We start from the raw sequence: 122943 nt of genomic DNA, 5'->3' as shown, positions 1-122943 counted from the left end.
CAACCGTAGCGAGACACTTTCTCACACTGCCCAGCCCTGTAAATACAAGTGACACTACGTGGTGAGTGTTGCTTTATGACTATCCCTGAAAACCACGTGAATACCTTATTTTAAACAGTTTTACCAGGACACACTAGGTAATGTACGGTTAGTGTTCCTCTGGTTTCTTTTGTCTTTGCTATTTTCTGTCCACCCAGATGAGCTAAAATAAGCAGTTACACTTAAAACAACAATAATCTGATGCAGCACAAACTGTGAATTACACACGATTCAAGCCCGTCAATACGTCAATAAATAGATAATTCTCAACACTGCTGGCTGAGCTCACTCTGGATGAGATGCTGTCTATCACCTAATTCAAGGGTGCACTTAAAGATCCAGCTTTGAACCTCGCAGAGCATCCGTCTGCTATGCTGCCACCACAGCACTTATGAGAGTGAGGGAGGCTGTAGTCACAAGCCTGAATAACACATGGCCGCTACATTTTAGAAACACATACAAAAATCAGATATCTTGAGTTTTCACGCCTAGTTTTGAACACCATAGAGCTCTGAGCCACTCCAAGGGATTTATACACCAACTTCTCCCTTTAGGTCTGTCAGCATTTTCTCCCCAAAATCAGGACTGAGGGCTGAACAAAGAGACAACTTACATAAGCTAAAATAAGGACTTTCCACTTTCATAATCTTATTTACTTGCTTAATACCGAATGGATTTGTTTGAGTGTTGGAATAAGAGTTTCGCTATTAAATTGGCCAAAGTCCAAGTAAAGTTACAAGTCTTATGATGACATGAAGTACTTTCATTATCCTGTGTAGAAGATGTAGATTTATTCTTTAGGATATACCTATGCTGTTCCATCATTATTGCACATAATGCCGTCTGCCTGGTTGCACCTTTCTATCTTTGTTTCGCTGCATGTCTGCAGGTCGATAAAGTTGATTCTGATTATACGGTGTATATATGTATATATACTGTGATATTAACTGTGCTGCTAATGACTGAGGTAGCAGGTAGCAGAAGCACCAGCGTTTCACAAAATTAAGACCCATTTCCCATAAATCCTATTTCCTGCTTTCACAGACAAGATGTTGCTAGTTGTCCCGATCTGTCAGCCGCAACAAAAAGCTGCTACTAGTGCTATTTTCTCATTTTTCTTTACTGAAAAATAAAAACATGTCCTTCCTCCGAGAGCCACAATAAGTCTGGAAGTTTTGACTCCATTTGTTTTCTCTTTTCCTGTAAAATCTGACAAAGATGCAGACAAAGACTGCAGTGTGGAGTCCACGAGAGGCTGCCAGTCTTCTCAATGATGGACTGTTTGTTTATTACACTGATATGTAAAATCAATAGGGTAACGCTAATGTGCTGTATGTGGACATTTACTATAGGTCCTGCAGGCATTCTGTCATGTCTGTTCCGTCTGTATTAATATTGTATGTACTGTATATATATACGTGGAATGAGAGACATTAGACCTGAGATGGGTGGTGCACTCGCCCACAGTCATCACCAGCAGAGCACAGCAGACAGAAAGAGCACACGATGGTCTGCGGTGTGAAAGAAAATCATGTTAGACAAAAAGCAATGAAAGAGAAAACATGCAGAAAACAGAAGCCAAACAAAAATCTGACTCTATGAATCTGCCTCGCTGTGTGTTAGTGATTCACGGCAAAACAGGGACATTCAAATGTCAAATCTGCAAGTGTGTAAGGCGAACACAACAATACAAAATATGTGCATTTCCATGTGAATGTGTGGGGTGTGAAAATGAAGCTGGAAAATGACAAAGCTGCATGGAACAAAAAGCCCTCAAACAATGATATTTTCCAAGGAACTGATTGAGATCAGGTCATCGGTTTTGTATGACTCACTATGTTACGTATAGACCGAAACCAAGGAACAAATCTGGAGCTGCAATGGTTTTAGCTTTTCTAAGGGAAGCCGACTGGCCCAGTTCTGCACAAAGGAGCTCATGCAGAGAAAAAGCAGAAAAAGTAATTGAACGTCAAAACAGAGGAGACACCTCTGACATGTTTTTATTTGCCCTGGGCCAAGACATTTTGCCCTCACTTATTCTGAGCTGAATAAAATGAACTGCGCTGGCTGCACACGCTCACAGTGTGAACTGAGACGGGAGTTCAGGCACTTTGTCATCGTCTTAGTAATTTATCCGTAATGTCGAGCGTTTTTAGAGTGGGAAAACAAGTGCTCTGCGCTTTGATCCCAAACACTCCACAAACCGGATGACTTTTCCATGCCACCGTCTCCAAACATGCTCATACACTCAGCCGTAGACTCGAGAAAATATGTGCTGCCAATTCAAAAAAAAAGCAAAAGGCAGGCTTGTCTATATTTGTATAGGCATAAAAGGCAATTCAGTTTAAACTAAAGTGGGAAAAAAGCACATTGCAATTGCAGCCTTGATTGTGAATGAACAGCAATCACCAAGTGGCAGCTTCACAATATACTGCATTACAAAACAGACTCCATAGAATCTATCAAACATGATTTACTTGATAATTGTAACATGCTTACAACTACAGTTGAACATTGTTCATGTCTATTCATCTCACTGAGCATTTTGCACTGAATGTGAGAACAGAAATGGTTCCATATGTTAGGGGAATAATCAGACTCTGACCTTGTTGAAGACAACAGCTACATGCTTAAATTACTATTTGGCTTTCATGACTTTAAAGCAGTGTGAAGCAACATGAAGCAACATCAGCATTTATTTGTTTTTCGTGTTTCTGTATGCACAACCGCAGCAGGTAGTGCGCGTGCCTCACAGCAAGAAGGTCGCCGGTTCGATCCCCGGGCGGGGCCTTTCTGTGCGAAGTTTGGATGTTCTTCCCGTGCATGCGTGGGTTCTCTCCGGGTACTCCGGCTTCCTCCCACAGACCAAAAACATGCTCATTAGGTTAATTGGTGACTCTAAAATTGCCCTTAGGTGTGAGCGTGCGTGTGAATGATTGTTTGTCTTGTGTGTTTCCCTGCGATCGACTGGCGACCGGTTCAGGGTGTACCCCGCCTCTTGCCCGTTGACAGCTGGGATAGGCTCCAGCCCCCCTGCAACCCCGAAAGGGATAGGTGGTATAGAAAACGGATGGATGGATGTATGTACACGATTAGAAGTCCTGAAAAGTCTCTTTTGGCTGGAAATGACGCTGAAGAAAACGAACCAAACCAGTAAACTTGTGGGCTGCAAAATAGCAAAACAATTGGTGAAAAGATGCTAAAACGATTCACAGAGCAGAGCAGATCTGCAGAGTTGGGTGTTATTTATCCGTCACTATGAGAAACTTCTTTCCCATAATACTCATCCGAAAGCATTTTAAACATTGATTGCTGCCATATTCTTCTTTCTCTGTGCAAAGTTGTTGTATAAAGGTTCCAATCTGCAGATGTGTTTAGATCCAAGTGAAAGCACAAGCGTTTAATGAAGGTTTGAATGCTGCCATTAGTGACTTTGAGCTTAAAAAGTAATGGCTTACACATCACGTTTTAAGCCTCATTCTCTCTGTGTGATACAAGACTTTCGCCTAGATGTTTTCTTTAAAGTCTCACAACCTCTCTGGGGTCTTTAGAGTTATCTTCCAACACTTAAAAAAATCAATATCCAGTGAAGCTCCTGTGTGTCTTTTTCCGAACACAGCCTACAATTTAATGGTTTTTATGGAATGATGTTTTTTTGACTCACATGTCACCATTTACACAAAAGGACAAAATAACAGCCTGAAATAAATCCTTCAATATGATTTTTATATCTCTGTCAGAATGTGACCTTAACGAGGCTGCAAAAATCAAAACACAGCTTGTTGCCATCTCTGAAATGAAACAGTCACTCTAATTAGCTAATAGCTAATTATCCTGATGAACATGACAGAAAACATCATGAAGAATACTTACTGTAAGACATGCAGAGGAGAAATTCATCTCAACTGGCCTGAAATTAAATATATATCTTTGCAATTATGCTGCTGGAGGATGCACATCAGAGGGAAGAGGAAGAGGTTGTCATCTGCATTACAAGGGATTTAAAGGCGGGAACCTGGGACTGAAAAAGGTCTGTGAAGTTTCCCGCTTGCTTTGCAGGCTCATTATAGTTCTGTGTAAAGGAGGGGAAGCAAAGTGTAGTGTTTGCAAGCACATGTATTTTTGCATCACTTGCCTTGTACTTGTTCATGATGCAGATGCGAATCACCTCAGTTTGAAGTGGTTTGAATGACAGGCAGCATAATGCACCCTGGAGAACAGATGGGGTCGGCTCTTGCAAGAACAAAGAATCATTGTTTTGTTTTTTGTTTTTTCTCCTTTTTCTAGATTTGCAACCTGACACGTTTCATCAGGACTTCAACTGGAAAACACAAGCCTTCATTTAAGGACGCTGCCTGCATGTAACTGCAGTGAAAACTTGAAGATGAGTTGGGTTTGGGAGCGTACAGCATTGCATTGTGGACTCATGAATGTTTATTTGCATTTGGTTAAAAACCAGCACAGTACTGTTCAGACTATCAGAGAGATTTCTTCCAAATAAAAGCAACCACATGCTGCATTGTGTGTCTGCAGCCTGGTGATGGACGCGTTGTCACGACGAGTCACTGACAAGCTCACGAGTCAGTTGACACATCCTGAACTCAGCAGAGCTGCACTGCTCTGCAAATATCTGCCAGCCTGTGAAGAAAAATCATGCAACTATTGAGCAGTATTTGTGTACTGCCTGTTAAAGAGTGGTTCACTCGAATAACTCGAATAAAAAAAAACATATTTTTCTCTTACGTGTAATGATTTCTTGCCATGAGGGTAGTTTTGATTTTATTTGCAATATCAGGCTCTTTCCCAGTAGACTGCTGGATGCTATGAGCAACACAAATGAAATTCTACTCACCTCGACTGCAATGTGGTGCAAACAGAAACGTCAGAGGAGGAGATCTCAGTATCTGCTGTGATGTGGGAAACATTCAGATCCTCTACTGCAATAAAAGTAGAAGTACCACACAGTAAATGTACTCCATGGCGGGTAAAAGCCTACATACAGTATATGTAAGTGTATGTAAGAATTTTTACCAAAATGTATTAAAGTATCAAAAGAAAAAGGACTTCATACAGACAGAAACAGATACTGTGTGTTACAATTATATCAAAGGGTCACTATTACTGATGCATCAGAGTATAAGCAGCATCACTCTTGTAACTGAAGGCAGAGCTAATTTTGAGTGTTTCCTTTACTGTTGAGTTGTTTACAACAATGTATCATATTTGTAGCTTCAGTATGTAAAATCTTAATTTGTAATACATGTAGAGGAGGACGAAGTATAATATCTGCTTATTCTGAATCTGATGCAGCAACAAACACGTTGCGACAGGAGCAACTAAAGACTGGGAAAGATGTGGAACGCTCCAAAAACACCTGTTTGGATCATTCCACAGGTAAACAGGCTCATTGGTAACAGGTGAGAGTATCATGATTGGGTATGAAAAGAATCTATTTCATTATTATATGAAATTACAGTACATTGTTTGTAATACAAGGTCAAAGTGTGAAACTTTTTGATTTTTGTAATTTGGGTGAACTGATCTTTTAACAGTAAGTGCGCATGATGTTAGAAGTTTATTTTTTCCAAATTTCTGTAACAAATTACCTCTCGCAGGCATGGATGCAAGCCGCAAAGCAGGCATTTGCAAATACTTCTGGGTATTTCATCTATTTGAGGGCTTCCCTGACAGTGCACTTTGAAAAGCAGACATCAAAGCGCTGGAGAAAAAGTGCGCTTTTAAACTTCCAGGTAATTGTACGTTGTGTGAAATGTCCAGAAAAGCCACAGCTGAGACACTGTAGCATTCCTCAGTCAGAAATATAAAAATATTGATCCTGATAAAGCAGAAGAAAAAGAATAGACTCAATCAATGTGGCAAAAAAAACCCTCTCGTGGTGTTTGATGCTGAAAGATTGCACTCAATTGATTCACTCCAAATAAAGCCGTCCAAGGCTTTTGTGTGCGTCTGTTTCTGAGAAAACCTCCAGTGAGTCAGTCAACATGCGGGAGCGTGACGTCAAACCCCCAAAAAGATTTAGATCCAGTCTTAAAGAACAGCATAAATGGAATTAGTATTCCGTAGCAACCTTTTATGTTCGTGCTCAGGTACAATCTGCACAGATATGAAAACCTGGCACGCGGGACAAATTGCAGCATAAATCAGAGACAAGGTAAGCAAAACTGTCCTGCTGCGAGATTAATTTACCCTCCTCCCTTCACTTCGCCCCCCCAAAGTGCTGAAATATCTATCCAGTGGAATTACAGACAGAGAGGCGACGTCATTTTTTATCTCTGAGGGACGCTTGCAAACGTTCTAGATGCATCTGTATTTGATGGATCAGTGTTTCTCTAAGCCCAACTGGTCCATCTTAAACGGTGAAGCCTGTGACTAACGCTGGCCCTGGTTTAAACATTAACGCCCCGCTTATTCTATCACTCTGATTCATAGTTTAATCAGTTACTTTAAACAGTATTTTAAACATTTTATACTTTTTATAGCCCATTGCTCCTCATTCATGAATCCGTCTGTGTCAGCAGTGCCTGGGAGGCTCTGTGGGCATTTTATGCTTCTGAGCTTTTTTATGATTCTCCTCTCTCAAAGACTCGAGCGAGCACATTGGATTTTAATATTAGAACAAGCCGTCATATAGCACATTAGATTTTTATATCAGAACAAGCCGTCATATAGCACATTAGCCACAGTTTGCATTTCTGCATACTGTACTTTACACTCCAGAAATGATTGTGTCACTTCATTCTCTTCGTTGGACGACCTTTCTAAAAGTTCACTCTTGACCTTGAAATCAACCTTTCTTCTTCACTGAATAGGCTTTTCCTAGTTGTCATGGAAATAGATCAGTTGTCACTCTGTTCTGTGATTAAGTCACATGAAAACAACTGAGAAAAGTGTGTCTGCCCAGGAAGACCCTGACGCTTACCCCGAGAGGTGTTTAAACGCTGCGGAAAAGGCAAGAAAAATGCATCTCCAGATAAGACAGTGTGTCAAAATGCTTTGGGCTGTTTTCACTGTGGTACACGTGTGACATACATTTGTACTATATCTTTTTTTTTTTATTTATTTATATTATTTAAAAACGTTTTACAAATAAAGTTTTGGCTCTGATTTCTGGGAAATGATAAAATCACCGCACACATGATCCGGCAGTGCAGGCTGAGGTCAGTTCAGAAGAAATGAAAGCTGCTAAAATCTTCAGCAAAGACCTCTGAAGGTCGCATCATGTGACCCCGCCGGGTTTACGCTCAGGGGAGCACGGCTGGTGTTGATGGAGACGAGGGAGGGTGGAGAAGATCAACTGGAAGTATTAGCTCTGTTCACCATCTGTATTCTTGCACAGTTAAAGTTGTGTTTTCATTCTGTATTTCTCTCTTTCTATTTATTTCACATGCAGTTAGCATGAACTGTAATTATGACGCGTTTGCTTAAACTCATCTTCACTTTTTGAATAATCACTTGGTCGACATACGCTTCAGGGATATGTTTTGAAACCAAAAAGTTTAGCAAAGGTTTTTGGCGCTTTTGCTACATTTGGTCAATTAAAGAAAACCCAGGCTGACTGGTTGTCTTCAGGGCTGTCAGTGGCTTTGTATCCTTAGGACACCTCTGTTAGTGATGGTCCTTTTTCTAACTGTTGTCTAACTAAAAACAACAAGACAAGGCTCTAATTCTTGTCTACATCCCAACAATTTAGCACATGAGATATAATTAGTACAATAAAAATGAAGGAGAAGAGGGTGACAGCTTCTTCTTCAGAGTCCTGACTGAGGTCTGATACATCTGCATGCATCAAATCTATATGAAAATGTTGCACTACAGCGAAACTCTAAGTCGTCTATTCAGCATCCCAGACTCCGGCTTATTTGATCTGAACATTGTGGCTTTGCAGCAGAAGTATTTTTTGCCTTTTCTTATATTTCTGAAGAGGAGGATGTTTGACAGGAGACGTACTTTGACAGCACCTGACGCATCCGCTCAAAAGTCTCTTTATGCCTGGTATAATCGAGGGAATGTGCTGGTTTCCACACACGCCACGGCTGCCATTCGAATGGAAAATCAAAAGAAGAGCATCTTTAACTCCCTTACACCCAGCCACCGTAGCAACAGGCTGACCCCGTTTCTATGGTTATGGTGTCCCTTCTGCATTTCTTCCAGGACAACGATGGTGAAAGGAGAGAGAGAGAGAGGAAGGGACATGAGTATGTGGGCGCTGCTCAACCTACAGCAGGTGGTTCACTTAATCACCACAAACAAAGGAAGATGCCGGCGGTTAATAAATGTGAGTTTTGGAGCAGGATCAGTGGATTCCTGCAGCGCACATGTCCCCGCAGTGGTGAGACGATTCAGCCTTATGAGTGGAGCTGATCAGTGAATAACTCCAGATAGTCGACTCGTCTCCCCCCTCGGTGTGCCAAGTTAAGAAGCAGCCTACAGGTATATCCGCCCAAAAGACAGCTGGAGAGGTGGCGGTGTCAGTCTGTGCAGGATTTGGGTTTAAAACCCTCTGAGCTGAATGAATAAAGCTGATAAATGATGTGGATGGTGATTTTATTTTCCAACTTGTTCCTCTACTTCTTTTCCTTTTTTTTTTTGCTCTGCTCAGTCCCCTCTTCCTCCAAGCTGTGACTGCCTGCCGTTGCTATGCAACAATCAGAGTAACGAGGATCATTATTGAATAAGTCATTAACTTAAGGCAATAGTTCAAGAGAGGCATTTCAGACCTGGAGACATGAGCTTACTCCTAATTGATGGAGCCAAGCCAAAGAACTGTGCGATACCCAGAGAGGTTTTATGTGCGGTGCAGTTGGGGCTCCGCCACTCACTGTGATGAGCAGTTATGACAGCTGATGATAAGTGGCTGCCAGACGCTGATGTAGAGCACCGCCGCAAAGCCTTTTCTTCGTCCTGGTCCCCAGTGTCCAGAGCCACACCCCAGCTCTTGACCCTGAGTGACCCCTTCAGCAATCCAATTCCATTTCCTGCTGCCAGCTGCCCTGAATGATTACCCTGACTAAACTAACTCCATTCATGGGAGAGGGGGGAAGAGGCGGGGGCCGAGGGCGATGAGTGTGTGTGTGTGTGTGTGTGTGTGTGTGTGTGTGTGTGTGTGTGTGTGTGTGTGTGTGTGTGTGTGCCAGCTGAGAGCGTGTCTGTCCGTCTGTCAGGGTGTGTTTTTGCAAGATTGCGCACATTTTATGCCCAAGCCCGAGCAATTCACGGTGCGTTCGCATGCGTGGGATTCTGTTCTGGGCTTTGGTTTGTGTGGGCGGGTGTGTGTGTGTGTGTGTGTGTGTGTGTGTGTGTGTGTGTGTGTGTGTGTGTGTGTGTGTGTGTGTGTGCATGCATGCGTGCTGTTTTTATTACAGGTTTGATTTTGTGTCTGGGAGAGTCCCCTGGCAAAACAAACACAGGCACCAATTAAAGCTGCTGCAGTGTCCCAGGCCCTTTGCATCACTAATAATGCGCCTGTGGAAGGAACAAACCGCTTTAACCCTTTTCATCCACACCTCGGCTTTGCTCCCCAGTGGGGCCCAACATGAACACACTATTATCTGCCAAAGCTGGAAGCACAGTGCTCATTTCACATGGGAGAGGTCTGGATTTTCCCCCACTTCAGAAGAGAGCTGGGTGAAGGTGATGTCAGAATCTGGATCAGCTGGTGGATTGTTTGCTTGTTACCAGAGAAACTTAATCAAAACCTGATCAATCCAGACCCACGCAGTCCGATCAGTTGCTAATTGCTTAGCTAATAAGCTAAATTCAGGCACGTGACTGCTAATAAACATTTCCATTGGCTTGCTGCCAGGTGCCACTGATGCACTGCTAAAGTGACAAAGCTAAGCTAAGTTAGCTTGCTAGCATAACATAAAGAAAACAGGGTAACAAGGTTGACAAATGTGACGACCAAAAATGCTGTTTAATAATAATGTAAACCGAAAAGATATTAAATAATAACAAAAATCAATACAGTTCAAATGACATTATGCTAATAACATTAGCCTAAATGACCACACACAGACATTTTCCACACAAAAGCTGAATAGACTCTGAGACACATGTATTTCTCATTGTGTGCACATGAAATGAAAGTAAATAAAAGATATATATGTGTAATATAGTTTTTAGCCTCACGAAACCTTAAATGTTTTAAGTTATGTTAGCCGCGGCTCATGGAGCTCAAGTCACTTCCTGTTTGTTATTTTAACAAAGGTGACAAATTTTGTCTTTGTTATTATTATGGGTTACTGTTGTGGGTTGATCATGAGTTTAGTTATGTAATTTGTTTTCTCAGACTTGGTTCATACTGTAATTTTTAGGTTTAATTGATATTTTTTGTCGTGTCAGTGTGGACGTCAGGATGGAGCGACCACTTTGTGGAAGCTAATGGGATAAAGAAAGAGGAACTACATGAACCTTGTGTTGACATTGTTTTACCAGTTGCTTTAATGGATAAAAATTGACTTCACGTCGTTTAAAAAGTCATGATTTTATTTCCAGGGCCACTGTGTTCGCTCTAATATCCATAAACATAAACAATGTGATGTTAAAATTAAACATTTCCAGCGTGGTTACAGTCAAATCTCCAAGTCGCTAACGCTGCAACAGTAAATGTCAAGTGTTGTTGAATAACATTTTCTCTGCAGACTGAAAAATTTTAATTAGCATCAACTGGGAGGAATATATGGTACTGAACAAGAGCTGGAGACACTGATCTCCCCGCAGACTGGAGCCTCGGCAGGCCAGAGTGCACTGCAGGTTGTGTTTTGATTTAGATGGCTGACTTTCATGCTTTTGCAATTGCGAAAAAAACTCCCTCTCTTGCTTTTACTATGCTGTACCACTCTCTCCAATCCCACACGCTTAATGCAACGAGCTCACAGCTGTCCTCTGAAAAAAAGCAAAACTGGGAAAATGTAAGAAATCACCGACTGAGGCAGATGAGTCGGGTTGAAGAGAAGAGAAAATTCGCACTTCAGGACAAAATGACTCATCTGAGGGGGCACTTTTCCTTCCTCATAAGCGAAGGAAAACCCCAGACAACTGAGATATAAGCCGTTAATCCATGATGTTAAAAGAGGACGATTAGCAAATCAACTTAATATTTCATTAAGAGGTCAGCTGATTCCACCTGTTTAATTACATTAACGAGGTGAGAGTGAGCGAAGGTCGTGTGGAGGATAATGCGATCCTGCTGGCCGTGAGCACTTCCATACGCAGCACAGCTTTCTGCACACCGTAAGCAGGAGATACGATTGTTCATTCACAGCATCTTCTGTCAGAGCAGGCTATCCTTCACATCCTTCTCCTTCAATGCAATGCAACAATTCACATCAGTGCTGCAGCTGGAGAGGTTTTTGATAAGCATGTGCAGCTCATCATTGATTGAGGCAGTTGTTAAAATACTCTTTTTTTCTTCCAGTGTTTCACAGGACTCCCACGAGCAATTAAGTAACAGCAATCACCAGGAGAGCTTCCCCCCGGGGGTTTCTTCATTCTCTCTCTGTATGTTTTTGAACATCTGCAGTGAAAACCCCCAAGTGTATCTGGGGTAAACTGAGCTTCCCCGTCGTCTGTGCTCAACCACAAAATCTAATTACGCCTCCTGTGGTATTACTATTTGCGTTTCGACAAATCCGAGCGAACGCAAGCATCACTTCAGCGTGTCACAATTATATTAAGCAGAATTTCTTTGGAGTTCAACACTGCAAACCAGATCTGCTCGGCTTCATTAGACGCACACGTCGGCTAAGTGCTTTTCTCTGACAAGGTGGAGAAGTGAAGGCAGTAACCATGATACCGCTCCTGCTTCAGGCTTGATTTCCCCTGCAGCCACAGTACGCACACAGGTCTTCAACATACTAGCCTGCACCGGCATGTAAACACGAAGTCACCGAAATAGCAGCATCATTAGAAGCAGTGATGCAGCGGTAAACAAAAAGCTGGGTCAGAGATCGTCATAAGGCAAACCACCATCCACCAATGTAAACAAAATATATATCTCAGGAAAACACAGCTCATGTTTTACCTTTAAAAAGCCATTTTCTGATCATGTTGCACAGCTCAGCATCGTGTGTGGTTTACACCGAACTGAATGTGGAGGTTTAAATCTTAATACAGCATTAACATGTGTAGAAAAAAAGAGTTACTGGCTGCTGTGATCGTTCCTCTTGTCCATGCTGGCTGTGAAGAGATCATTTCCAGCGTGTAAGTGATCAACCCACAGCCCTCAGTTTGCCTAAATAATGCATTTCAAAGTTTATCTGCAGCTAATATCAGGCTCTCATAGTCTGAGTTAATCAAATCAAGTTGGAATATTTTAAAATGTCATTTTAGATCAAATTTCTCTCCTTGTGTTTTCCCAGATGGTGTGCCCTTACCGCTGCAGTGGAGGGATAATAACACAAGGAGGTAAGTTTGCATTAAGAAGACTCAACTTCAACTAAACCCACTTGAAATGACTAAAGGCGCACTCAGACAGACTTCAGCCCCCACACAGCCTCCTCGTCCTTTGAGTGAGGCCAATCTGGAGACGCAGGGTCTCGCAAGCTCACATTCCTACTTGATTTCTTTGTGGACACAGTGTTTCTGCTGTTTGCTCGCGATCGATGTGAAAAGATGAAATACTGGCCGCTGTGCTAACTGTGCAGGGCTGTCTCAGAGTTATCCACCTGTGTGCAGGCCTTCAGACTCGCTGATGTGTTGATCAGTCCGGACTTCCTGGATTCTAGTTCATTGTCTCACCAGCGGCTGAAGCAACACACCTCCGTCAGGTCTGTGTCTGGTCTGAAAAATCCACCTTCAGCTCAACTTTAAAGTGCTTTCAAGAGGACTGAGTTTATCCTCAAATGCTTAGATTATAACAGAGGCTTGGATCTCTTTAGGGCCGGTGTGGACAGAAGGAGCAATGACAGCAAACAATTCGGTGTATGAGGGCATGTGAGTGTTAAGACAGACTTGAAAAATATGAAGCAATCCTTTAAAAAGGTCTAAATCAACCAAAAACGTCACATCAGCTTTTAGAAATAAAAAAAAGGCATTAAAGCCCGACTACAGCCCCGATTAAAGGACTGGTTGGATTTCTTAAGCACTTTTCTGAGTCTTTTCCGCTGGTCCTGTCCACAAATTCAGCTGAGCACCTCTAAATCCTCATCAGCCGCTGACAAATGTGAGCAGGATTCCCGAGTCGGGCTGGAGCCTGCTCTCAAACTGATCGAGCCGTACAACTTCGCTGCGTGTTTGGAATACGCGAAGGCTTTCCTCCTCATCATCTCCCCTTTCCACATGGAGATCATGAGCAGGGTGGAGAGCAGCACGCCCCCCAGGGTGAGCAGGCACAGTCCGGCTATGACACACCGGTCCAGATGGGCCCCCACCCTGGCTTTCTCCCGCTCCAGACGCTCCATCTCCCGGGCGGACACGCTGTCCGGGTCCACGCGGACGTCCCTGGGGATCGTGTAGGATATGGCGACCAGAGAGATGCCGGTCACCAGGCATGTCACGGCGATGATGAAGCCGTAATCCACAGACTTCCCCGAGCCGTCGGAGGAGAGGTCATCGTCGGACAGCGAGTAAAGTTCCGGGATGTCCTCCTCCTCCTCCTCCTCCTCCTCCTCCTCCTCCTCCAGCACCACTTCCTCCTCCTCGTACAGTTCACTTGAGGAGCTCTGACTCCGTGTGCAGGTTTGTGGACTTGTCTCTATCAGCTGGACATCATCATCACCTTCATCCTCCTGTCTGCAGGTGAAAGATGTTTCGGTTTCCCCCGCCGGCCACGCGCCTCTCCGGGTCTCTGTCCGTGGTGCTGAAGCCTCCCCTCCGCCGGGATGAAGTGACTTTCCGCCGCTGCAGCTGATCTCGCTGATCCTTGGCTCATTTAAAGCCGGGGAGGCGTCTCTCGGATCCGGTTGATCAAAGTAAAACAGTTCGAGATCAGCCATTGGAACATCGGGCTGGGGGTCCCGTTTTGTCAAGCCCATGCGCTCGTGTCTGTCAGTAAAACATGCACAAAAGAGAGAAAACAACAAGATGCTGAAACGACTTTAATTTTTGCACGCCTGCTGGCTGCAAGCCACTTCATATCAGCGCCTGAAGTCTTTGCACAAGCAAAATCTGCCCGCATCTCTCTCCTGGGTGCACCGCAAGCATTTTAAAGTACAGCTAAGCGAGTCTTAAATCAACTCCCATGAAAACATACAATGCCATTTCCACTGCTCAGTAACACTTTATCTTCTGCCTTTTCTGGCTTCGAGCCGCTGCTCCACAAACATGCAGCAACCATGCGACACGCTGATAAATCTAATTCCGCCTAATGTCTTTAAATAATCCGTTATCCAGCAACAAAATGCGGTTTGCTGAGTACCTCTCTGCCCGTCTGTGGCTGCTCGCATCCCCGGCTGCTTCTGCTCCCTGGTCAATTAGAGGGAAAGGTTTGGCAGACCCCTCCCACCACTGAGCTCATGATGCTCATTACCGAGCCAACTTCAGTGTTCCCCGGCACATGCACAGCGACCAGATGAGGACCAGGAGGCGGCAGATCGCTCCGTGAGCACGAGAGAAGAGATTTTCCAAATGACAGTAACACCCTCTGATAAGACTCTGTGTGCAAAGGGTTCATGAGCCGTAACAAATGGCTTAATTAATGGTTTAGAGATGTTTTATAGGTCATTAACAAGAACAAATTTTGGGTTCAGAATCAGCTTTATTGGCCGAGTACGTGCGCACATTAGAGGAACAACAAAGACAACAAAGCTGAATAAATAAAGGTCAAGAATAAACAGGACTATTATGTGCACCAGTATGTGAAAAGATACATAAGATAGGATAAAATAAAATAAGATATTAAATTGTTACAGACCAAAAGAATAGAAGGGAGAGAACAAAAGAACAAAAAAAGACAATTAAAAAAAGAATACAGAATAAAAATGACTATATATATATATATATATATATATATATATATATATATATATATATATATATATATATATATATATCTCCATTATATACAAGAGTGTAAAAATATTACTGCCTTGAGAAAGGATGGCTCAGTTTCACAAAGGAAATCTTTTCATTTGCACATAAGTAAGATCGGGATAATAAAATAAAGTATTTCTGTGCTATTGCACCGTAGAAAAAAAAATCTAACAGTTAAAAATATGTCAGAAGAAGATATGTGCACAGATGTAATGGATGCTAGCAAATGTTAACAAATATATGAATATATATAAAGCATGAATGATCAATAACATGTAAAAAAAAAAAAAGAAAAGTCTTTATACAAGCCAAGTGTTCTTTACATTGCAAACAATACAAATAGGGAAAATAAATAAATAAATAAATAAATAAATAAATAAATATTGAATGGATATACATGGAGTGGATGATTGTGTAAATAATGTACATGTATGCATATAAAGTAAGTTCAACTCCATGACAATCTGTCCAATAGCTGTCAAGACATTTCGCTCTAAACAACAAATGTTGACCTCATGGAGGCCCTGAGGGAAAAGTCATTGTGATTCACCCTCCGGGAGCCTTGAACGTCTGTGCTAAATCTAGTGCCAATCCATCCAGCAGATGATTTGTCAGGATCAGTAAAAACTTTGAGCCGCTGGTGGCACGAGAGGAAAGTCAAGGGATTAGCAATGATTCACCCTCTGGGGGCCATGAATGTCTCCGCTGAATGTCATCCCAGTTGTTTCAGAAGTTGCTGAGCTGCTGTACTGCACATACAGACATGCAGCTAACATGGCTAATAAGCCGAGCGGGGCTTTGACAGTAAATCAAGTCTGTAGTTGGAAATGTCAATAAATGGATTTCTGTCCAGATTCCCTGCAGCACCTTTCCAGAAGGTCAGAGGTCAATGGTGCATTGAAAGGGTCTGCTTGATAAATGAAAGAAAAACCAAAGAGGGTGTTCTGCCAGAGGCGGAAATCCAGCAGGAGTTTTCACAACCTGAAAACCACCTGATCCGCCTGATCTATGAAGTACCAGTAAATAACTTATCAACCACCAATAAAGTCATTAGTTAATGACTCTTTAGGGGTTTGTAAGAAGAAAAGGTGACTTATTACAAAGTGGTATCAAAATGACTGTACCTGCAGCTGTCATGGCAAATCAGAAATTAGCTTCTTGTTTTTTTTTTTAGATAGCAGTAATGTGATTTATGCTTTATGGGCCACTGAAGAGAAAGTATCCCTTCAGGTAGGCCTCCTTTTTAAGGAGGTCAGAGGTCAGCCGGAGAGTCCTCCAAACAGAAGCAGCGTCTTGCTCAACCACAGCTGGAGCGAGGATTTTAGTAATGCTGCACACACCCCAGCCTCAATATCATTTTTAAAACGTTTTTTATCAGTTACTTAAAAGTTGATGGTTCATTTATTCAGTTAAATCTGAATCATTTTTTTTAAGGAAATTGCTAAGAGTTAGTCGAGAAGATTGATATCACTCTTGTGTCTCAAAGGTAAATATAAAGCAAATTACAGCCAGAAGCTAATTAGCTTAGCTTAGCATAAAGACTGGAAACAGATGGAAACAGCTTGCCTGGCTTTGTCTAAGGCTCTCTAACAGTTGTTAGGTGGATGTCATTACCTTTGGATGTTGCCATGCTAGCTGTCTCCCCTCTTTTCAGTGCTTATGCTAAGCTAAGCTAACCCACTGCTCCAGCTTTCAATGAAATGAACAGATGAAAGCAAGAGCGGTATCAAGCTTCTCATCTGACACTCAGCACGATGAAATACTCATTTAAAGGTAGAAAAAAAACCATACCGATGACAATATTTTCAAGGGTATCTGTGTGCTCGACAGCAGTGCAGCAGGAAGGGATCCTCCAATCAAAGAGCAGCCTCATTATTCACTGCAGCATCCTTCTTTCCGGGAACATCAAAATTTAACATCATAATAATATGCGTTCAAACAATATTATTGCGACAATGAAACTTATTCAAGGCCAGGAAAAGAGACTCTCCTCCTTTGAAATGATTGTTTGCAAATCATTTCTTCTGACTGGCCCAGATTCAAAGGAGCGCCGTGCAGCCGGAAGAAAACTCTACTTTGATATTCCATCAAAACCATGTCAAATCCTGTACAGTCAATCTGAGCGAACGGCTCACATCTCCAAACTGGCAGCTCCTCAGAAACCAACAAAAACATCCACTTCACCATCACGCCGTGCGTTTAATGCTTTAACAGAAGGGTAACTCATACATCCAGGGCGATCATCTTCTGACATGAAAGCCACAGTATGCAGGAACAGAGCTGTTCCACTTGCCGAGCCCCTTATAGAAATCTTTCTGCCTGCACTCATCGGTCTTGTCCGTCTCTGCAGAGCACTGGAGCATATGTGGGCTATAGGCAGCCAAAGGTCATGATTATGAAGCGCCTCAGTGCTCCGCGATTCAAGGTAATTTCTTCTGTTCTCCAAGATCAACCGCGCTAATGCTTGTGGGTATTCATTACATACTGTGCTCTGCTCGCTGTACGTTTGGCGGTCAGCACCTTTATGGAGGGAGAGGAGAGCAAAGGCTTCAGGCTGGCTTTGGCATTTTTCACGGAGAGAGGAAAGGGAGAGATGTTTAATGCAACAGATTTCACAGCTGTACCACACAGCTTATAGATGTGCAGAGCGTCCAGCGGAGACGCACCAGCCTCTGCAGAGGACCTGCGTGTGTGACACCGTCAGTTAGCTGCTGGTTCGGTCGCTTGATTGAGTTTTTGGAGAACAAAAAGAGTGAAATCTGAGATTCGTGTATCAAATTTCTTGAATAAGTCTGCAAAACGACATGTGTTTTAACGCTGCGATGTGGGTTTTGTATTCTACATACCACTTTTTGCAGCAGAGACCACACACATCTCCACATTCGATGCAAAAATTAAATCTCTCTCACCCACCTCACACATTTGCAAACACTAAAAGATTAATAGCCTTTCATATTTCCAAACCAAAGCTCCATAAATACACCTTGAGTAAACAAACCAAAAAAAGACGGAGCAATCTCATTGGCCAATGGCGGTATTACTATATTGCAGGGGAAAAATACAAAACAGCAGTGCTCAGAGGCTAAACTGAAGCCAACAATCAACCGTAAACCTCAGGTGTCCACTAGCAGCAATATGAGTTTTCTATAGCTGCTTCGGTGTTTACAGTTTCTTGCCTCCTGTCATATTTTCCATACTGTCTGTCTCTGAGTCTCACAGAAAGTTTTTCTTCAGTCTGTTGATGGAAGGTGCACAACCAGCAGCTCCATGCACTCGTGCCCTCTCTCCAGGCAGTGGACGAGACACGGTCACACTGATGTGGGCGATAAACAAGGTTTAATACGCCACTCCGGGCCGTACTTGACCGACTCAGTCAAAGTTTCTCTCTTTCTTTGTACAGTAGACGCGGCCCAAGGTCTGCTCGTTGTTTAGCATTCGTTTGTCCTGCAGCGCTGTGAACAGTGTCTGCAGCGCTCTTTGTTTAGGGCCAACCTTCAGCAGTCTGTGTCAGCACTGAACAGTGTGGTGCAGCGCTGAATGTGAGCCTGCTAAAGACAACACTTCCTGCAAGTTTTTCGTTGAAGCACATAAATATAAAGGTACGGGTTATGCCTGTGCAAGAGGAGTTGAGATGTCATGATATACTGTGATATTTTCATCCAGCAAGAAATTCTGTTTGCAGTTTGTGTTAAGAGTGTTAACAGGATACTGTACTAATAATACTGTAATTATTTCAACCCAGCAATCAAACTCTATCCTAATATTTGGCAATACTTTACATTTAGTCCCCATATTTAGCATTTATAAGCAATACATAAACATTTTAATGGGCTCTAATAGACTATAATGTAGTTATAAGCACATATTGGTGTTTATTTAACAACTGGCAGCCATAAGTGACAACTGCTGTGCAAACAGGCGAGTAGCAGTTAAAACATCCTTATATCTGCTTACAACTACTTTCGAGTGTTATAAATCATTCATTAAATGTTAGTATACTGCTCATAAATGCTAAATAAGGGGACTTACACTAGAGTGTTCCCTAATTTTCTTTGTTAGACCTTCGTTTCTGAGACAGCGACCCACAATATGAACGTGATGCTGCAGCACTACAGTCTATAGCAGCCTGCAATGCATGAGCATGACGGTGCCGTGTCACGCACACGCACACACAAACACACACACACACACACACACACACACACACACACACACACACACACACACACACACACACACACACACACAGGGGCCTGAGGGGGCCACTGTCATCAGTCCAGAGTTAAACACGGCATGTAACACGGTCCACATGCCAAACTACAGCTACAGCTCGAGGACGAAACGTTGGTTCATTAGTCCAATGTGGAACCAATACTGTAATAAAAAAGTATATGTATGAGATGTTTGCCTGCATTTGGTCCTACTTTAAATAACTGTGCATAAAGAAATACACTCTGAGCACATAAACATTTATATAATGCAAAAATCAGAATTAAAAGAAAGCAAACTGAGATGAAGAAACCGCCGCTGGTGCCCTTGAGCAAAGCAGCAAACGTCATGTTCAGCTGCAGCCGACAGGGACAGTGGTAGTGGACGTGTCCTCCTGGGATGCGAGTGTGTGTAACTTAATCTCCCCCTGCAACCCCCCCCCCCCCCCCCCGGGCGGTAAACAGAAAAGGGGGGAAATTCATCGGTCTAACTTTAAGTGTCGCGCTGCAGGGAGATTCAAACTATCCACTGAGAGACGGACTGAGATGAGGGCCTGCAAATACTCTATCCGAGAAAACCACCGGAGTATTCCCATGAGACATCCTTGGAGTAAAACTGCTACGCTGTTGTTTATGATCTGAAATGATTTGTCATTTCCTCCAGAGATGCTCCCAACCAGCAGGCCCGTTTTGTTTGTGCAATCCGGCCAAGTGTGGCATTTAACACTGTCGGATCTGCTGTGAAGCCGGAGCACAAGTAAAGCTAAGAATAGCTGACGGGAAGCCAGCAGTGGAGGAGGCGAAGACGCCGGTCCAAGGTTAGACTAGGACACAGGAGAGCAGACGCACAGGAAGACACGACTGAGTCAGGCGGCCTTTCAGCGGGGCAGGGAAGGACGTCTTTGATTGGACAGAGCAGCATCACACATGTCTGCTGGGTGGTTTGTGTGCTGTGGTCATTAAGCAGAGCCCCTGTGAATGAGAGCTGAGTCAAGCCGGTCTGATGTCTCCCTGTGGTGTCACTCAGCACCACTTAAAGGAGATTTGGAACCAGAATCTAAACAAGAGAAAACATGCACAGATATCAAACAAGTATTGGACGTGACAGCAGAAGCAGCAGCTAAAGTAGAAGCAGTAGAGGACACTGAGGGCTGCTCTTCACTCCCTCTCCTCTTGCTTATAATCCATCTTGGACAAACATCTCCATCTCCATCCACAATCAAACAATAACTGGGCATGTTCCTGATTGCATCTCTGGGTTTTGCAGTTGCTTGCTTGAAATCTGTCAGCGGAGGGCAGTTTTGCTTCAGCTTGCACAAGAGAAAAGAGGCCAAATTCAGCTTTTTTTTTTTTTTCTTGCGCCAGATTGTCGAAACAGTTGCTGCGTCACATTTCTGGGAAGTTTTAATTTTTTCCTACAGTTTTGCAGATTCCAGACCAGTCCTGTTTCACAACCGGGACAGCGTGAAGTGAAAGTGTCGGTGCCAGCTTACAGTGAACCACGATGAGTGTTAGACATGTCACAACATGAAGAACGTGTTGTTTTATTGATGATTAATAAAACTCTGAAATGTGTAACTTTCTACTCCACTGCAAGTAAGAGTCCTGCATTCAAAAGCTTATTTAAGTATTCATAGTACTTACAGTACTCATAGTGCAGTAAAATGTTCCCCGTCAGTGTTTTAATGATGTTTTTGGATTAATATTAATGCTGCATTAATAAGATAAGACGTATAAAATCAGTAGATTTGGAGATACATTACTGTCAGTGAAAAGTAACTATAACTAAAGCAGTCAGGCAAAAGTAAAAGTAAAAAGTACAATATTTGCCTCCGAATTGTATTAGAGTTGAAGTATACAGTTGCACGAAATAGAACTCATGTACAAGTACCTTGGATTTGTATTTGAGTAAATACTGCATTCTTGCCATTTGTGTGTTTCGCATCATGTAGTAAGAAAATGATCTGATGTAGAGCTGCTTCTCTAACATTACTTTTTTGGTTTTCCAAAGAGTCATGAGACAATCTCACTGCAAGGTCCATTTAGTGGCTGTTCCTCACAAGTCAATGCATGAGATTTCTGCACCATAGCGCCTCAGCCTGGCCGTGGCTGGAGGTGCACACAGACAAAGTTCCTCACTGCTCTGATGCTTTTCTTTCTAGGTCCCCATTCAAAATGCTTACATCCAGCTTTCCACAGTTGATTCTCTTTTCTTGATTGTGTCTTGAAAAACACACATTGCATCTCAGAAAACTGCGTCACAGATGTGAGAAATGCTCAGAAACTTTACACTTTTTATAATATAATTCTGCTGATAGTAAAACATCCAAATCAAAGCCTTAAATCTTCTCTTCTGAAGCCGAAAGGCTGCATTTCCATGAGCGGTTTCCACCTTTAAAATCTTTGCTCGACTCTTATGAATTATGAAGGTGATTTTCACCTGGACACGAACCTTCACGCCCACATACCTCCACGCTGTCACACCTGGGAGCTGCCCTGAGCAAACCCAACAATCTGCTGCTGTTGTGAGCACAATCAGGCTTCCCTGATGTTTATGCAGCGACCATCCGTGTGTGTGTGTGTGTGTGTGTGTGTGTGTGTGTGTGTGTGTGTGTGTGTGTGCGTGCACGGGGCAGGAACAGCCCAGACTGTGAGGAAACAGGTGGTGAAGAAGACAGAGAGCCGTCTTCGAAGCAGGAGTGATGCTTTCTGTCAGCGGAGGTTATGGACTGGACCCCACAGGGTGCTTCCATTAAATGAAGGGGGTCAGGGTCAGAGCAGCGGGCAGCTTGTTTATGACCGACCCTGAGTCGTGTGTGTGTGTGTGTGTGCGCGTGTGTGTGCGTGGCAGTGTATTACTCATGCTGTGGGGACATAAATCTGTTTACACATTCACATTGTGGGGACTCGCCTTCCTTATGGGGACAAAACACAAGTCCTCATCATGTGAATCATTACATTTTAGGGAAAGACCTGAGCTAAGGTTAGGTTTAGGCTAAGGTTGGGGTAACGCACCAGGAAATGAACGGAAGTCAATGTGGTGTCCTCTGAAGTGACGGAAACACGACTCTGCGTGTGTGTTTGAGTGTGTGTGTGAGTGTGAGTGTGTGTGTGAGCTTGACAGCCATACAGGTCTCTTGACTCCGACTGACTTCCTTTAAAATGACCTGTCAGCGTCTCCGTAAATCACTACAGTCATCTCACATTTTAAAATGCTGCTATGCTTTTGGTGAGTTATGGACGGCCGTATATGTCTGCAGAAATGCAAAAGCAATCTTTCTTTTCCTACATTTTTTTATTTATTGTACAATATAGGAGTAAGCTTTGCTGTGCGCAGTGTGCAGCAGCAGTATAACTTGACACATTTTATGGTTTAAAGCTCTTTGGGAGGAGATACAGACACACTGATATATATATTAAAGGCACACATGGTGTAAAATATCATGAGGCTCGGCTCATCCATATTCATGTGGCACCTGCAGAGGGTCTGATAATCTGCCGCGATACCTTCTAATGTTTCCGTCAGACCGGTGCTCGTGCTGAATTGTGGTGAAAGTGCAGCAGAGACGTGCACTGGCTGGCCCTGTTATTGTCAGAGGTAATGATGTGTGGGCCCAGGCATCATCACGCTTTGAGGCCACGCTCGCAGAGCTTCAACCGTCTCCTCGGTTTTCTTTCCCTCTTTCTCAACATAAATCTGACACAAACGAAGCCGCACGCCCTCAGCTCTCCTGTTCTTTCCTGAACTAACAGGATTTTGAAGATGATTATTCATGAGGAGTTTTAGTCAGAGCTGTTTGTTTGTCAACTCAGAGGAATTAATCCTGCCGATGTCACAGTGATGTCATCAGGGTTATTTCAGCTTTTTATCTTTTTTTTGTGTTAAACATGGGAGGCGCAGTTTGAAACACCATGCATAAAGGGTCTAGTGAGAGACCTATCGAGGTGCATTATGGGATTGTAGGATCCAGTGTTTTTAGAGGGACTGATCATGATATATCGCCCTCTGCTGCATGAATCTGTTTTTCAGATGTGTCTCTCACAAGTCCTCTGATTATGGAAGAGAAACTCAGATTCACAGGAGAATCCCAGCTTTCTGTGGTGGACAGTACTTTTACTCAAGTACTGTACTTAAGTACAATATTGAGGTACTTGTACTTTACTTAAGTATTTCATTTTTCTGCTATTTTACACTTCTAACTGAGTAGATTGCAGAGGGAAATATTGTACTTTATACTTAATTTGCATATCAAGATTTTACTTTCAAACTAATAATTTTGTAAAACAGGAAGCAGACTTATTTCCACTTGTTTTAAGAAATTAAAATTCCATTTATTTGTAGGCTATATTAGAGATTTACTACATATATTCAATTCAGTTGCTCACTGACTAAATAAGTTTTAAAATGTATGAAGTGTGCTTCACATTTTCAGCTCTTAATCAAAAATGTCCCATAAATTCACCCCTTAATACAAACTGCAATATAGTAAATTCTTACAAATTAGGTTTTCAAATCACATCTAATTTCACTCTTTCACTCACTTTTATTTTAGAGTGGCAAGTTATTGATATGACAGCTTTATTTTTACGTATAGATTACTGGTCTATAAGGGAATACGTGTCATTCTGCATCTTTCAAAATAAAAGGCAGACGGTCCTTTGGATTCAGGTTCAAAAATGCACATTTAGGATTCAGAGAGCGGATAACAGAAATGTGCTGCGTTCAGGCTCTCAGGTCGCTCAGCTTCAGTGCTGCTCAGGTGTGTCCTTTGGGTGGCAGTAAAGCCCTTTCACTTCTTTTCTCTTTCACTGCGATTCTGCTGTTTATTTCTGCCGCCGCTGCTCTGATCTGAATGATGCCATCAGGCAGGAACTGTATATGTTAAAGACTAATAATGAGCCTCAGATAATCACCATGGAGTTCAGCATGAAAACAGTATCATTAACGGGGAGTCTGTTTCAGCTGACAGAAGATTTTCTCTTTGTGTATTTGACGCTAAAACAGCTTCTTGAATCCACATGCTTAACTTTTGCAAGTTGACTTCTGCTCTAAAGTAAGGACAGCAGGCTCTTAATTATCACTGAAACCCTTTAAATTCAGCCTAAAAATCAAGCGCATTTGTATTTGCTGATTCCGGCCAATGAACCAAAATGGATACGAGAAACTGAGCTAAAAGCGACTGGTGGGAGATAATGGGAATCATTGGAGGGGAGGAGGGGGCGTCTTTGTTATGTAATTCCCCGTCGTCCTCGTCCACCTGTTGCTCGGGACGGCTGGCAGCTTCAGCTCGCGGCACGGTCCCGTGAACGCAGCGCGTGTTGGCGTGATGATCGCTATTCTCCGCGCGGGTCCTGGAGGACGCGCACAGTTGGTGTGGAGGAGAGTTTCCCACCTCCACAGTGTTGTGCAGAGAACAGGAGACTGCAGATCCCCGTGCTGTTGGACAGCACGGCAGCCCGTGCAGGTCACCGCAGAGATGTCTTTTTGTGCTTTTCATGCTGGCTCCACGGTGGAGATCTGCTTCATGATTCAGCTTCTAAGGCCTCACATACCGAAATACATTTCAGCTGCCTGGTATCAGCAGCGGTGACAGTGAGGCGCTGGAAGTCTAATTAGCACTTTAATTAACCAAAGATGTCAGCAGAGTGTCTTGAGGTGTGAAGCATTGGGAACTTTTCAGTAAGTCATGATGAATGTGACACAAAGCCGCTGCAAAGAAAGATGCTGGAAAGACCTGATGACAGCAAATAAGACAAGACTGAAAGTGTGAAGTAAGAAAAAGCAAAGTAAATGAACATTTAATCTAAATCTCCACTGCTCCTGAATCTGTCTTCCTTCAGTCTACCGCACATCCTCATCTGAGCCGCAGCTGCCTCTGAGGACACTGAGGACATCTCTGTAGTTTTATGGGACTTTGAGACTTTGAACTTGCAGATGGCAAAAACTTGTTTGTATTTTTATGGTTGCTTAACTACCTAATGATTGTTTTCATCATATAGGAAATTCAATTTTAAGGAAACTATAAACATTTCAACAATAGCATGAAGACTTTCTTTTTGGTGTCTGGCCAAATCCTCTGAGTGTGCTGGGGTGCGTTTAGGTGAACTTGGTGTCAGTATTTCTGATATTCCAGCTAAAGCTACGATCTTAACTGCAGCTGAGAAGAAGGAAAATATTCACAGCCATGATATGGACACTTTGGTTTGAAACTGAGCTGGAGGCTGAGATTTCATCTATCAGCTGTAACTTTGAACTGCACCACGGATTATGTAATGACACTTCTTTTTGACCGTGTCTTGCAGAATCTTCAAAAAAAAAAAAAAAGCATCCACTATTAAGTTGGATTGCAAATGAGAAAACAAATGAAAGACCGCCTGGAGCTTCGCGGAAAGGCGTCAATATACTGCAGAGACTGCAGGTCAGTCCGTGCGCAGCCTGTTTTCTGAAAGCCTGTTGAGCTGAGCTGCTCTTCAGAGGTGAGGAAAGAAACACACACCCGCTACAGGCTGAAGATGCAGATCAGCAGTCCAGAGACCAGCAGTGGCTGAGAAAGAGGCACCTGCGTGTTTAAATCGTCTTTAGAAGCAGCACCAGCTCTGATCCTGCAGCCTTCTGGGCAATAAAATAAAACACAACAGAGAGACACTTCTGTGTTGCTACACTCAGTCGCTTGAGCAGCTTTGTTGATGTGGGAGGTCTGGTGTCGAAAATGGAATGATGGGCTAATCCCCTCGCAGGCGTGATGAGAGTTGGTGCCAAGAGCGAGGCTCAAAACCAAACCTCCATCTGTCTGACACACAGTTTGTTCTGACGGGCACACGGCGACGCAGCGCTTTTTACGCACAGCTGTGACACCAAAGTCCGCGCAGCTCTTTGTCACATTGTGATGGTTTAACGTGCAGCACGCGGCCGGACGCAGCTCTGAGCCTTTTCAGATCGATGTCCACTTTTCCGGACCTGCAGTGCTGATTGGTCGCTCGCGTCTGTCGCGCGTAAAAACCTGTTCGGTGCGTCAGGAAGCGACAATCCGGCTGAGCGGTCCAGTTTTTCGCGGATATTTCAGCTGAAGCAACAAGATGGAAAACTTTACGACACCCGCGGAGCTGAACAGCACTTTGGGCCGCTGGACGGATTACAGCATCCAGTACAAAGTGATAAGTAGTTTACTGCTTTTAGTGATTTGCGCTTTAGGGATCGTTGGAAACGTTATGGTCATCCTGGTGGTGCTCACCACCAAACACATGAGGACTCCAACCAACTGCTACCTGGTGAGCCTGGCTGTGGCTGATCTGATGGTGCTGACGGCGGCTGGTTTACCGTCCATCACGGACAGCATCTTCGGATCTTGGGTGTTTGGCCACTATGGGTGCCTCTGCATCACCTACTTTCAGTATCTCGGGATCAACGCCTCTTCTTGCTCCATAACAGCGTTCACCATCGAGAGATACATCGCCATCTGTCACCCGATTAAAGCTCAGTTTCTGTGCACCCTGTCCAGAGCAAAAAAGATCATTTTGTTCGTTTGGGCTTTTACTTCTCTTTACTGCGTGATGTGGTTCTACCTGTCGGACATCCAGGAGCTGGTGTACGACAACATCACCATCATCACCTGCGGCTACAGAGTCCCCAGGAAGTTCTATTTACCCATCTACTTCTTTGATTTCGGCGTCTTCTTCGTGCTGCCGCTGCTGCTCTCTGCGGTCCTGTACGGACTCATCGCCAGGATCCTCTTCCTCAACCCGCTGCCCTCCGACCCAAAAGACAAGAAGAAGAGCGGACCCAACAACCACAGCACGGATAACAGAACCAGCTGCAAAAACTCCCGTCACTCCAGCTCCACCGCGACCTCCCGCAGACAGGTGGGTGGTGTGCGCGCCTGGAGAGGAGGACAGCGGGAGGGCATCATTTACCTCCAGCAGTGTCAGTCAGTCCCACACTGTGCGTGAAAATGTCATTTTCCTTAAAGCGAGGCGATAAAAATTAGAAATGTAGTTACATGGACGGTGCTGAAATGTATCCTTGAGGATTTTTATTTCACGCCACTTAACTTCACCACATTTCAAATGGAAATATTACACTTTCTTCTTCACTGCATTTGTCGAACAGCTATAGTGACTAATCAAGGTTTTTCATACATGAGATTAAAAATATGGAGCATCATAACAGGATAAATCACCCAACAGTTTATAAAATGCAGCAAATTATCTGCACTAACTGAAATATTAAAATGCTTCTGACACTTGAACGCATCACCAGTGGTACATCAGTACATCTGGAGCAAATTCAACTTTTCCTTGTAATGAAGTAGATTTCCAACGTGGTTCTGCTGCATCAACTTTAGTGAAAGATCTGAATGCTTCTTACATCTCTTCAAATAAACAAAACCATCAAAAAATAACCAAACTACAAACAGCCTCACACTAACTGAATAAAAAGTCTTTGAAAAAGACGAGTGAGGCAGAACAAGGAGCTAAAATGCCACTAAATCGATGAAAATAAACAACTGGCCTCCTCTGTGCATCAGGCATTTTCCCACTTGTCTTAATTAAGAAAATGGGATTGTTAGTGTCACAGCATTGAAGGGCTTCGGATGAACATCTGTTTCACTTAACTACATATTTATTACATAAACAAAGTCCTGCAACCTGTTTAAGTTCCTCTTAGTGCTCATCTTCTAGGAAATACAAGGTTAGAGAGGCAAATTATGGTTTTAATTTCTTCCAAAAAAGTATCTTATATGGGCTTTGAAGAGCGATTTATCGACTTTACAAGAAATAATCAATGGATGAATAAATGAATAAATACTGTAAGTAAATCAATGCTCCAACTAATGATTATTGTCATTATGGATTAACCTGACGATTATTTCTTCAACAGACAGCTTAGTTTAGAAGATGTCAGAGTCTAAGTTTGCATATTGAAATGTTTTATTGATGTTCAGTTCACTGTCATGGACAGTTTTCAAAAGTATTCACATTTGAGAAACTGCAACCTGCATTTTTTCTTCTTTTAAATCAGCGTTTAGACTGGTCCACTAAAAGCCTCACTGTCACTGTGCAGCTCTCAAACTATGTTCTTACTCCATTTAAAATTATGACAATCTCTCTTTGCCTCCTCAGTGAACAGGCGTCCTTCTTCTTTCTTTTCTCCAAAGAGGTGTTGATCATTTCCTCATGGAAATTTGTAAATAAATGCTGTGAATCCTGTATTTTTGGTAGCTGCGGCTCTGAGGAAAACTAAAGGTTGCCTTTGCGACAGTGGCAACACCACTCGCAGCCACTAGGGGGAGTTGAGAAATTTCTACTTGAACCATAAATTAATCACTAAAATTGTTGGGTTGTGTCTAGTCAAGCAGTTAGTTTTGTTTTCATATACTAAACATGTGTTTTGTAGTTTGAGCGAACTGACGATTTAACAACCGAGATAACAAATGACCAGAACTGCTAACTTAAAAAAAATGCCTCTTTCTAAATGTCTTTGAACGCAGAATCCTAAAGAGAAAGATATGTTAGATGCTCCATACCTGCTCCTTTATTTCCAGCTCCACTACTGATTTGGCCTCCTCTGGGAGCTTGATTGCAGCAGCAGTTCTCATGTTTCTCCCCTGCAGGTGACCAAGATGCTGGCTGTGGTGGTGATCCTGTTCGCCACGCTCTGGATGCCGTACCGCACTCTGGTGGTGGTCAACTCCTTCCTGGACCAGGCCTACCTGGACAGCTGGTTCCTGCTTTTCTGCCGGATCTGTATCTACCTCAACAGCGCCATCAACCCGGTCATCTACAACGCCATGTCTCAGAAGTTTCGCGCCGCTTTCCGCAAGATCTGCCGCTGCGGGCGGAAAGGCTCGGATAAACCCGCCACCTACAGCGTGGCCCTCACGTACAGCGCCGTCAAGGACACATCGATGGTGGAAAGCACGGATCACTTCACAACAGAGCTGGAGGAGCTCACCGTCACAGACGAACTGCTGTCCGATCAGAAGATGATGTTCCCAGACCCATGCGTGTACGGGAAGGTGAATTTCAGCGAGGCCTGAGATGCTTAGAGTCGATGGAGGATTAAAGAGTTTGAAAATGTTATTTAATGAGTCTGTTCAGTGGGAATATTGGTTCCTGAGTGTCTGCTGTCCCGAAACGAGGCGGCTGCAGCTAGAGATGTAAACACAGATTACAACCACTGATGACTAATGACAGTCTTTGAGGCACAAAGCCAAACACACTGAGAGCGAGAGCGGACATCGTAAAGCATCAAACATCGACAGATAGACACGCTTTAATCGCATAGCTGTTATCTTATCTTGGACATAATATAGTGCGTATGAGTCAATAACATGAATGTGAACAAAAGCACCATTCACACTTCAGGCACACTCATTTCTGTTCTTTAAAGCTGCACAGGGCAGCACGACACTGGTGAGGTAACTGTCTGACATAACGTGAACTCAAATACCCACAAACCCTGCAACATGAGAATCAGTAAGCTGCTCCCGACACATCTGCCAACACAGTCGATCGGTGATGCTTTCATACCAAAGGACACCAAAGAGATGACCGAAGCAGAGAGAATAACACCAGCGACTCCGGCTTGCAGGTGTGGTCTTGAACTGGCCGTACGATGCATGTTAAAATTCACGATGGGTCGTTTTCCTCAGCTTCAGACAGTCTTTGGGATTTTTTTTCAACCCTGACCCTGTGCAGCTTTAATAACTGTACATCATCCTGCCGCCCCCCCCCGGGTTTTCAGGGCAGGTGGTGCTTTAAATGGTGAGTCACAGCTGAACCTTCACGGACAAAACAGGGCCTATTTTTACTCTGAAGGACTTGTATGCGGCCTCAAGCACAATGCGGAAACCAAGACAGACTGCTGAGAGCGCTCTGGAGGCTGGGGGTTAAGCTTTTTAAGGTCTCTTGATTGGTATGTTTTTGCACTGTGAATGATAAGTGTTCACCGACAGAGAGGGGGAACAAAAGGTCATAAAGCACTTTGTAACTTGAATTCAAAAAAGTGCCATAATGAAGCTTATTATGTGTTGGTACACCCCCCGCAGCACCATCATGTTCCTAATAAGGCATCTCTCGTTATGGGCTTATAAACTGTCACTAACGGCTTTATTTATAGGCAGGAAATAATTTTATACTCATTAATAGATTAATAATAAATCATCTGGGAGAACCTTTGGAAGTATACTCCTACATAGCCTGATTTGTCTTTTTATGTAGCCATTTAGAGGGAACTCAAACCTGTTTTCAATACTACTTATGATCAGATTTTCAGTAATTGCCAGTCAATGTATCTGCAGACAGTAGTTACCGTTTTATATGGACGTTTTCGTCTGCCATTTCCCATGAGAGGGCCACAGCTAGGTTTTGGAAGTCGATAATAACACACATTAATTAAATTATTAGTAACTTAAATTAGACGTATTTCTTTGATAAACAAGACAAACATTCAGTTAAAGTTGATATGAAATTAGAAATGCCTTTAAAACCCTTTATGACGTCTTCTTACGAAGGCTTCAACAAACCAACTTCAGCCAATACCATCATAGCATTCAATCCTCACAGAGTGACACAAGATTCATTAGCTAGCTAGCATCAGCATGGTATGCTGGTGTGTCTTAGGATGTTCGCCACTTCAAACCTTTTCCGAGGGATGGATGACCGGCACGTCTGCCTGCTCCAGCAATGGGGGTGATGAAGGTGTTGAAGGAGGCGAGAAGTCCTCTACGATTGGATGGAGGCCAGCATCTAATCCTCACGTTATGTCCCAACTACCAATTCTGTTTTGCTTGGAAATGCGTCGCTAGATACAGAAAATGCTGTTTCATCTGGACTTTAAAGGACCAGGAGTGTAACATTTAGCAGCATCTTGTGGTATCATAACTGAATACCCCTCACCTCCCCTTCCAAGCATGTAGAAAAGCTATGCTGGCTGCTAAAAATACTAAAAACAGAAGACTTTGACTGCTGTTAAGCTGCTTCTCAAACCTAAAAATAATACAAGAACAAAAATAATAATATTAATGAATAATATATTAATACATTTTCAAGATATGAACCTTTATTGATGACTTTCAAGTCTGCAGTTACAAAAGTCGATAAAGGGTTAAAACATACTTTAACTCAGCCTTGAGTTACAACTTATAAGTCCTTTATAAAATATGCCTCATTAGACAATGGTGCCGCCCCCTCTTACAGCAGCAGCGGCGGTTGTAAAGCTCAGTATTTTACAGTGTCAAAGACTGTATATAGTGTTACAGAGATTCAGTGTAATAGTTGATATATTTCAGCTGCAGCACTATAAGTTCCATCCAAGCATCAGTGTTCGAGCTGAAGCAAAGTGAAGTGAATGTTTTGGTCTGTGTTCTGTATCATGTGAACCGTGGATTTAACAAACCATCGCTTGGCTCGCCTCGCTTTTTAGTTGTGAAAGCCGTCAGTGAGCTGGTGGACATGGCTGGACAGACGTGTGATGTTTAGATATGCTGTGTGGTTTTTCCTGCCAGATCAGTGACTGTTTATGAATTCTGAGCACTGTCTGCCACACGGGGGAATATAATTGGGCAGCAGCAGCAGCAGACACAGCAGAGGAAGATGAAGCTCTTGCTCTCAAACAGGGTTTCATTCACCACTGTTTGTGGAAAATGTCAAATAACAGCTACACTTTTTGTTTGATGATCGTACCAGTACTGTACATGCCTTGAGTATCAGTAGATTCATGCACTTGTGTATGTTCCCTGTGTATTTAAAGTAACTGTTGTCTTCTGTTTGTAAGGTGGAAAAGAGACAGTCCAGTTGCCAGAAGAAAATGTTGGTATTGTGGGTTTCTGAAAAATATGGATACGTATTAAACATATCATATCAACTTTTCTACAATAGGTATCAAAGTGACGTAGTTCAGATTACTGTTAGATGTATATGAGCTGAGTTTCTCATCTGGTTGGAGGAGATGGTGGTGGCGTGACAGCTAGTGAGATGACTGTTGAGCAGCAGGTCGCTGTTTGAGCCGTGTTTACGGTGACAGATGTTGTCACAACATGAAATTGAAAAGGAACATAAAGTGTGAACGTAAAGAAACGTAAAGTGTTAACATAAAGAAGCGTAAAGTTTGAAAGTAAAAAATGTAAAGTTTGAGCATAAAGAAACGTAATGTGAATGTAAAGAAATGTAAAGTGTGAATGTAAAGAAATGTAAAGATTTAACGTAAAGAAGCGTAAAGTTTCAACATATCAGTAGTTTGCAGAAACGTACAATGCCAACATTTATTCTGCAGGCTGGTTTATCTAAATATTTTATGTCACTCTTGCTTTCGTTATTGCCCTTTTAAGCATTATAAATATTATTTTGTGATGTACAATTTGGAAGCTGCTGCCACAGTCTTGCTTTTTAGAACAACGTGGTCCTGTGAGTATGTTTGATAGTTATCTAGAAGTTGCTCATTTGTACACTTTACCTTTCTGTTCCCAATAAAGTTGATTCTGGAATTAGAGTAGATGATTTTTACTTTCTTTCATCAACCAAAAAAGAAATAATCACTGCTGTAAAGAAAAATATCTCTCATGGTTATTTTGTTTATCGATCTCCATCCTGACTGACTGTGAATGCTGTGCATGGTTTGATTATCCAGTTTATTATTTTTAGACGTTTATATTCTATAGAGGCGATATCATTTTCATGTGGTGTTTAGTTGACAGACAGCTCATTTGACATAATGGGAGCTTGCTGATGTGTTCCATGTGTTTAATATGTAAATATGTGCACCACAGCTACCCATCGCATCCATCACATCACGTAAGATGTAACACCCTTCCCACATGGGATTTAACTCTTTAACAGAGTATGTGAACTCAACATTTCTCACCAATAAATGGAAATTCTGTGAACATATTGCCGGGACTCACGTCATATAAAATAGCAGTTTCAGTTAACTGCCTATTTACTGCCATCGCCAGGACTCAATGAGAGGAATTTCAAAAGGGTCCATACAATTACTGTGGAGTGTGAATAAGGTTTTGATGAGGTCCTCCTCCCCTGTGCTCAGATACTGGTCTGCTGTCGGCTCCAGACTCAGGCGTGAGAATGGCTATAAAACACCTTAGAAAGAAGACAGACAGTCCACAGGGAGACATCACCTTCAGCCAGTTCCCTGAAGTCAACCTGTCTAAAAACCTCACAGTCTTACATTTGATGGCTTGCTCTGTGCATCCTTCATATCCCATAAGTGACTTAAATTAAAGAATAACTGTATTTAGTCCACACTGGCTCATTTAAAGGGTAAATTCATCCAAAGTACAAACAACTTATTCCATTATAAACCTCTAGTGGTGGCTAAGCGGATAGTTTCAGGTTTATGTACCGTGGTTTCTGGATACCTCTTCAGTGAATATCATTTTGTTTGTGGTGCCCAAAGCATTACAAAGACATTTGAAAGAGAGAGGATGCTAACATGCTAATCAGCACAAACCACAAAGCTTCACAAAGCTTTGTTCAAGCAAACCAAAGCACCAACAACAAACTAAAACTGTGAGCTGATGGTGGCGCTAAGTGAAAAGTCAGAGGGTCACCAAAGTCATCAGCGTGTATCCTCTGAGTAACCTGAAAATCTGCAGCAAAAATCACAGAAATCCATCAAGAAGTCACCAAAATATCTCAATCAAAAGCAAAAACGTCAACCTGATGGTGGCGCTGGGAAAAAAAACGTCATGAAAAAGTTGTGACTTTGCTCACTGGTAACACCAGAAGCTTCACATGAACGTCTTCAGGAGAAAGCAGTTCAAGGTTAGATATCAGTAGCATTCGGTGGAAAATGTCTTGTTACTGGGATGAAGTGACCTTTGACAGGAAACTGTGTCTGTGGACATCTGCTGCTCTGAAAACTGACATACAGGAAGATGGACGTTTGGCCTGAGCTGCAGGAAAAATGTTTTCTGCTTTTCTGTAATTCTGACTAAAAGCCCTCACAGCTCAGCGTTTGTGCGTCTGCGATTTCAGTCAATGCCGGTGTGTTATCTGACGCCACCTGTAATGATCTGACATGCTTTGCGAGGACAGACAGCGATGTATCTGACACACAAATATACTAAAAGAAATCATCCGTCACCAGAACAGCAAAGACATCGCTTGTGTTTAGCTTCTTCTGCTGCATATTTCATGTCTTCAGCTACTTTTTACACCTCAAATGAGATAAAATGCTAACATGCTGACAGTGAGAATGCTTGCATGTTGGTGCTTAGCAGGTCTAATTTTTACCATCTTAGCTTCCATGCTAGCATCTGCAAATTAGCATTAAGCATTAAGCACAGCTGAGACTGAAGACTGACGTCATTAAACCAAAAGATGATCAGCAGAATTGTCGGCCTGACGGTCAGGAGATCGAAGTTTTTCCATTTCAGCCTCCATCAATATCAAATATGTATCAAATTCCAAAATAACCAAGATCAAAGCAAAGTCTGGCATGTTCTTTTCTTGATTCGCCTCGTGTGACATCTCCCACGGCGTGCTGTGATTGGTCGGGGTCATCCATGTAGTCTTTTATGGCTGAGTGATCGTTAAATCTGACACGGCGACCGTGTAGTCATGTGGTCTTATCCACCATTAGGGTTTCCTTTAGCTTAACTCATCTGAGCCTGAACTTAACCCTAATAGGTGGTACTCAAACTATTTAAGAGCCCAACTTAAAGAAACACCACTGAAATTATCCATTAGCAAAAAAAAAGAAAAGGAGGGGGGGAACCCTGTAGATTACCACTTAAAATGATATCCTTGTATGACAGGTTATAATTAGCAGAAGGTCTGTGGCCTTGAATTACATGAATCACATGAATTCCTCTCTGGAAATAGTCTGAATTTAGCTTAATCAAAGGTCCAAACAGACAAGGTGCAAAAGAGGAACCGATGAAGTGATGCAACACGACACCAGAGGAAAAAGAAAACGAGGAAGACGAGCAGAGAGAGGAGCGTTATTCAGGCGGCTGCAGAGAGGTGGAGATAAGACACTTTCTGGCTCATTAACTCTGAAATAAATGTGTTTCAGAACAATGAAAAGAGGTTGTTCAGCGATAATGGGGCCGTAATGTTCGTTATGACACCCCGGACAGAGACGGCAACAAAGACAAGGGGAGGTGTAATTACAGCTCTCCTGCAACACGCGAGCAGCCTCAGCTTTTCTGAATAATTACACATGGAAGAAAACGCACTGTGTCGAGTGGCTCTTCCAAGAGAAGTCACCTTTTCTCCAACGATTGAAGTGATGAAACCAAGTACTGTGAAGCCCTCAGACCAGGATTTATGTGGCTGTTTATGTGTCTGTGTATTTTAAAGGATGAGGCTCGTAATTCGTCAACAGATGCCATGAAAACGCAGAAACCAACGAGTACAACCACCCAAGTGCTGTCTGTGTCCAAAGCCTGATATATAACTCATGCATTAGGCTCACTGCTACACTGTCCAACACACGGCTTTGTTTCTCTAAAGTCCTTTAAGTCTCAGTGTTACCGACTTCCTCGTTCACTCATCCTCGACGGCACGTCACGGAAATCAGGGTGAAGCTGGAGGAGCGGTACGGGACAGTAAACGCTCTCTTGGCTTCGGGTGGCGCCGGCAGAGGCTGGAGAGGTGATTGGTGCAGGCTTGTGAACAGCACGCTGACCAGCACACTTTGTGCATTTGAGCAGTTTCACTTTAACCTGCAGCTGCTTCAGCACAGCTGCTCCCTGCTCGATGACAGAAGAGTCACGCTGGTACTCATTTTTTCCATTAAAATTGATCAATTTTTACGACTACATAAGCAGAAAAACTGCTCCCATTGCTGGAATGTCCCGTTTAATCAGCGCTCCTCTGAACCCCTGATGGAGCATGTACCTAAACATTTTTTATTTTTAACACCTTCAGCTAATATTTAAAAGAACAGTTTGACATTTTTGGTAGATATGCTTATTTCTTCACTTTCCATAGACTTAGATGAGAGGATCAGCACCACTCTCATAAACCTCAGTGTAAAAATGACTTATTAGTGCATGCTAAGCTAACCGGCTGCTAGCTGCAGCTTTACGTTCACCGTGCAGACAGATAGTGGTGTCAGTCATCTCACCCTCAGCAAGAAAGCAAATATGTTTCCTAAAATGTCTCAGGAATTCAAAGATCATCTTAAAATCTTTACAGTTTCCTAGAAACTGACAGTAGACTGCACATTTTCTGTAAATTGTAAATTTGTGTAATTCACCATAAACAATGCATGATTCAACACTGGCAGCACAAAACTGTCAGCGAAAATAAGATTGATTTAAAGCCTGTCTGCGTTAAAAATAGAGGAATCTGCCCTGTTTCAAGGTGCTGCCAGTGGAGAGGCGGCTGAGCAGGTATGACCCCTCATAACCTCTAATTACCTTCCCTCCATCCAGCGATCCCATCGGGGAGGACCTCCAGTCGTTACCAAAGAAAGCTCAATCAACTCCACAACAATTTACTTACATGATTCTCCTGCAGCAGAAATACAGGGCTTTGTTTACCTTAATGGTCAAATCGTTTAAAAGGTGCCAATTACACCTGCGGAGAAAAGCAGCCTCATCAGGAGCTTTAATCACAAGCTAATTGTTTCTTCAAACACTTCTCCGTACAGTCCAGATGACACACCAACGCTCTTATATACTGATGCTGCGCTTGATACAGATGCGCTCCAGCTTAAGCATAACTCACATTCAATTGAAGGCTGTACACGAGGGTTTTAAGATGCAAACTAACATCCCGCTTTGGGTCTTTTCACATTGCCCGTTTATGTTACGTAAAGCACTTTGGACGGTCTTCTTGTTGAAAGCTGCTGCGCTTTGTGATGCAATGTTGTGTATTTGTTGCGTCCGTCCTTGTGTTGCTGTGTGATGCACTTCATGCTCATGTAAAATCTAATCATTTAGTTATTGCATTATCATGAATCACGGATATTTGCCAGACTTGGGTACTGACTCTACTGATAAAGACCTTCAACATGAAAAATTCTTGCAGCTCTCAGACTGCAGTTTGTTACTCACTCAATATGAATAATATGACACTAAAACACCAATAAATACACTGGAATCTGCCTGGCGAATGATGATGCTCAGTTGTGCTCCAACTTACACCATAACTACCAATTTGTTAAAACTAATTCATTAATTTAAGCTATTAAAGCTGCATGTTAATTACACCGACATGTGATACGTCTCTGTTAGTAGCCGGCATCATCATCATCTCAGGCTGTGCGATATGATCAAAACCTCACACGCTGATAACCTGCAGGTCATTTCACATCCAGATAAAGATGCATGTCACAAAGCAGCACATTTTCTGTTAAAACAGTACAGTTTATATACAATGACCACATGAAAAGCCTGTTTCATATAACATTTTGAATTGTAAACTCGATGTGATTATTTTTCTTTTTATTTAGCTCCTTTGTGCAACCATGTAACGATATGTATAATATTAACGTGTGAAAACAGGAAGTGTGTGTGTGATTCTTGTGTCTGTCTCGAGTCTGTTGTGGCAGCATAATTTTAAAAGGACGGTTTTCTGGTCAGTGTCAGACTTTTCATACCAAAACCATGTGACAGAAGCAGCTCTTCTTTTAGGTATCCATGTTTGTTTGTGTGCCTTCATCTGTGTCGTCTGGAGGAGCACAAAGCATCGTCCAAACAGCAGAAAATGCTTTTTCTATCCTCACGCTCTTTATATAGTCATATCTCACAGCCCTTTTGTCTTCTGTATTTGATTAAGATTCTTGGATTAGTCAGAGTAGGAGTCGAATAGCCGAGTGTGCGCGTGCATTAACACAAACGCTGCTGCTGAAATACGAGCCAGCTGCAGATTTTAATCTAGTGCCAGTTCAACTTTCCTGACCCTGCAGCCAATGAAACTCATTCAGCTGGACTGATTAAATTTCATAAAAGCACGGCTCCAACTTTAAAGACGCGGTGTTTACCTGACCGCAGCAATATGAAGGTTTGGGATACGCGGACGGCGAGCAGCAACTATCTTTCATTATCCAATACTCTGTGGTCAGATGGCTTGACGAGGTGTTTACTTTGTGTCTGATTAAAGGCAGAGCTCGCACTCGGGGACATTAGCCGCTCCGACAGGCCGCCCTCAAGTGATCTAGGGATGCTGGTACAGCTAATAAAAACAAGTGGCGCAAGTCTAATTCAATCACAAGGCAATAATTAAATAAAACAGAGAGTAAAACTGGATTTTCCTGAGCATAACAATGACAAAGAAAAGAAAAGAGTGGTTACCGGCGGCCTATAGCGTGGCTTAGCAGAGGGAAACAAATCTCCTCAGAAGTTGCCAGCACTCGGGGGAGCTGAGGACACAAATTGCAAATAGTCTTGACAAAATTGGACTTCCTGATGAAGACTATTGAATTGTGAAGCCAAACTGCCTTTGACTGGGATCCACACTGATGCTCTGCTGCGTGGCTGTTCCAGTTCACAACACACTGGCAATTTCAAGCTTAATCAATAAACTGGTTGGAGCAGTTTTCCTATAATTTCAGCAAATCTGCAAGTTTTACCAGACAGCAAACACAGGCTGTTTCCTGTTGCCCTCAGTGGAAGATGAAAAGACACATATATGAATCTATTTCACACGGGAGCTGAAGCTGCGTGTTGAAGCTTTCATCCCTGTTTCTCTCCTGCTTGCGTCTATCTCGCCTTTTTTCTGGCGATACAATCAAGAAGAATAGAAAAAGACCATCCTTTTCTTTAAAAAAAAAAAAGGTCCATTAGCCTCCCTCCCTTGAATCTTTTCATATTTAGTTGGTCGATTGGACGAGTGGGCTTTTTCGGCGTGTCTTAAAATGGAAAAACAAAATGTCACTGCTGAACAAGGAGGGTGGAAATGGTGTTTTTTTTCCTCAGGATTTTGGCTTTGGCGTAAACATGACAAAAATAGGGATTCACCTGTTTAATGCTGCAATTCTGTCCCAGCAGCTCATGCACCGTGGCTTAATTTAAAAATGCATCACACAGTATGTGTAAATACAGGCCTAGTGTGTATGAGAAGTGCAGCATTCCCACTTCAGCCTGCACCACCACTGAAAAAAGGAGGAGGAAAGAAAAAAGCTGGTACAGGACATGATTGAATTTTCGGCCTCTTGAGATTTTCGGCTTCAGGTCCATCTGATCCGTTCAAGATTGAGGCTAATGCAACAGGAGCCAGTGAGATGTGTGAAGCATGTTTATGTAAATTTATGGAAATGAACGCTCACTTCTCTCAAGCTTCCACAGTAATGATTGTAAATCGAGCCAAGGAGAGGGATTTCCTCAGCGTCCTCCTCCCCACTGACCATCTGACAAAACACTGCGATCAGCCGTCAGAGCGGCACAGCCTGCCCTCAGTGGGTCAATCATTCATCAAGACAAACACATTTAATTGGATTCATGGAATTATGAATGTCTGTAATAGTGTGTGAGCACCATTATGCCTGTACATGTATGAAATGTATATTCATGAAGCATCCACGATCATCAAATGTGATTAAAGCATTTAAAGACGTGAAATGATAGTTTTCTGACTGAGCGTGCTGCAGAGATGCAGCTCTAATGAATGTTTAATGGCACAATTTGCTTTTCGGAACACGACTCCACACTTACTTGATCTTACAGACATTTCACGACAGGAAACACGAGGAGAATCGCACGACAGAATCCAGTACAGACAGATGAAGCACAAATTTACACAGAGGGAAGCTTTTTGTTTTCCAGTTGCAGCTGATGTTCAGTCTGGAACGATCGCACTTCGATCTTCGAGGCCGAAGAGACAAAATCTAAAACTAACACAGTCCCAAATCTAATTATTATTGACCTTTAGAACAAAGAGGTTGCTGGAGGTCAGGATGTACAGTCTCTCATTGGTTGCTCTAAAGCCCAGGATTGGTTTGTCAGAGTCCAGGCTCGCCACCTGTTGCTTGGCAACCTGCCCTACCTGACGGCCCTGCTTCCTGTTGAAGAGGACGGTTTCCACCGGCGACGGCTGACGGTAGATGAATGAGCGGCGGAGACACTCGCACAGCGAAGCGTAGGAGAAGTTTGGAGCGCAGGTTGCAAACTTTTTGTCCCGTTTGGACGCCTGGACGTAACCTGTGAAGACAGATTGTTAAGATCAGAGACCTGCAGAGAGGAAGACGTTATGCAGATCACCTCGAGCAGTCAGGCCCCTCCCAGAGACACCTTAAAGACCTCCAACGAAACTCCAATCAGGGTTTTACCTTCTTACGTACATGGGATGTTTTTAATATGATGCAAGACAAACAAGGAGCGAAATAAGAAGTCAGCACCTCAGCTGATCGTTCACAGACCAATGACAAGCTCGCAAACCTGTCACATGCTTAAAGAGCCAATCCCGTCAAATTAGAGGAATGTGGCCTGCCATAGCTAACTGGTCAGAGCTGGTGATCAGGACCAAGTTTACCCAACGTTAGCAACACATTATTAGCTGCTTGATAGCGTGAAGTCGACGGCTCATGTTACATCCTGCTGACAGAAAATACATTAATATTCTGATACATCGACGTGGAGGCAACCCTGTACAGTTGGCTCTTCTTCATCTTCTTCGTCGTCTTCTGAAACATGAATTACTCCTTTATTACTAGCCATCATGTGGTGTTGGGCAGCTAGCAAAGCAGACAACCAGCAGAGATTTGTGTGTGTGATGAGCAGAGGCGAAGGTGAGGAGGTTTGCTCGGGCTGCAGGCGATCTGCGGACGGGTGGATGGAGATATTTGCATATTCATAGACCCGCTCATACGAAATGAAGGCAAAGCCACTTTAAGGCATGAAGGGATTTTTTTCAAGAAAAAAAGCCTTTGATGAAAAGAGATGAGTTTTTAGGGATTGCCAGGAGAGGTGCTGGTGCTCTGTAAACCTTTAGGTCAGCAGGCGTCAGGTGTCTGAAAGCTTCAGAGTGGACTGGCTGAGCCATGTGTGCTGCTCTAATCAACACTGTGAAGCTTTGAATTGCAGTACGTAAAAGCAGAGGAGACACCGCGATACAGGACACTTTCTCTCATCTTCAGTGCAGAGAGGAGAAGATCTGAAGTACTGAAAAGCTGCCCAGGTAGCCACACCCCTCAAAAAGGAACAGGTACAGCAGACCATTTTCACATATTTTGGAGCTGCCCAGCTATTCAGCCATATTGGCAAAAGATCACACGAGTAATACAAAATATTTTTGGTGATGAAATCAACAGCTCTTTCTCCACAATCTACTTGGGGAATATTGCACCCCATATACCGGGACGAGACAAATGTCTTTTGAAAATTTTATTAGCAGCCAGTAAGAAAACCATAACTCGGAGCTGGTTACAGCCCACACCTCCAGCAGAGTCAGACTGGATCAATATTGTGACCAATATTCAAAATATGGAAAGGATGACCTCCTCGTTAAATCTACAGACTGATAAATATTTGCACTATTGGGAAAAATGGATTGTGTACATGTTCACAAGAGATGCTCATCGAGCCATCATGTATTTGTAACTCCATCAGTATAATGTCTGAATGAATGTTTAGGTGACCAAATGTTTGTTCTATGCTCTTCTGTATGTTGTCTATGTTCCTTTTATAAAAATGAAGTACAAAAAAAAAAAAAAAAGAAAAAAAAAGGAACAGGTACGTTTAAGATCAGCAGCACATTTCAGACTTTGATCAGAGCTCACGGATTCATGATTTCAGATTTAAATACAGAAGGAACGCATGCAGTTCATGATCCAGTGAAAGAGGCAGCAGCGGTCTGATATTCACATATCCTGCGGGCTCTATAGATGTAACACGTGAATTGAGTGAATGGATTAATGATTTGAGTCGTCAGCGAAGGTAAAATTCCAAACACTGCTGGTTCTGCTCAAATGTGAGGATTTTTCTGCTTTATATCCGTCTAAACTAAATATCTTTGACTGAACGGACAAAACAAGAAATCTGGTGATGCCACTTAAAAAAACAACAACAGACCTTCATCACTGAGAGAGCTTTTCAGGCTTTTGTTCCGTTCCTCGTGTTCGGAGCGGCCAAGAGACATTCGAAGATTATAAATAGTGTGCATTAAGCTGCACACGGCACGCTCCCGTCTGCTAACGCGGAAGGTCACTTCCAAAGATGACGACACGAGAGAGGACAAAAAGACTTTTGTGTGGTCTCCATCGCTGCTGGAAACACATTATCCTTCACTCTTACAATCTGATTAGTCACTTCCTGCGTGCTGAGATTTCCCATCTGATAGCTGGGCGCTTCGAGAAGGGACGCTTCTCTTCAGTCATTAAGACTAATAAGATTAGTTTTACTAGACAATGTCGCCTCGTAGAGCCTCGACCGCACAAGCGTTACGTATTTCATCCCTCCAAAAACACGTTTCACTTCACACAAATCAAATGTTTGTTTCAACGGTGCAGCATTCAGCAACATGGACATAAAAACTGATAAAAAAATGAATGTAAAATAAGACGGAGTGTGCACTGAAAGCTAAATCTGCTTTGATAGACTCTACTAATGACACAGTCCTCTCGATCGCACCAACAAGCTTCACTCGAATGCTCAAATGAAAGCTCATTTTCTTCTGATTTGCACCTGAAAATATCACCAGTCTGCATTCTCAGACTGGTCAATGTATCCCAAACAGAGATGAGCAGACTGGCGAAACTCTGCGATGTTAAGAAAAAATGGCGATGCCGTCGCTGTCTAAGGGGGAAATTGAAATAAATATTGCGTCATTGATTTGAGATTTGCAGTAAAATGACAGTGTCAAATCTGAGCTGAGAGGCATAATCCAGTTCTCAGCCTGCGTTTTATGATCCAGACCTCTACGAACAGTTCATGAAGGGATATCCGTTCACGAGCCTGTTTTCAAACACTCTCCGTGCATTTCTTTTTGCGTCCCTGTGGGATACGAGCAGTGTCAGTAAAATCCCTCTCGTCATTAACTGCAGTTTTATTGCAGCCATTTAAAACGTTGTGTCATCCATCCACTGCAGCGCCGCAGGCACAGCAGCAGCATGACAGCGGATGTAAACAAAGTTAATTGCTGTAAGAATGAATAATTCAACTCGAGTTGTCATGATTCGTCAAAAATGGAAATTAAGATGGGCCTCTGCTGAGAGTGCTGCTTGGACCTTCAAACATCTCCCACTGACTGTGACTGATTTAACATTTCACACATCTTAAAGGGACCCTGTGGAGTTTCTGGCCACCAGGGGCAGCGATGAGTAACATTTTCATGGGAGTGTCAAAGAAAATACAGCCCGACTGGCTTCATTTGCTGCTGAAGGCCAAGGCGCACTGGTGTGCAGCAGAGGAAGCTGTGGAGGAATTAAATATTTCACTGTGGTGCTGTTCAGCTTATGAGGTGGAGCTGTGGAGTGTTAGAGTGGAGGTGGCAGTAGGAGAAAGCCAGAAACACAGATTAAGCCAATCACCAGCAGGTAAATCTGTATTTTACTGGATGTTTAAATCTGGTGTCTGTGGTGATGTTGTCATGCTGGCACAGTGGCAGTGAGGCTGAACGGAGCTGAATGCTGGAGTAACAGGAGAGACAGAGTAGGCTGCAGAGCTTCATTGTTTTTCCCACCGCTTTCAGTGAAGACCCGCCCTACTCCGCCTCTGATTGGCTAGTGTTTATTGTTAGGGTTAGGGGGCTAGTTAACCCAACCATAGGTAAAGCAGGGGTGGGTATTTGCAGAATACAGGTGGCAAAGAGTTACCCTGCAGGCTTAAATTTGCTTTCTTATACCACAGACATCCATTATCGTAGGTGCATGCTAGAATTTATCATAAAATCTAATGACTGCTTCTCGACTCAGACTCCTGACTGCAAATGGATGCAAACACAGATGCAAACGAAGGTTTTTCAAGTGTTTTACGAGGTACAAAGTGCATTCAACGTGTGTGTTAGATCTTAGGGCGCGTGCAGTGTGTTATGGTGAAAATTACTTCTAATGTCGGCATTAGTACACAAAGAATGACCTTAACAGAAATGATGTGACTCACGGCTTAATTACAGCACTACTACACAAAGACTCAGTGATGTCCTGATGTCTCACCAATGAGAGAAAAATTATGCTTAATACGAGAGGTATTAGTATTCGGATGCTTTCCTTAGGTAAAAGTACTAATACTATACAGTTAAGTCCTGCATTGAAAATATTACTCAGGTATTAAAAGTACTAAATGCAGAACATTTAAGTATATAATTAGGTTATTTTCATGCATGCTGATTACTTTGTTCACTGACTTTTTGTTTGGTTTGTAAAAGCTGTATCATTTGTGTTACAAATACACTAAAATAATTCTGAGGAACATCTCACATGTGAAAAGCCTGAACCATGTTTTTGCACAAAAATTATTTTTTTGAATTAATTTTCTCTTATGCGGCTAATTTATCAATCGACTGTTCGTTGCAGCTGTACTTGTATATAATGTTGGATTATGAAGTGCAGCACTTGAGTACATTTACTTCATATTCCTCCACCTAATTCTTCAACATGTATCTCTGTAGGTTTTTGGGAGGTGCTGTTGTAATGAGACAAAGCGCTTACCCAAGGCGTTGAACGTGGCGATGTGCTCCCACATGTTACTGGGCTGGTCGGGACGAGGCTGCCACACCAGAGCGTCCACATCGTGTCTGAGGCAGAGGCACGGCATGTCAGACGGGTTCACGTCCACTGTGAACAGGTACTGATGGCTGCCCAGATTCACCTGGAGAGAGGCGGGCCGGAGGGAAAGGTGTAGGTGTGAATTAAAGTCGGTTCATTTTTAATTCTGTCACACGCCATATTTCACTGTGTAATTAACAAGTACTTTCCAGGCGTGTCCCCCTGTGATCCGGAGCAGATTGTGGACAGTGATGGACACTTAAAGTGCCCCGAGGACAAAGCCTGTACCTTTCCAGTCAGACTGGAGGTGACTTCCTGTGCAGCCCCTCCACCGTGTGAAGCAGGTAAACACGACGTTAGGATTACAGCACTTCTCCCATCATTCTTGAATCTCACCCAGAGTTTATCAGGTTGATTAATACGTGATTGAAAAATAAGCCTCAAAACCAGTGATCAATGAACATATCGATCAGAGGAGGACATCATCAAAACAAGAGAGAAAATTCACTCAGTTAAGACAGAATCAGCCCTCACGAGGACTCGAGAAACTTTCTGAAAGGTAAATTACTGAAGGAGTGTGTCTATCCTTTCTTTCCTCATTTCCTTACTACTTTCCTTCTTTCCTTCCTTTCTTACTACCTTCCTGTTGTCTTTACTTCTGTCAATACCATCTCCTTTTCTTCCTTACTTTCGGTCTTTCTTTACATACTGTCTCACTTCCTTCCCTTCTTATAGTTTCCTCACTACCTCCTTTCTCTCTAACCTACTGTACCACCTTCCTCCTTTCCTTCCTTCCAGCTTTCTTTCCTTTTTTCTTTCTTTCCCTTTTTCTGTTGTTTTTTTCCTTCTTTCCTTGCTACCTTCCTTCCCTCTTTCCATGATTCCCTGATTGATTGAAACTCGTTAAAACACATCTGCAGGTTTTCCCTACATGTTTCTTCCCACATGGTTGCCGACATCATTAAATGCTGAGATTAAGACTACAGCATGTGTCTGATCTCCATCATGGCCACTGTGTGTAAAGAGCTGTAATGTATGTGATAACAGCCATAAAAGTCAACATATTTGCCCAACACTGGCTTCCCTCGATGAATGCACTCGACATAATTGCATGTGCGCAGTTCGGTGCTATTCTAGTCTCACTCCGTTTGTTTTGGAAAGAAAATAACCGTCGCTGCGTTGTAATCGCTCCTCGACATCTGACTGCTCACACCGATCCTTCACTCGGAGTCAACACACATCCCACGAATCCAGCTGCCAGCATGTCTGCGAGGCTGTCAGGCAGCGCTGTCCTCCCCATCTCAATACACACTTGACAGGCATTGAAAATCCGGCATAAATCAGTACGTATGTTGGTGGCTGCACACAATGACAAGCCTTTAAGCGAGCCATCACTCCTCCACTCTAAAACTCATTTTCTTGCCACTTATGTTTGACTTTGAGCACATGGCAGATGTTGGCTCACGCTTTAGTGTTTGATTTGACTGACAAGGACAGCAGTGAGTGACCGGGTCATGAATTGTGAACAATGAAAACAAACAAAAACATGGAAAACTGGAATTACCGCCCCATGGCTGTCTGCAGCCACCAGTCAGTCAAGGTGCATCTATGTTTAAATTGATGTCTGTCCAGACTCTGCAGGGATATCATGAAAGCGATGAAGTGCATTTTCTAATGAAACAGAAGTTATCGTGATATTGACGTGTCTTGATTCCAGTGAACCTTTGTGTTTTGGACTGTTGGCTGGACAAAGCGAGACATCACAAGTCTTCACATCGGCTCTGGAGACTTGAAATGAGCATTTTTTGTTATTTGCTGACATTCTATGGACCAGTGGAAGTAATCAGTCTATCCTGGTTGTAGAGAGTAGTTTCAATGAACATCAGAGGGGATCTTGAGCTTATCCATTACAAATCCCCTTTAATTCTATGGTGTCTGGTGACGTCTGTGGGCCTTAAAAAGTGCCAACAACTACAACTATTATCCAACACTGTTTTCTAACTGATGCACTGAAAGAAAGAAGCACCCGCACAAAAATGTGGATTAATAACCCGACAAACCCTTTGCAAAGAAAAGAAACAAAACTGGATAAGTTTTCATAAAATCTCTGTCAGCATCTGACACCTGAGACGTGTTAATATTCTCAGCTCTTACTCACAGATGCTGGGTGGGAGTGGCTATTTACTCGGGTATCAGGGTTATTGTTTGATATTTGGCAACTGGAAGCTAATTATTTTTAACAGAAAACTCGACTCTGTCACTTTTCCTAAGAATCACATTACCCAGGAGAGGAACACTAGATTCTCAAACACACTTCAGCATTGTTATTATATGTGTAATATAGTGATGAGCCTATGCTGGCCTGAGTCTTTGAAAGTCAAACCATGTCCTCTGATGTGGCTTGTTAATGGTGACATACTAAAAAGGAAAAATCTTTTATCTTAATATTTTACAGCACATCTTTTCCAACAGGCCTGCGTTTTCTGTCAGAAATGTACTGCAAAACTTCCAAAACAGGTCAATCAGAGAGTCAAAACCTCCATAAAAGTTTATCAGAGCTGAAGCAACAAGATAAAACACGACAGAAATGTCTATTCTGCTTCAGTTTCTTTACAAAGCCATTGTCGAAGATTTAGCTGCCAGCAGCAGAACAAAGCGTCGGATTAACATCTTGAATCCAGAATCTTAATTCCTGCTAATTCCTATGTTACCTGTGAAACAGAGATATGCTATTCAAACCAGAGGGATAAAAAAGATAAAAGCTAAGCTGAGCTCAGGCTGTGGAAGCTGCAGGACTGTTAGCAGAAAGGGGATGGACATGGCATCATTTAGATCCTTTATGGCGGCTTTACACAGAGTTCGCTTCAGTGTACTGCAGCTATATTTCTGTAGAGTTACTCTGCAGTTAATGAAAGAATCACGTTTTATGTGCTTTAACAAAATGTTGATCCAGGCTTTTTTAACTTCTGCAGCAACACAACACAGCCATGCTGACCAATCAGATGCAAGCTCATGTTTCTGGTGGATTACTTTGTAACATAAATGTTTCATTTCACCGTTTACCTCGCAATCATCATAATGAAAGATGCAATATTTACAACAGCGATAACTCAGAGTTTTAGAAACCTGCGCAGTGTTTTGGCGTGTAACCCTTCAAACACGTTAATCTGTCACTACAACTTCCTGGATGGTATTTCATTTCTCACCAGCGCCAGCGTTGCTTTAACACAGGCTCGTTAAATGGCTGCTTACAACAGTTGGGTCGATCTCAGCGCTGCTTCTCGCCATTTCTGTGCCTGTTTTTCTGGTTCTGGCGAAGGACGATGAGCTGCCCATTCTTAATCCTGCCCACAAAGTTGTGATTGGTTTGGTTATTTTTCCAACCAGGGAAACAGCTGCCAGTGAGCACAACACCGTACCTGATAACACAGCTGAAAATACTAAAATCACATCAACTATTTCCTTTGAGTGACACTATAGACATCGTCTAAATACAGAATATACTATGAACTATAACACGATCCTGAGCTTTGGAAACAACAATAAGTTGAATCTTGCATTGAAAAGTTTTACAATATGAAGCACTACAATTTGAATCTGTTGCTCTGAAGTTGTTCTTTGCTTTGTAGTGAATACTCTTTACTTTTTAATCAAAGGGTTTACAGGCTTTGTAGATGGAGCACAGGAAGCGAGAGGTTGGCATTAAAAAGCAAACGCATCTGTACACAGAGAGCAGATGCCTGCAATAACAGCTCAAATGCCAACTCTCTGTCATCATCATCAGCGCTTCCATCATGCTCCTTCCTGCTGCTGCAGCGAGGTGACAAATCTTTGTTTTTTTAGACTCGCTCCTGTCCGAGACGTTGAACTTTGTCTTTTAAATCCACGGCAAAGACAGGAGTTGAATCAAACCACAGTCAGAGACGATATCAATCAGTCTGGCTTGTGATCATTAATATCTGGTAGTAAGTTCAGCTTCCCTTCATGTGCCATTCTCTGGAATATCACGTTTAATTAGTGTCACTCCCTTGAATCAAACGGGAAGACACAAGACATCATTGGGCATTTTACTCAGTGTGTTCAGAGATGCTGTCTGTGCAACATTAACTGCTGGTGGAGTCACACCTGTCCTGGTTGAGAGTGCCAGCACCATGAAAGAGACCCGTTTCACACCATCACTCAGGCTGATTCAAAGAGTGGGCTTCCACACAAAGTTCAAACATTGTGTCATAATAACTGTGACTTTCTCCTCCAAAGAGGGGAACAAGGTGGACTGATTTTAGCTTTGAATATCTCAACAGTCTGCAGCCATGACAGCACCTCTGTGAGGCTGCACTGACAGACAGCAGTGTTTTGAGCTAAACGCTAAAGTCAGCATGCTAACACGCTCACAATGACAAGGCCAAACGATGAATGGCCAAGGTGTTTTTTAGATGTTATCATTATCATCATCATCATCATCGTGTTCACCATTGTACTTTAGCATGTTAGCATTATAGCATGAGCATCTGTTCCAAATTCCCTGGTAAACCATCCACAAGCTGATGAACAATAGCGAATGGTTTGAGCTAAATGCTAACGTTAGCATGCTAACGCACACAATGACAATACGAACATGTTGATGTGAGGCACGCACAGTATGTTTAACGCGTTCGCCGTCTTAGTTTACCACGCTATCATGCTAACATGTTAGCGTTTTAGCACTAAACATACAGTTACAGCTGAAGCTGAGGGGAATATCAAGAGTTTTCACACAAAGTCCCAAACTTTGTTGTAATATCTGCGATCACTGTTTGATTTTCAAGGGTGCTATCATTAACCATAGGGAATTGTATGACTCCTAAATCCCCTTTGTAAGAGAAAGCTTTGATAGCCAAAGGCTGCAGTAAATACAGTTAACAGATGTACAGATACAGTCCATTGTACCAGGTGTTGCAGATATGGCCAGTGGCTATGACTCACAGCCTCCCTCTGGGGAACAAGCATAAAAACCATTCTTCGTCTTTTCAACTGGGATCGGAACCAAAGAGAAGCACATCGACGGAGGAGCCAAATTAATAGGAGGTGCCACAATTTCAAGCTGAAAGGTTTTATACAAAAGGTCAGCATGTGTCCTAGTGGGCAGGCAAGCGACTGGAGCATTACGGCGGATACAATGCAGGTGGGAGGGGAAGAATTGAAAGGTAAGGCTTCCTGGATGACATACAGATAAACACAGGCACACACACACACATGCACACACCTGTACACACTCACATGTTCACACACATGTGGAACAAACAGCGGCAACTGTCCTTCAAAAGGCTGATGGTACAGGTACGATTGCGATCCGCCTTACTTAAGGGCAGCAGCTTGCCTGGCTGCACTGTTTGCAGAGTAAATGGAGGGAGAAACATGAAAGGGCTCGTATTCACATCGAGCTCTTCATCACAGCCCGGGCAGAAACACCGCACCTTAGATTCAATACTCATTATTAGCCTTTCATTACACAATGAAAGGCTTTATTTTTGACTGTTGCAGGAGTTTTTATGAAAATGATTCTGTGCGAGTGAAACAGAGGAGGCGAGAGAGGAGCATCGGATGGACAGACACTAATGTCCATGAATGAATAGAGCTTTTGCAAACTGCCACATATCTGCTTTGGGGATAGAAAAGCATTCACTTATGCTCATTATTTTGTATTTCCAAAACACAGACGTAGGGTTGTTACAGCTGCTTCTGCGTCACAGAGTATTTTGATTTAACATTTTATGCCATGATTATGAAAGCCTACACGTCACCTTGTAAATAAAAATAAGAGAAAAGCATCATTTTAACTCTAAGCAACTGTTAAAAAAATCCACATTTCCTTCTGAACTGTTTTCTAACCCTCACCTTGACCTGCAGCATGTGATGTGTGTTTCTCCCCTTCGAGTAAATGATGCCCAGAGAGGGATGTGCGTGGCAGGTGTTGCTTTTCCCTCACATGTCTCTTCTAGATGGATTTATGGCCAATAATTGCTGTTTTTGAGCAAAAACCTCCCGACACTTGAGACAAGTAACACAAGGCCAAGACTTCACTGTGCAGCATTCCAGATCTAATGTTCTTCACACCACAGCTTCATGAAGGTTACTGCTGTAAAAACTAATGTGTCTTATTAACTCACCGAGTAAAACAAGGACAACAGAAGGAGGAAGCTTGCATATCCATCGTTTAATAGTGGAAAAGACCAGGAGATGTCAGCTTTCTTTTATTTTCTGTGTTTTTCTTCAGGTGTTGTGTGTTTTTTTTAGGCGTGCTAGCAGCAGGAAAGTCAGTCCAGCACTTAAATCCAGATTGAAATATCTCAACAACTATTAAATGGATTGAAATGAACTTTTGGTTCAGATTTCCATTGTGTCCAAAATGTGTATCCTGCTAAGTTTGGTGATCCCCTGACTTTTCACCTAGCTCCACCACAATGTTCACATTTGTGGTTTTGAGTGCAACATCTCATCAACTATTGGATGGATTGGCAAGATGTTTGGTACAGACACTCACGTTCCCCTGTGGGTGGTCAAGAGCTCTTCCCCTTGGTGACCTAAGAAGTCTTATCAGACCTAAACTTCAGCTGTGTTTGGCGTTGATTAGCAAATGCTAAAATGCTAACATGCTGTGGTACAATGGTGAATATGATCACCTAGTTAGCCTTGTCATTTTGAGCATGTTAGCATGCTGACTTTAGCATTTAGCTCGAAGCACTGCTGTGCCTCAGAACAGCTGCTAGTGCTCCCGTAGACTCCCGTTGAAGACGTAAAGTAAATATAGTCATTAATGTTTGTTCAAGTTGGGGATAGACTGTAAACTCAACTGAAAATGCCAACAAGAGCATATGACCTTTTGCTGAGGAAGCTAACTGCAGCTGAAATGGAGTCCAGCAGAGTCTTTGATCGCAATGCAGCAGGAAAACATCCATTTCAACAAGCTGGTAATGAGTCCTTTGATACAGAGCATTTGGACACAAGTCAACAAGTCCACTCTTTCCATATACAAAGGCGAAGAGCCTATAGGGTGAAACACAAGCATCTGCACATGAAAAAGGAGTCCCGCGGCCACTGTGCTGCATCACAGCCGCGTTGAACACTGCTGAAGGGAACCTGGGCCTTCTCGATTACAGTTCAATCTTTCGAACCACTCGACGCCCCTGCCAAGTATTTACCCTCACAAATACGTTCTCAGAGTGGGCGTTTATAAAAATAGATGTCGGCTACAATGATTCAGCTTCTTACTATTGGAGTCACGAGGTGATGGAAGTGAAGTGGGTGTGCCTGTTCCCTCTTTGTGGAGCTCTCTGGTCAAGTGGCTTGATAAAAGTGCACGGCTGGCGCCGGCTTGCTCACTGGGGGCAGGGCTGACTTAAAAACGTGCTCTTATAAAGGCGGCGAGCATCAGGTAGCCAACAACGTCCTTGAGGGGAATGAGGGATGGCAGGAGCAGACAGAAATGACTGAAAATGTTACGTATAAGGGCTCAGGCTTGATGGATTGGCGAATCAAAGTGTTTAGTCGTGAAGGAGAGAGGTGTTACTCACCACCTGAGTGGGCTTGAGTGATTCTCCGTCAAAATGTGTGAGGCTGAAGCTGTCTTCTGGGAACCCATCACAGTCCTCCAGCTCCTGAGAGTTACAAGGGGGCTTGTCCTTGTCAGGGTTTCCGTTCTGGATTAAAAACGGGGAACGGGAAGACAAGAAAGGCTATGGTTACACTTGTTTTGCATCTATTGACATGTAAAAGGCTTGGCTTGCACCGAGGGCTTCGAGTGGACCCAGATGATACGAATGAAGTATTAGCCCGAGAGAGGAAGTGGCTAAAAATGCTGCCGATGCTGAACATGAGACCGAGAACGGCCGAGTGCCATGATGTGTGCAAGACGTCAGGAAGAGGAGGCCTCAGAGCAGCTGGAGAGGGACAGGGCAGAGACGAGAGGCCTCAGAGGAGGGACGGATGCTAAGAGCCACAAACGCATTTCAGGTCATGAGAAAACCTCCAGAGAAAGCAAAGCCTAGCCAAAGCTGTGCCTCGACGAAGTCTGACTGTATGTTTGAGGAATATTATGAAACACATGCCGCTGATTGATTAAAGGGAAAATGATATTATTCATGTGGTACATGTCTTAATTAACCTAGAGAGTGTATTCGTTGTTACACTGCAGATCAGCTGAAGATGCAAAAATGTCAAATATGGCTAAAAAAAGAAGCAGAAAACTCAACATTAACTAAGAGTACAGATTCCATAATAATTCAAAATATTTATTTGGGCTCTGTTCATTGAAGGACATTCCTATTTTCCCTTTAATTTGTACTAAATTACAAAGTTCTTTCCACAAAACTTCCAGGAAAATTATTTGGAAATTATTGTGTGCTAGCATTACCCAAAATGTCATAGTTGTATCATAAATGATATAAAATAATATTCTGATAAATAGTAAAATATGATTGGAACTTTCAAACAAAACGTAGTCATTAGCTGGGAAAACTTCCTGCATAATAAATGTCTCTTTTTCGTTTGTCTTTCTCTCCGCAGAAAAAACACAAATCCTCTCCACAATCTGCCACGATTAACAGTTTTTTTTTTTAATTAAGAGAGAGCACAAACCAGCCCTGAACTTCCTGATGACTCTGCAAAGTTTTGGACATTTTCACGAGTGGGAGGGAAGATTTCTGTTTTAATGATGGCGCAGATAAAAGAGACCATCCATAACGTTTACTACTTGAATTATGAGCATAATGTAAAGAGGGAGTCTACCAGGTCTTCAGAGGTGAGGTGCGTCAGCCTCTCCTGGATGAGGGCGGCTTGCTCGTCGCTCATCACATACTCCCCTCTCCTGTCGCCGGTCACCAGCTCCGGCCACATCGGTCCCTCGTCGCGCTTCTGCAGGGTCACCTCCAGGCTGAGGACACACAAACATAAAGACACGATCCTTGTCATTCAAAACGCTGATGATCAAATGACCTCGAGTAGGCGCCGTGCAGACATGCAGCCTCAGACAGCTCGCTGACTGATTTCTTATATGTCACAATTGGCATCCTGCTTCAAGCGGCCAAGAGCCAAAAGCTCTGCTTCCTCAATTTCAGAAAGTGGCTGAGCGCCTGATTTGTCTGACTGAGCAGTGTACTTAGAATGAGAATGATGCAATCAAGCAGTAAACATCCAATCAGGAGCAGTCTAGTGGGCTAAAACGCAGGTTTGATGAGAAAGGTCAGAGGAGAGCGTGAAGAGTTTTTCAGGCAGACAGGACTGTGGCCGATCTGGTTTTGACACTAATTATGCTCCTCAGGGGCGAGTGAGAAGTGTCTGAAGTTGAGCTGCATATTGAATGAAGGAAGAGGAAAAGTAGCGTGTTTCATCTCCGACATAAGAGCCGAAAAATGAGCTAAATGTCTGTACAATAAGGTTTTGTTCATCTGGACTCAAGTTGAGTCCAATAAATGCAACATCATTATCTGCCAATATCACACAGATGTAGTTTAGGTTTTACAGACGGATGAACACCTCCTGATTTCTCACTAAAATGCTATATTAAAATATATAAAATGAGTTGGAAACTGGGCGGCACGGTGGAGCAGCAGGTAGTGCACGTGCCTCACAGCAAGAAGGTCACCGGTTCGATCCCCGGGTCGGACGGGGCCTTTCTGTGTGAAGTTTGCATGTTCTTCCCGTGCATGCGTGGGTTCTCTCCAGGCACTCCGGCTTCCTCCCACAGACCAAAAACATGCTCATTAGGTTAGTTGGTGACTCTAAGATTGTCCTTAGGTGTGAGTGTGAGTGTGAATGGTTGTTTGTCTTGTGTGTTGCCCTGCAATCGACTGGCGACCGGCTCAGGGTGTACCCCGCCTCTCGCCCACTGACAGCTGGGATAGGCTCCAGCCCCCCCTGCAACCCCGAAAAGGGATAGTCGGGTATAGACAACGGATGGATGAGTTTGAAACTTAATATTTCTAGGCTCACAAACTGCAGCTTTTAATCAAATATTTTCGGGTTTTGGATAGAACGAGACATTTGAGCTGACAGACATTTTGAGCATTTTGTCACAGCTTTTAAAGTGTTTTAAAGACCAAACGCATGATGATAATAATGGCACATTTACCGATAATGAAAATAATCATGAGGCAAAATTGCATAACTTGCAGAAATTGAAAAGTTCAAACACTGAAAAAGTGGTTCTGTAATTTCTAATAAATGCAGCCATCAGTCGTTTCTACAAGGCTAATTCTGACAATCGTCCGTTAATTACTGACAATAAATATGTGCAGCAGCATTTCAGGTCATGTGCTTTTCACTGGCAGCAGCTGTGGAGTCTGCATAATGATGTTCTGTCTTTCTACACATGAAATCTATACAGTCAGGCCTGTTTCACTGGAGGCAGCACAATGAATTCAATACAGGCACACATGAGCCTATTCATCAACTCTCAGCGTTTCACGAAATTATGGCAATTCAAGGGAGAAAATATGAATAAATTAGAATAAAATTAAAATAACATTTTCTTCCTCGCATACGTGCGTTTTTGCCCTGAGCAATTTAATCTCAGGCTCCTGAGTGGACGTCAGTCGAGGCTCTGAGTATATTCAGTCACAGCTTTCCATTAACAGAGGAGAGCGCAGTGAGCTGCTGCCTCTTGGTGCTTCATCGTGTTTTCATGTTCTGAATGTAACGTGCATTCGGTTCAGAGCACAGCTTTATTTGAGCTGCACCGCACTCTGCTGCACCACACGTGCAAAATATAAGAAGCATGTGATGTGACATTCTGGTCATGAATCAGAACAGAAAGAAAGTAATTCAAGACTACACGAGTTTACTGCAGCTTTTAGCCTGAAAATGATTTCAAAGTAATTTAACTGCACTATGTCACTGCTGTCGTCTGTCTCTTCTATCTCCCTCCTTCCCTTTCCATCTAAAGCCAAACGTCTGCTTTTAAAGTGCTATAAATTGATTTTCTTGCTTGCTAACAAACTGTTTCTGCAGGTATATAAACCACAAACCAACACAGTCTCAGCTGAGCATAAAGAGATTTCAGAGAGAGGCTCTTTCTTGGGCTACATGTCAGTCCAGGTTAAGGCTGGGGTTTGAACGCATTTTTCTCAATCTGAATCAAGAACTGAACCCTTGTCAAGTGTAGCTTTCAACAAATTAAAGTTATAAAAAACTCGAACCCCAATTGGGATGTTGTGTAAGAAAAAAAGAAAAACTGAATTTGGTCATTTGCAAATGAACTGAGTTTACTGACAACAGTTTAACAAAGTATTCCATGTATTAAACTCAGCTGAGAGGTGTCTGTCTGTCTGCTTGTTTAGAGGCTGTGACTATAACGGAGTGTAAAAGCAGGAAAAGGAAGAAAAATAAATGGCTGGACGTGAACATTTGCTTCACAATTTAAGAAAAGTCCCTTCTGATGTGGTGATCGAGTTAGTTCATACGAATACAAAAGATAAAAATCTAAAACAAATATCACGACTCTGAAACCCCCAAAAAAGTTTGGACGCTGTGTGAAATGCAAATAAAACAGAATTCAATCAATCAATGCAAATGAACTGTGTTTTCTGACTTTACAAAGCAGCAATCTCCTTTATCCAATCATGTGTTCACATGATTGAGGGTTCAGAGAGACTTTTTTTGGAATCAGGGTTGTGAATGCTGATCAGACGAGACATTTGTTGCCTACTTTTAAACCTCACATTTCATGAGATTCTTGATGCAAACAATTGATGTCAGATGTCCACTGATGATTCACAGCTATAAGTTTAACATTCATTCAGTGAAAAGTTTCACCTGAAATTGCCGGGAAACACTCCCGATCACACGGTGGTGTTAGAGTGGAGCTCCTCTCCCTCACATATGATCTCTCTCAGCTGGAATCTGCGCTCATCCGGTTGGACAACAGCCAGAAGTTTCATTTTCATCATTGTGAAATTAAACTTAATTATCTACAGCTGACGGCGACTTTCTCATTTCAACCAACAGCAGCATTCATTAGCCACGGCTCAAAATGAGAAGTCTGCTCCCTAAATGTTTTCCAAATTGCTCTTTGCTAACAAAAACAAGCGAGGCCAGATGAAATGTTCAACGTAGAGATTCACTGGTATCAGGATGGGATTTTGACAGCTGGTAACCAGATCCAACATGGAGCTGGCTGTCGGAGCCCAATTACATGTTCTTACTTCATGCTTTTGCTGTTTTTCGTGACGCACAGAATCCTGAGAAAACTGTAACAAGTGTAATGTTCTCTGGGTTTCAGTTGCATTCAGTAGATTATTATGGGGGGAAAAGCTGGATTCCTTCTGATTATCAGAATTTTTTCGCCATAGTAACAGCGAACGTGAACAACGTGACATGTTGTGCACACGTTGCAGCTTCAAAGTACGAGTGCGAACATGCGCCTTCAGAAGCCCGGACCGTTCAGGCCCTTTTATACTGCTGGATGCTGCACGGCAGGTCCATATTTGGAGAACAATGAGAAGATATAAAAAGAGACACAAAGGGCAGCTTCTTAATTCAGTTGTGGACAGAGGAGAGCTGGACGGTGCTCAGCTGTTTGTCTGTAAAGAGCATTAGCCATTGGTGTGGAAAACACGCTCAGTACAAACAATAGGTGTTTTTTTTTGTAAATATTTACATTGTAAAAGGCCATCCAGATGCAGTCTGCACACACACACACACACACAATAATCAACAGTTAACCCTGCTTTAGCCAGATTTCAATCTAAAATATGCATTTTTTTATTCTTCAGGGAAACTATCAACACATCTCTTTTACATTGTGTTTGGCTATTATAATGCCTTTTGTGAATCTATCAGTAAACACAGTTAATACCGAGGATGAAGGTGTGATTTTTCGAGATTTTCAAAGCTTAAAGGGGCACATGGACGCATACTGCGCTCTGTCACAGTATGGAGGTATCACCCGCCAAACGACGGCAGAATTTATCTCGATAGATGAGCAGCGATAAGCTTAAAGAAAGCAAAATAAAAAATAAAGCAGACTTGCAGAATGAACCCTCATGTTCATTTCTCAGCTCTTCAGCTGAACAACCTTATTTTTCTGCACACAACAGGACAGACAGACAGACAGACAGACAGACAGACAGACAGACAGACAGACAGACAGACAGACAGACAGACAGACATATTCTCTGTCCCTCAGACACACAAACACACAAACCCTGAAACTCAAGGATTACCACAGAACGAATAAAGAGGCGATGTAACATGTTTTTGGTTGCACTGGAGGACTTGTACTGGAGAACTGAAAGCAGACATGGAGAGCTGATACAGACGTGGAGAAAGGTCTTCAAGTGGCGGATATGACTCAACTCATAAACTGGATTAATAGATCCAATGCTTATGAAATGTATTCAGCCCCCTCTGCCGTTTCATTGATTGCAACACTGAATCACCGTGGACGTCACGACCACGACAACATCTCCACGTCAAGCCGGCGTTCAACAGTCGCACCCGAGTCGGCTACAGTGCAGGTACGAAAGCAGATGTTAAAGACTAAGTCAAAATCAGGCTGAAAAACAACGTGGTCAGAAATGTGCTATGTCCAAAGTAAAGTCACCGGGTCCTGGAGTACATCAGGGAGCGCGGTCCTGTCTTTGCACCTGCCCGCACCTCAAAGCTCAGTACCGGAATCAACCAGTTAACTGTAATTATCTCCAAGTCAAAACCGAACCCGTCCTGACCCGTTTCCTCAGTGAAGACGTGCCTAGCTTGTGACCATCAAAACTAATACTTTATGGCACTTTTTCCTCAAAGCAAAGCCACTGACAACATGATCCTCACAGCGTGTCATCACACCAAATTTCAACCAAACGTCTGACTTGGCCTTTGACGACCTGTCCACAGTTTGGTATTCACCATTGGCTATTTTTGCCTTTCTGTCAGCGTTTTGATGTACCAGCTAGCAGCTAGCCTACATCCAGACAGTGGTGTCCCATTATTTGGCCTGATGTGAATTTAGGGGTCAAAGGTTGTGTCATAGGCTTTCACAGTAAAAAATAAAAAAGCACTGGTGGCTGAAGGAGTCCTGTCCTGCCTGCTTTTGGTGACACCGTGCGAGTTCATTTCGCCAGCTGAAATCTGTCCTGGCCACACCTCAAGCCTTCTGACTCTGCCTCCTCTGCAGAGAACATGTCGCTTGGTTTCAGGAGTTTCATAAAGTTCTCCTTGATCAAATGAATTCCCAGTCCAGGCCAGAGTTCTCCTCTGCTGAAAACAGCCTGAGTGTGGATCTGCTTTCCCACTACATTCTCCCTATTCCAGGTGAGGCGACGCTTTTCGGTGCTGTTGATTTCATGTATAAGGCTTCTTCTTCTGCGCCTGGCTCATTACCTGAGACCAATTTACCTTGAGAGACCCTGTAAGGACACTGCGACCAGCATTGCAGGGACACGCAATAAGGTGGCAATTTACAGGGGTTCTGCTGCTCGGTGTCGAAAAGAAATCCAGCCACACACCTTGTGATTCAGCGATGGAGAAAAAAAAAGAAATCATGAAAATATTAATCCCTGAAAGGCAGCTGAGTACTTTTTTTCTAGGCAATGAATACATGAGACTTACTACTCAATTCTTTGCACCACATTGAAACGTTTTCCATTTCTTGCGTTGACACCTGCTGAAGACCTGCATTTCCTGCCTGTACACTCGCCCATTTCACCGTGTAGATGAAGAATATTTTCCATGACAGCTAAAACCACAACACCTGAAGAAAGAGGCTTTCAGAGGGACTGTAGAAAACACGTTTTTTGTACTTTTGTAGAGCACTGCAATCACTGTAATCTAACATATCTCTAATGTGTCTCAGGTCTCTTAAAGCTCCTGCAGTGGTGCATGGATGCTGCACGAGGTCAACGCTCAGAGGTAATGATTCATACGGAGCTTCGTGTGCATGTGGAAAGTTTTCAGACCCTTTCAAGTTTTCCACATTTTGTTAGGTTTCAGACTCAATTCAATTATTTTTTTTTTCCTCTTCAATTTGCACAACAGAGCCACAACGATGAAGCAAAAAGAGGTTTTTAGAGTGTTTTGCAAATTTAGCAAAAATAGATATCCCATTTACATAATTATTCAGATCCTTTGTTATGACACAATTAAGGTCCGGTGCATCCTACTTCTATCAACGGCCCTTGAGATGTTCTACAACTTGAGTCCACCTGTGCCTCTTTGAATTCATTGGACATAATTGGACATTCATCGGTCTCACGGTTGATGATATACGTCAAGCCATGAGGTGAAGAGAAGTGCCTGTAGACCTGCGAGACAGGACCGTGTCAAGGCAGAGATCTGGAGGAGGACAGAAGGACATTTCTGCAGCATTGAAAGTGCCCAAGAGCACGCTGACCTCCATCATTCTCAAATAGGTCTGATGAAACAGAGATTGAACCATGAGGTCATATTCCCAACAATTCTGCCAAGAGGGATGTGCCAAGCTTTTGGGATCATTTCCAAGAAGACTTGAGGCTGTCATTGCTGCCAAAGGTGCTTTAAGCAAACACTAAGTGAAGGGTCTGAATACTACTGTAAATGGCATATTCCCCTTTTTTAATAAATTCACAAAGCACTCCAAAAACCCGTTTTTGCTTTGTCACTGTGTGGTTAGGAAAGAAAGTGAATATACAGGAGAACCAAAGAGCAGAGATGGAAACGGTCTGAAGGTTTGAGGCTCTACTGAACTACGAGGTTTCCTGCGTCCAGCTGTTTCCGCTCCTGAAAACATTCAAATAACAATTCAAAGACAACATCTTTGCGAACCTTTTGTCATTTTTGATGATCCAGGCGCTGGCCTCGGGGTCTACAGGTGCGTGCAGCTGGCCTTCCAGTAAAGGAGGGAAAGCCTGAACTCCGATGCTGATGCTGTCTGCTGTCAGTCTGAACCGCACCTCCTCTTTGGTGACACCCTCGGGCATGCGCACACACACCGTGATGTCCTCCGCCGTCTGCTGCCAGAAGTAAATGGGATCTGAATTCAAACAGGCGAGTTTAAGTTAATGACGGTGCTGGGCCAGCTGTTACAGAGTCATACATAAAACATCCAATACAGTGCAGGAATTAAAGGGAATTACTGCTGAATATTCAGTCATAATGCAGATGGGAGACTGTTAGAAAAAGTGAATTATCATAGGGCGAGAGCGGACTACGTGGAGCGAGCTCGCAGTGAAGCCAATTCTCCTGCACGATTTGACATTTTAACCTACAGCGCTGTGCAGAAAGAGCCCCGAAACTTCTCTGCTGAAAGCAGACAAAGCACTTTGCAATTAAACATCAAATGTCAAAATGAGGAGGCATTCATCAAAATACCAAAAAAATCAGTATTTTCCATTCTTAGGTCTAAACTCTACATACTGAATATTAACTACTCAGTACACTCAGGTCCATAAAACACAGTTAAATCATGTTGTGGCATGAAAACCCCTAAAATAACATTAAATATTCAACATGTTTATTCGCTCCAAAACAGCCAACAGTCCAACTGTTAGCTCATCTCGTCTTTTCGTTTATTAATCAGATGTATAAGGCGAGTTTTTGGAGTTTTTGCTCAAACTGAAACACTTTCAACTCATCGCGCCTAACCGCATCTTTCCATTGACTCTGAACGCACCGCCTCTAAAATTCGCTTTGCATTCTGTATGAACACACGGTAACTGATAATGTTCGCACTGGACCCTTTAGGGCCTTTCAAAGCCACAAACCACTTTGGATCTGAGAGGCTTCAGTCGTGTTTATCAACGATACCTTAAAACCTTGTCAACAAATTTCAATTAAATTTAGTGCTACGTCAGGTCATCGGCCAATGAACTCGCTGCTTTTGGTGTGGATCCGAGCCAGGTGCTGATTCAAGGTTTTCTAAAAGGGTTTCTTCATATTGCCAAGGTCTGTTAAGGCTTTTCTCACGCCCTGCAGCTCTTCTGGCGTATATATATATACTGTATATCCCATGACTGTCGATCACTAACATAAACAGCATGCGTTTCCTCTCAGGTCAGATTGTGCAGCGCTGCAGAAGGTGTGCTCTCCCTGAGATCGAGCTTTCGAGGTGTGAAAGTTATAACTAACATGGAATCGGCACTCAACCGCTTTCTTTGAAGAGCTTTTCACAAACACGACAGGCCTCATTTCCGCTCCCTCTTAACACAGAACAGATCTGTTCTCACCATTTCCCACACTGTTAAGAAGCCACGTCTCTGTTGCCTCTGACTCAGCACCTCGACTGGCCTGTTAGCACTCTGCGATCGGCTCTCGCTTATTCTAGTCGTCAATAACAACACCTACACAGTGTGTGTATGTGTGTGTGTGCGCAATACGCTATAAAACAAGCCGTCATAGAGCGAGCTGGCTCCTGAATACTGCCGCAGATGTGCACTCTTAATGAAGCGGAAGTCAGCGGGCCGCTGTGTGAAATGGAAAATGCACGAACAGCAGGACTCGTGTCCGTCTTTAACTTCTCAACAATCCACGCACGCTTGATAAAATGAGGCTGGCTGCAAACAGCGTGCTCAGAAACGGAGCGAACAATCCCATCAGACGTTTGATCGGAAGCGATTTCACGGCCTTGAGCCTGAATCACACTTTCAAAGAAGGACTCAGATGTTGTGCGCTGATAAATATTTCTAAAATAAATCCTTCTTTCATCAACAAAGTCCTTTTCATGCGATGCTGATCAGAAAAGAGATTCACACATTATTTTCTCCCAGGCTACATTTGGCCCTTTTCTCTCAGTTCTGGCCTCAGGTGAAAGGTTCCCTCCCTCCTGTAACGTAGCTGCCAGGCATTGAAATACGATGACCTCATCACTCAACGGTTCAAACTTCATTAAAAAAAAATACAGCTTAGTATTTTCTGTATAGCGTTTGATTAGCACCAGCTACAGATTCACGTCCCTGAACTGCCCCGCAGGTGAGATGAGAGAGGCCAATTAAATTGAGAAATATATATATATATTGAGTCATTTGGGCACCGCTGGTCATAAATTATGTTGCTGTGAACGATGTAGAAGATAGACTGATCTCCAAAAGTCAAAGTTAAAGATGAAACATCGTCTTCAAAATTTAAAGCAAGAGTAGTGCATTATTTTTCTTTTGTAAAAGGGGGGAAAAAGGAGCGGAGCACCAGCAAAAGTTTGTGGATCTGAAGAGATCTGAGCTCTCAGATTACTTTCACCAAGGTCTTGGACCTTAACGGTGCTATGACTCATTCACAGCCATCGTTGGAAAATCACATCATCCTTGAATCCAAGTGAATGTGCAAAATCCTAAGAAACTCCCTCGAGGTGCTCCTGAGATATCGCGTCCATTAGAACAGGACGTATGGACTACCTGAAGACATAATGCCTCCAGCAGCACACAGGCATAAAAAACAAACTATGGAGGCTATGTAGATAAGACAGAAGGCAAAGATTGCCTGGAGATGAATCCTCTGATTCACACACACAGACAACACTGCGTCAGTTTTCTCATATACAGCACTCCTATAGAGAGAATTATGTGCCAGGACTGTCGTAAACCAAACTCTGTGATTACTGGCAAAGCCTGAGCGCTGAAATTGGTCCAATTATGATGATCCAAACCAACAGATCTGCTCCATATCTGGCAGGCATGTGAGGAACCGAGACACGATCATAATCACCTTTTGTTGTCAACAGAGAAACTAATGAGAAGGAGAGAGACGCTGAGCTGCCAAATCTTCCATTTCATTCCCCAATCTTCCCCTTACTTCTCCATCTGAGCTCCTCTGTTGGCCGAACTGCTGAACTGACGCATTTTAAGCCAACCCTGCATTCACGGGAAGCAAAAATTAAAAAAAATAACCACTTACATAAATGATTAATTATCCGGAATCACACTTATTACTTTTGGGATGTATTTATCTATAAGTGGAGCCTTCTTGGTGTCCTGTAATGATCTAAATCATCTTTCAGACAGTCTTTCTCCATCTATACAGTACATACATTTCAGCTTATGCAAGCATGCATCTGCACCTCTTCTCCATCTGCACACCATTAAGTCACCTTCATCTCTCCGGCCCCCCCTTTGCATTTCCTCTCTCATCGCTTACGAGCCTGTTTGATGATGACCCCTCTCTTGACATCTAATCCACTTCCTCCTCTCTATGAGGAGAAAGGCAGAGTGCTGATAAAAGGATTGGCTAAAAAGCTGCCATTATTCTGCTTCTGCACCATCAACACACACACACGTGCACGCACACACACACACACACACACATACACAAACCTTGCCCTGTCTGGGTCACCTGAGGTTTTTCACATCTTTTTAAAAGAGGGTGTCTGTTTGTCTGCTTGTTTAGAGGTTGTGACGATAACAGAGTGGAAAAGCAGGAAAAGGAAGAAAAATAAATGGCTGGACGTGAACATTTGCTTCAGTTCAGACACAATTTAAGAGAAGTTCCCTCTGATGTGGTGATCGAGTTAGTTCATATGAAGACAAAAGATAAAAAACTAACTTTAAAACAAATCTCACGACTTTGAAACCCCCAAAAAGTTTGACGCTGTGTGAAATGCAAATAAAAACAGAATTCAATCAATCAATGCAAATGAACTGTGTTTACTGACTTTACAAAGCACCAATCTCCTTCATCCAATCATGTGTTCACAAAGTGGTGAACTCGCTCCATGCTAGCTTGTGAATGACTGAGTCTTTCCAGGACGCCTCTTTCATACCCAATCACGATACTCTCACCTGTTACCAATCAGCCTGTTTACCTGTGGTTTTTGGAGCGTTCCACATCTTTCTCAGTCTGTGAAACGTTGCTGCATCAGATTCAAAATAAGCAAACATTTACAAAAATCAATGAAGCTGATCAGGTCAGGTCTTTGTGCTGTTTTCAGTTGAATAAATGTCAGGTTGGAAATACAACTGAAATATTTAGCCAACATTTTGGCTTATTTTGTGTTTTTTACAGAGAGTTAAATAAAAAGATCAATACCCCTCTCATGTCTGTACATCAAATACGAAGCTGCAGCCAAGCGGGTTTGGTTAGCTTAGCTTAGCTTAACTTAGCTTAAAGACTGGAAACAGGGTCACAGCTGGCCTGGTTCTGTCAAAAGGAAACAAAATCCTTGGGGTGCCCCTATAGCTCAGCTGGGAGGGTGTGCGCCCCATGTATTGAGGCTGTTAGTCCTCTGCAGTGGCTGCAGGTTCGACTCCCACCTGTGGCTCAGTTGCTGCATGTCGTCCCCCCTCTCTCTCTACCCCATTTCCCGTCATACCTTCAGCTGTCTCTATAATAAAAAGGCTAGAAAAGCCCAAAAAAGTAATAAAAAAAAAGGTAACAAAATCCACCTGCCAGCATCTCTAAAGCTCACTATTTAACACGACATTTCATTTATTCTATAAAAAAAACGACATTTTCTACCAAGGCTAGCTGTCTCCCACTGTATGAAGTCTTTGTGCTAAGCTAAGCTACGCTACGCTTCTTGTGACATTACCTTCCGTTGTGCAAACATGAGCGTGCTATCAATTTTCTCATTTTAATCTCACTAAGAATAACCGCATTTCCCCCAAAATGTCAAACTTTTGCATCAGCTGATCAGAATTAAAATGGCTGCTAATTTAATCATTGTTGTTTAACGAGGTTGCATCCAAATATTTGTTGTTCCATCTCTAAAATGTGAGAAAGTGCTTCTTTTCACACCTTCGGGTTTTTGACTGTTGGTCAATTTCAAGACAACAATTTATAATTATCCTTGACGTCTGATTAATCACAGATAAAGCAAATATATTAATGACTATTTATCAGCTGCAGGCCTGAACATGATTCTCACTCCTTCACGGACTACACAGACGCTTCAATTTATCACTTCTGGCGAGGGAAGAAGGATCACGGCCTGGTCTGTGCGAGCAGTAATAAAGGGCCTGGAAACGCATCCTTGTACACAGAAACAGACGAGCAGATCTGACAGAGGCCGCCGCTCTGCTGCCCGTTCAGGCGTTTCTATGACTACAACCCAGCGGTCTGCGCCTCTTAGAGGTAATGAGCGGAGGACGCTGCTGGACTGAACACAAGCACATACAAACACATGACGAATCTTAACAGGAATGAGTCTGATCACAGAAATGGCGAGAAGTGAGTGATGCCACGCTGCGTCTTCGATGGAGCGAGGCAGGACAGCAGCTCAGAGCCCAGATGATGTTTGCGTTTCACTTTGTTTCAACAGTTTTACAGACAGGCTGCTTCGCTCTCTGGCTAGTTTCAGACTGTGATCTTAACGAGGAAAAAAAGAAATAAAGACTTTGTCGCTATAAATACGATCAATGCCAAAGCAAGACTGTGCCAAATCTTCTGACGTCTTCTAAACCAGCTCTGCGCTCTGGAAAGAGGCCACGGTCTGAGATTAACTGGCACTGAAGTAAAGACCTACAGACTTACATCCTCCAGTACGTGCCCGGACACCCGCAGGAAGCAGGTGTGCCGATACCTGTTGATGTTTTCCTATAACGCAGCAGCCCATATTAATTAAAGGTTTTTATTTCTAAACATCAGCGTTGGATATACACTGTGCATAACAACCTGCTAATCAGTGCTTTTATAAATAGATGACTCAAAACAAACAGTAATGTTAGAGGAAAGTGCACCTACGCGACTCTTTTTGGCCTCTTTTCACTCAACCTTGTGGTTTTACCGCCTGCTCTCATTAAACCTGGGGGGCAGCGGGTTCGTGTGCTGCCCGCCCGGCTCCAGACAACGTTAGCTAGTGAAGGAAGTGAAGCATTTATGTTTCCAAGGAGACTGTGTGAAAAGGAAGCATGTCAGGGCTTCAGCTTGCTGTGGACATCTTCTCACCGCACGTCATAAAATACTTTAGCCTGACTTTTACGTGCCGGCTGCAGATGATGGAGGTGTGATGTAAAGCAGCACAGTGGCTAACCACCATAATAACAGTGCTCAGCGGCACCTCTGACCCACCTGTCTTCTCCACCTCCATCGGCTCTGGGTCGGGCTGCTCCACAGGACGACCGTCCACGTGCGTGAGGACGAACGGTTTCTCCGAGGCCACCATCAGCCCCCTCCCCCGCGGCTCCACCGCCGCGTAGTGAGGCACCGTCTTCCCCCTGAGGACCCTCCTCGTCTTCACCTCGTACTTCTTCTCCTGACCTGCAGGTTGTAAAGGTGCAGAGTAATCTTGTCTTCCATTAAACTCTGACAGAGAGCAAGACGAACTACAACAACAGCAACATGTTTCATGTTAGAGCTGCGGGGACAGCTCGGGTTGTTTTACAGGACACATGATGAGTTCAAGTCCATCAGGAGGAAGGAGGAGGTTTTACTTCCCCAGAGGAACATCCAGTCACGCCAACGGAAAATGAGGGTGGTGTCAATCAATAAGCAGCTAATAATAACAGCAGATAATCTCCATTAAGAAGTACAACATTGCATTGCTTTACACTGTAGTAAAACTACTTTACATTTAAGATTTAAGAGGCTCAAACCAGCAAATGGTTATTTATACCTTATCATTATTTAATGATCAATCAATTATCAAAACCGCCACTGTTTTTTTTGTCCATTTACTTATAAATTAATTAATTTTTACCACAGGTGGACGTTATCCCGTCCTTAAACTATTGGAATAATTTGTTATTTTTACATTTCTTTCAAGTTAAAGTGATTTTCTGATTCCTACTTCTTCTCCTCATCTGAAGTTCATCAAACTAAAAGATGGCTGTTGAGGGAAAAAAGGGGAAAAATCTTCCAACATGAGGTATTAACAACGTATCACTGTATGACTGTAACGTCCATATTTTAGATAGTGAGTGATATATTTCTAGTATTAATGTTTTCCATGTGAAGCTCACCCAAAGAGAGAATGGGATTTTTTAATGTTGCCGTCGAGACAAATTTTCAGGCTTCGACCAACAAAGCTAATATAATATCAAACATTCACAGAGCGTCACTGATGAAAATCTCAGATTAAAGCATGTTTCGTTTGCAAATATTAATGAAATCGTGTTTTAGGGACACTCTCCATTCCCTTCCCTGACACTGGCTGAAAACTGAAGAGCAGGCGTAGCTGATGATCATTATCAAAACGTAGATTCAGTCAAACATTGAGACGCTAAAATAAAAAAGAAAAGATCATTCTACATCTGGCAGATATCAAAGGGCTGAATCTTTAAAGCCAAATAAATGAGGAAGGGGCTCTCCAAAGGCAGCTTCTGGTTTTTTGGCTTTCCAATCATTGAATCGGGGAACCTTTCTTTCTCAGCCAGTGCCAAGAACTTTAATGAAAATCCTTGCTGCCAGCGTTTGCTTCAGAGTATGCAAATCTCATCTGGGACATAATAACTAAACTCCACTAATGGCAGACTATGACTAACTACCTAGTGTGGTGTAATCAGCGAGTATGAATACTGTAAAAACGAACAGGAAAGTCAAATGACAGGCTTGAAATCCAGATCCCAATTTAGACCTTATTATTTATTTTACTTTCAATTAAAAGTCTGGCGTCCAACGAGACAAAACGAGGACGTCGTGCATTCTGTTTTGTGAAGATGCTCTCGCTTTCTCGTCTTGTGTTATAAATCCAGCGCACCCCCTTCCTTTCCAGGTTCAGTCATGAAGAACAGAAGGTCCCACTCGGCAACGCACTGATCAGTTAGTTCACTCAGTCATCTGCTTGGCAACATGTAAGATGTATTTTGTTTGTTTTTCAGCTGAATTATATTTAAAGTCCACCGATAAAAGTTCTATTTAAAAGATCAATAACTGCGTGATGTTTCTGGAGCCAATGAGTGTGTTAAATAATCGTTATCATTTTTGGCCCAATCAGCAGCCCTGATGTTCGTCTGCACGCTCGTCTTATCTGCCTTCACGCTCAGTCACCGAAGTCGCAGTAGCTCAGAGCGGCACCCACCATGTCCTGCCGTGCTGGCGACGGTGACCCACTCGAGGGACACCGAGTAGCCGCTTCCTTTGGTCTCCTGCGGGTCTTTCTGGATGCGGAGCAGCAGGACCTCCATGGCGTGGACTCCATCCTGGACATGAGAGACGCTGTGGAGGATGGTGAAAGGCTCCTTCAAGTCTTCGCTGAACAGCGGCTATGAGCACAGAATACAGTCAGTTTAACAGGTGGTACAGTGCACAGATTTTTACGTATTCTCTGAAATATTTCTACTTCCTTCCTCTATCAAGTTTGCTTGTTCAGAGAGTGAACTCTCATTTGTAGCTAATCCCAACTGCACGCTTGTTAACAGGATGAAGTGCACAAAGACGTGTCTGCTATCAAAGCCTTCATCCTTCACCACTACAAGCTCATTTCCAGAGGCTGACACAGGTTTTTAAACACAGAAGCTTCAAAAAGTGCTTTCTTTTTTTTTGACTAGTTTCTATCCTGAATGCTAACATTTCATAATGCAAGAGCACATTTAAAGGATATATAATCTTTGAATTTCTAAACAAGACTCTTTCTTGGTTGCTTGGTTTGGTTAAGTCTGATACCTGACGCCAATAAGATGCAAGCACTAAAGCACTTCAGCCACTTTTATAGGGAAGGAATCCAGAGTACATGCAGGTTAAAGACACGGCTGGGCTGAAGATATTCTGTTTTTCTGCTGCACTCAGCTCCAAAACAACGGCTTGACTTAAATCTGTAAAAATGGGTCAAAAATGTATAGTTTCATTTTTATAAAGACTTCCTGAAATAGCTGGGAAACACAGTTTTGCACTAGTTTTGGGGACAACTTTCAATGCAGATTAAAACACATTTGGTCAGTGTTTCTGGCAGCAGCACGTTTCCACATGTGTGGGATGTCTCATAAGACAGTGCCTGTCCTCATTATAATGAAGGAACATGTCACCCAGTGCGATGCTTTGGCTGACTGAGGTGTTCTATCCTTCCAAACCATTTCCTGTTTTTACATTTCGAACATATTGGAATATACAGTACAGCCGTGTGCACGCAGCAGTGGAACATACTGAAAGATTATTGTGATTAATAAACACATGCAGCCTTACATCTCCGAGCAGCGCTGACGAAAGACCGTCACAATCTGCCCAAGAATCCATCCAAGATCTCACGCCAAGTGAGCGAGAGCTTCCTGAGAAGCTTCTGAGTGATCATTAACTTCATCACTGTCACATATCGCTTGGCTCACGTCAGGAGCATCTGAACGCCGACAGAACATGCCAAACGACGTGCTTTAACCGATTTCATCTTTCAGTCTTTTCACGTAGTTTGTTGATGAAAGATTTATCAGAATACATCCAGATTTAACCATTTCACAAGATTTTTAGAAACGAAACAAACATCAACTCCAGCAAACGTGACCGCCGGCATTAACAAACGGTGGCTGTCTTTATTAATTACCTTTTCAATAACAAGTAATACCTCCTCTGAGACTCCGACTGTGTTATTCAATGACTCAGCGATTATATCACCAGTTGCTGAGACATCCGGCCTTGGACAAAAACATCACTTAGCTCCCCCAGGTTTGGTCTTATTTTCAGTCAACAGTGGTGAACAAAGCTACGATCAGGTGGCCGACATTACAGGAAGCATCAGCTTTAAATGCTTCACACAGTGCTGTCAAGCCCAAAAAGCAGATGAGAAGCAGCATATGGTGACGTATTTCGTTTTGTGAAACTGTTTGACTAACAGCGTCACTCAGAGAGTTACTTCAGAGACCAGGTGTCACGTCAGCGTCGCTGCATTTTCACTTAGTCTCCAGCAGAGCTCCATAAAAGGTCAAGGATTAGTTACTGCACTCCAACCTTCTTCACAATGACTGCTGGATTACAGACGGGGCTTTTTTCCTATCGTCTTTCAAGAGTGTGGTCTTTCATTGTGAGAGCAGGACTCATTGATTTCACGCTCACATTCTGTGACAGATATATTGTTCGCACAGATTTCCCGCGCTCCAGCTTCAGCCCTCCTCCTCGCACTCAGGCCGCTGCTGAGCGCTCGTCAAACGTCAAAATTGACCAATAAAATGATCCCTGCCTCGTCACAGGAGCGTTCGCAGGAGTGGGTGAGAGTCACCGCCCACAAGGGACGCTCTAAGAAGTGAAGCAAAAGTGCAGCAAGGCAGGGATCATTTCACTGGTCAGCACTAAAGCTGGCTTTCTATTGGCTGGAGAATTCTGACAGGTTATTTCACAAAGACGTGACGAGCGCACAGACGTGTAAGACAGGCTGAGCCGAAACAGAGGAAATCTGAGCAGATTTGAGAGCGATGGGATGAGAGCAATGCAGAATGTGAAATCAATGAGTCATGCTCTCAGATTCACAGACCACGCTCTTGAATAGAAACTGGGAAAAAGCCACATAATTACACTGAAACTAATAAACTTCAGAGGTGCACCGAAGATGATTCTCATCTGTGAATTTGGATATCTACTGATATCAGAGCCTTTTTTCATGAATGTTGTAGTTGTGTGTAAGGTTACATGAAGTTATTAAAACTGGAGGATACGTGGGCTTCACGTCCAAACAGATGCAGGAGTGCGCTGTGGTAACTCCTTTAATGCTTGAAAAACTTGCAAATATGAGATATTTTAGAGAGTGTGATGATAAAGTGACTCCTTCGCCAGGTTTTCGGAGTGAATATCTGAAACAAAAGTGCAAGAAATGTGTAGAGAAATGAATATCTACACCATCTAAAATCACTATCAAAGATGTTAGCTGCAAGTAAACTATAGAATCTGGGTCAGTATGTGGATCAGGTCACTTCAGCACCTGACAGGTGAATTACGTCAGAATCGGCACTCTAACGTATTTTTTAAAATGCTATCAAAGACGTCTAAATGATGCAAAATGTGTTTGTGCATTACTTGTTGCACTTACTTCCCACTTCATGTGGGAGCTGTCTCCCCTCTTGCCGGTGCGGAGAAGGAACAGTCGGCCGGCGCCGTCGGACAGAGCCGCCCAGGTCGCTGAGGTGAGGCTGAGGGACGCGCAGAGACGATCCTCACACTGGCTGGAGTCCGCGGATATGCGGTAGACCTCTCTCGGCTTCCCCAGGGCGGTGTCCTGGATTAACCACACAACAGACCCATAAGTCAATACTGCACCCAGACGGACGGACAGCCGTTTGTGCATCAGCCTGAGCTACGCTTGATTCATTCACACCTGCAGGGAGTAAACGTGAACGTGTCGGTGGATGGGAACGAAACCCAATTCAATTTCCTGACGTCTACGACAGCAGGTCTTCACACTGAGAAGCTGGAATCACAGAAAGTGGCTTTTTTTGCTTGAAAAGTGACTCATAAGATTAATCAGTAATCCAAACAGCTGTCAATCAACTAACAGATGAATCGACTGAGGCGGCTGAGAAGCATCAGGACTGTACAAAGTGGATTTTGTCTCTACTTCATTGTAAGTTAAGCTAAAACTGAGCTAAAGATTCCTGAATTAAAATGAAACGGGCGATAAATCTGTTCCTGCTGCTGGCAAACTGTCAATGTACATCCTTTAAGGAGTCCAGTCATGACTCAGAGAGACTCAAATAGAGACACTCCGAGACGGTTTTGAACCACAGAAGAAGAGAAAGGTCACTGCTTTCATACTGAATGGGGCACTCTAGTCCCGTAAGAAGAGTCTGCGATCAACATCTGATACAGAAATACACAGAGAAGCAGAATTTCCATAAAGTTTTTCAAGTTAAAAGGCCGCAGGAAGATACCGTCGACATAAACCCTGAAGAGAAGGAAAACAGCACGCACTCATCAAGGAGAGACCAAGTGACCAACTGTCATGCGGCTCAGCGTCACATGTGATTCACGACTCTGATTAGTAACAGACTGATACGCCACCACATGAGCATCAATTAGTCATAAATGAAGTAACAGGTTTTCAAAAGGACCATGCAGCAGCTGCCCTGTTGTTGCCATGGTGCGTGACACTGTGAATCAGATTGCTAACTGATGCGCGATGCACCTTTGAGATCATTTTCTCCAGCATCCACGTCGTCAATGCCCCGAACAGAGCGCGAGGCGCCTATGCACAATGTGCCGAGCGACACCAACCCCGCGAATGTACGCAAAAAGGCTCGGCAGGGACGATAATTACGGTGATGATTGTAATTAGAATTTGAGCGACGCATTTTCATAAAGAGTCATTTAATAATGCAGCAGCTGAAAGGCAGAAACAGTCACGCAGGACTATAGTCGGATGATCATCATTCAGGACATTTGAACATAATAAAACACAGACGTGAGACCAATTACCTCTAATTACCATCAATGACGCCTTCGACATAAAAGAAGTCTCCTTTGAAAAGGTCACTGGGCTGATTTTGCTGCTTGTCTCAGCATGTTGGTATCGGGTATTTTAAGTAATCACCATAGAAAACAAGAGCTCATCTAAAGACTTCATCTTCTGTGCTGAATCCTTTGATGGGAGAGAGACTAAAAAGAGACTAAAAAGTTGTGCTTTTCCCCAAACACTGAGACTCTCTGACTGTCTGCGATGCATCTTAAGCAGCAGCAACAGCAAATTAGTAAAACTGTAATGAATCACATTAATATTGCAACTTCTAAAATGTTAATATTGTGGAATATTTGCAATGGTAATTTTCTCTTGACGACACCTGCCAGAACTGCATCGTGGTGCTGTTACACAAGTATTTGGTCACCACCTACTGGTGTGTCAGATGCATTAAAGCCCACCAACACTTCCACCGTCACAACATCAGAATCACAACCGCAATCACAACACACAGGCGTTTGCCTCATAGACATCAGTGGAGAGACACGCTGACAACGAGGGAATGATAAATGTAAACAACACAAAGGTTTTAAAGCTTACCAGGGTGACGGTGAGGCTGAGAACCCTTCCTTTGCAGTCCACAAACAAAACGCTGTCTTCATACCAAGGATCTAAGTGGAGGTAATTGTACATGCCAAAAGCACGCATGTGCTCCAGCGTGTACTGCGTATCCTTCAGCTTAACCTCCTCCACAGCTGCAGGAGAGACGAACAAGCAAAAGGTTAGAATAAGGTAGCTCCACTTTTTTTTTTTTTTTTCAAAAGTCAGTTTGACTGTGATTTTTTCACTTTGCCATTTTCTGTGTTTTAATAACTCTCAGTGAGGTATTATAAACCAGTAAAATCCACCACTACTGTGTACAGCAAGTCACTCCAGTTAAAATACTGAATGCATAGCCTCCTTATGCCTCTTTTACAAGCTAAATCTTGCAACCAGTCGCTCTGTTTCTAAATACATTTCATATCTGGCTTTTTGTCCGTGTCTTAGCGTCGTTTTTACTGCTGTGTGGTGAAGCCAAAGAGACATTTCCTCATTTTGGACAATGTAAAATCTTCACTAACTAACACTGCATTCAACAGACAACTGCATAAATGAAGCTATCCTTGCATATTATGTGTAAACTGTTATCATCACCAGTGTCACTGCTTTTCTGATCATCTATTTCTCATTTTCTTTGGGACCCTCTGACCCCTCTCAAGTGTAAGTGGAGGACCTTGAGCCACTGGGTTACAGCTAGAGTAGCTTCAACATTATTACCTAGCATAAACAAAATGCGTTTTCAAGTATTAGCATCATGTAAGTTTGCTAGTTATGTTTGCTAACAGCTGTGACACAAGTGATATATCAGTCTGGTATCAGTGCTAAGCTAGCACTCTTGCTAGCTGTACAGTACAGTCAGTTCGTTTCTCTCACCGGCATCCAGCTCTACGTTATACGTTGGTATGGCGTCCAGAGACAACCTGTAACTTTCAAAGTTGGGGTCCAGCAGCTCTCTGTTGACCTTTAAGGAATAATTCGACGCAGCCATGTCTTTAAAATATAACTAACTTATCCACAAGTTAGTCAGAGGGGAGATGCTGATGTTTGAGAAGTGAGTGAGACACACGTTTCCTGTTTTGGCGCCACGGAGCCATTTTACAGAGGACACGACTGGCCCGGGGGCTCATGGGTGTTTGAGTTCTTTGTATTTTCTCTGAAAACGTCTTGTGTGCTACAATAAATGTGTCTTCTTTCGTCACGCTAGCAAAGATCATTCATGTGAAGACACTGTTCCTGATTTGGTCAATTTTTTAGCGATGACGCAGTCAGTTTTAGGCAAATTAACCGGCGCTGAAGTGGAACCGTTAAGGTTTTAACGTTTTACACGGAACGGTTGTGTAAAGGGACCGTATGTTCCCCAGCTGATCCATCTCGACAAAAGGTAACGTCTACCTGATAGCTAGCAAAATAAAACATTTTTCGTACCTTTCCCCTGAAGCCGTTGAATCCAAACCGACGCTGCTGTTGTTTGTGCTTGTTTTCAGACAGATCATGAGCAAAGACTCGCAGATGAGAGCCGCAATAAACCAGAAGCTGATAGAGATGGGGGAACGGGAGCGGTAAGCAGGCTTTTCTCCTCAGCGATTTGCTCATGAATGGCTCGGCATTTGGCAGCAGACGTTAAAATAATGTGAGCTAAATGTGTGGCCGCAGGTTGAAAGAACTGCTCAGGGCAAAGCTGGTGGAGTGTGGGTGGAAGGATCAGCTGAAAGCACACTGCAAAGGTATTGTATCTGCATTGGTGTGTGTGTGTGTGTGTGTGTGTGTGTGTGTGTGTGTGTGTGTGTGTGTGTGTGTGTGTGTGTGTGTGTGTGTGTGTGTGTGTGTGTGTGTGTGTGTGTGTGTGTGTGTGTGTGTGTGTGTGCGTGCGTGCGTGCGTGCGTGCGTAACGGTCCTTCAGTGGAACTGGATCTCTGAAGTCACTGACTCTTTTCCAGATGTGATCAAAGAAAAGGGCCTGGAGCACGTCACAGTGGAGGACCTGGTCACAGAAGTCACACCTAAAGGCAGAGGTACAGATGTGCGCAGGCACACAGAACAGCAGGGGGTGGAAGAAGTGTAGAAATGATGGTCACAGTCAAGCAGATGTGCTGTCAGCAGGCTTCATTCATCAGGTTGGATGTGTAGAATCTGCTTAAGAAAACACTTTGGGTCAGTCGGTCAAACTTCTGTGAAGCGCACAGAACTTTATTTTAAATCCTGGAGTACTGTGTCCATCGTGAACATGGACTTTAAATAGAATTAAACATCTAAAAACAAAAATAAAAGGTACTCCCCATTAAAAACATGCAATGTTTCCATGTGATTGAATGGTGCAGAAGAAATATGGAGTCTTGACTTTGCGTATTTCACCCACTGTAAACATGATCTCACTTTGATGAAGAGCTGGAATAAACTGATGCTACAAAATGGGGAAAAATATGGGAGGAACTGGGTGTTTAACAGGTTAAAAAGTGACTGGCAGCTCTATTTTTTATTAAAGAATCAAAACTTATGGCTCCATATGTGGCGCGTTTGTTTCAGACACGTCTCTGAACAGGAGGTTTTACTCGAAAGTCGATCAGCTCAGCACATCAGTCAAACAGCGCTTCAGTAGTCCTTCAGTAACGTCACAAACAAAAACAAAAGGAAAGGTTTTGCAGTAACACTAGCGTCGCTCGGTGCGTGTCCCGACATAGCGGCGCTCCTCACCTGTTTTGTTCTCTCCTCTGCAGCACTCGTTCCAGACAGCGTGAAGAAAGAGCTCCTGCAGAGAATCAGAGCTTTTCTAGCTCAACACGCAACCTTGTGAATGAGACGATTCCCGTCTAGACATTTTTTTACTCACTGTAGATCCACGATTGAAATCCAGGCTGATCTTTGTTCTCATTGTGAGCAATGCTGAAGTGTTTTCTTTATTTTGTATTGTGTGTTTTCATATTGATTTTAGTTTGTTATGCAGCAGTTTTGGAAAAAAAATAATAAAGCCATGCCTATTTTGGTCACCGGGGGTCCTGACTTTTTCTTGAATATTGCTTAAGTGTTGTTTGACCTTTTATTGATTTTCTTGTTTAAGCCAAAAAAAAAAAAAAAAAAAAATCCAGACTGATCAGAGCTAAAAATAAGAACATGCAGTCTCTCATACAAGGCTGTGAGGCTCTTTAGTTCTTCAGGGTAAGAAGGCAAAGACATTATGTCATCACAGTGTGTTTAATTATTGCATTATTTAGTTGATAAATTGTAAATCTAATAATACATCTTAAAAAATCTGTATTCTTTAAATGTGTTTCTATATTTTATGAGTGTAAAATGTTGGTGATTCTAATGTAGATAAGCAACAATTTCTATTTTTTCCCATCATCCAATGCATAATCTTAAAGTAAAAGTTATTTCCTGAAGAAAATGAAATGTGGTCAAACGTCTGCAGTTTGTCCTTCCAGGAACTGTATTTGGTGTTTTCCTATGAATACCTCGGAGGACGTTAACCTCGTGCTCTGTGCATCGCTGCCTGAACCTGCTGGACAACATTTCTGCTCGTGTTCCTCGTGATTTCAGACTTCAACTTGTCAGTTAATTGATGTGGAAAGTGACAGAGGGATTGTATATTCTTAGACTGGGGTTTAGTTTGGTGCGTGGGCAGGGTGAGAGCTCGTGGGTGTGAGTGTCTGCATACGGTCATCCCTGTGTGAGCTTGTTGTTCTGCATGATAGCTGTCGATTGCTGGTTTTGCCATTGTGGCAGATCGCTCACATGGAGTCCTCGTATGAATGCCACCGAACAAACAGGCAAATTCAGAAGATTTTGACCCAAAACACTGAAGTTCAATCAGTAAGTTTTGGTGTCCCAGGAGTTTTGTGGGTCTCTGCTGTTTTTCTCGTTATGTAAGAAAGCTCAACATTTCTTTGCTCTTCCCACCCAGAGGCACCTGTCAGCAAGTGATGTGAGGTGATGTAAGTTAAACATCTACTACACCTCCTCCTCCTCCTCCTCCTCCTCCTCCTCCTCCTCCTCCTCCTCCTGTGTAATACTTCAATAGAACTGTCAACAAAGACCTTATCTAACATGTCTGTGAACAGCAACGCTGCAAAGCTACACGCTAATGGTCCTTTTTCAACTGAAGAAGAAGTCACAGCCAAGTTGACCTTTGACCTTTTGGATATAAAATCTCATCACTTCATTTATATGAAATTTTGTCCTTGAGTCTGAGGTGCATAACATAACATGATCTAACATAAATAAGCTGTCCTAAATGACTGACTTGCAATAAATGGTAATAAGAAGAAGACTAAAGGTAAAAATAAGAATTAGAAAAAGAAATATGTAAAATAAAAATTCAAAGATTAAAAATACGTAACTGATGTCAGCATTAAAATGTGTGAAAGAAAATGTCTCCACCCCCTAAAGCAGCTAACCAGACCGAATGTGGCCGAGAGGAAGGGCTGTATGTGGTTCTTTTATTACCTTCTTATCAAAACCTTGAACAGTAAACTCTCACGACCACTTGAGGCTGCTAAAGTTGCAAAGTTTTCTCACTATCAGCTCTCACCCATCTGCTAATCTGTCTCTCTGTTTGCTTCCTGATGTAATTTTGTTTGTGCTGAGTTTCATAACGAGATGTCACTGTTCTGCTGTGGAAGGAGAATGAACCTCTCAGGTCCGCAGGAGGCTGTAGACCTCTGTTTGACCTTTTTTCCCCTTGCTATTCAGAGACTGAAAATCTCTAGAAAATCTGTTGATATTTTTGTTAAAGCAGGAAATTATGTAACTCTGTAGGGGTGTTGAATGAAATAGGGAGAAGACAATGACAAAGAGCGACTGTGACGACAAACACAGACATGACAGAATCTGATTTCCGTCTGTTCAGCATCTCATGATACTCTAATAATATACTGATGCCTTGTATGGCATGAAAAGTTAAACACTTCCTGTCAAATATTGCAAAACTTTATGTCGAAATTACACAGCTGTAAACATTCCTGAGTGTCTTAAGTAACTCCAATCACTCAGACAAGAGCCCGCTTGTTTCTAAGGCACCACATAGTTTAACACCTGCGCACAGTATCACTGTGGGTTACATGAACGTAATAATGTGGTTTTCTCCCATCAGAAACAAGCTTTTGCATTCATACAGTACTGCTAAATAATCTTACCAAACTGCATCAGAAATGAACATTTAAAGCATCACAGAGGTGCAGTTTCTTTTAGGGTGATTGTGCAGGAGTGCACAACAGTGTGTGTTTTGATTATTTTGTCCACGCCTTGAAAAATGTTTTTCTTTTGTCATGATTACAACCCAAACTGTTGATGATATGTTTCATATATGACATGGTGTGGACACAGTAACTAGGCAATGCAACATACATGCACTATATAAAGGATGTGAATGCTTCCCTCACCACTCCTCACAGACCCTGACGAGTGTACTTTGTGCTTTTTATAGTTTCACTTCTTCCTCTTCGCTTCCATCGAACTCATGATTTAGACCCCTGTCCTAATTTTGACCCAGTTTTTACTGTCTGACAGGAAATGAGACTGAATTGGTGATGGCTTGATCTCAGCAGTCTCCTCCTCCCAGTTTCAGGTGAGAGGCGGATCACTGGCAGCCCTATAAAGACTTAAGTGCTGTCCCATAAACAGGCAGTGTGTCTCTCTCTACCTGTCAGAACAGCTGAGCCATTTAGCGGGAAAAACGCGTTTTCAACAGGTGGTTTTATTTATTTTTAAACCTTTTTTCAATTGACAATCATAATAGAATTTTCGCAATTTCTTGTTGCAGATTTAAATGACTGCATTTTTATAATAATCTTGTAGTGATTTGGGTCTAATCTCAAAGTTTTTACTCATCACAACTGATGGTAGCTTGATATTCACTGATATCCCTTTGGAGCATTTTGTTTAAAATTAAATTAATGAATCAAAACAGCCTGAAAAATGACTCATTCTGCCTTACACGGAATGTATCAGAGCTTTACAGACATTACTTAAAATATCTGTAATCCTGTAAAAGTTCTGTAATAATTAAATGTTTTAATGTGTCCCAGCAGCGAGCCTCGTGACCAGCAGACAGCAGGGAAATCTCCAGGATGGAGCGCGCGTGGAGGCCGGCGGCTCTCCTCCTCGCGCTGTGCTGCTGCTGTTGCGGTGAGTAGCCGGATCCAAACCACAGCAGCAATGAAAGTCTCCAAAAAACATTTTTTTGACCGAGTTCTGCACGCGTAGATGCAAATTTGCGTCTTTTTAATTGCGCAGATGGCCCAAATGTCCTAACCAGGCTCCTCTAACCAACGTGTGTTACATGTTCCAGGTGCTCAGCGCGTTGACTACATATCCCCACATCGAGGAAGCGTCAGTGGAGCTACACGACTCACCATTTCAGGAGATGGTAAGAGATTTAATCCTCCTGAATCCTTGAATCCCCAAATGGTGATGCTTGATACTAAGCAGTAATCAGGAGGTTAATGGGGGAAAGTTAACGGCCCAGTAGTTGCAGAATTTGGCCATGCAGAATAAAGCATTAATAAGTGTTTTATAATGACTAATAAACAATGAAAAACATGCATGCTACTTACCAACTAGTTAATGGTGAATATGTGTACCTTCAAATAAAGCGTTACCAAAAGGCATTATTTGGCACTTTTTTCAGGTTTTGCCCAGGAGAAACAGTTCCAGCTGAATCCAAAAGACGATAACTTTGGCAACCGTGTGACCCTGGTGTCAGACACCCTGTCCATCCCCTGTGATGTGGAGAGAGACTCAACACACGGCAACCAGATCCTGTGTTACACCAGGTAGCCTGCAGGCCGACGGGACTGTTCATTGAGTGTACACAAACTTTAAAAAGTGCGTACGCCACTTCATGGTCATGTCTGTCCTTCACAGACCCATGCCGAGTGGTCAATATGTGGTCCGTGTCAGTGTGGACGGTGTTCCCTTTCCTGACAGGAGCATATGCGGAGGAGCGTACAAACCGTACCATTGCAGCTTCTATGTGAGTTTGCAGTGAAGAAAACACAGACACCTTCATTTAGAAGCTCCTGCAGTCAAGCTGGTTGCTAACTGTCTTTTTCTTACTGTAACTCTCCTCAGACTGTCTGGTATCGCACACCGACTATCTTCTCTCTGAGTCCAGTCAGTGGTCCCCCAGGTACAGCTCTTTCCCTCTATAGCATCAACATAGAGTCCATTTTAAACTTGATATCAAACACGATTTAAAATCACTGCAGGCACCTTGGTGACGCTTCGAGGACGGATCTACACTGATGTGTATGGCAGCAACACCGCCAAGAGCTCCAATGGCCTCAACGTCAGATTTCTGAGGTACAAAAATAAACAAAACATCCATAAGCATTCAAAATATTCATTTTAGTGTAAAGAATTTTGTCCCTCCCACACATTTAAGTATAGATTTTTTACAAGGGACACTTCTGACTGCTGCATGATGATATCATGTCAATATCGTTTGAAAGAAGGCAGATTGACCCAAAATAAAGACAAAGAATAACAAAACGTAGACTTTCAGATTTATAGGATATCCTCGCCGAGTTAATTAATGAATATGATCTTGTTTATTGCAGATCCTACATGGGAGGGATGCCGTGTGAGCTGCTCAAACTGGGGTCAGATGAACTGTAAGAGCTTCAGCTTAGCTGAATACTACTACTACTACTACTACTACTACTAATAATAATAATAATAATAATAATAATAAATGATTTGGTATTTTGAACAGTACTGAAAGTTTTGAAATGTTTTCAAAGATATAACCTGCGGCTGGACTCTGAGAATTCACACTGGGGATACATGAGCTGCAAAATGACGGGAACGTATGTTGGTAAGCTGGTTTTGTTTTCTATATATAGTTAAAAATTTTGTTTTGGAACTGTACAAACCATGTCTGAATAATTACATGTTGTTTCCAACAGGGCATCACAACTGGACTTACCTTCTTGATAGTGAATTTGGAAGGTAAAGCATGACTTCATGATTCAGCACTCCAATTTTTACACTTTAGGCCCAGTTTAAGATTTGCATGCACACAAATTTATGGTCTGAGAAACCTTTACTTACATTTATTTACAAAAATGAATGAAGCTGATGTGGTCAAACATTAAATATACTGGGCTGTGTTCAATTGAGCATGTGTCAAAATGATTAGCAAATGATCACATTCTGTTTCATTTATGTTATTTTCTTTTTTGGAATCAGGGTTGTAGATAAAATGAAAAGATATTAAGCTAAAAACAGCTGCTGAAGATTTGACTACAAATTGTTTCACTCAGCAACAACATTCTTGTATGAACAGCTGGAATGATATTTGTTGATATCCTTAAAACCTTTAGGAGTTTACCAGACAAGAAACTGTACAGGGTTTCAGGACAGGGCAGGCTCTCCATGTTTCAGACCTTTGCAGGTACAGTAAACAGAAAGTTCACAGTGAAAGTGTCACTTTTCATATGTACTTCCTGTGTAGTAGTTTAATACAGTGCAATGTTTATGGCTCATGTTCAGAGGTGACAGGAGTCTCCCCATCCAAGGGAAGCGTCATGGGTGGAACCTTGCTGACCGTCCACGGTCGCTTCTTTGACCAAACCGATCGTCCAGCGCGTGTTCTCGTCGGAGGTAATCGCCACCATCAGACTGGAAACTTACCAGAAACTCCCCACCTATAACCAGTTCTAATACCATGACAACATTGCTGATATTGTTTTCACACAGTACAAACTGTTCAGCATGAACAGATGAATGTGGAGCGTGGTGAATGTGGCCATAATCCTTTTCATCGCGACAGAATGTGGACCACAACAAACAAATGAAAACCATAGAGTTGTTGCAAAGCAGAAAAAGTCTCCGCAGAGCTTAGAGACACAACAGACCGTGACGAACAAGCCGGTGTAGTCTTTCATAAGACTCTGTGGGTCATTTAACATGTTGTAGACTTTAAGCAACAGTACATATTTGGAAATGAAGCAAGTGCATTTGACAGCATCATAAAATCTAAGGATAAGTCGAATTAACATTATAAAGATGATGAAGGTGATTAACCGTGATCAAATGTTGTGCTTAGAAGCCGCCACAAATTCATACAAATCAGATACAGAATGCAGAGACATGTTAGGTCCAATATATAATTTATCTAATGTGGTTTTACAGACCTTAATAAAATTCATATATTACTGATAGAGACTGTGGAACTTCAGCCAATCAGACAAATCAAAGTACCATAAAGACTTCTTATATATTCCATCTTGTCTTCAAATTTTAATCATTTGCACACCAGAATATCACAGCAGCATAAGGAGGGAAACATATGCAAAGTATTGATAAGCATCCTTGAAAAAATATAGAATACAATGACTATAACGGGCATTTTATACAGTAGTTCCCAGCCTTTTTTTTGCTAAAGATCTCTGAACTTGTGAGTCCTTATTACTGGTTGCATATTTTTATCTTTATTTTTTGAGGCCTGGAGAGGTAAAATATATGGAATATTTCACTAGAAGTAAAGGAAAAGATAACTTTCAGCAAAGGCACAAAACTGTGGTTTTATATTCATAAATTTGTCATTTGTAAGTGCGAAAAATACAAAGTTTCAGTTGTGTTTCCGCTGGAGGTGAGTAGATAATGAGTACATTCTGACTTTAACTCTTCCCTCGAGTAAAATCTGCTATTGTGTTTTCACGTCAGTGGAAAGTCTGCTGTGAACTCAGACATGCTTTCAGTCACCGTCGCTTGTTTCCTTCAGGTCTGCCTTGTCAAATTCAGAGTGTGACCGATGACAGAATAACATGCACGACTGCCAAACAAGAGATGAACCAGAATGTGACCATCTACCCAGGTGAGAACACACCTTTTCTTCTCTTTTGATGTCATGCAGCTGACACTTGTCTTGATCCATCCTGTTGCTTTATCTTGTGCGTTGTCATTGTCTGTTCACATCAGCTGATTGGCTGATCTCTGGAAGAATTTAACGCATCTGTACAGGGTGTCAACAAAACTGCTATCATGAAAAGGACAATCTGATCCCATCAGTTGTCACAAGTCATCAAGACTGCTGTGTCCTCTAACAACATCACCTGTTATCTGAAAAGCACATATTTGTAATCATGCATCATGCGTAAGATCTCTCCTGACCTGACGTCAACTTTTAAGGAGTTTTTTGATGTAAGATGAACTTTAATAGTGGCTGCTTGAAACTTACCTTGTGAGGCAACTGGATTTGCTGAGATCACCAGATCACGCAATCACGCAGCAGGTGAATTTAAGCACATATGGCCGCACCGCAGTGATTCGGACCCATCAGCATCCTATGAAGAACTACTTGCAGCTACAGGCATGGTTTAGACATGGCAACAGTTCATTTAAAACCAACAAAGAGGTTAGCGGAGATGCTGCTGTAGCATCAGTTATATCAGAACTGGAGAGGATTTCTTCATTGAGAGAGGTGCAAACAATGGTGCTGAAGGCTTTTGGCTCCATGAAAAGATGTTTTCACTCTGGGTTCAGCAAGAGTTTCACTCTCCTATGACCCATGTGATTCAATAGCATCTATTTGAAGTCTGCAGCATGCAAACAGTGCTTTTGTTAATGCTGGACTCTGCACATAATGTTTCATTGTTTGAACGTTTGGCTCTAGCTGAAAATAAATAATGTGAATTTGTTTTGGATGTAACCTTCATTCCTTGTCTGTTTATTTCTACTGTGTAAAGTGCGTCACAGTTTGCCACCCATATGCAGAATAATCATTTCTTATTACAGATGCAACAATGAATGTTCAGCATTTTTGCTTGAAACATGACTGAAATTAGATTATCAGATTCATCTTCTGCTGGTTAACTCCTTGATTAACCCGCTAATCATTTCGGCCTTAATTTTGGCTCCATTTATTTCCATTTTAAACCCAGGTGGAAGAGGCTTGAAGACGGAGGTGTGGAACAACACAAGACCCCGTTACCTGACTGACATTTGGAGATACAATGAGAACACCACTGGATACTGGACAGAGCAGATGGACTCCATGCCTCACGTCTTTTCTAATGAAATGAATTTTTTCAGCACACGATCCAGAGGCTTCCTTGTCCCTCCAGCCAGCGGCAACTACACGATTTACCTCCATTGTGATGACCGATGTGAACTCTACCTCAGTAACTCCAGCCGCCCTGAAGATAAGGTATGGATACGTTTTGTTATCATCGTAGTGTGCAAAATCACGAGACAAAAATCATGACACCCATTTGAAACAACCAAAGAAATTTAGATGCTGCATGTGCAGTATTATTTTGTGAGAAACAGAGCATCTTTCTTTCTTGTAACATGTTTTTTTGCACAACCTCCACTTCAGGTTAAAGTTGCTTACCAGCCGTATTTCGTCTCAGATTTCACAAAACTGGAATCACAAAAGTCTGAAGTTATGGCTCTTGAGAAAGGAAAACCGTAAGTACAGGAATATGGCTCTAATTAGCCCTTGAAATCTACAAGTCATTAATTCATAACAGGCCTATGCTCTTGGTAGCTGACAGTTTCCCTTAATGTTCTGCAGCTACTTTTTGGAAATTCTGCATCAAGAATATTCTGGATTGGATAAAGTCAACATTGGCTTGTTCAACCCGGAGAGTTCATTTACAGAAGACCAGACTGATGATGCTGTCAATGAAGTTCAGAATATCATAGCTGAATACGACGTGTTCGATGAGGAACAGGTGTGTATTGTTGCTAACCTGTTGCTAATCTGTCGCTTTGTCACCTTAAACACATCCCACACTGCTCACTTCCCTATAAAAAGAAGTGGTATGACACTTTGCAAAATACTATACAGCTTTCTCATCTATATGCTCAATATGATGATACAGCCAAGAGACTGTTAGCTTAGCTTAGCACAATGACTAGAAATGGAGAATAAGCTAGCTGCCTCTATCCAAGAGCTAGCTAGCTCCCACTCCTTACTACTGGCTAAAACATAGTGCAGCAAATAACTCCTCATAAAACCACAACTTGTCTTTTTTTATGCTTCAATTTTTGTGTAGCCCAACAAAAAAGATATAATGTGTTAGCATTAGAGGAGGTAGCACCGCAGGCAGACATTTTTGGCTTGAACGGTGCTAGCTAGCCGTTTCTTCCTTTTTCCAGTCTGTACGCTAACGCCTGGTTCTAGCTTCATATATTAGCTACATCCATATATTTAAGTCAATCTTCTCATTTAACTCTTGCTAAGCTAGTTAATAAGCACAGATTTCAAACAAATAATGCAGCTTTATTGACTGGAAAAGATTAGGTTTTCCATCTATTACACTGCTAGCATTACTGCTAACACTGTTGCTCTGTTCACCTTCATGTTAAGCTCACATCTGCTCTCCAGGGTTGAATGTAGGAAATCAATAAATGAGGTAGATGTAAATGTAGTGGTTTGAAGGAGCAGTGCTCGATTCAGTGTCCGCCTCCTTGTCACCTCCATGCCTCACCTGTGCTCATTCTCACTTTTACGAAGGTGGTTACCTTTAATTCCTGGCCCAGCAGCATCACCGGAGTCAAAGAGGTCCAGAAGCTTACCGTCAGCAGCAACTGTGCCAGCCATCTTTGTGGGAGCACCTTCTTCAGCCTGGGCTACGGAGACACAAAGACTGGTAATGGCTGTTTTACAATTAATTTGTTTAAAAAGAAATCTTGCACTATGACTGCATACATTTGTAGCATTGGTGGCAACTAAAGGAAAACCTAAACCTGTTACTGTAGGACCAATTCCAGTGAGTGCCTCAGCCGCTGTGGTGGAAATAGCCTTGAACAGCCTTTGGTCCATCAAACCTGACACAGTCAAGGTCACCAAACAGGACGATAGCCAAGGATCTCACTACACAGTCACATTCAATTCTGACAGAGGTATGAAGGAAAAACTTGGGTTGAAATGTGTGATTGTTACACTTCATTCGCATGCTGACATGACTTCAGAAAAACTTTAGACTTCTTTAAACTGTATGTCATCTGCGTACCTGCTTATATTCATATTTTTAGTACAATAAATTAGTCGATCTTCTGTCTTTTTTTGACTACAGGGGATTTCAAACCTCTTCACTATGAGGTTTTTGGCTCTGACACCAACATCACTGTTGCTGAGATTACAAAGGGGAAAAGCAACATGGAGACCTTCACTCTGCTCTGGGCAGGGGTCCCTACAAAGCCCATCGCCTTCAATGCAACTGAGTCTGAGGTCTGTTGTGTAGAAATGCTGTAACCTGAAGTCTTTCTGTCTGTCTTTGTCCTCAGATACAGACATCTTGAAATAATCATTTAATAATATGTCATTTGATTTCTTATCAAAACAGATTCTCATGCTTGACTAAAGTTATTGCAGATGTGGTCACCTGTACAGTGTAGAAACAATACTAACATCCAGCTTGCATGATTTTGTGAACAGGTGGAGTCCGCTCTGGAGGACATGATGAAAGCCGAGTGTCCTGGTGAGATCTTGACCACCGAGGGGACTGATGTGATTTACTTTAATAACTTTGAACATGACAACTCTCAGGTAGGTGGGGACAAAAATGAACATATTTTGTACTGACTGTTATTTTTAAGCATTAATGTGAGTGAAAAAAAGCTCACAAGCTCTTCTAACTTTTTGTTTGGAGTGACCTTCAACAGGTGGCCAATTCTTTGTGCCTTTAAAACTTTGAGGAGCATCTGATTTTGGATTCTCACAGTTTTCTGATTTCTGTCACTCCCCAGTTCAACAATGATAAGAAAGGGACTCCAGTGAAAAACTCAGGTTTCTGTGGTCAATGGTCGCTGAAGAACGCTGAGATTCTTTTCAAGGACACTTACACCAAAGAGTCTGGTGGCACCTACGGACCAGTGTCATTGGACAAGCATCCCACGGTAAAACACACAACTCTTTCATTTATTGTTGTTCATTTTTTATGTTTTCTTCAAATTACACTGTTAATAGATATATGGGTACAAGAACATCGGTGGTAAGTGTGCTAAACATGCTGGTTTGGCCCTTTGCTCCCACTTTATGTAAAAGTTTATTAAACTTTGACTCACTCTTGAGATTAAGCCAAGATAAATATTTCTAAACATTTTCCAACCCTCTCCTTCTAGCTCTGCTTTGCATACAAGGGAATGTTGACGGATGAAGTTGGACTGAAGTTCACTTACCGCGACAGCCAAGGAAAAACCAAAACAGTGACCGCAAAGATCCCAACTCTCTTCAATAAGGGCCACAAGTCAGTGACAACCATAATGTGATTTTAATTTGTCAGACACTGGATGCAAACTTCTCAGCAAAATTCAATTATTTCTTGACAGATGGAGTTACAAATGCATGGATCTGCAGAGTTCCCTGCAGACAGAATATATTGGAAGCAGATACAGTCTGCTGGAGTTTTACCTCTACAAAGACGTGTCTGGTGCAGATTTCTATGTGGATGCTGTTCACTTGGGAAAGAGACCCACCACAAGTGATGCAAATGGTACAAAGCTTGATAGCAGTGTTGAATTTGGGTAACCATACTTCAATGTCAAAGCTAGCTGTTGTTCGGAAGTGAAATCAGACTATATCCTGTTGTTGAAACTTTCTATGTATTAAAATTTCATAGGCCTGTGCAGATGCTGCTCATTAAACGTTTTATTCATCTACATTGTTTCCTTACAGCTGTTCCCAACAAGAGGAGACCTCCACCCTTTGAGAGCTCTGGTCATTCCTTCGAGGTCATTGCTGTCAACAAAGATGTATCAAATGGTTCACATATCAGCTATGAGATCAAAGCCACACCGGTCGAATGTGCTTTTGGGTTCCCGCTGCTGGCAGTTGGCTTCCTGCAGGTAATTGATTCACTGAATTCATCTAACAATATCATGTTAAAGACAAGTGACATTCATCTTTATTTTCTGCTGGAAAACACAGATGTACCGTCTGTCCAGTTTAGGTTCATCTTGTTATTTAGAGCCAGGAAACCCAAAGTGGCAACCACCTGTCAATCAATCAGACAGTCCTAAAACATCCCTCCTTGGCCTCAATACTTTCTGAAGTTGACTTAGTAAATGAGAGAAGAAGGGACTTTCCCATTCTGTCCAATGGAACAACAATGGGGAGTCTCTAGTCTGTCTGGTTTGTGTTTCATGGGAAATAAGAACCACACAAAGAAAAGAGCTGGGGTCAGAAATCAAACCTGAGTCTCTCTGCTGTGATGCAGAATCTGTACAATTAAAGCGAGATAGACAGAAAAGGCAATTCAAGTATATACCAGGCTGTATGATTTATCCCGATATTAGCTCTTTGAAACAGCAAATACAAGGACTTTCCACAAAGAAAACAGATTCAAGCAACAGCGTTGCTTCAGCAGTGTGACTCATAACAAGAGGAAATGATCTGTAGCCGACGGCCATGTGATATAACGTACAGTACAGAGAGGCGCCACAGTGAGCGTGTATGTGTCTCATGCCTCGACATGCTGTACAGTCATCATTTGCCTACCAGATTGCAGTGGAAGCAGTGGCTACTGTGTAAGGACTGGCACGGAAACGTGTGACAGCAGGGTGCAGTGTCTATTTGCTTCAATTAAATCTGACAGTCTACTCCATCGTCACGCTGCAGGACTAATGTTTCTAAAAACTGTTTGAGTTTTTATGCTTAGCTAAGCTGATTGATTTCATATTTCTTTTTAAGAGTCGATTACAAAGCAGGGACCAGTGCCGAATACTGTACCACGATATGGGCCCTTGATGGCCCTTTAAACAAAAAACACATTCAAAACTACTCAAAACACAAACACAGTAAAATTCCCATAAAGTCAGTGAAAATTACTGGATCATTCAAGACGACTGATCTCTCTTTAAAAGTTTCTGAACAAAGGACAAGGTCTGTCCACTTACATCAAGGACGTAGTTATGGAGAAAAAATAGATGTTTCAGTCCAGGACTCATGCTCATTTCCTGTATGAAAGGTGCTTTACAAATAAAGTTTGTTGTGATCATAGACATTCAGTATGGTGATGTAAAAACAGACACATCCCATTTAGGACTGTGTGAAGCAGCTTGTGTTCTATAAAACTGATAAAAGGATCCTTTTAATCCTCCACTTGTGTTCCACAGATGTCCAACAGCAGCGAGGACGCGGCTGAGTTCAGGGAAGGAGCGGCCACCGTCGCCGTCACTCGCCCTCACAGAGCCACCCCTCCTCTGAACGGCACCTTTGATTTAGAGATTTACGGAGGTCGAGCTGAAGGTAGTTCACACGGACATGTGTAGCATTTGCATTTTAACAACTCTGTCTGCCCTGGCTCGACGCACCAGATAGGATCGCCCACAAGGTTAAACTCCCTGTGAACCAAGACTGACCACTGACTATTAGCGTGCCTGTGTGCTAGTGATGAACTGATCATTATCCTACAGTAACTGCTTTAGACGAGATATTTGGGCAGTTTCCAAGCCCAGAATCTCCCCGGCCATCGACTGTGAAAGCACAGAGACAGCATTGACTCCGACAATGACTCCATCAGTCATTTACTGTCGTTCACAGATGACAACATCATGACACTTTGATTGAGTGCTTTGACTTTCAGTTGTGAAATCACTTCTATTATTAACCAGAACCTATAAATAAAAAGACTGACAAGGACAGATATGCTGACGTGTTTCTCATTGTCTGCTCTGGTCCCAATGTAATACTATTACATTATATTTATTTGTCTTTGAGATATTGGTGCAAAACCATACTGGCCTCTTGTAATTTACTGGAGCACGTGGATCACCTCAATATCCTGAGGGAGACATATCATTCCATCTGCTTCTACATGCATTCATGCTGTACAGCATATTTATAGGTGTCTAAGTCAACCAGTGCTTGTTCTCAGGCCTGTCGGTGGACATCAGTGTGGAGGACCTGAAGTACACTCTGGAGGGAATCGCAGGGATGGGTCAGGTCAGCGTTTCAAAGCAGGGAAGCTGCAGACGACCCAAGTGGAGGGTCGAGTGGCTCACGAAACCTGGAGACCAGCCTCTGATCCAGGTCACATTCCACTTCTTATTTCATTGTTATTTTATCGATTTTTTTAGTTAATTATGGTGCATTACCCAAAGATGCTTACTTCCACATTTTATTTGCAGATATAGTAGCTGTAGCAGAAGTCACAGTAATAATATGTATAAATATGAATCTGATGTGTATGTTTACTGACGATCATCACCCTCCTGTCTGTAAAACCAGACACAGTCAATATTCCCTTGATTGCTTTCAGAGCTTAAAATCTTTTATCATTTATTTCATTTGTATTTATATACATTTCATTTTACTAATTCATTAAAGTTTCGACAGGCATAAAATGACCAGCAGCTGGTTCTTGAGTCCTCATTGCCTTTTGCTCTCACCACAGGTTAACGGCTCGTCGGTTGTCGGAGAAAATGTGGTTGTTTCAGCCCATGAGAAGAAAAAGGGAGGACTGTTGATGCGAAGCCTGACAGGAGATCTCCTCCGTGTCTGGGAAACACAACCACAGGTACAACCATGAGTCATAAAGCCTCTGGCACATCTGGTTTTGGGTTTCAGCATTATGTGCACTGGTGGAAGTATTCAAGATCCTTTACTTTAGTAAAAGTACAAATACAACACTGTGAAGTACTCCACTACAACTAATTTAAAACCTTACTTAAGTAAAAGAATTTAACTATCATCAGCAAATGTAGGTAAAGCATCAAAAGTAAAAGTACTTATTGTGCTATCTGATGTTTTTGGATTAATATCACTGCTGCGTGAATGTGTATGTTGTATTTCACTGCTATACATGTTTAAGGTTCAGCTCATTTCAACTACTTTATAAACTATTGGCTACTTTAATCTACAGCAATGCATCATATTTTATAAGATCATCATGTTTGTGGCATGGCTGTCCTGTGAGAACCATTTATCTCTAAAAACCTTCATGAGGTCAGAAAAACGACCTGTTTTCAGCTTTGTGACGATGCTTTTTCCAGCTCATCCAAGAGGCTTTTTAAAGTGGAGATACAGGGTTTTCACTGGACAGGAAGAGTATGAAAAATTTTAATCTGGGATGTAAAAAGCCATTAATGGTGTCAGAGAATTGTAGTGGAGTAAAAAGCACAATATTTGCCTCTGAGATGGAGTAGAGTAGAAGTATAAAGCTACATAAAATGGAAGTATAGTACTTGAGTAAGTGTACTTAGTTACATTCTGCCTGTGATTTTCTGTCCATGAAATACTTGTTATGGTCACTGATGATTACATGATGTGTTTGCTTACCCTAAATCCTGTAGAACAAGTCCTGTTTTTGTCTGTAGCGTTTCACAGCGCAGCTGTATTTGTATATTTCGTGCCTGCAGGCAGGATTTGATTGATATGTTTGCATGCTATTAACTAACTGCTTTGTATTGAAGCGACTGGCGGATACAGTCATCTATTGTTATGACTGTTGTGGCGTTAACTTCCCATGGAAGTGACTGTTCCAACCCAGCGCATGATTCTGCTGTGTGACTGTGTGTTCTTTTTAAATGCTGTTTGCAGGTGGAGGTTTACATCAACGGCATCCCCTCCAAGTGTTCTGGTGACTGTGGGTTTGAATGGTCAGACGACACGACTCCAGTCGTGACCGGGATCAGCCCATCTCAAGGTGTCCTTCTGAAATATTATTTGTTCTGTCAACACAAGGCATTATTGGTTATTGATGGATTTTAAGGCGTAATACACAAAACCAGTTTAAAATACCTGCGCTGACATGCATACATGGTACAGTGGTTACAAAATAATTGCCATATATATAACAAACCACACCAGAGCTGGCTCCACAGCAGACTGAGACCCTCCTTTTCTAGTGGTCTCATTTTGGTTGTTTGGGCCTCACCATGGTTTGATTGACAGCTTTCACACCAGCGGAAATGAGCCAAACTAACTGAGCAAACAGGCCTGAGTTGCTTGTATCTGAACCAAACCAAACAGGTTACATATGAAAGCACTCAGTTATAAAACATTTCATTTTCAAGGACTGAATAAAAAAAATATTTTAGTGAACTTCAGGCTTCCTGTATAAACTGTGGGGGATGTTTTATCTATCATCAAATCACTTTTTCAGGATCTGACGGCCTGGGGACTCTTCTGACTGTCACTGGGACGGGCTTCAGCAGTGAAAATGCCTCCATCTTCGTGGGGAAGGCCAGGTGTCACGTTGAACAGGTCAACGGTAAGTGAAAGAAGTTTCGGCTGTTTATCGTCTAGCGGGAGCAGCTCAACCAGATTTTGTCAACTGTATTCCAGCTACCTCTCAGGTGTGCAGGCTGGGCAGCGCCAGTGCTGGTATCTACCCCGTGTTGGTCAACTTCCCTTCTCTGGGTAATTCACGCTACCTAGACGGCAACATGCTCCACTTCACCTACAAGCTCATTGTTTCCTCGTTCTCTCCGCTCTCTGGAAGTGTGGCAGGTAAGCCAAAATCAAAACCAGGATCACTTCCTCTGAAATAGTCCTGTGGTTTGGTTCCATGGGAACCTTGCAGCATGTGCAGTTTTAGCAAATACACTCATGAATTTTATTGCAAAGTGCAACCGTTGCCTTCTTTTATTCCTTTCTCAGGAGGCACACTGCTGACGGTGAAAGGTTTCGGCTTCAGCCAGAACACCACAGTTACTGTCGGCGATGAGGAGTGCACGGTGGTTCACGCCAGTGACACTGAGCTGAAATGCAGAACACCAGCAGTGAGTGTAGAGACTGCAAACATGTTTTTATGGGTGTTGTTTTCATGCAGTATCTAATAGCTGTAGTACAGGACACTAAGCGCTTACTATACATTTTTATACGCTAATAAAATTGCTAAAGTATCAGCCTGCAAAACCTTATTTGTTATACTTGAAGATTAAGATAAATATCTCACTAATTCTGATACTGAAATGATGTGCTCATTTTTGCTGTGGTCACAAATGGCAATTACAGCAATGAACGTACGCTGCGTTCCGGTACCCATACTTCCATAGCATTTAGTTTGCCAGGAAATGTTCTAGTATGTCCCAAATGTGGTATGTCAGTAGCAGTATGGCAAAGATGCCAGCACGTCTCGCCGCAGCTTTCACGGTGCCAGATGTATGATAAGGAGGATCAAAGTTCAAGGGGCGATGTTATGATGAACTAGTGTGTCCCAGCAGTCTAAAGGCTAACGTAAGCTAACATTAGCCACCATAAGCTATTGGTCACAGCAGACCAAATAAGGCTGCAGCACAAAGTGTTTCATTGAACATGAAGTTTCATCTTTCAAACGTTGCATAACTTAATTTTTTTACTTATTAATACGTTGATGTTATTTTGCTCGTTTCAGGGAGCTGCAGGATCAGAGAGCGTCACAGTGATGGTGGGAAACATGAGTCAGACAGCCAGCAGCTCCTTCACCTACGACAATAACCTCACACCCCAGATCTCAGCCCTGAGTCCCCAAACTACCACTGTGACAGGTGAGCTTGAATTTATTTTTCAGTGGCTTTTATGAACTCTCTTCATGTATTTAGTAACCTTTCAGGAGGTAGGGTGATTATAAAGCCTTACTGAGATGGGTAAACCCAGACGAGCGCTTGGATTATGTTCTTTGGTTCAGTTATATGAAAAGTTTAATGGAGAGGGTGGTTTTTGTCAGTAAAGGTCAGTAGAAATCTTATCTGTGTAGTGAATGAACACACGCTAAGTCTGCAGTCTATTCTCTGCTTGTTCTTTGTTTATGAGAAGAAAAGGATTCAGTGTTCGTTATAATGCTTTTGTTCTTGTGTGTCTATCTGTGCATGCGGCAGCTAATCTCACATAAAACCGGACTCATCGGCTTAATATTTCCTGTGCACATTTATGGTGGTTGACAGTTGTTGCTGCCATTGCTGACCCCTCACTCCTCTTAACCACAAACCACAGGTATCAATCAGCTGCGTCCGTTTAGAAACCTGTTTCGTTGCAGGAAAACGTAGCAGAGGGCATCTCTGGGGTGACCGAGTTAAGGGCATGTGAATTTGTGAAGCTGGCATTGATGAAAGGACTTGATAAGCTCGGAGGCTGATTGGGGATTTGTTATGTTTCTCCACTCGTTTATTCAGGTTTTCCTTTAATGTGTCACCTGTCTGTTTGTGTTTGAAGCGAAGAGGAATAGCGTGATGGCTCCACTGTCATCAGGAGCTTAAAGGAGCATGTCAGAACCTTTTGTTATCACTGTCACTTTGTTAGTTTTGTTCCAGTGTTGAGTTATGTCGTCTTGCAGGTTTTTTCTGGCTTGTCCTTTGTTAAACCTTGAGAATCTGAGCTGTGGAAACTAACGTGTCGACTAACATAATTACAGTAAACAGTAGCGAAGCATCCGCACAACAGCGCTACCTGCTAATCTGTAGGACAATCAGTTCTACTTAGAAAATAAAAAGGTGACAAGTGCTAATTATCTTGATGAACGACTGAAACTCCTCCGTTTTTTTCTCCCTTTGTGTAGGCCTTCGAGTTCTCTCCATCCAGGGTTTGTACCTGGGAGGACAAGACAATGACAGCACGGTGTTTGTCGGCGGGAAGGAGTGTGTCACCATGCAGTGGACGGAGACCAACATCACCTGCAGTCTCCCTGTGCTGCCGCCTGGCCTGTACCAAGTGGACGTACAGGTCGGAAACAATGGCTACCCCCAGACGAGGTACAGCTACCGTCAAAGACATTTTCACAGCAAGTGATTTGGAAAAACTCTCACATGCAACAATCCACCTGTTAACGTGCCAGCTGAAGGAATGCTTACAGGGTCATAGCTGTGACAAGTGTTTTGAATCAAGTCAGACAACATGGTTAATTTATTTCAATTTACTCCATTTATTATTTTTTAATACCCCCATTTTTCTATAAAATATATTCAATTCAATTCAATTCAATTCAATTCAATTCAATTCAATTTTATTTGTATAGCGCCAAATCACAACAGAAGTTGTCTCAGGACACTTTCCATATAGAGCTGGTACAGACCAAGCTCTTTTATCTACAAAGAAACCAACAATTCCCCCATGAGCAAGCACTTGGCGACAGTGGCGAGGAAAAACTTCCTTTTAACAGGCAGAAACCTCGAGCAGAACCAGACTCTGGGTGGGCGGCCATCTGCCTCGACCGGTTGGGTGAGAGAGGAAGAGCAAGAGAGAGAGAGTGAGACAGACAGACAGACAGACAGACAGACAGACAGACAGACAGACAGACAGACAGACAGACAGACAGACAGACAGACAGACAGACAGACAGACAGACAGAAATGCAGTCAGAGAGAGAGAGAGGCAGAGACAGAGAGACAGACATGCAGTCACAGTAACAGTGACAGTGGATGTAATAACAGCAGTAGCAAGCAGCAAGCAAGCAGATCATGATATAGAGAGAGTATATAGCCATTTTTTTTTATTTCTTTTCCATTTTGTATTTTTTATTCTTTCCTATGTCCTCTTTTAATATTCATGTTACTATTGCTGCTGCCTGTAATGTCCAAATTTCCGTGGCGGGGGGTTAATAAAGTTACCTTAGCTTGCCTAATCTTTTCTGCTTTGTCGTTTCACAGTAACGGTGTGAACGCCACCATTGAATACATCCTGGAAATCTACAGCATCACCCCGCTGTTCAGCTCCTTCCTCGGAGGAACCAGGCTGACTGTTACTGGATCTGGTTTCAGCAACGACACCTCTGATAACAAAGTCTTCATTGGTGAGCAACATGAGGCCCAGCAGTTTCTGACAGACGTTTTTCAGAAATTTCATAATTTAATCATTGGAATTAGATGTCAGAGTAATGGTTGAGGGGAAAACTGGGGGCTGGCGGTAAACGACTCTGTCCAACGACATGCAGATATGGAAGGGCGGCACTGAAATGCAGGTTTCATATATGATCTCATGTGCTTTGTGTTGGTTTGCTACAGGAGGAGCTGAGTGTGAAGTGAAGGCCGCCTCAAAGCATGAGCTGCAGTGTGTTACGCAGTCGGAGGAGAAGACCCACATTGTCACCAACCAGGGATCCCACCACAGTAGGTTTACGTTTCGGCCCTTTTTGCTGGTGTCAAGCTAAATCTGAGTCGACTAAAGCAGAGAACAAAAGAGAGAAGATTAACTTACTGAAAACTGCTGCAAGCAAGAGAGCTGTCACCTGTGGATTAAATGTGACTGTAGAGAGAGACTGTTTCAGAAGGAAAGCATTTCAAAACCAGTTTGACCTCACTTTTCCCCTAATCAGCCATATTTAGAAAAGGATTTGCAGGTTATTTGAATGACATCGCGATGACATCCTGTGAGTGTTTCTCTACGTTTACATGTGTAGTGCTTGCAAGCTAACATTTGTCTGTGTTTCCAGTTTATGGGCAGGGATACGCGTGGAGTAACCCCTCACTCACAGTGCATGTTGGAGACACAGTGACTTGGCGTTGGAAGGCTCCAATGTTCCAGAGAGTTGGCTACCGGGTCTTCAGCGTTTCCAGCCCAAGTGGCACCGCCTACGAAGGGGGGCCATTCAACAGCGGGGAGACCAAGACAGCTGAAGGTAGAGTCCCCTCAACAGACATGAGTTGAGCTCTTACGTCACACCTTTCAACACACGTGAGAGACAAATGCACAGCATGTCTAAGAATTCCTCACGATTTAATGTCACATGTACGATCTCCCCCGCACACCCCGCAGGGTTCTTCAGCTACCGTTTCGCTGCGCCCGGCGTGTATTTCTACAGCAGCGGCTACATAGACGATGCCAACGTCAAGCTGCTGCAGGGAGTCGTGAAAGTCAAGCCTTTGGAGGAGAAGCGCAGCAAGATCTCTGTCCGTGTGGGAGGCGTGGAGGCCAGACACGTGGCAGGAGGTACATGTGGAGATGTGGATAAGATGCTCACAGTCAGCATGTAAAAACTACAGCGCAGGTGTTGTTATTTATACTATTCGACATATTTAAATCAAGTCAGATCAGGTGAATAAAGTTTCCATTTGAATATTTTTAGATGTTCAGGACAAAAGCTCAACAAGTTTAGAAGTAATCAGCAGATAAAACTGTTTGCTGTTCAGGTTCTGATCCCGTCTCCAGAGCAGCTCCACAGTGCGTCGCCTCCTCAAAGTGCCAACAGTCCAACGAGTCCGCAAACAGCTTCTCCTTAAGCGCCTCCACCTGCTCCACCCCCACAGTCCACTCCATCTCCCCCAACCAGGGCTCGTACCACCAGGTCATCCACATTCAGGGCAGTGGCTTCAGTGACACTACGTGCGCTATTGAGGTTAGCAACATTTTCATGCTTATATATTAGAAATATAGAAAATGCTAAAATAGTCAGATGATAATTGCTCTTCTTCTGGTACTTTCTGCTTTTTGTTGTTAACGAAAGTAAAACAGAAGTGAAGAAAATAAAATAATACATAACAATAATAATAATAATAAATGAAATGAAAAAATATTATACATACAACTGTATCATATCACCAATGTGTTGGAAATATAGTTAAATATATTTAAACTGAAGTGAATTTAAAGTACACTTTATTAAGAATGCTAATAGTGTATTACAAAGGACTTGAAAATAAGTACTTTTCATAAGTGCACTTTATTACTATTAATAGTATTTGTGGTTCAGTACACTTTTTAAGGTACACTAAAGTACATTTTACTCACAATAAAGTACACTTTTTCTAAGAACTTTGAAATGCCACATTGCCAAATTAGTATCATTTTTGATAGATTTAAGAAGACTTTAATGACGTCTCTTCAGAAGTACAAGCATGTTTCCGTCGTCTTTGAGTTCAGTCACCTGTGAAATCAAAGTGAAAGCTCGGTGACCGACGCTGGCGTCTCCGCAGGTGACAGTGGGAGATCAACCCTGTCAGGTGATCAACAGCTCTCACTCTGAGATCAACTGCCAGCTCAGCTACAACAGTGAGCTTCCCGTCGGTGTCGCTCTCCCCGTCGCCGTCAGAGTCAACAACCTTGGCAGCGCCCTCATCGCCATAGTGAACGAGCTCGACCGCCGTTTCGTGGTTCTGCCTGTGGTCGATTCTGTGTCGCCTCATGTCGGCAGCCCCAGCGGCCACACACGCCTCCTCATCCAGGGCTCTGGTTTCTCTCAAGGACAAGTGACTGTCGCCAGCGAGCCGTGCACTGTTGTGTCAGTCAATTACACCTCGGTCACCTGTGACACCTCCCCCTCCCAGCCTCACACTGGTGATGTCGTTGTCCACGTGGGCAGGATCCAAAGCTCCTGCCATTCAAACTGCTCCTTCATGTACTCGTCCTCCGTCACTCCCATGGTCACCGGCATTTCCCCTGAGAGCAACAGCGATCTGACCATCGTCACCATCTCCGGCTCAGGGTTTGGCAACCGTGCAGATGACGTGGCGGTGTTTGCCAGCGCCACAGAGCTGGAAGTCACCGCCGTGTCGGATGGCAACATTTCTGTGACAGTTAACGCTCTGCCAGCTGGCGACCACCCAGTCAGAGTCATCGTGAGAAGTAAAGGCCTTGCGTCCGGTCACGTCACCCTGAGCAGCCTCGCCCAAGCCGTCCTCAGCCCCGACGTGGGCAGCCTGGCAGGAGGGACCTCTCTCGTCATCTCTGGAAACGGCTTCGCTCCAGGGAACACCAGCGTGATGGTCGGCGGCCAAACCTGCGAGATCCAGGAGGTGACGCCGGGGCGGCTTCGCTGCCTGACGCCTCCTCGCAGCGAGGGGCAGGTGACCGTCAACATCCAGGTGTTTTCAGTTCAGTATCCTCCGCTCAACTTCACCTACTCTGCAGCCCACACTCCTGTCATCAGCTCCATCAGCCCCACCACCGGTAATTATGGCTCTCAGCATCATGTCCTCATAGTAACTCCGAGTATAGTATTTTTTTTCTAGCTGGATGGATGATGAGGATATTTAAAGTTCATGTAACTACAATTTCATACAAACAATGAAGCCACCAGACTTGATGTATCCTGACAATACCCGTGTGTCAGTGGATCTGGATGACCTGAATAAAGCATTTCCTCGTCTTCCTCTTCCCCGCAGGGCCGAGCGGCGCGGTCCTCACGCTGACAGGTTCAGGATTCGGCAACGACTCTCAGCACGTGTCCGTCACCATAAACCACGTCCCCTGCAATGTGTCCTCAGTGACTGACACGCAGGTTCAGTGCACCGCAGGGAACAACCCGGGGGGGGCGTACCCGGTCGTGCTACATCACCAGGTCAAAGGTCGCGCCCAATCAGATGTCACGTTCACGTACGAGCTGACTCTGAGCAGCGTGCAGCCTAACGAGGGTGAGACGATCTAAACAATTGTTTAGCCTAAATGTGTGCCTGCAGTGATGTACACTCATATTCTGTTATACACACAGAATATACAGGAGAGGCCGTCAGTGTGAAAGGACATGCACAAACATTGTAGTTACCCAATAAAACATTAAAACAGATTGAAATGAATCGACCACCTGGCCTTACAGAGACCTCCTGTCTTAAAAGCTTATGTCTTTGGTGATTTTGTGGTATTTCCTCTTTTGTGGCTCTCATAAGTTTTTCTCCATCATGTGTGATTCAGGTAGTTTTGGCGGCGGCGCTCTGCTGTCTGTGCAGGGTTCTGGCTTTGACCCGCTCACGTCCACTGTGACCATCTGCGGGGACGAGTGTAAAGTTCACAGAGAAATGTCCACGTCAAGCCGTCTGTACTGCCAGTCTCCATTCAACAACGGTACGTTTGGCTTAGTTTAGCCGGGATCATGATGAAGAATGTTTAGCCATTAATGAACAACCATTAGCAAGACAGTGCAGCAATATCCTGAGAGCGTCACTTCCGCTGGTGATCGGAGGACATGTACCTCACCTTTTCAATCCTAAATTTGTCCATCCTCTTCTACAGTTTCCGTTTGGTGTGCTCACTAAAATCTCTCTAAACATTTTCCTTTTGCTGTTCAGCAACCAAAAATCCAGATGAGGAAAGATCTGAGTTGAGGAAATTGTTGCTACATCTCTTCTGAGATCTAAGAAATCTGTTTTTGCCCTGCAAACAGGTTTAATGTATATGTCTGTTTACATTTTAGTGTAATATTCTTCCAAAAAATACACCAGAAGTTAAACATCAATGGAAGATAAGGCTTTAAAGTTTTTACAGTGCTGCTCTTTGCTGTAAAGATACCGAATGCATTACCTTTCATAAGGTTGTCTGGTCTCTATCAGGGACACTTAACATCTTGTGCATCACAGCAACACAAAGCGATTCGCGTGTTTTTCTCTGACAAGCACCATTTCAGGTATTTCACTCATTAAATTGCTCGCGAACAAAAGAAGAGGCTCCTCTAGGCTGTACATGCTTCTGTTAGAGATTCAGGAGTGCGAAGGTTTGAGAGGTTTTCAAGTTTTCCTTTGAAAAGAATGTGTCCCTGCTAGTTCAGGATATTTTTGTTTCCTGACTCATAGTACAGTACATAGTACAGAAGAAAACAGTTCTGTCTAAGCCGAACTTTACACGCTCTGATGGAGGCAGAGGAATGTTGTCGGCCTTTCATCACAGGAGAACATGACAAGCACGTCAGATGAGACAATAACATGTCATGGACGATGAAACATCTAAGGCTGCGTGTTGTCTCTAAGCAGCATCTCCATTCTTCTGCTGTTGTTGTTGTCGCGTGTGTCCGTCCGTCTGTCTGCTCTCAGGCACTCAGTCAGAGGTGAGCTGCGTGGTCGCTGTCATTAACCAGCTGGATGCCGTCAACACATCCAACGGCTTCACCTACAAATCTCAGCTGACTCCGGTGATCGCTGAGGTTTCCCCACGCAGAGGAGGCACCGCTGGAGGCACCCGGCTCACGATCAGCGGCTCCGGTTTCAGGTGCAGTAAAGGAGGAAACTCTGCGCTGTGCAGATGAGACAAAGAGGAGACGCACCCAGGTCATGGACCACTGGTTGACAATTAACCGCTCAGCTTACGTAACACAACTGCTTTTGTTCCGTGGGACGTCTTTGCGTCCTTGCTTCATTGAGTTTTAATGCAAACACTTTGTTTTTACTTTTGGCACAGAGTGAAAAATATCATATGTATTTTTATTTTAGATCTAACAAACAATATTAGTATTTCTACATCTATTATTATCAAGTGCCATGTAACATATGTACAATTATAATAAACTACCAGCTTATTACCATACTACACCAAACTATAATATACGTCATGTCGTAAAATAGCACGCAAGATAATATTATATGTTATTATAACATCATGTAGCATAACATTATATGGCAATATGAGATATATTATTGTGCTATAGCATAGTACAGTACAGAATACAATAGAAGAGTGTAGTATTATATGATATGCTATTTTGTTATTGTGTCATTATTATCCAAAGTGATGTGTACTATATTTATTTTACAGTTTATCACTTAGTACAGTATATTATACTACATGCTATATCATTGTATATAGGTATATTTGTTAAATTAAGGTGTGATATTGTATCTGTTACATGTGATATTTTATTATATAGATATATAATATAGATGTGTATGTCACAGTACCATGTATGAGTTTTTATTTAATTTATCAATTAATTCATCTCTATATTGACATATCGTTCTTATTCATTTCGCTCTTTCCCACCTCACAGCACTAACATGAATGAAGTCAACGTGACCATCGCAGGGTCTGTGTGTGACGTCCAGTCCGCCAACAACACGCACATCATCTGCGTGACAAACGCTCAGCGACAGTCTCAGGAAACCAAAGTCCGAGTCAGCATCGGAGACCAAGGCATCGCCAAGATGGTGAGAGCGGATTCACATCAGCAGTACATCAGACTGATTTTAGAGTACACGGTCGTCTCAATCCAGCACTTGTCTCCTTCTTTAGGACAATGCAGATTTCTTCTACATTGACGTGTGGTCGTCCAGGTTCACGTGGGATGGTCTGCCTCCACCGGGGAAGGGCTTCTTTGCCGTCATCACTAAAGGCCAGACCATCCTGCTGGACACCAGCACACCAGTGCTGAAAATGGTCCTCATTCAAGGTATAGATAGTACTTTATCGTGGGTATTTGTAATGATACAAAGAAGGAAAGAGGGGTTTTTTTTAGTGATTGATGTCATATTTTACTCTCTGTATTTACCTGTAGTGTTTTTTTTCTTCCAGTCCTTTTTGTGAAATATATTTTATGTACAGTTTTTTGGTTGCAAAATTTGCAGGATCACTGGCAAAGATGTTCATTTTTTTGGGACACAACCAAGGATTTTCTAACAAGATAATAACTAAAATGAAAAAATACTTTGAAATTCTGACTTCCTGAGCTTGAGGACCACATGTACAGTGGAATTACTCAATTATCACCAGTATTTAGTTTGTAACTTGCTGTTTCTTCGTGCTCAGGAGGCACGTTGGTGTTTGATGAAGCGGACATCGAACTGCAGGCGGAAAACATCCTGATCACAGACGGCGGACGGCTCCAGATCGGCCAGGAGGGGGCGCCATTCCAGCACAAAGCCATCATCACGCTTCATGGAAACCTGCGCTCACCTGAACTTCCTGTTTATGGAACCAAGACGCTGGCCGTCAGAGAAGGAGTGCTGGACCTGCATGGTATGAGCATACACAGGCTAAATTAGGCTAAATATGAAGCTTTGGCTAGCATAGCTTAGTTTAGCATTGAGATCGGAAACAGGAGGAGGCTGCTGGCCTTGCTCTCTCCAAAGAAAGATTGCCTAATCTAAAGCTTTTTGTACGGATTGAACAACTGAGATCTATATTGTGCGCTTTGGGGGTGCAGGTAGGCAGTCTTTGTCACTTTGGCACACTTCACTGCCTTTGTGCTAATCTAAGATCGCCTGGCTGTAGCTTCACATTTATTGCGCAGATATGAAATTAGCATCGAGCCTCTCATGTCACTCTTGACGAGGAAGTGGATGAGTGTATGTCCCAAACGTTCTTTAAACATATCAACTAAATGTCCTCAGCATCTTTTCCTTGAAAATGTACAAGATTAGAGGACAAGGATGTGTTTTTGAAACTGAAACTGCATTTTAAGGATATAACATTTCATAAAGGAAAAAAATCAGATAATAAAATGGATCACAAAACTCTCAGTTCGAATCAAATCACAGATTTGAGTCACAGATCGGCCTCAGAACAACAAAAATTAAAGGTAAATTAATTTAAAACTTTGGTTCTGATGTGCCTACAAATGTGCTGTTTACACATGAATCCATCAGTGATAATAGCTCTTTAATATACCAAAACCATGAAACAGGACATCCATAATAACAAGTGGCTCGTACTACTTCTTCCACCACTGAACTACAGTCACCTCAGTTACACATTAAGCAACAGAAAACTGAAATAATCATTATCCAAATATTTCATAAGCCCCTAATTACATGTCATTATAGCACATAATGGTGAGCTCACAGAGTAATTTGAGTCATGCATCCTGAGGGGATGTTATTTTTAGTGACACCTCACCTGCCCCCCTGAGGTGCACGACACTGCTGACAACCTGTTTTTCCAGGTATTCCTGTTCCTGTCCCCTGGACCCACTTGGCCCAGACGGCAACCAACGGCTCCATCACTCTAACCCTGATGAAGGCGGTGACGTGGAAAGTTGGAGATGAAATCGTCATTGCTTCTACTGGCGACAGGTACACAATGTCTCAAGGTCATGATTGTCTAAGCACAAAGTTATTCTGGTAATCCTGCAAAGTCAAAACTACGTATATGATCAAATTTATGTGAAGACAACAATCTGTTACAGTACCATATGCAAATGTTTCACATTACAAAAGTGTTATTTTTGCATGAATATATAAATAACAGAACATATAAACAAATTGTAATGACTGCATTCTGGCTAGTTACAGCTAGCTTGTGAGATACAGTAGCCTTAGCTGCAGCTAATTTACCCACTTTTTCCCTTTTCCTGTGTGTGAAAAAAACTATTTTAATGCTCCAACATCTTTGTAATTGAGTTTGTTATTACACATAAATAAGGCAAAGTAGCTGAATCAAATCATAATGGAGAAATAGGGGGCACCATATAAACTAGCTAATTAGCTAAACGCTAACCAAATTAGCTTAGCAAAGTAGCAACAACTGCTGCCTCTGACTTTGCAAGATTTTGTTTGGTTAAGCTTCCTTTAAATCAAATATTCAAATGTATTAAATTAAAGGTTTATTCATTCAACTAGCTAATTTGTTCAAACTGACAAGAAACCTGAATAAGAAACAAGAACATTTTTTTATTGGTCAGTGACAATGATTAATAGCTAACTTAGAAAGGCATAAAATTGAGGTTTTCCAGCGTAAATATGTTATATAATTTCGATTAAACCCTTAAAAACTTCAAACTCTTTTCCCTCAACTTCATGCTTTCTTCCATTGCAAAGTACATAAACACAGAAACCTCACACACACACACACACACACACACACACACACACACACACACACACACACACACACCTCTAGGCTCATGTGTGACGGGTCGTTTCCTCAGTGTGAAGTTGAACACCGCCCCCTTCCCAGAGAAAAGACGTCAGGATTATACCTGACATTAACCAAATCCTATGAAGTAACCAGATCCCTTAAAGTTGAAATAAATCTCACATCTCAGCACAGAAATCCTGCCTGAAAGGGAAAATGTGGGAAGAATAACTATCTGGCACACACAGCTGCCTCCTTTAAGGTGTAAAAAATCTAATATATTCTATAGATTAACAGTGATAAAACAATGTAATGGAGCTGCAGATGTGACTCATTCATTTCTGTTTCCAGGCTCAGCCAGAGGGAGAACGAGGTGAGGCGGATCGCCGCTGTGTCGGCCGATGGAAAGACCCTAACCCTGACCGAAGCGCTCAAGTACACTCACCTCGGGGTGAGCGTCACGCTGCCTGATGGTACGGTGTTTGAGGGCCGAGCTGAGGTGGGTCTACTCACCAGGAACATCGTGGTCCGAGGGTCCCAACAACAAGAATGGAACGACCAGATCGAGGCCTGCCCCGATGGCTTTGTCCCAGGTGCTGTGTTTCAGTGGATGATGTTACTGAAGTTTCTTAGTTTTACACTTAATGCTGTGGAAAAGTAAAAGTGATGAAGTCATTATGAATTAACCTGCTAGTTGGAAAAATTCTGGCCCTTGGACAAATGTAGTTGATGATGTGTATTATCATAGGTTTACGCAGTATTAACATCTTTCTCTTCCCATCATGCAGGTGAGTTCTCCACCCAAACATGCTTCCAAGGACGGTTTGGAGAGGAGATCGGCAGCGATGAGTTTGGAGCATGCATCATGTTCCACGCCCCCAGACCAAATGAGAATCTTGCAGTTGGCAGACTGGAGCATGTTGAGGTGAAATGCTTTAAACCTTCCTGTTGAATTTGTTCCTCTTCTGTGAACTTATGTATTTACATAAACTGAAATGATGAACTTTAACGGCCTCATGATTTTATGCCGCAGGTCTTCCATGCAGGACAGGCCTTTAGGCTGGGACGTTACCCCATCCACTGGCATCTGATGGGAGACATCAACTACAAGTCATATGTGAAAGGCTGTGCCATCCATCAGACCTTCAACAGAGCCGTAACCATCCACAACACCCACCGGCTGCTGGTGGAGAACAACGTCATCTATAACATCATGGGTGGTGCATTCTTCATCGAGGACGGCATTGAGACGGAGAACATCCTGCAGTATAACCTGGCCGTGTTTGTCAAACAAAGCACCAGCCTGCTGAACGACGATGTCACTCCCGCCGCCTACTGGGTCACCAACCCCAACAACATCATCCGCCACAACGCCGCCGCGGGCGGCACCCACTTCGGCTTCTGGTACCGCATGCACGAGCACCCTGATGGGCCGTCCTTCGACAAGAACATCTGCCAGAAGAGGGTTCCCCTCGGCGAGTTTTACAACAACACTGTGCACTCTCAGGGCTGGTTCGGCCTTTGGATCTTCGCAGACTTTTTCCCCATGAAAAACGGAGGCTGCCGCTCCAGAACTCCAGAGCCTGCCGTCTTCAGCTCTCTCACCACCTGGAACTGCGAGAAAGGTGCAGAGTGGGTCAACGTGGGTGCCGTGCAGTTCAACAGCTTTGTCATGGTCAACAACGAGAAAGCCGGCATTGAAGCCAAGCGCATCTTTCAGTGGGCCGTGAGCAGTTATGGAGAGGACGGAGGGGCGACGGTGTCCAACAGCACCATTGTGGGCCATGTGAACGAGCTCGGACTGGGAGAAAACCACTGCACGCACCGAGGCGTCATCGCGCCATTGGACGATGGCCTGAGCGTTCTTAACACCAAGTTCATCAACTTCAACCGCGGCTCTTGCGCAGCTATTGGGGTGGCCGCAATCGATGGGACATGTGTGGACCGATGCGGTGGCTGGGCCGTCAGGTTTAGTGACGTTGAGTACTTCAACTCACCCAACAAGGCCGGCTTCAGGTGGGAGCACGAGGTGCAGCTGCTGGACACTGATGGCTCCCTCACAGGTACTCAGGCTTTAGTCTTGTATTACGTATTTGTCCCTCAGTCATATTAACATTTAACAGTTGTGTAACATTTCCAGACTATATCTGTAATCAGTCCCTCTATCTGTTGGGCTTCTCAGAAAAGTATTGTTTTAGACTCAGTAATGTCCAAAAACAGCTGGACACTGAAGTTTTTAACAATCATCACTCAAACAGGAGTGAATACTAAATTTACTGGGGACTATTTTAACTGATGGATTAATCCACCTTTGGTATTCCAGTGTGTATGTCTGGAGCAGGACAGTTTATGTGAGATTGAAACGAGATCAACTCCAGTCCTCATGTTTGTGGTTATGAAGGAACATGCAGTCAGGATAATGCAGCTTAGGTGGGCCTGTCCTCCATCCCCGCATCCAGCTAAGCTCTGTATTATTCATTTATCTTTATGTTCAGGAAATATCAACCACAAAGTCGTGCCTATGAGCCCCCTGCTGGACCCTGCTCACTGTACCCAGAGCAGCGAGTGGAGTGTGGGTTTCCCCGGCGCTGTGTGCGACCACACCGTCGACTTCCACCGCTTGGCGTTCAACAATCCGTCTCCGAGCTCTCTGCGTGGCAAAGACGCAGTCTTCACCAACTCACACGGTATTAAAATACACACTGTTAAAACTTTTAAATGTCAGTTTGTTGTTTAAGAGCAATAACTTATCTGTGCCCTCTATTGACCTCTACTGGTAATTAGTTGGAATTACAGTCGATCATGAAGGTGCTTAGACTTTAGACTTTAGACTGCTTCTTTATTGATCCCAATTGGGGAAATTGTTTTGTTGCAGTAGCAAACATACAGACAAACACAAAATGTATATGTAAAAAGTAACAAAAAAGTAGCAAAACAAAAAGTAGAAAACAAAAGACGAAAAATACAAATTCAATCCTGTAGAAACATGCAGAAAGAAAAAAAAACATAAGTCAAAACAAACTATAAACAATATATAACACAAATAATGTGTGATATTACATTACAGGCACCAGTGTGATTCCATATCTAAAGAAGAGAATGACTCATAAGTTTGGCTGGATGGCATTGCTGCCCTCTGGACAAACATACAACTGGTACTTCAACGACATGGACCACATCACCAACATCACATATGCCGCTAAATTCTATGGCTTCAAGGTAAATGAAAGATCGCACAATAACAAATCTCAAACCAGATTACTTCCCATTTGTGCTGATGTCTTCTTGCTTGGACTTGTTCCCCTCACACAGCCAGATCAATATGTGATCATCAACCACAACTTGACTCAGAGTCCGGACAGATTCCGCATCATTGATGAGAGGAACGGCTCATCGACGCCGCTGAGCTTCAACAGTAACAAGAACGGAGACTGGTACTTCGACGACAGCTCCAACAACCTCTACTACATCAGTAAGACACACTTTTATTGATTGTAATGCTTATTTGGATGATCAGTTAATCAGCTCAGTTATTTGATTAAGCACCAATGCTAAACATGGATTCATTGCAGCTTCTCAAATGTGAGGATTTGCTGTTTTTATATGCTTATGAACTGAATATCTTTGGGTTTGGCACTGTAGGACGGACAAAACGACATCAAGAAATTAAAAAATCCCACATTAAAAACAAATGGTGACCACTAAATCATATGAGATCTTTCAGCTAAACGTTTGCTGATCGAGTCATTTGTGCGTCTTCATTCATTTGACATCGTTCTGTGTGTGCAGTGTCTGGGAAAACCAGCCAGCGGCGGCGGCGTAACAGCGTCGACCGCTCCATGATTGACACCGCCGTGAACTTAAGGGTCTACCGCTGTTTCTTCCCCAACTGCATCCCACCACCACCACCACCTCCAGCCACGCTCGCCCCCATACCCACCGGCCGGCCTGACGACTTCATGTACGTTTCACCTCCACTGCATCGTGTTCTTCATCACCAGGAACACAGTAATTCAAAGTCACTGGCTGTAGTCACACAGCACTGATGAGTCCATCACTTTTGGGGACATTACATAGACTTTCATAGTCGAAGGCATCGCTTATCTTCTTCTTTCTTGTCTTTTAAAAACATGTGTTTTACAGTGTGTTTATTTACCTGACCTGAGCAACATTAATTCCCCTTTTTGGGCAGTAATGAACATCAATCTATCTATAAGAGACTAAAACTTAATTCCCAGATTAAAATGACTTGATGAGAGGGACGTCAGTCATGAGTCACCTCACACTAATACGTCCTTTTATTTGTGTGTTTCTCTCCAGTCTGTGGTCCAATGCCTCTTTCTGGAAAAGCTCAGCTGAAAATAACTTCACTGTACCAACAGAGGGCGCTGATGTGGTCATCCCATCAGGTAAAGTCTTGTTTTTTTCATCGTTTGCATCGCTTGTTGCATGTCAGAAGTTTGAATTTATCATTTTGTGTTTAGTAACATGAGGATAGAATAACTAATTCCTCATCCTTGTCTGGTGATACAATTTGATTCTAAATAAACGATGCACGATACAATAAATTATAAATAATCGTTTATTTTGAGATCCAGTTTTCATTCAAGACTTTTGAATTTTCAACCTAAGATCCAGTGCGAGCAGGATCTGATGGTAATAAACTGTTATCACGAGACCTCTGTGTCCCTGTCAAACCACAGGGATGTGGGTCGTGTTGGACGGCGATACCCCTCCCCTCAACAAGCTGACGATCATTGGAGTTCTTGAGATCCCCGACACCATGAACAGCTCATCCAGCAGACAGGCTCGAGCTGCACCTGAATACAGCACGGTGGTGGTGGATGCTGTCTACATCTCCATCCAGGTCAGTGTGAGCAATAATCGATGTGAACTCCATGATTATCTGGATTCATCTCACACTTAATGCTGCATGCAAGTGTAGAGGAAAGGTGGCCTAAAGTGGCAACCTTGTATTTATCTTACCTGTCTTTAAAATCAGGTTCCATTTAACATTATCTCTAATATCACAATCTAAATCACATCCATTACGCTAACTCCTCTTAGGAAGCGTGGAGTTTCAGTAGGCACGCAGCTATGTATTTGAAATTCAGCACAAGTTTGACTGATAGCTGTCGATGTTCGCGTCTCCTGCTGTTTCAGGGCGGCAGGCTGATTGCAGGATGGGATGACGAGCCGTTCAGAGGTCAGCTGCACATCAAACTGAGAGGGAACCACCGAACGCCTGACTGGCCTCTGCCGAACGGACCCAACCAGGGCTCCAAAGTCCTGGGTAAGAGAACGGTGTCGCAATCAACTTCATGAGCCCACTGAACTGATACAGAAGATATTTGCCACTGGAGCTGAAACATGACGTGAAATACAGCTCAACTGCTCATGAATATGACATCATATTATTTTATTAGATTATTCTATGCTTTATAAACATTTGCCTTTTAATCACAACCTTTTCAGACTGTAACTGTGCTCTCTACAAACTGAACTGTTGACTCTCAGCTGTGTGTGTGTTGCTGTTCTTCAGGTGTGTTTGGTACTCTGGAGCTCTATGGACAACCTCACAACGTTTACCACACCAAACTCGCCGCCACCGCTGTCGCTGGATCCAACACTCTGAGCCTGACGCAGTCCGTCGACTGGCAGGTCAGAGTTAAATCAGTGTTGAAGTACTGATGAAGCTGCTGTGAGAGCTGGTATTTGCCTACATGTCTGGGTTGTTGTGTGTGCAGGTTGGAGACGAGGTTGCCATCTCTACCACCAGCTACAACACTTGGGAGACAGAGAAACGCCAGATCACCGCCGTGTCAGCAGACGGCCGCGTCCTGACCCTGAACCAGCCTTTGGCCCACACTCACATTGGTCAGTTCAACACGTGTCTCTGCAAACACAGCAGACGTGTCCACAACTGCAAAATGATGATAAACACACTGCAACCAAAGTGATTTGTTAAAGCGTCTCACACGCTGACCTCCTCTCTTCTGTCTCTCCTCAGGTGAGATTCACTCTGTCACAGGGACGTCGTTCTCCTACACTCTGGCGGCAGATGTCGGTTACCTGAGCAGAAACATCAAGATCATCGGTGTGGAGTATCCGGAGATGATGGAGGAGTCGTTCGGAGCCAGACTTTTGGTGGGAACCTACTCCTGGGGCGGAATCGACTACAAAGGTACGTTTTTGATCAAGTGTATGAAACCTTTACACAGCACTGTGTTTGCTGCGTGTAACGGATTCATTAAGTCTAATGTATTTACTTAACTTAGCTTCAGATGGATCAGTTCCAGTCTGCAGTTACATTTTTTGAGGCACAAACAAGCGAAACAGAAGAGAAACAGTGCTGCAGCTTTTTTGTCGATGCATTGCAGCTTTGCACCTGTAATTCGGCAAAAAAACGCCAGTTTTATCTGCTCATACTTGTTTTTTTTAATAATTAATTCATTGTTTTATGTAAAACACATGTAGTAACCATAAATAATGCTTTATTGTTCCTCGTTTCAACAATAGGAAATGCACAGATGTACAGTTTACACTCCTTACTGTGCATTCAGCCCTGCTACGGCTTTGCCTTCACACTCATTTCCATTATTTGCATGTTATATTTACATTGAAACACATCATTGTTCGATGTTTTGTCCCTGAAGGCAAAGCTCAGGTCCGAAACGTGGAGTTCTTCCACTCTGGTCAGGAAGGCTGGATCGACTACAGCGACCCTCGTTACTCTGTGGCCTTCATCAACCTGGGAGAGGTACAGCAAGCCACACACACACATTAAAACACATGCACATTAAATAAAACTTGAATGCAGCTCCCTTTAGACACTTGGATTAGAGTTGTCTAAACTGTATGTTTGTAGAAGCATGAAAGTAAATGCAGCCTGACGCCCACCTGAAAATGAACTAACTAATGAATCTAAAAGTGAATTCCGTTTGTTTTCTGTGGCGAAAGGTTTCAGGAGAAGACTCGTACATTCAGGGTTGTGCTTTCCACGACGGTTTCTCTCCAGCCATCGGCGTGTTTGGGACAGAGGGACTGAACGTCGACGATAACGTCATCTATCACACTGTGGGAGAAGGTAAGCAACGGTCATCGCACGGGGACAGACTGTCGCTAAAGAAGAACGCCTCAAAGCGTTAAAGTGCCTTCCTGTCTGCAGGTATCAGGATTTGGGGCAACAAGATAACAGTGAGGAGGAACCTGGTGATGATGACGCTGTGGCCTGGATCATATCAGGACAGAGAGGAGCCTTTCAACCTCGCCTGGAACGCTGCCATCGAGGTCCGTCCTCCCAAAATGCAACATCGACCACTGACAGTGAAAAATGGCTGCTTTTATATTCTGGAGTGTTTCATCTTTCTCAGGTCAATGAGGGGACGAATGTTGTGCTGCAGAACAACATCGTGGCGGGTTACGAGAGAGTCGCTTATCGCATCGATGGTGAACCGTGTCCAGGTAACCAGAAACTAAAGCTCATCGTGTGAGGTTATTTTTCACCAGTTTCACCAGAAGTCCTCAAAGATCTGACGTCACGTCTGCCTGTGCAGGTTATCCGAACGAGAATGAGAGGTGGATTCACAACGAGGCTCACGGCGGCCTGTTCGGGGTCTATCTGAACAACGACGGTCTGCCCGGCTGCAGCCTCATCCAGGACTTCTTCGTGTGGAGGAGCTTTGACCACGGCATCTACTTCCAGGTTTCAACACTTGTTTTCCTCGACCTTGATTTATGTTCGCCATTCATCCCCAAAGCAACGTTCTGCCTTAATGTGACTGCATGAGGAAGGAACAGTGTGGCGCTGCGCCTCATGACCTGAGGTTAAGTGACGTCAAGGGTCAGGAAAAGTAGAACACATAGACAACAATAGAGGCCAGATGCACAGAGCACAATGAGCAGCCTGCTGCGATCGAGGCGTCTGCAGAAGGACTTAAAGCCTTTACTTTGGCACTTTTATAGGAAACATGAATAATTCTTATTTGCTACATGGGATCATTTGCCTTTTCGCTCATTTTGACATTTTGACTCCACCACATGCAGGAGAGGCTTCACAAAATATCATCTGTGTTTTTTAGCATGGCGCAGTAATACAGCAATAATAAAGTCATGATATAGAGTGATGCTTGTGCCGTTTGCAATCTGTGAAGAAGTAACTGAAGTCTATTTAGTTTCTTCTCTCTTTTTACGACGCACATGTAAAAGCTCATGTTTAGTCATATTTCTGAAACCGTGTTGGTATCAGCGAGTTTGCATGCATGAGAAATGACACCGTGCTCCTCTTCGTCCTCTTCCTCTTGCCCTAACAGACCATCATGGATGTTGTTGTGTCCAACGTGACCCTGGTGGACAACGGGTTGGGCATCATGCCTCTCATCTTCGCTCCTCCGTCTCTCTCTCACGCATACGCCGATAAAACTGTTCATGTTCAGGTGAGGAGGCTTTATTTACAGTCACTCTCCTCTCGTACTTATCACACATTACTCACAGACGTTGACAGATGTCGTTTTCCTCATGTTTTCCCAGGACGCCTTGATTGTTGGCAGCAGCCCGAACTTTCACTGTTCCGACACTTTGCCCTCCAGTGACTTTAACATTATCAACAGCGATAGCCATCGAGCCCCAAGACCTCTCAACGGTACAGTGCAAACACCGCGAGCACCACATCACTGCATCAGAGGGGACTGATCGCAGTGATTGTCATGTTTTCAATATCTGTACCAGGATATTCTTCTATTTTTAAGTCATTCAGGTTAAATGTCTCATATCCTGGTGAAAACTGTGACGGAGACGTCTTTGATACAGAAACTATTTTTAAAATGAAAAAGTAAAACCTGGACATCTGAATACATTAAAAACAGGCTCTAACTCTATCATTTTTATGTGAATGCAGGCTGGTTAAACTGAAAAGATTCCTTCCGTTGTGTTTTCTCTCTGCAGGCGGCAGATCTGGAATCTGCTGGCCAAATTTTGCATCCGGACACAACAACGCTCCAGTGAAGGTCCACCATCTGAACAATAACTACAATGCCATCAAAGGACTGATGAAAGTCAAGGGTGAGTTCAGGCTCTCAGGTTCAGGATCACAGTGGTTTTTGAAAATGTTACCACTGAAGACAGTCCTCGCAAAGATTTGAAGAACTTATTCCTCATTTGTCTTTCTAGACACGACATTCGTGGGTTTCCGAAACGTCTGCTCCAGCGAGACGAACATAATGTTCATCACCAACCCGATCAACGAGGACCTGCAGCACCCTGTGCATGTTTCAGACATAATGATGATCGACAGCACAGAGGAGGCCAAAGTCTTCATCCACAGGCCTGATCTGGGGTAAATCATCGTCCATCAACTGACAGCAGGCTCATAAAATCTGTGATCTTATTTTTACGTACATCAAACAGCGAGAAAAGAATGACTGGCGTCTTGTTGCATCGTTATGTAAATTTTTATTTTATGTAAGGACTGCAGTTGAAAATTTTATTATATTTGATTTCATTGTTAAAAACTGACCTAAAAATGTCTTCAAAACTGTCAAAGTTTCTGTCAGTTTTCAGATTTGTTATGTTTAAGTAGGGTTGCATTTGACAGCGAACCGTTGCAGCTTAAATGACGAGTGTGTTTGTGTTGTTTTGTTTACGCTAATGTAAAAAATGTTCCTCAGCAAAGTGAACCCGGCTGACTGTGTGGACATGGACTGTGATGCAAAGAAGAAGACCATGTTGAAGGACTTGGACGGTTCCTTCCTGGGTACAGTGGGAACTGTGCTGCCCCAGTCTGAGTTCGAGTGGGACGGTGATCCCAGGAGGGGCCTGGGCGACTTCCGCATCCCCAAAGTCATGCTCACTTTCCTCAACGGCAGCCGCATCCCTGTGAACCAGATCGCTCCACACAAAGGTGACCAGACCAACGGAGGGCCTAAAAAAAGATCAACACTAATTCAAATTCTCGCTAAAAATATGAAACTTTAACGTAAAGTAACCGTGACGTCCATTCGTCTCATATATCGGCAGATTTCTAAAATGCTGTGTTGCTTCGTTCGTCTGTAGGTGTGATCAGGAAAGACTGCACCTACGTGAGTTCCTGGCAGAGCTACAAGTGTTTCGGGCTGAACTACAGGATGCTGGTGATCGAGAGTCTTGACGCGGACACAGAAACCAGACGTTTGTCCCCCGTCGCTGTGCTCGGAGGCCACTTTGTGGATCTGATTAACGGTAGGACGAGTTCTGATGTGATTACAGGAAAAGTCGGCTCAAAGCATGAAGAGTGCGTCTGTAACTCAGTGGTGCATCTTTGCGTCCAGGTCCTCAGGATCACGGCTGGTGTTCAGGCTACACCTGCCAGAAGAGAGTGTCTCTCTTCCACAGCATCGTGGCCACCGGTCACTCCTTCGACGTCTTCTTCACCAGCGTCAGCCCTCAGAAACTTCGCCTCATGATGCTGAATGCTAATGAGTCTGAGGTCAGTGCATGCTCTGCTCTAAATGTTCCACATTGTGTTTTTCAGTTGTAGAATTCTTTAAATGTGGCCTTTACATTAGAAATTCAGTTTAGCTTCACCTCAGCTGTCCTTAATGTTTTGCTTTGTGCAGAGCGTCGTGGTGTCGGTCTTCTACTCCAAGCCGCAGCGGTTGGATGTGTTTGTTGACAACAAGCTGGTCGCTCCAACTAACGTTAAGTGGAATGCTGACAACACTGACTACACCCTGAAGAAGCCCACCTATGCAGGTACTCGAGCTTCATGTGCACGCACATAATGTGGCTGTAAATCAGTTTAGTTCTTAGTATCAGCAGAAGTATAGAAAAGCTGAGGGTTGTTAAGTATTCTTTATTCTAAGTGTCATCATTTCTGCTGTTCTTTCTTTTATCCCTCAGGTCAATACGTCCCTAAACTGAACGCCACTTTGGGAACCAACTACTTCGACCAGGACTACAAGATGCTGAAGGTCGTGGTGAGAGGCTCCAAACCAGTGGAGATCCGAACCGCCCCAGTTCTCTTCATCGCCTTCGAGCTGCCCGCCATGACCGAGGACGAGTTCTTTGGAGAAGACCTGGTCCGGAACCTCGCTACGTTCCTCAAAGTTCCCCCGAATATGATCCGAATCACCAACATCGTCCGGGAGAATGGAGGCGCACGACGCAGGAAGAGGTCCACGGGCCTGACGGTGGAGGTGGAGATCAAGAAACCTCCAGTCCAGCAAATCAGCAACAGCACCAATGGTGAGTGTGAGAAGAAACCGAATGCCAGACCTGTGAAGGCTCAAATCCAGCCCTCTTACTTACTCTTATCTCTCTGTTCCCTCTGTCTTCTCAGATGAGGAGGACTTTACGTTGTTGAAGACCATCGCTGATGATCTGGGTCAGGCGGCAGTTTCCGGAAACCTCAGTAAGTCCATCGGCTTCAACGTGTCTTCCATGGGCGTCATCCCGCCGCCTCCTTCATCATCCGACCCCAGCTGGAATGAGGTGAGCCTCGAGAGTAAATCACGACAGCATTTGTGACACTAAAAGAAATTCAGTGTCTGTTTCCTGCGAGTGGTTCATCGGTTTTCTCTTAAATCTCAGGAGGCCACAGCAGAGGTGACGAGGGAGGAGCCTACTGTGAGCTACGTGTCCAGCGTGGACAGCCTGCTGCTGATGGTGGAGCCGATAGCCGGGGAGTTTGTGGGTCCTCTGCACCAGCAGCCCAGCCTCATGGCGGTGGATGAGAAGGTGATGTTCTGAAGGCAGAGGAAGGGCGTTAACTGCTCTGTTTTATTAGGCTCAACCAGCTTGAATCCACCTGTGGACCTTTGTTGCACCTCTCTCCATGATTTCCTGTCATCTCTCTACTATTGTTGTCTAATAAAGGCATAAAATACCCCCAAAAATACTAATAATTAAGTCTGCATTTCGCATTGCTTTAAGTTGTGTGCTTGATTCATTTGTCACTGACATTTTTGTTTCCTTTTTGGTCAACAAATGCTCAGATTTTCTCACCTTAGAAGGTTCCTGTCAGCCCTTTTTAGCCTAAATGAGACAGTGTTCACCTTATTTATATATAAGCAGAATACAATGCTAAAAACGCAGCTTTCTCTCATTTTCTGATGACTTTGGGAATGTTTGTCTCCTCATTTTCAAATGTCAGGCTATAAAACTAAAGGAGACACACACTGAAAGATTTTCCATATGTTGCTGTAGCTGCTGTGTGTAAGTGCTGACCTGCGCTGTTGTCTGCAGGGTAACTGTGTCTCAGTGGGAGTGACGACTCTCACTGTAACAGCCAGCCTGAAGGACTCCAGTGGAAACAGCACAGAAGGACTGGAGGGAAACACCACCATCCTTTTCAGCACCTGCTGGGCAAACTTCACCGGCCTGTCCATCCTCAACAGCGGTACGTCTGCGTCAGTCCTGCAAAACACTGGAAACACTTGAGTTTACCGCCGAGGTGCCGGCTCTCTGCAGGTCATGTTCATGTTATTTGAATCACCACAATGACTCGTCCTCTCCCTGCAGGTGAGAACCTGACCATGGTCTTCACTCTGAAGGAGTGGGGCGCTCAGTCACGCAGCTTCACTGTCAAAACCACTCCAACAACCCAGACCCCACCAACCAGCAGCAACGTCACGGGGCCAACACCCAGAACCGAACCGCAGTCCACCACCGACGAAAGCATCTTCGGCTCCAGCAGCGCCGTGTCGGCCGGCAGCCTGTGTCTGCTCAGCGTCGTCTTCGCTGTAGCCTGCAGCTCCGGCGGCATCCCTGTATGTTAGATCATTCTCCGCAGCTGAGAGGGTTTTATGAAGGATACCTGTGTTCACCTTAGCATGAACAAGTCTGCTAAATAAAACAAATGTAACTCTTGAATATACTGTGCACATGTTTGCTTGTTTTTTTTTCAATTTATAGTAAGATGTAAACAAAATCAAAAAAAAAGTCAAAGCACTCATTCCTCCCTCCCTGTCACGTCTATAAAAAAAAATTCCTGTTTCTTTTGAGATCTTTTGCTTCATTGTGTAAAAAATGTCTGATATTATCATAAACCAGTATAGACCTCTTTTGAAAAACAGGTGCAAGAGGGCTTAACTTGAATCTGAGACAAGGTGCATGGAGACTGTGTTCGTTGATGATTGTTTGATCTTCTCCTTTCAATAAATTCTGTTTTTCATTGTTAAACACGTTTATTGCCTCAGTAATTTATCAGTTGTCTAATGCTGAGTGGGGGCTCTGTCCGTGGTGCTGAAGGACGCTGATTGGCTGAATGGGGCCTCTTTCTGCACCGGTGCGATATGTTTGCGCTTCGCTAGAGGGCGGGAGACTCCGCGTCAAACCCTGAATCCATGCTGCACTGACGCTGTTTCAAGTCCTGCCTGAGCAGAGAGAAACTTCTGAAATGCAGAAAAAAAAAGGAGAAAATTAAGAGCCATTTTGGTTTTGCAGAAGGAGCTTTTTCAAAGCGAGTCTCCGATGCTCAGAAGTTGCGGAGCGTCTTTTCAGCGCACATCTGCGTCCCAGGAGGGAGGCGACGGCCGGCAGAGGAACAATTAGTTTTACAGCCTTAATTTGCGCCCTCCATTTAGCCTCAACGTTAACAGTACAATGTGGGCGTGTTCTCGCCCCCTTTTTAACTTTACACCGCCTGTCCCGCGGAGCTGTGCGCACTTTGCGGAGCTGCCACTTGCTGGATGCAGAGTTCAGCTCCGGCTTCGCCCGTGGTCCCCCCCCCTGCCCCCGCCGCCCGGCCACAGCACAGGCTCCGGCTCTGAGACCAGGACGAGACCAGAGGATGGATTTCTGTCACTTCGCTTTTCTCTGCTGGGCTCTGGTGTTTGTCTGGGAAGCGCCCTGTTTCCAGACTCTCGCTATTTTCCCTCCAGCCGCTCCGAAGAGCAGCAAGGCGACGAGGATCTTTGATGGACAAGAAGCGTCTAAGTATTTCAAGGAGTTTTACGCGCCGCCGTCCATCGACAGAAGCAGCAAAGCACCATCTAAAGACCTGATTGAGCCTCATGACTACATGCTGTCTATTTACAAGACCTTCTCCACGGCGGAGAGACTGGGGCTCAACGCCAGCTTTTTCAGGTCTTCAAAGGCTGCAAACACTATTGCAAGTTTTGTGGACAGTGGAGAAGGTAAGTGGAGCCCTGCTGTGCATATGAGTGTGTGTGAGTGTGTGTGCATGCAGGTAGGGATGACTGAACGCCCATGACTCGATCATGCATGGTCTCCCAGATTAATTCGGTGCAGACAGTAGTGGGATTTTTCCGGTCAGATTCCACATCTCTGTGGTATGCACATCATCTCCGTGAGAATGCATCTGACCCCGCTGCTTTAATGTTTTCCACAGATGACCTCCCACTCTCGCCTCTGAGGAGACAGCAGTATCTGTTCGACGTCTCAACCCTCTCCAGAAAAGCAGAGGTGCTGGGAGCCGAGCTCAGGATATACACCAAAGTGTCTGGGAATTTCAGGATATCGGAAACAGAGCCCGTGGACATCCAGCTCCTCTCCTGCCACGACCGGCAGCTGCTGGACTCCAAAACACTGGACCTGGAGGATTCCCAAAGGCCGAAGTGGGAGGTGTTGGATGTGTGGGAAGTATTCAGAGAGCAGCAACACCTGAGTCAGGGGAAGCACTTCTGCCTGGAGCTCAGGGCCATGCTGGACAACCCAGAGAGGGAGCTGGACCTGCACCTTCTGGGCCTGCACAGGCATGGCAGGCCTCAACAGAAGAAAGCCATCTTAGTGGTCTTCACCAGGTCTAAGAAGAGGCAGACCCTCTTCAGCGAGAGGAGAGAGGGGAAGGCGCTGCTGGGTCTCGAGAGGCAGGCCAAAGAGAGGGGCCATGGCACCAAAGCCAGCAGGAGAAGGAGGACGGCTGCGTCCAAAACCCGCCACGGGAAGAGACACGGCAAGAAGTCCAAGTCCAGGTGCAGCAAGAAGCCGCTGCACGTCAACTTCAGAGATCTGGGCTGGGACGACTGGATCATCGCCCCGCTGGATTACGAAGCGTACCACTGCGAGGGGGTTTGCGACTTCCCCCTGCGCTCCCACCTGGAGCCCACCAACCACGCCATCATCCAGACTCTGATGAATTCAATGAACCCCAGCAACATGCCGCCCAGCTGCTGCGCCCCATCCAAACTCAGCCCCATCAGCATCCTCTACATCGACTCAGGAAACAATGTGGTGTACAAACAGTACGAGGACATGGTGGTCGAGTCCTGTGGCTGCAGGTAGTAGATCTGACAGCCGCGGTGCTTTACGTTGACCTCCTCTTTGTTCGTCAGGCGTTCTGGTTACTGGGAATCAAACAGCATGTGTGGTGGCAAAGCCGCACATGAAATAAGGAACTCTTGCTTGTTTGGTAGATGGAGACTGGAAAGACCTTACGATGCAACCTACAAGGTCATGTTTAATACCTCAAACATTTGTTTTCTTGCATTTTTCTGTTTGTTCCTGTCTCGACAAAACCTATCCTGCCACTCAGCACCACACTGACTGCATGTTCATGGAAATATGAGAAGATAAACTGGTTGAAAACTCATCCGTGTCACCAAATGAACAAAAGGTTCAGCAAATATCCTCATTCTCTTCCTGTCAGAGTTAGATGAGAAGTTCCATACCACTCATCAAGTTGTACGGTGAATGTGAAGCTGCAGCTTCCCGGTTAGCTTAGCTTAGCATAATGACTGGAAACAGGGGGAAACAGCTCGCCTGGCTCTGTGTAAAGTTAAATATTATATCTCATTTGGTTAATGCATTCAAAAACTGAAGAGTAAAGACGATGAGCCAGACTAGTTTCTAGTCTTTATGCTAAGCTAAGATAACCACCTCTTGACTGTAGCTTTATATTTACTGTACAGGCACGAGTGTTCAAAAAATGTCAAACTATTCCTTTAAAAGAGATACAGAAATTATCCTCAAGTTAAGGAAAATAAATCTGCTTTTATAAAATTATCACCAGTGCAAAAATAAAGCAACTAGCGCCACTTTCATCCTTTTACCTCCCTGTTTGGCCCAGAGGACTCCAGCACTATGTTAGACTGCTAATCCTATGAAAAGTCATATTAATATGAAAACTTAATATATGTTATGTTAGATTAGATACAAGATGTTCTGGTCACAAGAATGCCCTATAGCAAAAATCCAGGTACATTGTAAGGAGGAGCAGTCCAACAATATAATCCTCCTCCATAGATTTAAGTTCAGTACAAGGATCTGATGATCAAAAACTTTAATTTAGGACATTTGATCACACTTTAGAGAAAGATTAAGTTCAGGTGCACATTATTTTCCTCCTGAGTGACTCCTCTGCCATGATTAAAAAGCAGATTTTCAGCACTTGACATGGCCGATGACTCAGGGAACGTCCTCGAGTGCTGGAGAGACCGTGAGGTCCGTGTTCAGACCGAACCACCATCAGTGCATTCCCACCAAAACCGACGCAGGGTTTCACACCAGGTTACTTCCCCTTTTTGTTGTTGTTGTTGTCTGCGATGCACTGATGTTCAAAGGTACCATGTGTAAATATTTGATACGGAAATAATAATTTATGTTCTATGAATAAGTTATTTCATTTTTATCGTCCGCTTTGCTCCGTTACAGCTTCCAGATGGCATGAGTCACACATCTGGATGTTCAGGTTCCAATAAACACATGTGGGTAATGTTTGGGTAACGAAACGTGACAGCTGTGTTCTGGTCAGAGACTGTGAAATACTGTAGTATCCTCAGCGTTTTTGTTGTGTATATAAATAGGAAATAATTATTCACCAAAGAAAAAATGTTGTTTTTGTTTGGTGGACTCTACTGTTGTCATTAACAGCACATTTTAGCCTCTTATATTTTGTATTTTGCATTATTTACTGGAATATGAAGATAATATATTATACTGGTTATTGGTACTGTCAGTGATATGAATGGATACTTCAGCGTCATGCCACAATGTTTATATTTTATTGGTCCCCGTCTCCTGCATACAACCATGTGACACATTCTTACTGCAGAAAATGAAGTGATGTTGTATTTTTACACGGTAAAATAATCAGTAAAATTGTTTAACCCATTGAGTCCATTCTTATATACTGTGTGAACTGTAAGATATGTAGAGTAACAGGCAAATTAAAATATCTTGAACTTGTTAAAAACATTTTTGGGTCACAGTTTATTACTGCTAATACAACTATTAGCTGTCGTGCTTGTTCATTTGTCATGGGCACGTTGTCTTTATTTCCCTCTTCCTGGTCCTAATTACAGACCAGCTATTCATCAATCAAGTCAGGCATTAACAGCTTCGAATAGGTGGATTTAGTCAGAATATTTGGTGAACTGTGCCTTTAAATGATCTAAGCGCTCAGTCAAGGTCACCCCAGTTTAGCTGTCCTTGTCCTGCTTGACATTTTGCTCCACAGCATAGCAATAAAAGATGCATCAGAGCATCAGCAGAACAGAATCACAAAAGAAAGAGAAGTACAAGCATAGCTGTCGTATAGCTGCCGTTCCAGGTGGAATAGGTGTCTCTCTTCATCAGCTGAGAGTTAGAAGACTGATACCAATTTCACATCTGTCCGTTACATATGAAGTTAGCGCCAGCAGGTGGTTAGCCTAGCTTAGCATAAAGGCTGGAAACAGGGGGAAAGAGCTAGCGGGGCTCTGTCAGCAGCAGCTCTAAAGCTCACTAATTAACACATATATCGTTTGTTAAATTCACCACCGCACCTCAGGAAGTTACCGCGCCGGGCTAAAAAAACAGTCCAGCACGTGTCCGATAATAAAATCACAACTTGTTTTTACACTTTTTTTGTTTTCTGATTTTTGTGCAGAGGAAACAAATTAGACATAATTAACTAGTAGGCTTAAGAAGTGCTGGAAGGCAGATTTTGACAGACAGAGCTAGGCTAGTTTTTTCCTCCCGTTTCCAGTCTTTAGGCTAAGCTAAGCTAACATGTCGCTCACATGTCTGCATCTATCATACAGACATGTGAGCGGTA

General features: G+C 43.2%; 6 protein-coding genes across 7 annotated transcripts; 4 read left to right on the top strand and 2 right to left on the bottom strand.

The window, feature by feature from the left end:
- Positions 1 to 9957: 9957 nt before the first annotated feature.
- LOC139345901 (transmembrane protein 74) lies at positions 9958 to 14551 on the bottom strand. Of its 2 annotated transcripts, XM_070984779.1 has the most exons (2): positions 14417 to 14551; positions 9958 to 14043 (listed from the first exon to the last, which is right to left on the bottom strand). In XM_070984779.1, exon 2 carries the CDS (start codon positions 14031 to 14033, stop codon positions 13182 to 13184), a length of 852 nt encoding a protein of 283 aa, XP_070840880.1. In that variant the 5' UTR covers positions 14034 to 14043; positions 14417 to 14551; the 3' UTR covers positions 9958 to 13181. The 2 variants fall into 2 exon arrangements, with proteins under 2 accessions (XP_070840880.1, XP_070840881.1); XM_070984780.1 differs by lacking the exon at positions 14417 to 14551 and having other exon boundaries at positions 9965 to 14177.
- An 11518-nt stretch (positions 14552 to 26069) lies between these two features.
- Positions 26070 to 33344, top strand: trhrb (thyrotropin-releasing hormone receptor b). Its single transcript, XM_070985445.1, has 2 exons — positions 26070 to 27098; positions 28850 to 33344. Exons 1-2 carry the CDS (start codon positions 26316 to 26318, stop codon positions 29273 to 29275), a joined length of 1209 nt encoding a protein of 402 aa, XP_070841546.1. The 5' UTR covers positions 26070 to 26315; the 3' UTR covers positions 29276 to 33344.
- A 6432-nt stretch (positions 33345 to 39776) lies between these two features.
- Positions 39777 to 74699, bottom strand: nudcd1 (NudC domain containing 1). The gene is made up of 10 exons (XM_070985411.1): positions 74495 to 74699; positions 73622 to 73776; positions 71660 to 71845; positions 68732 to 68915; positions 66784 to 66972; positions 60616 to 60823; positions 53611 to 53755; positions 52398 to 52523; positions 44791 to 44950; positions 39777 to 40345 (listed from the first exon to the last, which is right to left on the bottom strand). Exons 1-10 carry the CDS (start codon positions 74607 to 74609, stop codon positions 40056 to 40058), a joined length of 1758 nt encoding a protein of 585 aa, XP_070841512.1. The 5' UTR covers positions 74610 to 74699; the 3' UTR covers positions 39777 to 40055.
- A 251-nt stretch (positions 74700 to 74950) lies between these two features.
- LOC139346372 (transcription and mRNA export factor ENY2-2-like) lies at positions 74951 to 76604 on the top strand. The gene is made up of 5 exons (XM_070985412.1): positions 74951 to 75002; positions 75106 to 75180; positions 75275 to 75345; positions 75559 to 75633; positions 76336 to 76604. The coding sequence occupies exons 2-5, from the start codon at positions 75113 to 75115 to the stop codon at positions 76410 to 76412; spliced, it is 291 nt and encodes a 96-aa protein (XP_070841513.1). The 5' UTR covers positions 74951 to 75002; positions 75106 to 75112; the 3' UTR covers positions 76413 to 76604.
- A 2682-nt stretch (positions 76605 to 79286) lies between these two features.
- Positions 79287 to 117758, top strand: LOC139345801 (fibrocystin-L-like). The gene is made up of 77 exons (XM_070984642.1): positions 79287 to 79304; positions 79645 to 79741; positions 79905 to 79982; positions 80244 to 80388; positions 80480 to 80588; positions 80687 to 80744; positions 80824 to 80917; positions 81175 to 81228; positions 81358 to 81431; positions 81523 to 81565; positions 81940 to 82010; positions 82109 to 82219; positions 83343 to 83435; positions 84502 to 84767; positions 84939 to 85030; positions 85137 to 85296; positions 86082 to 86217; positions 86327 to 86470; positions 86644 to 86798; positions 87006 to 87116; positions 87317 to 87466; positions 87692 to 87816; positions 87899 to 88062; positions 88245 to 88414; positions 89684 to 89816; positions 90445 to 90599; positions 90964 to 91086; positions 92109 to 92214; positions 92674 to 92781; positions 92856 to 93020; positions 93171 to 93292; positions 93907 to 94039; positions 95047 to 95239; positions 96134 to 96276; positions 96488 to 96592; positions 96916 to 97101; positions 97239 to 97412; positions 97613 to 97818; positions 98396 to 99368; positions 99584 to 99832; positions 100110 to 100259; positions 101222 to 101396; positions 102172 to 102328; positions 102414 to 102570; positions 102927 to 103136; positions 104062 to 104191; positions 105324 to 105565; positions 105761 to 105897; positions 106006 to 107035; positions 107468 to 107659; positions 108040 to 108191; positions 108285 to 108444; positions 108762 to 108933; positions 109293 to 109381; positions 109676 to 109839; positions 110136 to 110265; positions 110515 to 110633; positions 110720 to 110849; positions 110983 to 111156; positions 111629 to 111732; positions 111933 to 112059; positions 112141 to 112262; positions 112346 to 112436; positions 112529 to 112677; positions 113285 to 113407; positions 113502 to 113613; positions 113916 to 114032; positions 114141 to 114306; positions 114638 to 114870; positions 115023 to 115187; positions 115277 to 115434; positions 115565 to 115700; positions 115848 to 116192; positions 116287 to 116438; positions 116538 to 116684; positions 117192 to 117345; positions 117468 to 117758. The coding sequence occupies exons 2-77, from the start codon at positions 79684 to 79686 to the stop codon at positions 117722 to 117724; spliced, it is 12663 nt and encodes a 4220-aa protein (XP_070840743.1). The 5' UTR covers positions 79287 to 79304; positions 79645 to 79683; the 3' UTR covers positions 117725 to 117758.
- A 979-nt stretch (positions 117759 to 118737) lies between these two features.
- gdf6b (growth differentiation factor 6b) lies at positions 118738 to 122067 on the top strand. The gene is made up of 2 exons (XM_070984977.1): positions 118738 to 119083; positions 119299 to 122067. The coding sequence occupies exons 1-2, from the start codon at positions 118738 to 118740 to the stop codon at positions 120189 to 120191; spliced, it is 1239 nt and encodes a 412-aa protein (XP_070841078.1). The 3' UTR covers positions 120192 to 122067.
- Positions 122068 to 122943: the final 876 nt, after the last annotated feature.

The sequence above is a fragment of the Chaetodon trifascialis genome, chromosome 17 (genome assembly GCF_039877785.1).
Source record: "Chaetodon trifascialis isolate fChaTrf1 chromosome 17, fChaTrf1.hap1, whole genome shotgun sequence".
NCBI classification, from domain to species: domain Eukaryota; kingdom Metazoa; phylum Chordata; class Actinopteri; order Chaetodontiformes; family Chaetodontidae; genus Chaetodon; species Chaetodon trifascialis.
The sequence above is the reverse complement of the archived record's forward strand: the minus strand, read 5'-3'. Positions and strand labels throughout refer to the sequence as shown.

What these genes read in the sequence shown, in the direction of transcription:
- trhrb (XM_070985445.1), top strand. Translation starts at nt 26,316, where the DNA reads ATGGAAAACTTTACGACACCCGCGGAGCTGAACAGCACTTTGGGCCGC. An exon ending in CCGCGACCTCCCGCAGACAG is followed by an intron (nt 27,099 to 28,849) that starts GTGGGTGGTGTG and finishes TCTCCCCTGCAG; the next exon opens with GTGACCAAGATGCTGGCTGT.
- gdf6b (XM_070984977.1), top strand. Translation starts at nt 118,738, where the DNA reads ATGGATTTCTGTCACTTCGCTTTTCTCTGCTGGGCTCTGGTGTTTGTC. An exon ending in TTTTGTGGACAGTGGAGAAG is followed by an intron (nt 119,084 to 119,298) that starts GTAAGTGGAGCC and finishes TGTTTTCCACAG; the next exon opens with ATGACCTCCCACTCTCGCCT.
- LOC139345801 (XM_070984642.1), top strand. Translation starts at nt 79,684, where the DNA reads ATGGAGCGCGCGTGGAGGCCGGCGGCTCTCCTCCTCGCGCTGTGCTGC. An exon ending in ATCAGCGGCTCCGGTTTCAG is followed by an intron (nt 101,397 to 102,171) that starts GTGCAGTAAAGG and finishes CCCACCTCACAG; the next exon opens with CACTAACATGAATGAAGTCA. An exon ending in CCTGTCCATCCTCAACAGCG is followed by an intron (nt 117,346 to 117,467) that starts GTACGTCTGCGT and finishes CTCTCCCTGCAG; the next exon opens with GTGAGAACCTGACCATGGTC.
- nudcd1 (XM_070985411.1), bottom strand. Translation starts at nt 74,609, where the DNA reads ATGGCTGCGTCGAATTATTCCTTAAAGGTCAACAGAGAGCTGCTGGAC. An exon ending in CGCCAGCACGGCAGGACATG is followed by an intron (nt 66,973 to 68,731) that starts GTGGGTGCCGCT and finishes TACAACCTGCAG; the next exon opens with GTCAGGAGAAGAAGTACGAG. An exon ending in ACCTCACCTCTGAAGACCTG is followed by an intron (nt 52,524 to 53,610) that starts GTAGACTCCCTC and finishes TTTTTAATCCAG; the next exon opens with AACGGAAACCCTGACAAGGA.
- LOC139345901 (XM_070984779.1), bottom strand. Translation starts at nt 14,033, where the DNA reads ATGGGCTTGACAAAACGGGACCCCCAGCCCGATGTTCCAATGGCTGAT.
- LOC139346372 (XM_070985412.1), top strand. Translation starts at nt 75,113, where the DNA reads ATGAGCAAAGACTCGCAGATGAGAGCCGCAATAAACCAGAAGCTGATA. An exon ending in GAGATGGGGGAACGGGAGCG is followed by an intron (nt 75,181 to 75,274) that starts GTAAGCAGGCTT and finishes GTGTGGCCGCAG; the next exon opens with GTTGAAAGAACTGCTCAGGG. An exon ending in GCTGAAAGCACACTGCAAAG is followed by an intron (nt 75,346 to 75,558) that starts GTATTGTATCTG and finishes ACTCTTTTCCAG; the next exon opens with ATGTGATCAAAGAAAAGGGC.